The sequence below is a fragment of the Scophthalmus maximus genome, chromosome 7, assembly GCF_022379125.1.
Source record: "Scophthalmus maximus strain ysfricsl-2021 chromosome 7, ASM2237912v1, whole genome shotgun sequence".
Classification (NCBI taxonomy): Eukaryota; Metazoa; Chordata; class Actinopteri; order Pleuronectiformes; family Scophthalmidae; genus Scophthalmus; species Scophthalmus maximus.
The window spans coordinates 7213130-7342838 of record NC_061521.1 but is presented as its reverse complement, the minus strand read 5'-3'; the positions used below and the strand labels follow the sequence as shown (position 1 = coordinate 7342838).

The following is a 129709-nucleotide window of genomic DNA, read 5'->3' as shown; positions in this document are numbered from 1 at the left end:
CGAGGGAGCTATCGCCATGGCCCAGCTCACCTTGTGCATGCTCACTCATGGCAGACACACATTCGCACACGCACGCAGCTATGATCTGAAAATGCACAATAATCAACAGGGATTGGATGTCTCTGGGACCGTGGGAGGAAAAACTGCAGCAGCCTGAGATACCAGACACACGCAGAGAGACTATGCGACAACCTGCGTTTGTAACCATGAAATAAGCATTACAATTTAAATTACAACAACTCATGTGTAAAAAAAAGGACTCCTTCGGCGGTTGTGATGGAGTTTGCAGACGGTGTCAGACGGCATTCGCATGAGACATTTGGCATCCACCACACTCGCAGACAACAACAGACAACAAACGCCGCAACGGTACGGAAGTATCTCAGTGTTTCTGTACCAAATGAGGTGTATTAATAAATGGTGTTTACTTGCACTTTATTGATAGTCTGGGTTGTGACATTCTCTCCCTCTAAAGCCCTAAAGAATACTGAAAGGAAAATAAGTAATGAGCGTTTCTCAGTAGCCAAGAACAAGCTCATGTGCAATGCAAGAGAGGGAGAGGCGGAATGTGTCTCTTAAAAAACTATGTTTCCATATAACTACATAGCAACAAGAGCCACGGCTAAGAGGAGCAACGTTTTGTTGTTTTGACTGGAACCACTCGGCTCTGAGAAGGCGATGAATCATTTCTCACTGTGGCCTATTTGTTTGGGATACTCAAGTCATCATAATTACTTCTGCAATGGCGTGTTGATGTCACATAACAGCATCTTAATTAATGTTACACAAAATAAATTGGGCACAGTTTCTACAGTTGAATGTCTAATACGCTTAATCAAAACCCACTTACCACTCACTCAGTCAATCTAATGAAGAGCAGCAAATATGCGCTTAAAATCACATAAGGCACAAACAGACACCGCGCACGCGACAAATGCCGGCGACTGTCTGACTGTCGAGCAGAATTAACCCTACACATTAGTACAAAACCAAAAAGTTATGGTTTCATCTAAGAGAAATAAAGGCAATAAACACATGAAACAGTTGCTGCTTGTTTTTTTCATTTTATCTTTCCTACTATGGTGCAGTTTATAATTGCAGAAATGTATCTTTTGAAAATCTCCTCAGTGTCAATGTGCAGCGAGCAAAACTCACTGAATAAACGTGCCTATCCTGATTTAAATATCCACCATCTGACAACTGCTGGGATGAGTAAAGTGTAATCAGCTACCCAAGTTTTTTTTTACGTTACTACTCGTTCATCTAAAAGCAACATTGCAGCGGCTGTGGTCATGACAGTCTATATATGTGTAAGGTGCATCTTGTCTCTCAGATACACAATGTTGTATCTGAACATCTCGAATGTTTGACGATGAGCGGACAGGATGACAGTTACCGGCCATGGGGCAGTCACACAGGATGCTCAGCCGATTATATGTATGTCACCTTCGCAGGAGATAAGGAAACACAAACACAAACAACCAGCCACTCGTCAGCAGTCCCGGCGTCACCACCAGTCAACATGTCACGTCATCTTGGCTGTAACCGCTAAACCTATCTATCTCTGGCTGCTGACGGGGGCATGTCGGGGTCGGTGTAGATCGCCTGGATCGGTTACATTCACACTGCAGCTGAGTCTGCGCCAAAGCAGATTCATTCTCTCGCATGGGACACAGGCCAGCCGTGCTCTGATCTGTTTGGAGTCACATTTCCTCAGCTTGCACCTGAAACACTGATTTTCAATACAACAAAAATACCCTCCCGAGCCACTCAACCCACTTTGATTTGCACGCTCGTGGCCGAAATAGGAAGCTCTTGTTTCTGAACCTCAGCTCAGTCAAAAGTTAAGAAATGTATCCGACCAAAATGGGAAGGGAAACTTGAGATAAGTATCAGAACAACACAGATACGGAGACTTTTGTTATTAATATTAATACGTTAAATTGATGCTCAGTCACGCTACAATCGCTCGAAATAGACCGTTGTTGTTGGTCACAAATATTGCTGTCACATACGACAATGTCATCAGTGACATCGAGGACGCACAGAGTGATGGGACAACTCACTGCCAGTCAAACACTGCCAGTCACTTAACCACAGACGAGAGACACATAACCACAGACGCAGAAATATAATGTAGAGCGATAAGTTTGACCTCTCTGCATTATTGTGCTACTGTCTGTCACAAAAGCATAACAATGAAGGGCTGAAACCTTTCTGTGTTTTGTGTGGAGACCGTCAAGTGTCGATGCATGCTGAAGTCAGGTTTACAGCGTTGCAAAATCACGTCCTATAACAATATCAACTGATATGCAAGTGTTTTGTTGTTTGAGGATGCTTATTCAAACTAACAATCATTGTCTAACCAGTACCTAAAACGTCATGAGCCCAATGTTCATACCTGGTCTTGACATCTCAGACCTCATTCGGGAGGTGATCTGGGACGGAAGTTCTTTTGGCTGTGTGAACCCAAATGTGTCCCGTGCCACATTGAAGGACCGCCTGCTCAGCTGACGACCTCGGGCCTCCTACAGTTTGATAATGAACCGGGGAAAAGAGACTATTTGTGGCCATTGCCACAGTATCAACACCGACCACCACGTGTTTCATTTGGTTTTTCAATTAGTAAAAACCCATTTCATTGTAAAGTTACGTGAAGCGCATTATCTCTCCGTCTCGCACCAACGCAATGGACCGATTTATGTTGTCAAAGTGCCTAGAAATAATTTGGTCTTTGTGAACAGAAGTGACGTACGTGCGTATAGAGGAGCAGGGAAGTGAGATCTGCTGGAGACACATTCAGGATGCATTCCAATACCGAGTGTGAGCTGGCAAGCTTGGAGCAGTCTTCTCGTGATCGGATCCCTCAGGACGGATGTTAATACCAGGCATTAACAGGGCCTAACGCAGGTTCTTCCTCTGCTACTGCTTTGGAACGAATGGTAACAGAGAGGGGTCATGTCCAACAACGGATTTGTGGTCTCACCATTGCCTTTGACACTTGAAAGCAAAGGTTCAGCGCAGAAAGCAGATTCAGTGCAGAAAACAGACATTGACATTGTTTGAATTAAGGGATTCTGTTTAAACCATCAAATAAAAGCTAAAATTGAGGAAGCTTTAAGTACATCAATGCAATAAAAATGTTATTTTCTCATTTAGAACACCCCGGTTTTGTGAAATTGACTTTTCAAATCCACATACATGAAGCTGCTTGACAGATGAGCCAGGGACACACACTTACACAATTGTGTCACAATCCAATACTGCAGTCAGTGTCCCGCAGCATGATCGCAAATATGAGACTCTCAGGGGCAAACCCGAGTGTCATCCATAGTTACTAATATTAACCCGAAGTATCACTAGCAGTAGCATGAATGTTATGCATCGTGCGATCAGTGGTTCTGAGGTGACAGGTTATTTGCATTTCAGTGGTTGACCTCATGGGCTTTTCCTTTGCAGAGTTTTCAGGAATGACGCGACGGCCTAAAACAGCTGCACTGTTTCACCATGCCTTCCTTGGATGACACTCCAGGAGGGTTGGAGAAACACCAGGTCATCCTATTTCTTGACACACACACACACACACACACACACACACACACACACACACACACACACACAGAGGTAGTAAGTCGGGGATTTGAACTTGCAAACGCTCCATTCGCTCTATTCTGAGTCCATCTAAGGTCAGCCACGATCACAATGACAAGTCAAGTGACATCTCATGACATTTTTGATTCCCTTTTAAATGAATGTGTGCGAGTGTGTGTGTGTGTGGTGCAGGGGTATTTATGTATGTATGTATGCATGCATGCATACACGCATATGCATGTTTGATTTTCTCTTTCTAGTCATCACCCATTTGATTTTGCGTATGTGATTTATGGCATATTGGAGCAAATGAGGAGCGTATTGAGCAAGAAGTTAGACAGCCAAAAGCTGTGTGTGTGTGTATGTCCTTGGGGTTAAACTTGTTTTCCTAAAAGACCCTGACGAGGGATCGTGTACTATGCCATAGTCGGGCAAAGGAAAACCTCACATTCCTCTTTCAATTAGGTTTGTTTGAATTAAATTGAATAGGCAATGTGAATTAAAGAGAATGTGTACACTATATATACCATATTATCATAGGTCCAAGTTAGAACTTGATCTCATTTTCAACATTTTCCTCTAAAATTTAAACCTACTATGTTATGATCTGTTACTCAATCATTTCATATTATTATGTATGGATTTTAAGTATTTAGATCATTTATTTTTGCAAAACTACACTATATAATACTCTACAGGTAAATGTCTTCACTCGTGTATAAGGTGCATCTTACTAAAGTAAAACTACTAAACTAAACTATACTAGTATCAGCACCAAAATGTACCTCAAATATCCAAAGAAAAGTAACAGTGTACATTAACATATTACAGACCAATAATCATTAACATTGTGATGACCACAACCTCAACACTTTAATGTTTGAGATGTTTAAGGTCCTAATATCAAGCTCTTCATACACTTTTAGGTAGTTTTCGATAGAGGTATGAAATACCATAAAATGGAAATACTCAAGTAGAGTTTTGAGGTACTTTACTGAAGGATAGTGTTTGAACAAATGCACTTTGCTACTTTCCACTGCTAGCTGGCATATATTTTGTTTGTAGATAAATCAAAATTGTATCAGTAAATCCTATAAACACATCCGATTTTGAATAGAGAAATAAATTCAAATGAAATTCAAAGGGGTAAATTTAAACTGTTGGTTGCAATGAAGTCACATCTTTGGCACGATCGATTGTACCACGTCTCACCCTCTTTCAGGAAGATAAAGACACACTGTTACACAGGTCATCCTGGGTCCTGCCAATCTCCGCCGTATCCTATATCCCGCGTCCAACAGCTGATGGCATTTCGAGGAGTACATCTCCAGCAGGAAGCATGGGCAGCGGCAGCTGAGACGTAATCCCCTGAAATCCTCTCCTTGATCCGACAACTCCCCACTGCAACCACCAACAGTACACACATCTATTCAAACTGGCTTGAAGTAGACAGTCATGGTTCATTTCTCTGAACATTTCTTGGACTTTAAGCCTCCACTAATTCATATTTTCGACGACCAAAAACAGCAAATTATAACATGTAATAAAAAAGAGGTTGCTTGCAGTGACAAATTAACAGAAAATCGTGAGCATATCTCTGCAGCTTTGCAACCTCCTTTAGCCGCTTTGAGCCTTTTGTTTCTGTTTCACACTAGTTAATGTATGATTTGGTCTAAGCGCTGTGATGAACTGACTGTGCAACCTGTCCAGCACCAAAGAAATCCACATTTAAGCAGGAAGCAGGAAGTGTGAGGGAAAGGGAACATTTATACTTAGTTTGAGAATCATATGGCCCTTTAAAAACCTTTAAAACATGCTTTGTCTAATTTTCTTGCATTAGTTATACAAAGGTGTAATAATTAGGATGAACTGATATTTAAAAACCGCTACACCCAGAGACGTTTGTTTGAAATGTGCTTACCGCAGAATTATCCAAATGAGATCTTTACTGGCATTTGAGCCAGTATCAGTGACACAATGTGTATAAAAATAGTCCAGTACCGATTATGAAACATGGATGGAAGCAAGGACATAGACTGCACTGTAGAGTCATTGTAATTAACAAGCAAGCTCATCTTTCACTGGATTTCAGTTCATTAGTGTGTGTGTGTGTGTGTGTGTGTGTGTGTGTGTGTGTGTGTATAATGTACGTCTGCATGTACTATAGGTGGGTGGTAGAGTTACAGGGACAAATGTATGGCATTACTGTAATTGACACAGGCTATACACCAATAGATCTCCATTTTGTCTCAATATAGAACTAGTGCGTTGGTGCATGACACATGTTAACCAGTGCGTCTCTAACTTAGGTAGCTTCTTTTGTTTCTAGATACAATACAACAAATGCAAATCTTCACGCTAGGAAAAGGTGGTAGACATATAGCGAGTCAAGACAATGAAAAAGTACGGAAAGTCCCTGACAGAGGGCACGATATATTTGAATAGAACTTTATGTGTGTTTGCATGTCTGAAAAAACAGAAGCACTAGTAGTAAATCCAATTCCAGGTATTTACAAGAGTTACAAGTCAATTCAAATTACATATTATGAAAGCAGTTCAATAGATTGTTACACCGTTACATGCATTGTTGCTGTATTTCTATTGTATATTGTGACTTTTCCAATAGTCAAAATATAGCACAGTAAAGTTGAGGTCGTACTCCTCAGCCCCGCATGACTCGACATTATTTATGTCACATCAACGCCACGGGAGACAGAGAGACACAGTGTCTGTTTATGTGTGTACAATGACAACAGGAAGAGGGGCTGCAGTGGTGCAGAGAGTAAGAGAGCACAAAGAGAGAAACTGTTCATAACGCAGAATAGAATTCTAAAATTTATAATGAAAAGCCATTAAGCAAGGATCATTTTGTCTTCAGTGTGGCAGAATCAGTGTTTGAAACACATCTGATGAAGTTTAGCTTAAGGATCTAAAGTGTGTCCTGGATTTATTCACAACTGTATTTGAGATCTTTTTGCTCCACTTGATTACTTCAGTCACCAGGTGAGACTGTAAATGTGGTCATGGAGACACACGTGAACTCGACGGCTATCTAAATCACAAGCTGTTTTTATCGGTCGTTTACAGCGAAAGGGACAGGAACTAAGAAAAAAAAAGAGTCAACACTCAGCTTTTGGCGACTTGACCATTATCCGTACTTGTGCAATCACAATCAAACTCGATACAATCAGCAGAGAGTACCAATTTAATATGCAGTTCTAATTAGAGCACACAAATACATCCAGTGAGAAACAACAAAACATTGTTTTTCTTATACTCATAAACTCTCTCACAGACACACACGCATATACACGCACGCACGCACGCACGCACGCACGCACGCACGCACGCACGCACGCACGCACGCACGCACACACACACACACACACACACACACACACACACACACACACACACACACACACACACACACACACACACACACACACACACACACACACACGTGGGATACTGTAGGGGTTTAAAGTGGAGGCATAAAAATGTACTGGAGAGAATGAAAAAAATTAAATATTATCTTGAATACACTGAAAGACAGGCACTCACAAATCTGGTGAGAGGTTGGAGTCGCATTTCACGTCGATACAGAGCTTTGGTAAAACTTGTGTCAAGATAGTGTCAGCTCCTATCAATACTATAGGTACCGACTGATACACAAAAGCTTTCCTCGGCAATGTCTCATGTTGCAGAGAACTGAATCCATGCAAATCCTCAGAGATATGTGTCAGATCTGGAATGAAGGGAACAACCTTTTCTGGTTTTGCACCAAAATCCTCAATTTCTGCCATTGTATCTGTGACATTCTGACAAAGAAAAAGAAGAAAAAAAGAACATAAAGTAATCCCATTGCATTTGGTAAATTTGGAACAATTAGTGCATATCTGCATAAAAAAAATCATAAAAAATGACTGTGTGGATGCCCGAGTGTACAGCAATCCGCAATAGCTAGAGCTACCAATCAACATGCCTCTTGACAAATACCAGTGACCGACGTTAACACAAAATTCATGCACGTACTGTACATGCTGAGGTAAATTGTAGGCATGTCCACAAACATCACTTCCACCTAGTGTGAGAAAGTGAGAAAAGAGAGAGAGAGAGAGAGAGAATGTGAAGGGAGGCATACCCATTATCCAGGTCCGCAGGGTCAAGAGGTGAGGTACACACCGCAGGCCACATTCCTGGACCAGCAAATCACCCCGTACCCGCCGTGGTGGGACGCCCCACGTTACCGTAGCAACCCTAAATGTCATGGTACTGCAGGGCGGAGGGAGAACCAGCGTTGTTAGGTCGCAAACCAGCTCAGGTGCTGTACGGTATCCCCCCCCCCCCCCCTCACTCAGGACACATTCACATTCTCAGCCACATGACTTTTTCATGCTGGAACTATTTCTTAGCGAACAACAGCCAGATGCATCAACTGTGACGATGCTGCACCAGGTAAAGGTTGGACGGAAAAGATGTTTGTCTAAACACAAAATAGCTCCAAAATGTTACTCCCCACACTCATCAGAGATAAATGGCCGCCATTGAACTCACTCGTGTTGGCGTATAGAGAGAGGTCGCTTTCAGGTACGGTCATTTTAGAAAAATACGTGGGGCAGCGGAGGCAATGTTGTCATAAGTCAACTCGCACGTCATCTTCTGGAGGTTGGTCTGGTCGCCCCACCCTCCCTCTCTTGATCCTGAGCCATCGAGACATCCATGGGGACAACATGTTTATTTATAGACTGAGACTTGGAGACTGGGAAGCATTCCCCCCGAGGAACACCGTGTCTGTTTGTGCTACGTAACAGGATGCGCATTCAGAAAATTGATATTTTATATCTCTCAGGTGGAAAATTGAATTTTGTTGTTGTTGTTGGTTTTATTTCAATTTTTTATCCTTTTTTTATCATTCATTTAATTTGAATTTTTAAATAGTCTGAGATTATATTTACTTCTACTTCACGTCAATATTCAAGACCTGAACGCTTCCAGCTCATGCCAAATGTAACATGTCTCTGTTTAGGGAACTGAAGTTTGTTTGAACTTCACACTTTCACTCTACACCGGCGACCACCATCCTGACCGAAATACAGATCAAAACAACTCCGTCTGGGGCACATGCGTGGCGAAGGGGTATAGACTCACCACCAAAAAGACCGCAGGTTTGATTCCTATAAGCTGTACCTCTGGCTTTGCCGGGCAATTCCAGCTCAATATAGTTTTTCTATTTTCCTCGTCCGCTATTGGGAACCCAGTAAGAGTTCCTGTCCTGGTCTCTCCACTACTGATTCCCATAATTTGAAAAGTTTATACATTCATGAAAAGCTGCGGTAAATGGACGGATGCATCTTACACAATGTCTCTTGAAATACACTGTACATCATACCTGCGCTCCCTCATTGGTTCTCATGATAACATTCACGATGTGTCTGTTGACATGAGGTCTGTGACAAGTGTTAAAACTCACACAGGAAAGACATGACTTCACAGGGCAGGGGGCGGATATTGAAAACAGTGGGAGAAAACAGCTGACGTCAAGTTTTCCATGATTCCAAAACAAGAACAAATCTCAGAAATGAGAATATGGTAGATTGACACATTAAATGCAACTGTTTTAATCAAATTGAAGGAAAAAAAGATACATTAAATCCATCTACCTACATCCTTCCCCTTTGTATCATTGCCGCCTCTTATACTGATGTTGGCAAACTAATCTACCACATAGTCAAAAAATGTTGTTTCAAGTGAATCCCTGAAAGCCCCTACACTCCACTTAATAATTTTGGAAAGACTGTGATGTTTCCCGAGCCCAACTGCCAACCTCAAGTTAATATATTTATGTAACAAAACAAAAACATACTGTATTCATCTCTCGGGTCGATCACAGAGACGCAGCTGCAAATAGGCCAACAAAACAACTTGACCAAACTGAATGGAAGAAAAGGTGAGAGAGGACAGGGAAGGAGGGGTGGAAGATGAAGAAGTGAAGATGAAGGTAGAAGAGGGGGGGGGGGGGGGGGGGGGCACAGTAAAGAAGGATGGAGTGAAGCCATGAAGCCAAGAGGAGGGGAGGGTGAAGGACCCGAGAGGGGGAAGTGAATCGGTCAGCTTGTTCCCAGAGCAGCTTCCCAGCAAATCACAGCATGACTTCAGACTGCACTTAGGGCTATATCTCTCTCACACACAACACGCACACGCACGCACACGCACGCACGCACGCACGCACGCACGCACGCACGCACGCACGCACGCACGCACGCACGCACGCACGCACGCACGCACGCACGCACGCACGCACGCACGCACGCACACACACACACACACACACACACACACACACACACACACACACACACACACACACACACACACACACACACACACACACACACACACACACGAATGTCATCATTTTTATGGGAATCCATCCAATAGAGTGTCTGTATGTTCTTACGTCTTTTTCCTTTTTCCAATACAAAAGGTTCATATTTTGAGATTTAACAGTGATCAGAGCTTCAAAGCGCCATCTGAGAAAAAAAAAATCTTCATAATTGTCCCCCATTTAACAGTTCAGGGACTAGTTTGTCTATATTCAACATGTTCTGCCATTTTGAAAACCTGCTCAAACAGCTGACACATTACCTTGCAAGTTTGTTTGTTATAATCATAACATTATGTAACACAGTTACACCTGTACATAATACACATGGTTATATATTCCCCAATGGACAACACACTAGTGGACCAGAACTCATCAATGCCATGCAACTTATCTAAAGCTCTAATCGGACATGGTCCAGTGATTCACGTTTCATTGTCTGCTAATGTGGGACAGCAGAGGCCGTTGGCTGGAAATGAGGCAGACACATTAAAACAGCCCAGACCGGATCGCGGCTGGACCAAGACCTAAGTGGGTGAGATGCATTCAGTGGCTCCGGTGGCGAAAGAGAAAGATTAAAAGAGCGACAGCCACAGCTCCGAAGCAACTCCCAAGTGTTTCCAGCTCTGCACAACAGGTGTTGGAATCTGGATTAAGCAAAAACGGTGGTGTAACACGGGAATGACGGGCAGCTTGTCCGTAAGCTATGGTGTCACGTGCCAGGTTTCTTTCCAGGCAGACTGTAAAAATGTCAACAATAAACGGGACAGCCGGGAAACATGTAGCATATATGTAGTGGGGTTCAAGTTGGACAGATACATTACAGAAGTGTTATTATCTCAGTAAGTTAATGTGGGAATTATTTTGGATTAAGGCATTCCGCAACTGTATATGAAACTAGAAATGCAAACAAAATAAAATTTTTGGGAAGGCGTTGGCTCTCACTTTTGTTCGGCTCACTTTGGGGCGGTGGAAAAAGTTGCAAGGTACAGTATAGTAGTGTTTTTTTTGTAGGCTGTAAACAAAAAGCTTGAAGATGTTTAAAACATATCCTAAAGCTGAGGGACCCTACAGAGTCAATACTGCTCTGTGGGTTCATTATAACAAGCAACACCTTTAATGTTGCACATTGTAATTCATCCTTCATTCATATGAAAAACCTTGATAAGCAAAAACTTAAAGATATTTGATACAAAATAATAATATTAATACAATAATATAAAATATATAATATAATACAATACTGTGGACTGTGCATTCAGGAACAATGAAGGCTACAGGTGTAAGGTATTAAACTACCATCAGCCCCCCTGTTTTGACCACGTCTTTAATTATAATGATCAATGTTGATGGCCATCTGAACGACATCATTTGCTACAGGGCATTTCCAACACACACACACACACACACAACACACAACACACACACACACACACACACACACACACACACACACACACAGCCCCAAAACAAACAGAATGTTCATCACAGGCCAGCGTCAGGTTCAGTGATGTGATGTCCTTGTCCCGTAACAAATTGTCCCAGTCTGTGCCTCGGGAGGCCCGACATCGAGGAGCCAGTAAAAGCTGGGCCACAGCATGGTGCGTCGCTCACCTGCACTGCACCAATAAAAGGCTTACAACCTATTACACAACCCGCTGCACTCACTGTAGGTCTTCCTCATCAACTGAGTGGGTATTCTACCAAGAAGCGGTGTGTGCTGAACCTACAGTATGACACAGCGTTCGTTCTGATTCTTATTGTCAAAGCAGTAGCCAGAAGGGAGGTTTTGAAAAGATTCTGGTTTCCACGTGATACTTTAAAACATCGGCAGGCGAATAGTAAAATAGGGCAATAGTCGAGACGTCGTCATGGATACAGTGACTGCTGCACTAATGAAAAGGTAGATGGAAAATTGAGTTTAGGCAAAGGCTGCAGTGAGTTTACAGTGTGCTGTCACTGTCGTGCGGTGTTTGGTTTAAACAGTGCACTTTGGTGGCTGGATTTATAATTAAGTCCACTTTTTTTCAGTTGGTAAATCAAACTGTGTGCGACGTCGCTCTAATATACTCAGTAACACTCATCCTGGTGCTTGTTATTTGCCTTTGTGTAAAGAAAGTCGGGCGATGCCGCCATGTAGACCAAAGTTAGTAACAGTACTACTACTTGTCTTCGCAGTGTCAATCAGTGTATAGTGTCTGCAGCAAACATATACGTCCTCTCGACCTACACACACTCATCCTCTCCTCTTCTCTGTCTCAAAGGGGAAACTTTAAAAAGTTGGCGCAGGGTGGACTTTACCACGAGCGTTACTCGCTCTATGAATATGTGCATTTGGGTTTTGAGTGCAGGAACAGTTGTATAACTGTTGTTATTTGCCTTTCTTGGTTCTCATGAAGCTTTCGCACCACTCTCGGCTGTGGGCTCCCATGTTCCCAGCCTTTACTGCGACTGTAAAGGACAATTTGGTTCATCCATCTCTTCTGATGAATAGCGCTATAAAACTGTTCCACAAAGCCTACGTATCTATACAATCTTCCTGTATCACTGTCGTTGGTGGCAAGTAGTGGATTTAGGTCTGTCTACGCACTTATAGAAAATGTCAATTATCCTAAAAAGTGAATCTCAATGCAAAAAAACTAAATCCCATTAATATAATTCAAGTGGAAAAACAAGAAAATATACAGGCTATAGTTTAGTTGTGTCTACTGAGACTTATCACTGAAAAATGCAGGATACCTAATGATATGAATGACCTACAGAGTGTAAAAGGGGGGAAGCAATTACATAAAATGTACATAGAGCGTCGTTTAGTCAGTATATTAGGTAACCTTAAATCTGTGTGAAATAATTTGCTAAAAATGGTCCCAGAAAATGGCACCAACACCAGGAAGTAGAAGTGGAGTCACAACTCTCAACTCCAACACATGAGATTTTGAAATGAAGCAATGACTATGAATTTAAGGCTCTCGAGCTGGTATATGAGGGGTGATTCCATGAACACTAGATACACGACGAGGAATAGTAGTCATTAGTCAAGAGCTACCACGTTATCAGAGAAAAGGCGTCCCTCTCCGTCTCTTTACTTGATCTCCTGCACTTTGTCTTTTTTTGAACAGATTTAGCACTTTCTTCGTGGTCTCCTGCTGCAGAGAAGCTTTAGTATTGTTACCCAGTTGTAAAAAGCGTTTGCCAAATGAGTAAATGTAAATGTGGTCAATCTATCTTCAAAAATTAATGAAACAAATTAAGACAAACCTGAGTAAAGTCATCATACTTGCAAGACATTTGCAGTAAATGACCAGAGTCTGTGGCCCACAGATCATGAAGTGTTTTTCCATTAAACAACCTTATCACATCCCTTTGGGTATAATTACAACAATGGTTGCATAACCTCGCAGCTCTCAGGGATCCTGAAGTGAACCCTTTTTTGTTTTCGCTGTATTTTGCAAACAGCATGCTCCGATTTCAGCATGTTTTAATGACAAACTTCTAGTCACAATGTGGTATTTTATCTAAACTCGCCTTTCCCAAGTAATATTTTGGTGAAGTACAGTGTGGTTAATAATTTATATTTGAACGTTGTAAGCAGTTTGTGGAACACGGGACACAATATTTCAACAGAAAACCATTTTTTTATTTCAGAAGAACATCAATCAAGAACAAACTGCATCTTTTTATTGTTACATAATGAACAGAATATCGCATCATGTGGGTTGTTTAAGTTGTCTGCTTACCCCCCCCCTTTTTGAGTTTTGTGCTTCCCCCATTTCATGCTTTTTCAGATGTCAGTAATATAGCTTTGTGGGAGTGTTGTTGTGCTAACTGCTGCAGCAATGTCGTGATTTATTGTCTTATTTGTCTCAACAGGCCCAAGAGACCATTTAACTTGTTCCTTGTCTTTTTATAGCAACCAGGCGTTCTCCAAACAGCCCCCCGAGATAAACATGGCAAGAAATTGTTTACATTTCGCAGCATTACACCGACAATCACATCGACAGTGACGTGCTGTGCAGTGAGCACTCTGAACACATCATGTCTTTCAGCACGTGTACTGGTTAGTGATTATTATTATTACTTGACTGTTCAAACCTCAGCAAAACCTACATTTTCACAAAATGTATTGCCAAAATGAAACTTTGATGAAAGGAACCCTCAAACAAAACAAAAAAACATGGTATATATAAAGATATGGACATTGAATCTGTTTATACCATAATAGACGCTGCCACCTGGGAGCTTCCCAGTACAAACTAAACTTAACTGTTGGCAACAAAAGTTAGTGTGGCATTAGATACCATGCTCAGTGCTGGTTGCCGAGTTACAGGCCCCAACATACTCTCCAGAATTTCATCAAATTACTGTCTGAAATGAAACCACTGTCTGTGCTGAAAGAATAAATAAAGTCGAAGTAGTAAACAGGGCTGACATCTCACAAAGTCTCAAAGTCTTCATAATCTCGTGGACTGCTTCTCCGAAAAACACAGATATCTGATAATGACCACTGGTCACGACTGACGTATTATTATGGTTCACTTATGCAACCGTTGAATTCAGGCAGAGTAAATCTCCCCGTTGTTGTAGGAGGAAGCTGTTATTCACACTGTGGTCACTACCTCAGTGATTGTGTTTGCAAGACTTGGCTCAACAGCCAAAATCTGCACTTTCCTAAGCCTCAAGTACCTGACGCTGAGGGGAGTTTACTGTTGCTTGGCAGCGAAGCGAAGCTTGGTCCCCGGCCTGTGACCCTCCGGCTCTGGGTAGACAGTTCTGAAGGTCAAGTTGATGCGCGGGCCTCGGTCATGGTACTCTTTAGCCACTTGATGCTGGTGGAGACAGAAAAACAGATACAGTAAATGTTTTATTGATACAATGTTTTAAAGTTTTTTATGTAGTTAAGGGAGACATATTATCTTTTTTTTTCTGTTTTTCCCTTTCCTCTAGTGTGTTATAGGTACTTCTCGTCAGTCGTCCGGACGATACTTCCCTGACATGCTGCATAAAGCATGTCTTTAGGCGAGTCTGGCACACCCCCCAACAAAGCCAGGTACAGAGAGAGCGCTGAAAGCGGTTGACCACCTTTTCAAGTAATAAACCCAAATTAAAATCATGAACCTGAATATGAGCATTATACGACTCCTTTAATATTCAAATATTGACGTATTTTTCCCCCTTAAATGAGCAATGGCTCAGTGTCTTAATCTGTAACAATTCTGATGTAGCTGCAAGTGCAGGACACAGATGATGCTTTCTATTTTGGGTACTAGATGCTAAAATGAATAGTCAAATATTTGAATAAGCAACTCTCTCAGATCCTCTGATCAGCTCCTCTAGGTCGAATCTAGAGATTGTGCCTTTGTTGTACAGTATCTGCCCCAAAGCTTTGGAACATTTTATCATTCACAATCAAGTGTTCCCCTTCCATAGACATACGTCAGGTTAAACTAAAGACCTCTTGGCTCTTGAGTGTACTTATGTTGTTTTCTTAATCAATTTTAGCCTTTTATTCAATTTAATGAAATGAAATTTTATTCTTGTACAGCGTTTTGGTCACCTCAGGGTGTTTTAAATGTGCTTTACAAATAAACTTATATACTAATATATACACAGTACACACACACACACACACATATATAGAGAGAGAGATTTCTAACACGTATAGATACTTCTATATAATCTTTGTTGTTTTACTAAAAGAGGCATGCAATTTAGTTAAGACAACCAGAAATGTGACATCACCTTAAAAAAAAACTGTATTGTTATGCGTTTACAAAACACAGCTGTATTTATGCTTTGCAGCTGACCTCTCCACTCTATGAAAAGGTCAGTCACAAAAAGGGAGAACATACAACAAACACCATTTTCTTGCCATTTGACATACGGGGTAAAAGTCAAACATGTTCCTTCACCTTCATCTGCAAAGCTCAAAAGGAGGTGGACGGTTTGCTTATCCACAATGGTGTGAAAAGGAAGCGTCCGGAACAGGCAGAAATAACCCTGTGTCCTTTTTCAAACAAATTAAGTACTTTAGCGGGATTGACGGGTTTAGTTAAATATTTATCTCTCACTCCCAAACCTCTCTGCCGAGCCAGAGGATTTTGTTAGGCAGGCTTTGGCTGCAGTGACAGAGTTTGAATAAATGGTGTGTTCTTTTTTTTCTCTGGCAAGATCTTTAAAGGAGAGACGAAACCTTTGTTAAGATACTCAGGGAGGTGGCGCCATAAAACACCTGTAACCTTCTACTTTTTTTCTTAAACCTCTTTCAGTGTCTCCTCCCTCTCTTTATTCCCCCATCCCCTCTTGTTTTCAGTTTCCAACATCTTGTGGAATCCATGTCACATAGAATTGAGGCTTTGTTAAGAGCAAAGGGGTGCCCCGCTGCGTATTAGTAATGTGCTCAGTGAATGTATATGTAACTAAGTTAATATAGGTTTATGTTCATTGATTATGTTACAATTGAAATTGGAGTTCCACAAGGCTCCATTTGTGGTTCACTTTTAATTCATAAATTCGCAACACTGTTCACGCAAAACAGCCCAGAGTGCCTCTTTATCAGGTACACGTGAGGATCCAATTTGGATTAGAAATGCTGTACTTTTACTAAATGTCATAGTTAAAGAAATCAATGATCTGGACTACCGGTGAAGTGTCAGATACCTACTTTACAATATCAGGAGGATAGAATAAAGATATCCTAGATGAAGAAAAAAAGGATATAATACAAGTAAAACAAATCCACCACTTAGCAAGTAATTGGTGATTAGATTATTCCCCAGATTGAAGTCCCTTAAACTGTAATAAAACATCACAATCAATCTGTAACAAAGTAATGATCCTTTACCATCATCCATGGAATGTGTCTACTCAACAGTATTGTCTTTGAACATCATATTACTGTCTATTAATTAATACATGGTTCTGCATGGGCATCCAATGTACTACCTTCACAGATTTTTTTGTGGGACCAATTACTTTATTATTAGAAGTGAAATTTACGGTAAATTGCTAGAACATATCCCTGTAGTCAGCTTTTGGACTTATGTTTCAGAAAAAAATGTTATTAATGTAGAAAGCAATACTGCCACTTTTTCTTCAAGCTGCTTATATAAGACCTGTTTCTATCAGTGCTTATATTCATTAATTTGGCACTGGATATCCATCCATCCATCCATCCATCGTCTACCGCCTCAAAGTCTTCTCTAGTAAGTCTCCCAACATATAACAACATTTTTGCTCACAACTACTTTTATGCAGATTTCTGTAATTAAAAGAAAAAACAGGAAGGTATTTTTTGGTTTAATCATTCACTGGAGCGTATCCTTCATTTTAGCAATAACTATCTCCTAGTGTTGCATAAAACTACAGTTACAGTGCAGTGAAACTGGGTCGACAATAAGACACATGAACCTTTAATTTTTGCTGACATTAAACGGTTATCGCTGAAACACAGCAGTGACTCAGCCAATATCAATGTAGCTGACCAAAGCCTTTAAATTAGTTTCGAAGCATGTGGTGTGAGGAAGGTTTTTCTAAACATAACTCATGAGATGCACAGCTTGGTATGCAATTTTATATGTAAATTTCTTTAGTATAAACAGAAGTCCTATTGAGTCTGTGCAAGTTGTAATGGAAACATAAACCACAATAAACAAGGCATACAGTACAGTATTGCTCAATCTGTTTGTTTGACTCAAAGTGAACTCTGACAAATGCGGTGACCACAGCAACCAAAACATACAAACAAAGATTTGACAAAAAAAAACCTCAAACAAAATATCTTACAGCACTTCTAAAGCAGTCCTTAGTCTGTAAGTTTTCTGTCCCTGTGTCCAGTGTTTTTAATTTTTTTTTATGAATAGCCATTTTGCCTGTGTAGACCATTGCATGTTGATTGGTGGAGCCTACCTGCCAATCGTCCTGTGTGGCTCCCTCCATCAGTAGAAGTGTCCCATGACTCAGGGGAACCCGAATCTGCTCCACATAAGTGTAGTCACCATTCTCCTCCTAACACAAAAAAACAAACACTGTATGAATCATCTAATACCACACAAGACACACCAACACTAGGGCACAATGTAGTGTCACACGACATGATGGTGACGACCCATTCTGTTACCTGCAAACTGTCAATATCATGACTAATGCAGCCTCCCTCCCTCCTGGGAAGTGTATAACTTTAACACATGAAACAACAGACAACTATCAAATATAGGCCTCTTGATTGTGAGAAACATGCTATGACCAAACCAACTCAAGAGAAACAGAAAAAGGTCAAATACAATTTTATTTTTTTAATGGCCACATCAAATACTCTATTAGTGTGTACTTTAATAAACACTGGGAGCTGCATTTAGGGTCAAAACTAAGAAAGGACATAAATAAAAATAAAAAATCAATCAAAAAGCAAAAGGAAGACAAGATGTTCAGTGTTCAGAGACATAATATACTTAATAAGTAATTTAACAACACATTTGTAAAAATGAACAGCGGGGAAAACCAATTTCACCGGTGGAGGCTGCTTGCGAAGATTGAACACTCTGGTGTCCCCCAGACTGAGGGAAGCGATTGTAGGTTTGGCACCCAAGGATGCCTCATCGTCACTGTGCCAGCCAATGCTGTCATGGCCGTCCCGATACATGTTACAAAGCAGGGAGTTGAATCTGCAACTGCTCGCCTGCTCCACCGCCTCACGGAGGGGTAACAGCAATGGGTGCCACTGCATCAAGAAAAGCAAGAGTTCAGTGGAAAAGCTAAAGCGAAAAAAACTAATTCAAGTTAAAAAGGAAAATAGAAAGACAATCTTAAAAAAGATGAGACATAAAAAAGCAAATATGTCGCCTGGTCTGGATTCTCCTTTGACTAATCAATCATGGAAGAAAGTAAACAAAATAAAATTTAAAAGAAGTATAGAAAGCGTAAAACTAAAAATATTTAAATATAAAAAAAGACAGTGAATCACGTGGAGGATGTTGTGCTTTTTTGAGTGTTGTTGTAGTTATGATGAGTTTATCTAACCTGTGTGTTGGCAGCCATGGTGGAGCGAGCGTATGTATAGGCCAGCTCTCCATACCAGCAGGTCAGCCTGGGCTCATCGTATGCCTCACCTGGCCCAAAACATAACACACACACACACAAGTTGACTATGTTTTCTGATTTTTGATCAGAAAATATCTGAGGTGAACCAAACTAATCATGCCTCCATCAACAACTTACAATACTACACCTACAACCAATTGTGAGTATCAAATGTATCATCCCCAACGGTTGTCGAATGCACTGGTAATTTTTTCCTTTTACAGAGAAAAGCTGCAGTGGATAGTTTTCATGAGAGAATAAAAGCACACAGATCCATCTCTAACCTGCGTTGCAGTAGTAACTGGGTAGAGGCAAAAGAGAGTGGATTGAGTCAATTTTCATAGCTACCTCTTTTCTGCTGAATGACAGCAGAAGGTAAGGACAACACCTAAATCGGAATTTCTCTCGGTCTGTCTTCCTCTCCTGGACTTGGTGTTTCTCACTTTCTCTGGGAACAACCAGATCTTTCCAAGAACCAATTATCTGCCATTATTATAATTTGGCCAGCCCTCTGGTAAGAGAACATGGCAAAACCAAAACAAACTGTTCAAGCAGCCATCACTTTTTAAGACAAAAACATGATATCACAGCGATCATAATTTTTAAAACAAGGCAGGCGATTAAAACAGAAAACATCAGAGGAGTAACTTGTGAGATCTTGACATCTGTTTTTTCCACTACTTCCCCTTCAACCCAAATATCACACGGAATTTGTTGACAATTAGAGGATAATAAAACTTGTCTCTGGGGTGAGGATGTTTAGAACTCATCTTGTCTTTAACACGCTGTTCGTGTGCTACGGAGTTATCACAGAATAATACACAACACGGACAAGGGATGGATGAGAGCCAGCTGAGAGAAAGGTTGATGTATCAGTGAGGCCGCAGCTCAAAAGTCTCAGTGCATGTAGTCTGTCTAGGTAAAATAGGTGAGCACCTATTGGCCAATTGTTCTGCAAAAATAAGCATTTGCACAACTTCACCATGTGCATGGAGACGATGCTTGGCACCAAACAATTACCAAAGTGCATTATTTCATACCCCAAGACCCTCAGGGGATATGCAGTAAAGCTAATTGAATGGCTTTTTAATATTTTCATGCAAAAATTCACATTGACAATTTCTGCACCATAAAAATTACTCAAACTTGAGGAAAAGAAAAACACTTGCACTACAATGAAAACCTGGAAGGGAGAAGAAACCCAGCAGAAAACAGCTGCAGTGGGGAAGTCCTTTTCACATGTTTACATTTCACCCCTGCCATTCTGGTTATTCTTAAGCCTTGGGTACGAACCCTGTCTGTAGTTAGTCTTCTGGGACCAGGGAAGCTCTGCTAACAGCTTACTGAACATCCAGTCAGCCTCCTCTGTGGAAAGAAAACCAGGCAGAAGCCGCAGCCTGGACAGATGGAAGATACACGGACACAGGATGAGTACCCATAAAAGTTACATGGACATATACAATGTAATCTCCCTACTTAAGACAAACTTTTATCAGAAAACCTTTCATCTTTCCTTTTTAGGGTATTTTTTATTCTTGTATTGTCCTACAATATCCTTTTTTATCTTTGTATATTTTATCACTGAATTGGTTTTATGAGCCAAACTGTTATTAACTTCTTTCATTTTTTTTTTTTTTTTTTTTTAAATCTGATAATACTGTGACTTTGTCTCCATTGTGAAGCACCCTTGGATTTGGAAAAATTCTCTATAAATAAACATAATTATGAAATAAGTATAGCTTATATATTTAGTGTTTAGTTGGGACAGTCCAAATGGGGGCACCCTGGTGGCCCAAGGGTACATGGCGCCAATCAAAAAAATCAATGGTTCAAGTCTGGACATGGTCCCGTTCCTGTCATCAATACTGTCAACTCTCTAATAAAAGCACAAAATCCCCCCCGAAAAATAAAAAGGATACCTCAAGAAAATGCAACTAAGAAACTAACATTTTATGTCATCTGCCAAATTACCAGTCTATACTGGATTCCAAATCTGGTGTTGGTGTTCCTTTGTGCATACATGTTGAACATGTACTGAGGCTGGTAGTTTTGCAAAAAGGAGTAATAAAGTAGTAGAGGAATACAGAAAGTTAACTATTAGAAGACTAGCAAAAGAACGATGCCCCTTTCCCAAGAAATGAGGATTTTGTCACTTGTTTGAGAGCACTTTGGCAGAGAAGGTGGCATCCACAGATGGAACTGAAATATATTTTTCAGTTCGTTTTTTCCCCGTTATTTCACTTTGTCCCATTGCACTTCTCTCATACATGATAAATCCAGGATCAAAGAGCGTCACAGAATCACACACGTTCCGTTGATCATTATTGACATTAAGATTTCCCCAGATCGATACATGTATTCTAGTCTAGTTTTTAAAAAAAATCTTTTAAAATGCCTAAAAGTTATCTGAATTTCTGGTCGTTGTGCACAGTAAGAGACCTATATGCAGTATTGTTTGTGGAATTACTGCCATCTAGTGGATTTAAAACTATAACAGATTAGTCAGCTAGAAATGCACTTGTTTCATACTTTCTCAAAAATGGTTATTTCTCCTCTTTTGTCAATTCTTCTCACTGGGAGAGATTCCCTCTACTGTACTCACCTGGACACTCCTGACGGTCCATGGCTGATCTCATAATCACCTGCCTGTCTGTACAGAGGACATTGATTTGTTAGGCGCCCTTGCACAGATACACCCAAGTGACAGGCCAATATCAGACCATTAACAACATAAATTAACTTGAAAACTACGTTACATCAAACAAAACCCAAGTCATGTCTATCCCGCAAAGACAGAAATTTGCAACTTACTCTATCACCTTCTCTGGTGGAACATCTCTAATTGGCTGCAGTGAAGAAAAGGAAGGGGGGAATAAGGGATGAGCACTGCATTTTGAGTTCATGTTTGTGAAATAGCATTTCCCCCAAATTCAGTGATAACTTTTTTTTTGTTTTGGCCTGTCAACGATTTACCTTAGTGGGCTGATGAAACTCAAATGTCTCAGATGTGTTCTGTGGCCCAAATCCCCAAGAGCTGGGGGCCGGGTTGGCATTTTGAGGTTGATGTTGATGTTGATGGTTGTTTGAAACAGTCCCTGTGGCGAATAGAATTAATAAGAAGCTGCTTGTCCATATCAGACAAATGAATGGACTTTTTAATTAATGGGAAATTTTAAGTATGTATTTTAGCTAGACACTAACAAAATGTTTTGGCAGAGTCAGGGCTGTGAATACTGTAAGCAAACGTGTAGTCATTATTAAATAATGATCAATTTTAATGAGTAGTCACATGCTACCATTTGCTGACCCTTGAATTACCTGCTGGTCTTGTGTGTTTTGGGAGTTGTTTGGCCCAGGAGCCCTGGACTCTGGCACGCTGACGCTTGTCCGACATCACATCACATCTGCTGGGTGAGAGGCACAAAGCAGCGTTTCATCAACGTGCAAACAAAATCTGCGAGCGCCAACAGATAAACAGACATCTGCTCACCTGTGCTGGGTTTCCCCTCAGAAAACCCGGAAACACGCAAACATTTACAAAAGCAAGGTTTTCCAGAGGGAATGTGGGAATGTCTGTCTGTTTTTCCGCCACAGCAGGTGAGGATTAACCACAGATTTTAATCTGCCCTCTATTTTTTTACTCTTGGTTGTTGTTCTGAAGGACAAAATCATGGCATGTGTGGAAGCAACACATACAGTACCTGTCTTCCCTTCCCGGGGCCATCAGTAAAATCAGAAGTGTCAATGACTGTAGTTCTGAGGAGATTAACATCCCAAACTCGTAGAATCCCACAAATGATTGTCCCTTCTCTTGCTCGGTTTGTTTCTAAATGCGTCAGTCTGTGTGTCTGCTAAGACCAAGAGCCAGACCGATACATTGGTTGACTGATAATAATCGTCCGATGTGAGCCTTTTAACAGACATGTCGGCATTAGCGCTTTCGTTAACGGATATGAAATCTTTTATTGTGCGGATTGAATAACATTTTACGTAAAATAAATTCAAGCTCTATATATTTGGTCGTATTTGGGTTTTCTTTTCTATTTATAGTTATTTACGATAACGTTTATGGTTGAAATTAGATATTTATTATATTAGACGACAACATCTAAGGAGTCACTGACGGATTCTTTAAAAAAAAAAAGGCCAATGTATCGGCATCGGAAATCTTCTACTCCCTAATATCGATATCGGATATGGCAATATTCCATATCGGTCGGGCTCTACTGCACTAAGAGCCTTTGGTATATCCTGGTGTATTCTTTAGTGTGCGCCATGCCTTTAGTATCTTTACTGAAGTCCTCTGTGATGTGTTGAGGCTTTGTGGTATCCGGCACTGTACAGTTATAATATTCTCATTTGTGCTGAGGTGTAGTTTGTCTGCTCTTTTCTTGTTTGTTTCCTCGTAATTCCTGGTGAATTCTGACTGAAGAGACCTCGGTTGGGACGCCACCTCGTCCCTGTGCTCCTGTAGCTCGGCTGCTGGACCTGCTCAAAGCTACTTTAACAAACACGTTGTAAACGTCGGTATCATACAACAAATACGCGGTTGATTAATGTTGAGACAAGTCTTTGGATCACTTACCTAGTTGGCTGCTAAAACACAACAACACAGCCCTCAGAAGAGACAACTCCACGACGGCAGCTGCGTGACCGCCATGACAGGTGTCTCACCAAAACAAATCCTACCCGGAACTAGAGATCTGACACAGACGTTCCGAACAAATCATTTGTCCGAATCTCCACTTCCCGTGGAGCAATTGACAAAATACATTCAGACATTTGTCCGAATCTCCACTTCCCGTGGAGCAATTGACAAAACACATTCAGACATTTAACATTTATGATTCAAGTTCAACTCTGAGATACGTGAGTATTTTCATTTTGAGATGCTTTTCTGTTTTACAGCACTACCTTTTCACGGTGAAATATCGGGCAGGATATTTTGAGAGCTGTAGCCTATAGTTACTGGTGAATTTACAATATAAGATTCAAAAACATATGTTTTAAAAATATAAGGTTACAAAATGTAATGGATGAAACCATCATATATTGTGTAGTTAGAGCATACAGGTTCAATTAGCTGCTTAAATCCCCCTTGAATTTGAATTTCCCCTAAGGGGATCAATAAAGGAACATTCTTTCCCATCTTATCTTATCTCAAATGCTACTTTCATGTTAATGCATCTATAAAGCCAATCCAGTAATGCTTTATATAGAGTATACAACAACAGTTACCTGATTTACAGAGGCCATTGTGCATAGTGAGTACTTTGAATTTTAATAACAATAATAATAGTTTAACTGATCGTTTAACTATTATTATTGACAGTAACTTATTTATATCGTATCGTATACTTTTAATTAAGGTTTAAATGCTGGACTAACAAAGTAAAACTACTTTTACCAAAGTAAAGTATACGATTATTTCTTCCTTTACTGTTTAGAAAAAAATACAACCTCCCACCCATGGGACACATGGGCTGTGGTAGCTCTACTTTAAGCGTTTCTTTTGGTCAGTTCCAAACTGAATCTTCACAAAACAAATTATAAATTATTTGAAAGCACCAAGTCTCCTGATTCTATCTGTGCAAAGTGTTTTAACACGCCCATCACTGTACCGGCTGTTGCCAAAAAATTGGTTCTCACTCATATGGTTTTACCGTTTTTTCCAATGCAAGATCGGTACTACAGTGGGTCACATTGTTTTTACACAAAACCCTGAATAACATTTTTTTTAAATAGGTATGACAAAATTTTTTTAACTTTGGTTTAGTATCCGGCATTCTGACTTTTTGGGCAGTAAAAACTAAAGAGTTGCCCTTCAAGTGAGACCAGAGTCTAATTTGCGGCGTGAAGAAGAGCAACTTTATTTCTAACATTATTTTCAGGCTTGTGCATGAAGGTCTCCAAGGCTGTAATTTCATCCAGCTATCTGTTGAAAAGATATGCAAGACAACACTTTGCTATATGCTAGAACTTTTATTAACAAACAGTAGAAAAGACAAGTTACCATCAGCACAGTAAATTAAACTAAATTTCACATGTAGAAATCCAGGTTTGATATTTCCAAGCATATTAAGGCAGGTTTTTTTTTTTTTAAGGGAAATTATTCACAAGGCAGTTTAGTTGAAGCAAAGGTTAAATCACGTCATATGGGATATTCAGTTGTGCACCAACTGTAAAGAGTTGGTTTTTACAGCAAAAGTGTAAACCAGTCTGTACGTAAATATGAAACCACAGCTATTAATGTAAAAACCTCAAAATGCTTAGGTTTTATCTTTAGAGGTCTTTGCTACACTAAGGAATGATATTCTCTATCCATATGAAATCCTTTCAAAACACACTGAGCTAAAAAAAGGGGGGGGGCATTTTACATTTGATTAAACAAGCCACAAAATTGAGCAACTGCATAGTTTACATAAAAAAGCACCAGTTGAATTGCATCATTTTACAGTACATCTTAACTTCTCAAAGCCTGCTCAGCGAATCTGTCCCTTTCCTCCATTAATGTCAGTAGAAATGCACTGTAGAAGTGAAAACTATGAAAAACTTTGGTTCAGAACAAGTGATCCATTAGTGCAAAAAGAACCCATCACAAAACTAAATTTGGAATATACTGTAAACACGCAATATCATAGAAGAAAGAGACAGTGGTTGATGATTACAGCTCATTGATGCAAGTTAATTGGCGTGACAGAAAGCAGATATTGCCATCTTTAAATGGCTCAGTGATTTGTAAACTGGACTAGGCTGAAAGCTAGTCTTGAAAAGGACTGAGTTTGGCTCGTGTGTTCATACAAATATAAAATAAATAATTGTACAAATATATATATAAAAAAAGGATGCCCACCACCATTTCCACTGCTTACAACAGCAGGGTTAACACGTCACTCTTTTTTGGTTGTATAAATTCCACCATCAGTGTCACTGACAAAAAAATATGAATGTCCTTTTCCAAGAGCAGCATTTCATTATCATTTCAGCTCCTGTAAACTTTGGCCATTTCTTTCCAGAAACAAATCACATCAGGGCAGATTGCCGGTTTTTTTTTAACACAAAAGTCCTACATACGTTCTAATGTGCATATTTAATAAAGGCACAAAAGGTGAAATCTCAGGTAACCCCTGGAGGATCAATCACACAGATACACTACACACTACACCAATCTCTATTCCCTGGACACTGCGGATCGGAACCGTTTTCTGCTGTCTGCAGAATCGTCAGCCAATTTCTAATCAGTCTTGAAACCTCCTCCGTTCTTCTGCTCTCGCAGCTTCCTCCTTTGCAGGTATCCGGTACGCTGCAAACGGTTCATTCTGGCTCCAAAGAAGATGACGAGGCTGATCGGCACCAGCTTGGTGGTCAACCAACCCTGCAAGGACACAAACAAAACAAAAGGTGCATGGGTTTTTAAATCTTTTTTTAATTACTTACACAAAACTGCTCAAATGAATTTGTCTTAAAAGTAAAAAAAAAAAAAAATCAATACATCTTGAAAAAGTAGAATTTATGTCAATTATTTTGTAGCGCCTACAAAACGAATACATAATGCATTTATTGCTCCTAACTTTGATAACAAAAACTGCTGTGTCAGAAAAATAACAAAAACTAACAGCAACATTTATGTTGACTTGATTCATTTCCAGATAGATTCAGTATTTTGAGAATCCCACTCCTCACCATGACAGCGTGGGGGAAGTAGCCGTTGGTCTGGCTCTGCAGACCGACAGTGGTGAGCTCAGCTGCTACGTAGCGCTCTGGGGTGGGCTTGTCAAGGGTGGGCTTCCTGATACGAGTCATCTTCGTGGCCACAAAGAAGGGCAGCACACTCTATGTGAAACAAAGTATTAAAAACATGCAATGAGCTTCAACAACAATCACAGAAATCACTTCTTCTTCCTCAGGGAAGGTGTAAAATGTCTTGTGTTGTCCACTGGCACTGCACTATGTACTTTTTTAACATGCACAAAATCTTTGCCGTAAACTACTCGGGTGACTGGGGTCATCAGGTGAAAATGCACTCAGGGTTTGCTGAGGTGAAACTGTTGTACACAATACAACCACAAGGTGGCACATGAGTGCATTCTACAGAGGGCGCTAAAAACAGAACAAACAAGCCTTATGTGGAAAAGCATCTTTTTTTTAAAAATGCCTCTGCTGAAAAAAGGGGCTAAAAATGGCATATGAGACGCATCATTCATGAATATGAATTTATTCCATTGCTCCTCAGGCAGAACTGGCTGAGTAGAATTTGATAGCATCAAAGGGAAAGATTCCATATCATTTATCATATATGTCTAAAGATTTAATGAGTCGTAAACAACGCAACGTTCAACAGTGAGGATGATCCTCAGTGTCCTCATTGCTCAGATCATATCCTCGGGAAAGTTTTGTATTCAAGCCTCTCAATGTACATTGTAGGAGAAGCACACACACACACACACACACACACACACACACACACACACACACACACACACACACACACACACACACACACACACACACACACACACACACACACACACACACACACACACACACACACACACACACACACACACACACACACACACACACACACACACACACACACACACACACACCTGAATGATGACACCCTGACGCCTGTACTCCTCTTGAAGGCCACGAGAGAAGAAATCCATAAAGGCCTGTACACACAGAGAAGGGTAAAAGTGTCAAATTCAGCATGTCAGTCCAGAAAATGCTGGTCTGTTATTACCAGCTTTCAATAAATGTAGCATTGCCATGAGGAAACAGGTAGCTGCTAACAAATATAGTTAAACGATAAAAAAAAATAAAAAAAATGTCTGGTTTTCACAGACATTTTCTTGCTTATTTTCAAGCCGACAAGTCGTGTGCTTGAGATGTTGCACGTACCTTTGTGGCAGAGTAGACTGTGAGGAGAGGGACAGGGTACATGCCACTGGCAGAGGAGATGTTGAGGATAACACCTTTGGACCTGAGGAAATCACAGCAATGTAGATTTAAGACAAGAACTTAGTTTTAAAGCCTGTAATGCAAAGACAACATACAGGGCTGTGGCAGTCGCCGTACAGAGTTTCCACAGTGAATTTATACAATTCCAGGACTAAAGATGTTCATGATGTGGAATTAGTCCAAATTATTATCATCATTGCAGAGGCTTCATTGAACTAAGAAAACCTGCTCAAGTCATCAGTTTCAATGCTGCTGCCATAACACAAATCTGTATCACAGGGCTTTTGTCAAGATGTGAGGCACTGATCCCAGAACAGTGCAACAATATCTTTTGTGATTAGTTTTTTGTTTTTAGAAATACTTTTTTGTTCTTCACATCCCAAAACGTTCACATATTCCCAATGCCTGTGGGTGCTATACCCGTTCAGCCCACCGACAAATACACACAAAAATCATCACGCATGCACACACACACAAAGAGTGTGGTAGTGGCCGTGTGCGTTGCCATGGCAGCCTGTTGCTGCAGTGATGTAGTGGAGCGACGCTTCAGCCTCACACGGCACCAAATGTGCCTGCGCTGCTATTGGCCGGCGGGAGTCACATGGGAACAGAGCAGCCAATCGGGTGGGAAGAGCACTTTGTGTGAATTGAAAGCTCGTCAGCATTGCGAACAAAGGAGGAGAGGGAAAGAGAGATGCAGTGATGGAGAGGGCTTGGGGAGATTTGCTTGCACCCCTTCTCGATAAAAGAGACGTCTTTATACAAGAATAGTCTCCCAAATAGTTTTGTTTTTTTTAAACTAAAAAAAAACCAAACGGTTTTCTGTTAATTTAGAGATTGCTCCTCCAGCTCTGTGCCACATCCCCTCATTTAAACAACACTGATATTTGACTGCAGTCATGTCGCAAAACATGGAAGCCCATCATTTCACTCACCTCTCAGCCATTCTGGGCAGCACCAGACGGGTCATCTAAAAACACAACAACAACAACACAAGCTCAGTTAATGTGAACCATCTCACAAGCAAAGGGACAAGGAAAGAAGGGAAAGGGTTCCATAAAAATTAAATAGAAGAAAAGACTAAAAGTAGGAGGGAGAGAGAGAGAGAGAGAGACAGGCAGAGACCAACAGAGAGAGAGTTGCGTGGGTGGCGAGCACAGACAGCGTTGGTGTAGACCACCGTTGCTTTGGGAACAACTGAGACACTGCAGGTACCATGGCAGAAAGAGCAGAAGTGTAGGAAACGAACAAAACGGGGTAAAAAAGTGAGGAGAGACACGGGCACAGATCATCTTTAAACACGGATATCTGGAACATTATCTCCCAAGAAAGGGAAAAGTGTGCAGAGTCATCGAGATGGAGCGAAACTCACCTGGCACACCGAGGTCATGTTGACGTTGATCAGATTTGTGATGAACTAAAACAAAGGAAGCATCGGTCAGCTGAACGTTCATGTATGAGATCATACATTTATATTGTATAGAACAGCCCCATCACGCAAGACATTAAAAAAAGGCAGCAGACATAGGGCAAAAATACATGTAATAAAAGGTAGAGCACTATGGAGCATGAGACAAAGAAAAGCTTTTTTTAAAAAACAAAAGACAACCAATTTACATTTTTCAGTCCCACTCTTTCAAATAATAGACAACTTGCAGGAAAGGGAAACTTCCAACTGCAAGTAGAGATGAAATGAGGATGAGTAAAAACTCACGTTGTCCAGATCGGGAATGTGGAGGAAGTACTCAGGGTAGGGGTAAGACACACCAACATTGTTGACTGTTGAAGACAAAGGGAAAAGGAGAGTAATTATTCTACTGTTTTCATACATAAACCGGTGCTGGAGAACTCAAACCAGCTTCGAGTTTTTACCACAAGATGGCAGCCAAAGCAAAAGATACAGACAGGCATTTACACCACACCAGACACAGCCACACCTTACAACCAGTAAGAGCACAACTGTTATCATAAGAAAGGACAAAGAGTTCCTTCAACTAAAAAGTACAGAGTGATCTCTAGTCTTCACGTCAAAACCACACATGCACTGCTGATATCCTAATGCAATTTTAATAAGTTATCTTGTCAACTTGTCCAACAGCAGTGGAGTGACAAAAGAGTTTAAAAATACTTTACTCCAATAAGTGTTGGAAAAGAGGTCATGACTCGCTCTCAACTCGTGACTCTGTCACGCTGCCGGAATATACACAATAAGTGGATGTGAAATATTCAACGTTTGTCTCGTCCTGTCGCTCTGCTCTCGGGGACAGGGCTCGATCGTTTATGTCTCTGCGGCAATACAACCGTTTACTAACCTGAAGACGATGACAAAGACACAATCCATTTAAAACATGGGCCGAGGACGGATGTTAACACTGTCCCTGCATCAGAAGTCGGAGGGAAAGAAACAAACAAAAAAAACCCCAAAAAAATCTCTTACCAAGAACACCAATCTCTAGACCAGCCAGCCCCGCCTCGATCTTGGTGTAGATGTCCGTCTTACCGAAGTCAACCGCAATGGTCCTGGTCTCGACGTTAAACTGCTCCTCTGTTCAAGAAGAAACAAAGTGTCCATCAAGTTTACAGTCATATTGGTGCGTGACATCGGCCGAAAAGTGCTTTCAACTGAGGGAAAGAAAGTAACGTGTCAGAGTTGGCACGAGAAGATCACAAATCATGTACGCTCAAGATCATCGTGCCACAACAACACACACACACACACTCCTGCCATGCATTCAGTGTTTTCACGAGTCGACCAGCACATTGTGCAAAAGCTATTTGCGTGGTCCAACGACAGAGTAATCCCCCCTTTTCAGAACCCTGAATCCATTCGAATGAAAGGAGCATGGAACCAGTCACTGTCGGGCTCGAACTGAAGAGGGCACTGCACACCAACAAACCGGCCGAGCAATCTTCTCCCCCTCCCTCACTCACTCCAACCCCTCGTCATGTTTGAGGACCTGCTGCAATTAGAATTTATTGTCCAAAGACTTGTTTAGCTGATTGGTGGCAGAGGGAGTAATAAGAGGAAATCTGCTGGGATGTGCCTCGGCAAAGTCAGTAGTGCGTCCGTCCGTGTGTGTTGAGGCAACATAAAGGAGAAAAGGGGGGGGGGGGGGGGGGGGGGGGGAGTGACCTAAAATGGATCAGTAAACATAAAAATCAGGGGGTTATGCCTCAATAAAATCTATATGCAGTTCAACTACTTGGTGTGATTCGAATGAGATGTTTGCGTAAGAGAGAGGAGAAACATGCATAAAAGAAATTATAGGTGTGGCAGGGTGGGTTGCGACGTTACATGCCAAGGAGGACGGCTTTGTCAGACTAATCGCGAGGGAGGAGTGCCAGAGTTTTGGCACGCTGCAACCCGCTCGTGACTACCCATCAGCCCCCTCTCTGGACTTGAAGCACGACAGGGGAGATTGCGCAGTGGGAGACATCAGAGACAGATGGAACGAGAGCGAGGGGGGGGGGGGGGGGGGGGGGGGGGGGGGGCACTCACCATTCATTCTCCATTAAAGTCTGGAGACTGGCCAGCAAGGAAGAAGAAAAGAAAACAAAGTTTTTCCCTTTCGTACAGATGCTAAATTTTCTATGTGTTGCTTCGTCAGAAGCAACACGTGTGTGCACGTGACGAAAAAAAAAGCCTGATCCGTTTCTAGCAAATATATCAGTTTCCTTAATCAGGTCAGATAATGAATCCGTCCTCCCTAATACTATCAGTGAGGAAGTGAAACACGGCCTGCTCTGCTTGCTGCCTCCAGTTTATCATCACCAAAACAGAATATGAGGGCAGCTGGATGCAAGAGAGTATGAAAAAAGGGATTTGGAGGATACAAAAAAAAAAAAAAAAAAAAAGATTGTGTTTTTGAAAAGGGAGGTTAGTAGATCCACACCTCTGTCACAACACTTTGTACAGAGTTAAATATCTGTAATAGACGCATGCCGACATATGTTTAGGCTCTTAAGCATCTTCTGCTTCTCTACTACTTCTAACTGTGTGTTGAGGACATGCCCCGTTATCAAGGCCACGGAAACCCTGTAGCCGATTGGGTGGGAGGTAGCACGTCACCGCCTGCCCATAACCACATCCTCATCAGTCCAGTCACTGTGCTCTCAACCCAAACGCACGCAGACACACACACACACACACACACACACTCAAATACACACTTACCTAGTGACTTGGCCACGAAATCCAGCTTGTCCTGGGAGCGACTGATCAGCATCAGGGCAAATCCGCGACGAGCCAGCTAGGAGGGAAGACACGGTCAGTAACAGGTTAAAAATCTAAATCAAATAGGCAGGGAAAATAGCCAACTTTTCTGTCAAGAGCACTAACTCCCTAAAGTGTAGGAGTTCAAAGTTTGCATGCTTCAACTCCGGATCATTGGCAACGTATATCATCCAAAATGTACCCAGGGGACTTTGAGAGACCGCCTACTTGCATCTGCGGGTGTAAACACACGTCTTGTGCTCACTGGCAGGAGAGAGACTTCTGACCGACTGGTAATTCTGACTTTCCCACACTGTGGGCCAAACACGTGGCAGGGTAGCCCCTATTCAACGTGCGCTTGTTACCTCAGTGTGTATGTGTTTGTGCATACGTGTGTGTGAGGACTCTCTTCCAAGTTAATAGGCCTGTAAGAGCTCTCCCCTACTGTAGCGCGCGTGCGTGTGTGTGTGTGTGTGTGTGCATGAGTCACAGCTTTCCCGTGAAAGAAATGAAATGAAATAAATAAGGGTCCATGAGCCTCACCTCCTCCGCATAGGATTTCCCGATTCCATCCGTGGCTCCCGTCACAACTGGAGAGACAGAAAGTAATAAAAAAAAAATTCAGTATAGGTCTGAAGCAGAGCAGGGGTCAAGTCAACTTCTGTTGACCTAATGAGGGAGAAGGTGGTTTTTGTTTTGTTTTTTTAAAGTCTTTAAAGGCTCAAAATGCTTCACATTACTTTGAAACCATGGTTCCACTTTGAATATTTATTCGAGGTTTACTTTACTCTAGTAAACCTGCGAATCCTGCTCTACCGACTCACGACTCTCGAAGGATGCTATATATGTGCAAGGGTTTCATCACACTTAAAGCGCACGCAGAAAAAAAAAAAATCTCTGCTGCTGACTCAAAAAATACATAAATCTCAACCTCTTTGTTCAGAGGCTTATGACACACCTTCAGCCTTCTAGTTTGACCACTTTCAGTTGTCGTCATAATGTCTCAGGGCCCCAATATAGAGCTAAGCGCGCAGGTGATTATAGACACACCCAGCAATACTATTCTCCTGCTCTCTGGGAAAGCCTCTTCAAGCTCCACGACTCGGTTTCATCAGTCAAATAGCATTACTTTGGCATGAGATGACTACACACGCGTGTCCCTTCTCAAAAGGCACATGCAAGCGTTCGCAGTTCCATTTTGGAGCAGGGATGCATATAATACAAGCAAAGACGGTGGCGATAGAAGTCAAATCACAAAAGCTGAGCTACAAAGACAACAGAGGGAACCGAGATCATTCAGCGGTGGAGATGAAGATGATATAGATTAAGGCACAATGAAAACAGAAGACAGTATAGGATTCACAAAGACTTCAACAGCCACTGACACCTCACTGGGAGCAGCTCAGAATAGGGTTTCCTGCACATTAATGCAGCGTTGAATCACTGGCAAATCTTACAGGCAATGGTCAAATCAAGTGTTTCCGTATTTAGGACACGCGGTGGAGGAGAGGCGATGGTGGCGGAACCAGAGAGGATCACAGCAATGTGGTATAAGCAGAGGAAATGATTTATTGAAGCGCAACAAAAGATGGGAAAAGAGGCCGAAGCATACAAAAAAACAGAGAGGAGCTGATGTTCTTGTGTTCAGAGTTCTCCTCACCTTGTCAAGCAAAGCAGGGCTATTTTTAAAAACCTTCACTGCCCATCAACCCCTGCCCCTGCTTGACTGACGGAGGGGGGGCTGGGGGATGAAGGAGGACGGACAGAGAAAGAAGAACAAGGGAGGTAGAAAAACAGACACAAGACAGTCAAAAAAAATAAAGGTGGTGCCAGTGGTGAGGGGAGATTGGGGGTACACACGAATGTAGACGCACACACATAGTTGTGCTTCATGAATATATTATTTGCAGGGCTTGATGAAAGATTAATAGACGTAGAGGACATTCTCTGACAAAGAGCTGGAGAGCAGGGAGAGGGATGAGACGAGAGCGGGGATGCAGAGAGGAGGGAGCGATGACGAACATGGAGCAGGAGAAGGGAGGAGGGTGAAGTGGGGTAGGGAGGGATCCTGGGGGTGGCTAAAAATAGAACTGGAGCAAAGACAGAACGAACGAGTAAAGGAGAAACAGACAGAATAGAGATGGCAGTGGAGGAGCGGGGGGTGAGTGCGCGAGTGAGTTTGTGAGGAGAAGAGGAGTGAGTAGCACAAAGTCAAAAGTGAAAAAGAGAGCAGAATCCCTAGTTATTTTTAAACCTCCCCCCGTGTTAAGAATGAAACGCTCCGTGGCAGAAAAGCCTCAATGGGTGCGGGCTGTACCAAATCAGGCTCTTGTTGCCGATGCAGGTGGGGGCAGACCGAGGCACGGGCATGCTGCGTTCACTGCAAAGCAAAATGGCTGGGGAGGAAGACGGCAACCGCTTCGACGTAAAATCAGCTTTTTTTGTGAAGGCTCATCTATAATACACGTGCCAAAATAACAATAAAGCTGGCCACATGTTTTGCAGAAACTGTAAAAAAACAAAAACTAAAAAAAAAGTGTTTGAGTTTATCTGATGAGCGATGAAGGAGTAATATGGTGACGAGGAGCGTGAAACTGTTAAGATCATGAAACATCAAAATGACCGGATTACAGTGGTTGCTAGGTGCTAAGAGCAAGCATCCTTCTCTGAGTCATGTTTGGCAAGTGATGAAAATTCCTCTCGTATAGGTCTGAACATCAGTTCACTGGAAACATTCCCGTGCGTTACGATAACAAATACTCCCCAAAGAAAAAGGCAGCAGGAATGCATGCCGTTGGCCTGCATGACTGACATGTTCGGAGAACTGCACCTGCGTGAAAGAATGTGCCATGTGCCAATATGCACTTATACAGTGGCGCTGAACTTTAAACCGAGAGACGGAGGGACGCAAGAATGCGCTTTGAACGCACGAACGGCAGCACCTTTTGAATTTGGAACGCGACGGCAGAGGCACTTGACTGTGTGCTCGGGATGCATGCCGCGCATTGTCAGAGTACAGGACACCTCGTATCTTCGCATCAATCAAAGGCCTGCTGCATTTCATGTGGAAAACCTCCACTCTGCAGGTTTCGAACAAACGGAGATGCTTCCAATCACAATATCCAGTATTGGCTGTAAGGACATAGTCTTTAAATGTACTTCATTGCAAAACTCCATTAAAGAGCATTATTCTTATTCTGACAGACAGTCTAATATATATATATATATATATATATAGATTACATATATATAACACATAAGAAAGGGTACAAGTATCTGCCCATTTTCAACCTTGTTAAGGTCAAATGATTAAGTGCGTGTTTACTCTGATAGAAGCAAGAACTTAACCAACCAACCTGAACTAATTTACTCAACCAAATTACAACCAAACTGTGGGATGGAATTAAGATAAGAGCGCAAAACTCTGATGGAAGGGGAAAAGAATGCAAAACTGTGTGGAGAGGCAAAACTGTGTGGAGCTGCAATACGTAAAGTGAAATTGTGTTGGGTGCAGAAGATCTGTGTGAAAGAATAAAGAAATAGACACAGACATTTCCTTATTGCTTTTCAGTTGCCAAAATCCATTGTTAGTGCCACACGGGAACTTCTCAGCCCCTGCGGGGGGGGGGGGGGGGGGGGGGGTAACCTACACTTCACTGCAGACTGCAAATATGACAGAGGTTACAAGTCAGCTCTTCAACTCACAAGCAGAACACTGTGTCCAAAAATTCAATTGTTCAGTCGAACACGAACACACACACACACACACACACACACACACACACACACACACACACACACACACACACACACACACACACACACACACACACACACACACACACACACACACACACACACACACACACACACACACACACACACACACACACACACACACACACACACACACACACACAGAATTAATTCCATTCATGTGAGCAACACGTTACATATGACACAAACACAGATGTAACAAAAAGGGCCTACGCAAGCGAGCATGTGAATAACAGTAGCGCCACTGACGCTCGGAGAAGACGCAGGTGCACACTGACAACAAAAGGGTGAATATGTGTTGGTGGGGCCCCCACGTATGAGGGTGTGCAAAAAAAAAAAAATATGGAGATTTGGGAGAGGCCAGTGAAAGACTGCATGAATCCATGAATGTGTGTGCTGACGGAGGGGATGTGTGCTCCACTGCCTCTCATTCATTTCCAGCGCAACACAGTTCTGAAGCCAGCCCCCCCCCACACCCTGCATCCATCCATCCATCCATCCCCTCTGCCTCCGAGAAAAAGTGGTCCACCATGCTGCCTCCAAAGCGCCCTGACGGGGGCGCGTTTGCACCGCAGCTCGGCTCTGCTTGGTGCTGCACATCACGACCAGAGGTATTGACATCCCCCAGCCTTTTCTGTCCCCCCCCCTCCCCCTCAGCAGTGGAGCAGCCCCTGCCGCTGCCTGCTCACTATTCCGAGGGTCTAAAAAAAGCAGCAGGAGGAGTAAAAATAGCAGCGCGCCAGCTCTGCCTCGTCTGGGAGCTGCCTGCCTGCCGCAGCACCTGAATACCAACAAGATCCCCCACCACCATCACATCACCACGACGACGACCGGGCTGCTGCATCCTCAGCCCTCCACCTAAACCCCCACCTGATGCCAGCATTGAGCACCACAAATTAGGAAAGGCCAATATATATATATATATATATATATATATATATATATATATATATATATATATATATATATATATAAAGACAAATTAAAAATTCTAATGAATATGGAGATTCAGATTTCTATTATTGCACTGGTTATTATTTCTCATTATAAAGAGGTGTGCAGATCAGTTGTGTTTAGGGTTTGTGGAATCTAGCATGATCTTCAGTTACACACAGGGGAGGAGGTTTTTCTTTTTTTTGGAAGATTCAGCTTCCTAATCAAAAGAAAGAGACAGCGAGACACGACAAAAAATGAGCACAAAAACTCGCCCCCTCTGCCCTCCCCACCAAATCCCCAATTAAGATTCTCAGTGAGGAGAGACTGCGGTCCTTGTATGCCCCGCTCTCTTTACATTCTGTTATGTAATCTGTCGCACCGAAAACTCGCCTATCAACGAGCAGCCCCTCCTACCTCAGAGAGGGGGGGTGCAGCAGAACACACACACACACACACACACACACACACACACACACACACACACACACACACACACACACACACACACACACACACACACACACACACACACACACACACACACACACACACACACACACACACACACACACACACACACACACACACACACACACACACACACACACACACACACACACACACACACACACACACACACACACCTTTAAATAGCAGGGGAGGAAAAGTCACATGGGTAATATAAAAGTCGACAAAAATAAAGCTTGATCGGGCTGGGGGGAGGAGGGAGAAATGAGGAGATAAAGAGAGAGCGTGTACTTCAGAGCAGCTCAAGATAGCACCAGCATCTATATTTGGGTACAGAGCAAAAAATAGTCCTGCACCCGCCCCCCCCCCGTCTCCCTGCCTCCCCCAGTCACATGTCTCGTTTTAAAAATCGATAGTTTCCTTCTCCACAACTGCTTGGACTGAGACAAGGTGATTCTTGGGCAGGAACCGAACTTCACCATTTGCCCGGTTGCCATTGAGAACAGACTGTACCTTGTGGAGGTTTCCAGCTCAAGGCCTGCAGCAGGTGATTTCACATCATTCGTCCCGACCGTCAGTCCTCGCTGGCTGAAGGGTGTTTTTATCCGATGAAATCACCTGCTGCAGGCTTTGGCTGCAGGCATGAAAACCTGCATGGTGCATGACAGAAAATTCCTGTTGTGTCCGTTGCATCCCTGCGTTTTGTGGCATAACTTAACACTGGTGGATCCTCAGTTATTTTTTTAAAGCATCATTAAATTCTGGTGTCTTCCTCCTCAGTTGGATGTCACTCAAAACATGTCTCCTCGACAAATACAGTGTACCCGTGATTGTTATGCTGCCGATTCCGTCTCTGAACAGACATTTCATCCATCAATCACATCAAAATCTCTAAGGCAGGCCAGCATTAAAAACTGACATCTACCCATTTCCCCCTACAATCATAACTCTTTTTTTTTTTAACAGAGGTGACGATAACTGACTGAACTCAGAACATGACTTCATAGGTTCTCCTGCTTCAAACACTGACTGACCACCAACACCTCAAAGTATATTGCAACAGAGTCTCACAAGAACAAACCACCTTTCTGTCATGTTGGACTGAAACCGACATAATGCCATGCCACTTTACAAAAGGCAATAAACCAACGCCTTATGTGCTGGTGGTCTTGCATTATGTGCCCAACGTTTCAAATCATGATTTACTATACGACCTCAAATGAGACGGTTGGTTTGGACACTCAGGTAGTACACTACACTTATTGGCAGATAAATCATTGATGAAAATAATTTAAGTTAAATTTATTATTATTATTATGATTAGTTGCAGCCACAGACCATTTACCTAATCAATTGCTTGAAAAAAAATGTTTTTAAATATAATTGCACTAAAGGCACTAGATACAGAAGTAATGTTCAAAACTGTTCATGTACATATCTCTTTGTGAAAAAAAAAGTTAGTAAAAATAATGTTAATCTTTGGTGTTTTTTGGTGGATAACAAAATCACAAATATTATCAGCACTGGTCGTGGATGGTAAGCATTTAATTTCTTAGAAAATATGAACCGAAGAGGTGGAGGGATTCAGCCGTGAGACAATAAGAGATGGCGTGAGGAGAAGGTAGATGAATGTGAGAAAAACATAACGACACACTGACAAAACTGAGAACTGTAACCACAAAGAGTGCATGATACTGTATGGAGAAACAAACATGCACACAACGGGCTGGATTGAGAGAGGTTGGGGAGGGCTTTAAATGAGGAAGATGCAGAGAGAGTATTTTTCTTCTTTTTTTTTTACCCAGCATCCCTGGTTCTGGCACGTGTCACAGAGTGTGTTCATCACATGAACAGCAGTGTGTCTCACACACACACACACACACACACACACACACACACACACACACACACACACACACACACACACACACACACACACACACACACACACACACACACACACACACACACACACACACACACACACACACACACACACACACACACACACACACACACACACACACACACACACCTCAGACACCTCAGACACCTCAGACACCTCAGACACCTCAGACTGCACTAGGGGGAAGCACATTCGCAAGGATGAACAAGTGGAGACCCTGCCTCAGTAGAAGCACAAACACACACGGATACATTTCATTCACACACGTGCATTTTCCGTACTGTGAATGAAGCCTAATGCCTATTCATTAAAAAAAACAAACACTGAAAATGACTCAACACTGCTGTGTAACCCCCAAGTCGGGTTGACAAACTTGCAGGCCAACAAAGTGGTTATTCCTGGAGAAAAAATAAAACTCGACAAAATTCTTGCGTTAGTGCTGATCCAAGTCTTTGTCACTCTGGGGCTGTGCTGATGAATGGCTGCATCCTTCTTATATAACAAGGCCAAATCCTCAATAAACTCTTATGTCAAAGGGAGGGAGTTTTGTTTTGGTTTTTTTTTTGGGGGGGGGGGCACTTCTAAGGCACATGTCACATCACTATTCGCCCACCCTCGCAATAAGCTCCCTTTGGTCTAATTTACTTCCCTATAATAGAGTTTTACTCATGCACACTCTTACATAATGTGGGATGCTGGGGGCTAAGAGTGGTGGAGGGAGCGGAGCAGAGAAGTCTGAGCACCACTACACATTAGAGTGAGAAGCCGCTCCACTGGGAGTAAAAGAATAAGAATTGAACTCTTCGTACCATGAAATACTAGGAAGGGCCTTTAAACTTGTTAATTCAATTAATTTTTGGGGGGGGGGGGGGCTTCTGATGCCTCCATTGGTCTTTTTCTATATCTGCAAAGCATTAAAGTCGAAAGGGACTACCATTCCTTTACTCCAGAACAACTGAGCAGCAGACAGTGGATTGGGCTGGCAGGTGTGTGTGTGTGTGTGTGTGTGTGTGTGTGTGTGTGTGTGTGTGTGTGTGTGTGTGTGTGTGTGTGTGTGTGTGTGTGTGTGTGTGTGTGTGTGTGTGTGTGTGTGTGTGTGTGTGTGTGTGTGGTGCTGGAGTACAGGCTGGGGGAAGCCGCCCTTGACTTGGGTTGCAGTGCTTGTGTTCCGCCACTGGGTGTCCCATCCACTAAGGGGAGGACAAGCCATAGGGAGAGAAACTCCAGGGAAATTCCCTGCTCTGCTCTACATGCAACGGGCTGCAGAGATTTAGCCCGGCACATGTTTACATATGTCCAGTGACAACCATGAAAACGTCCCCTTAAACAAACCCCCCCCCCCCCCAACAACTAACGTCAAATACAGGATACCTTGACTTAACAAAAAGGACTTCTTTTCTGATCGAGTTACTGGGCAAACAGGGCCCAAACCACCTGCACAGTCTCCCAAACCTGCCTGACCAGGACATACCAACCGTCTCCCAAGAGTCTCCGGAAAGTTTCTAGAAAGCCAGTCAGTCCAAGACTTTTGTTTACTGCGGTTGTTTGACGAGCCCATCTCCTCTTATGTAACTAAAGGGCTAAATCCAAATGGGTTTGCCATTGAATCAGCCCAAGTAAAATAATAACTAAAACCATACATATTAAACAAAACTTACAAGTTTCACACACAAAGATTCAAATGTTTTCCTTCACAGACACACCATATTACCGAATATTTGCGGCAAGGGTAAATACAGGATGATTGTGCCAAAAACTCTGACCTGAGATAATACAAAACTGTCCATCCCCAGAGAGGAAGAATGGATTCAGGGTCGATTCGGAAGGGGGTGGAAACTGGAAAATCCTACGAACTGCTTCTGTAGAAAAGCTGCACTACGACAACAACACAGCTCGACAGGAATTCACGTAACACTTTTGTTCATTGTGTACTGGAATAGACAACAATACAAAGTCTGTTACAATGGTCGGAATTGTTGAAACAGGTGCCGCTGTCCTTTAGTGAAAGGTGGAGACAGGGAGTAGCACCACTTGACGCATGTGTGTGTGCGTAACAGAAATCTCACCTAACCCGGCCAGACCTGCACATCTGGTACAACCAGCCGAGGAGAACACTGTATCCCCAGTACACTATAGTCCACATCTTACCCCCCCCCCCCCAAAACCACCACCCCCACCACATTCTGCCAGGGTTACAGACTGCTGGGATTTGACATGTGCATCGGGGACTCGTCAGACTGGACAGGCCGCAGGAACTAGTTTCAGGGAGAGGCGCGCGAGAGCTCGCTGCTTGCGAAACCGTATAGGTGACAAAGAAAATGTGAACATTGTGGAATAGAGTTGGGCAACAGTTTCCACACGACCCTTTGATGGAGTTCCAAGTGAATCCGTTCCAAAAAATGTTTCTCGAAGAGCTGCTGCTGTCAGAGCACTTGACACGGACAGAACTGCTTCAAAAACTGGCTGCGGGGGTCAAAGAATTATTTTGGGGACTAGGAGGGAAGAAAGGAAAATGTATTTTGAGCTATAGCTGATATACGGGGGTGTGGGGGAGAGGGGGAGAGGGGGAGTGTGTGTGTGTGTGTGTGTGTGTGGGGGGGGGTCACAATTTCTTTAGACCAATGGATGACGAAGCGAGGAAGAAGTGCATGACTCATCGATGTGCACCGGTATTCCTCCGCATATTCCAGCAGAATCACACACACACACACACACACATTAGTCATTCCTCGAGGCGCACTACCTTTGCGCCATTCGTTTCATTTCAGGGCATCAATGTAACGCTCCCTTCTTTATAAAAACCAAACAACGATTTGGAGGTTTGGAAGTGCGCTACAATGCAGAGGTAAACACGTTGGTTTGTTTTATGGTTTTCATTTTTTTTTTTTTAAAAGACAATAACAAGGACTCAAATCGCCCGGATCGCCTGGTCATGGGGTGTTGGGGGGGGGGGCGAGAAAAGAAAGGGGGGCAAAATTGCGCAGCAAGAGGCTCCAGACGCAGAGGTCTTCTTCAAATAGGAGACTGGAGAAGTGGGTCAAGCCGTGGCAGGGCGATTCCTGTGAGACCGTAGTCGCTACAAAACCCCAAAATTACGCACAGGTTTCGCTCACATTTAGCCAGTCCGTTGAGGAGGAAAGTACATTGTACCGTCAAACCCCACGAGTGCAATTCTAATCTCGTCTGACAAAACATGTGGGGCAAACGGACCGGACAGGGCTGGTGTGAACGAGGAGGAAAACCGAGGAGCTCAGCCGCGTGACGGAAACAGCGCCTGCGTTTTATACCAATACACAGGTCATGCAAAGATCACCAATCAACACGAGTGTCCAAATGTTTGGTGTGGGGACTACCACCAGCGTGGCACACATTTTTGGACGGGTCAAACGCTGTGGCAATAAAGAAACAAAAACCGATCTGGATGTAGGTCACGTCTTAATTGAGCACACGGGTTCGTCCCACATCATGCGCACGGGGCCAACGTGGCTCAGCGGAGCGGCCGGCTCGAGAGCTCACCGGCATGAGGCGGCTCTCTGAAAAGTGCGCATAGCCTGCGCAATTTGGCTCCTGGATCGCCAATGTGGAGCGAACACCCACCCCCGCCCCCCCCTCCTCCTCCTCCTCTGTGGATGAAAACGCTGATTGGAGATCCCTGGCAGCAGACGGTGCTGTGTTTGACGCCAAGGGGGGAGAAGGGGGGAAAAAAATCCCCCACAACAACCAATTGATGCTAATAAAGGAGCATTATCTTGTCAAACAGCCGCTCACCTGCGCCTGTTACACAACACCAAAAACCTCCTCTGGAATCAACCCCCCCCCCCCCCCCCCCCCCCCCCAAAAAAAAAATCCGCACATAGAACGCAGCCCCTGCCTTGTGCCAAAGTGAAGTTTGGGCTCCATAACCTAATTTTGGCGTCCACCTGCCTTTCCTACTTCTTGATCTGCCCCCCCCTTTCGTGACCGTATGGGTGGCGTGAAGAAAAAAACCCCGATGTGGACTCAACTCACCTGCCCATTTGCCCAGCTTCGGAGAGAGCAGCTGCCCGTTTCCCAGGACCCAGATCCTGAAGCCCGAGAGCAGCCTGTAGAGCATCCACAGCGCCAGGGAGGCCACGGTGAACGCGCCGACCCAGAAGAGAGGCGCCTCGGCCCTGCGGAGCATCTCTTCGGCGTTCATCCACTTCATGGCAGCGGCTCTCGGTGGCTCGGCGCGTGTTGGTGTGTGTGTGTGTGTGACTGTGTGCGAGGACCTCGATTTTTAGGCAATGTGCTCTAATTTCCCAGCCACAACGTGAGAGAGAGTCCCTTTGTAAGGAGGTTGTAGCATCACACACACTCCCCCAGCACTTGTCTAGCCTAATTTAAAGTGCACCGCCCACCTCCTGCCCGGCGCCGCCCCCCTCCGCTCCCCACTGGCTGCCGCTCGGCCCGTCCACCCCGCCGGTTGGCGCGCTCGCGCGTCGATCAAACCCGGAGCTTCCCCCACTCACCCGAGTTTCTGTATGAAGGGAGACCGGGAGGAGGGACGATTGGGCAAACAGCGCGGCAGCTCCCATTCGGAGTGTGCCATTGGCTCTCGCCGGAACAGGTTTGTCAGTTTCAGTCAAGGATTATGAAACCCCTCCGAACCCACGCTTTCGGGGGAAAAAAAACTGCCCATACCACTTTATGAATGAAAGAATGCGCTCATTGGTGGGAGGCGCTCGCGTCCTCCCGCCCTTTCGCGAGCGTTCGGAGAGAGTTCACTGGCTGTGAACGGATGCCAGTCTCGTGAGGTCAGCCTACTCCCACCTAGGAATGAGTCACTCGTCCATTTCAGGTATTCTTGTCTGCATCATACTGCTGAGAACCCCTCGGATGTGCGGCGAAGGCGTCTTGGCGCATTGATCCACGCGCGTTGCGCCAGAAAACCCTCTTTTTACACTCGCCTCTGCCGCAACGCGCCAGTGCACCCCCCCGAAGGAAAAAAAACTACAACCCCCAACCTGACTTTCGTGCCCCCCCCCCCCCCCGGAATCTCGCGAGATTTCCCAACGTTGTAACCCGGTTCCCCCTCTCCAAAACACCAGGAGTAGATGTGATGTGTGTGTGTAACATAAACTCTGAGACAGGCATGTAGATTTCCATCGCTTTATTTCGCTTTAAAAAAAATAAAAAATTCCATACAAATTAACAAATCAGTCGTGTTTACAGACGCTGGACGTGTCAGCACAAACCCACTGTCACGGTTTTTCTCCTCAGCAGAGCGTTCTGCTCTCTGTTCCCCACTCCGAGCCAGAAAGGCAATGCGCAACACACACACACACACACCCTGTGCCGCCATGCTCCCCCTCTCTCACACACACACACACACACACAAACTAAACATGAAATTCGGACAGGCCGAGCTCGTGTGGCACCAGGCAGAGCCTTTCGTGTACTCGGCGGAGGGTAAAGAGTACGAAACTGTGTCCACGTGCCGACGGTCTTGGCGCCGCCGCGCGCATTCTCCGACACAAGTGGAGAGACCGCGAGGCAGGAGGCAGCGAGTTGTGCAACACGGTTTCACGGGATGACATTGAATGGATCACACTGACCAGGTGTCCTTCAGTCGTGGTCAAATATATTTACGAAATCATCTTTCGCAAAATACATGTTTCACAAACGTCAAGTTCTTTTCTTTTCTTTTTTTAACGAGCACAATTGTCAAAATGAAAATTTTGGATTCTGGAATATTTGCACGCATGCAATAATTTACGTTCATCTCCAAGTTAATAAACATTTATCAACGTTTTTTTTTACACACAACTATTTGCCGCCTATTTTGACAGAAAACAGCAAATACACAGCATTTACAGTTTAGTGTAACAGAGCCAGCAACACATGTCAAAGTGTGTATGAAGTGATGTCATTAAAGATAGTGCAACTGCACACACACAAACACACACACACACACACACACACAGCTTTCGGACGTATGGCGAGTCCACCTTCACGTCGTGTCCATCGCAGCTCAGCAGCTGAAAAAAATGAAGAAAATGTAGATTTTAGTCATGCACGTGAAAAAAGCTCTACATGTGTCCGTGAAACCTGCGGGAGTTTAAACACGCAGATACAGTGCACAAACGCACCGGTTTGCCGGTTACTTTGTATCATCTTACTACTTTAATACAAAATGTACCCAAAGTTGTGCATATTTCAGTCCGTCTGGTTTTACCAGTTTTTGCCACAGAATTCCACGAAAGACTTCTTCTTCTGCTGTTGCCTGATTTCAGGTTTTTGTTTTTGTGTGTGTAGGAAGTGTATATTCAGCCCTCCCAGTATCTATAGCCTATGGGAACACACCACCTCCCCTAAATCCTACAGCAGAAAGCTTATCTCACATTTGAGTTTCTGCACCCTACTTTCAACACAAACACACACACTCACACACTAACACACACACACACACACACACACACACACACCCTCTCTCTCTCTCTTTCACCTTCTCAGAATCAACCCCAGCCCCATTTCCCTTTTTTCACACACCCGAATCCGACCATCTGCTTTGACAATGCAAATTGACAGATCTGTTGTTCCTCCCATTATGGCATCTTCTTTGTCCATACATTCACCTTCATGAGTTAAATTTTTATCTTTTTAAAAAAATCTTTCATTAATAAAAACCAGGAGTGTAACGTTTCCTCTATGCTAATAACATAAGCTTCCAAAATAAGACACACATACCCCCACTGCACTGCCGTTACAGATTTCAGCCACGTTGTTTTTAGAAACTACCCTAATATAGAAGTTGGTTTTATTAGAACATTTTTGCATTACACACACAGACTTTTGGAGCGAAAGTCACTGACACGTGTCTCCTTTTTTGTAATTTTTCTGCCATTTTGTGTGTCGCTGTCCACCTCTGTGGTGCTGAAACGTGTACTTCAGCATCGAGGAAGTGGACAGCGACACACAGACACTGAAACCCCCCTTAACAAACAGAGCAGCACAACTGTAAATGATCCACTTCAATGTCCACCCCACAGTGTTTCTGCTTTGTCCTATAGCTGACAATGTTAACCAGTGGAGGCCTGACACAACATACATCAAGCACTTCTCCATCGATGCATCCCAGCAACTTCAACGCAGAAAAAACACACAGCCTGATTCCCATTTCACACATCCAGAAGTTTGCCGTGACGTGACAGTCTCATGATGTCCGGCAGAGAAAACGGAGGAAATCTGCTCAAACTGATTTACAGTAAAGTAAAGTCACACCTAAACTTCCTGACTGTATTGTACAAAATGACAGCTCCTGGCCAGTGGATCACATGAAATGCATTACAGGTATCTGACAACCACCTCCCAATAATATCACAGCAGGCTTTTACAATTATTGTTTGTTTTTTGTTTGATATTTGCATCTTCACGCGCAAACACACAGACACACACACACACACACACGCACGCACACACTCGCGCACACTATCAAAACGAGTCCTATTTTTATTCTTAGCAAAAAGACCCAGCAGTCAATTGATAGTAAATAATCACCGGCCTAAGTAGTTTTTGACATCTACAATTGGAAATAAATATAATGTGTTAAACTCACAGGTAACTTCAATACAATACAAAACAATACAACGGGCAGCAGAGCGATGACCCACGTCAATTTACAGGAATTTAAAGATTTTAGTCTTTTGTAGAGCTTCTGCCTTGATGGATATATTTTCACATCAGCTGTACATCTCCTATTAAATGATAATATTTTTTCTCATCACAGATATCTCTGCGTAAAACTTGTGCTCAATTGAGGTTCCACATGGTATGCAGCATAAGTTAACAGAGGTTTGTTTTTGTATGACACATAACATGAAACATGTAATATAGTCACCTGCATGTGTGTGTGTTTACAGCTGAGTAAACAGTTTACTGCCTTACATGGTGGCTTCTGTCCAATCATCCTGCTCATCGGATTTTCCTGTGAGGAAACAAATAAAGATATCAATTTAAAACCCACCTTTCAGTTAACGCACAAAGTGAAAGAAACACACACACCTCGCCTCAACTGCCAGCACATACCGTGACACATATGCACGCACGCACATACACACACACACGCACACACACACACACACACACAGCTGCAAGACTAAAATTAAACTAAAGAACTCTTCCACATTTAACATTTCTATGTGTCTATATGCACGGATCAAAGCCTCACCATCACCGTCCTAAAATTAAAGGGATCCAAGATAACATACGTTTAAATATCTTCCTCTCTCTCTCTCTCACACACACACGCACTGATAACACTGTTGTCCAAAAAACAGGAAGCGTAGAGACACATCGATGTAAATGTACACCCACTCAAACAGTCTCACACACACACACACAGACACACACACACACACACACACAGACAGACAGACACACACACACACACACACACACACACACAGACACACACACACACACACACACACACACAGCACCAACTGTAACACTAGTACTTTTCCTCCAGCGTTTCTTTCGTATAAACAACTCGAATTATAGTCAAAACAAACATAAAAAGTGTCTCTGGACATATCAACAGTAAATTCATTAAAAAATCTTCTCAAATGAAATCTGTTAAACATCTGCTTTTAGCCACTGGAAATTTATCTTAGTGTGAGATTACTCAACATGGAATGTAAAATGTTTCAATCATAAATTAGATTTTAGATATCAAATAATCCAAGAACATGTCAGATTGTGTGTGTCAGAATTAATACCTCATGTTATAACATGAAGCCAATAGTAATGGTTTGCACATTTTAAAACATAGATCAGGATCCATTATCTGAAATATAAGGTATTAAAATCTGAGTGTCTTAACGTAAAATCTGCTCGAAATGATTTACAGTAAAGTAAAGTCACACCTAAACTTCCTGACTGTATTGGACAAAATGACAGCTCCTGGCCAGTGGATCACATGAAATGCATTACAGGTATCTGACAACCACCTCCCAATAATATCACAGCAGGCTTTTACAATTATTGTTTGATATTTGCATCTTCTTTTGTAGGTACCTATGCGCGGGCATGCACGCATGCACATGCACACACACACACACACACACACACACACACACACACATTTGTAAATAAATATAATAAGTGTCAAACTCACAGGTAACCTCAAAATACAACGGGCAGCAGAGCAATGACCCACATCAATTTACAGGTATTTAAAGATGTTAAAGATTTTAGTCTTTTGTAGAGCTTCTGCCTTGATGGATATATTTTCACATCAGCTGTACATCTCCTATTAAATGATAATATTTTTTCTTATCACAAATATCTCTGCGTACAATTTGTGCTCAACTGACGTTCCACATGGTATAGAGCATAAGTTAACAGAGGTTTGTTTTTGTATGACACATAACATGAAACATGTAATATAGTCACCTGCATGTGTGTGTTTCATCCAGCTGAGTAAACAGTTTACTGCCTTACATGGTGGCGTCTGTCCAATCATCCTGCTCCTCGGATTTTCCTGTGAAGAAACAAATAAAGATATTAATAAAAAAGATATAAACCTTTAAAACCCACCTTTCAGTTAACGCACAGAGTGAAAGAAACACGCACGCACACACACGCACACACACACACACACACACACACACACACACACACAGCAGCAGCAGCAAAACTCAAATTAAACTAAAGAACTCTTCCACATTTAACATTTCTACGTGTCTATATGCACGGATCAAAGCCTCACCATCACCGTCCAAAAATTAAAGGGATCCAAGATAACATACGTTTTTATATCTTCCTCTCGCTCTCTCTCTCACACACACGCACTGATAACACTCTTGTCCAAAAAACGGGAAGCGTAGAGACAGACAGATGTACATGTACACCCACTCAAACAGTCTCACACACACAGACACACACACACACACACACACACACACAGCACCAACTGTAACACTAGTACTTTTCCTCCAGCGTTTCTTTCGTATAAACAACTCGAATTATAGTCAAAACAAACATAAAAAGTGTCTCTTGACATATCAACAGTAACTTCATTAAAAAATCTTCTCAAATGAAATCTGTTACATATCTGTTTTTAGCCACTGGAAATTTATCTCAGTGTGAGATTAATCAACATGTAATGTAAAATGTTTCAATCATAAATTAGATTTTAGATATCAAATAAGCCAAGAACATGTCAGATTGTGTGTCTGTCAGAATTAATACCTCATGTTATAACATGAAGCCAATAGTAATGGTTTGCACATTTTAAAACATAGATCAGGATCCATTATCTGAAATATAAGGTATTAAAATCTGAGTGTCTTAACGTAAAATCTGCTCGAAATGATTTACAGTAAAGTAAAGTCACACCTAAACTTCCTGACTGTATTGGACAAAATGACAGCTCCTGGCCAGTGGATCACATGAAATGCATTACAGGTATCTGACAACCACCTCCCAATAATATCACAGCAGGCTTTTACAATTATTGTTTGATATTTGCATCTTCTTTTGTAGGTACCTATGCGCGGGCATGCACGCATGCACATGCACACACACACACACACACACACACACACACACACACATTTGTAAATAAATATAATAAGTGTCAAACTCACAGGTAACCTCAAAATACAACGGGCAGCAGAGCAATGACCCACATCAATTTACAGGTATTTAAAGATGTTAAAGATTTTAGTCTTTTGTAGAGCTTCTGCCTTGATGGATATATTTTCACATCAGCTGTACATCTCCTATTAAATGATAATATTTTTTCTTATCACAAATATCTCTGCGTACAATTTGTGCTCAACTGACGTTCCACATGGTATAGAGCATAAGTTAACAGAGGTTTGTTTTTGTATGACACATAACATGAAACATGTAATATAGTCACCTGCATGTGTGTGTTTCATCCAGCTGAGTAAACAGTTTACTGCCTTACATGGTGGCGTCTGTCCAATCATCCTGCTCCTCGGATTTTCCTGTGAAGAAACAAATAAAGATATTAATAAAAAAGATATAAACCTTTAAAACCCACCTTTCAGTTAACGCACAGAGTGAAAGAAACACGCACGCACACACACGCACACACACACACACACACACACACACACACACACACAGCAGCAGCAGCAAAACTCAAATTAAACTAAAGAACTCTTCCACATTTAACATTTCTACGTGTCTATATGCACGGATCAAAGCCTCACCATCACCGTCCAAAAATTAAAGGGATCCAAGATAACATACGTTTTTATATCTTCCTCTCGCTCTCTCTCTCACACACACGCACTGATAACACTCTTGTCCAAAAAACGGGAAGCGTAGAGACAGACAGATGTACATGTACACCCACTCAAACAGTCTCACACACACAGACACACACACACACACACACACACACACAGCACCAACTGTAACACTAGTACTTTTCCTCCAGCGTTTCTTTCGTATAAACAACTCGAATTATAGTCAAAACAAACATAAAAAGTGTCTCTTGACATATCAACAGTAACTTCATTAAAAAATCTTCTCAAATGAAATCTGTTACATATCTGTTTTTAGCCACTGGAAATTTATCTCAGTGTGAGATTAATCAACATGTAATGTAAAATGTTTCAATCATAAATTAGATTTTAGATATCAAATAAGCCAAGAACATGTCAGATTGTGTGTCTGTCAGAATTAATACCTCATGTTATAACATGAAGCCAATAGTAATAGTTTGCACATTTTAAAACATAGCTCAGGATCCATTATATGAAATATAAGGTATTAAAATCTGAGTGTCTTAACGTAAGTCTTGAGATTCAATTGTATGTTAAAACACTTGTCTCACTTCTCTCTTTTTTAAAAACCTTTCATTAATAAAAACCAGGACTGTAACGTTTCCTCTATGCTAATAACATAAGCTTACAAAATAATACACACATACCCCCACTGCACTGCCGTTACAGATTTCAGCCACGTTGTTTTTAGAAACTACCCTAATATAGAAGTTGGTTTTATTAGAACATTTTGCATTACACACACAGACTTTTGGAGCGAAAGTCACTGACACGTGTTTTTTCTTGTTCATGTAATTTTTCTGCCATTTTGTGTGTCGCTGTCCACCTCCGTGGTGCTGAAACGTGTACTTCAGCATCGAGGAAGTGGACAGCGACACAGGGACACTGAAACCCCCCTTAACAAACAGAGCAGCACAACTGTAAATGATCCACTTCCGCCCTGCACAGCGGTTTCCCACATCTGCATGGGCGTCAGACACACATCTGACAGATGTCCTGCCCGCATGACTGCCCACCCCACAGTGTTTCTGCTTTGTCCTATAGCTGACAATGTTAACCAGTGGAGGTCTGACACAACATACATCAAGCACTTCTCCATCGATGCATCCCAGCAACTTCAACGCAGAAAAAACACACAGCCTGATTCCCATTTCACACATCCAGAAGTTTGCCGTGACGTGACAGTCGCATGATGTCCGGCAGAGAAAACGGAGAAAATCTGCTCGAACTGATTTACAGTAAAGTAAAGTCACACCTAAACTTCCTGACTGTATTGTACAAAATGACAGCTCCTGGCCAGTGGATCACATGAAATGCATTACAGGTATCTGACAACCACCTCCCAATAATATCACAGCAGGCTTTTACAATTATTGTTTGATATTTGCATCTTCTTTTGTAGGTACCTATGCGCGGGCACGCACGCATGCACATGCACACACACACACACACACACACACACACACACACACACACACACACACACATTTGGAAATAAATATAATAAGTGTCAAACTCACAGGTAACCTCAAAATACAACGGGCAGCAGAGCAATGACCCACATCAATTTACAGGTATTTAAAGATATTAAAGATTTTAGTCTTTTGTAGAGCTTCTGCCTTGATGGATATATTTTCACATCAGCTGTACATCTCCTATTAAATGATAATATTTTTTCTTATCACAAATATCTCTGCGTACAATTTGTGCTCAACCAACGTTCCACATGGTATAGAGCATAAGTTAACAGAGGTTTGTTTTTGTATGACACATAACATGAAACATGTAATATAGTCACCTGCATGTGTGTGTTTCATCCAGCTGAGTAAACAGTTTACTGCCTTACAATTTGGCGTCTGTCCAATCATCCTGCTCGTCGGATTTTCCTGTGAGGAAACAAATAAAGATATTAATAAAAAAGATGTAAACCTTTAAAACCTTTCAGTTAAGGCACAGAGTGAAAGAAACACGCACGAACACGCACACACACACACACACACACACACACACACACACACACACACACACAGCAGCAGCAGCAAAACTCAAATTAAACTAAAGAACTACATTTAACATTTCTACGTGTCTATATGCACGGATCAAAGCCTCACCATCACCGTCCAAAAATTAAAGGGATCCAAGATAACATACGTTTTTATATCTTCCTCTCTCTCTCTCTCTCACACACACGCACTGATAACACTGTTGTCCAAAAAACGGGAAGCGTAGGGACAGACAGATGTACATGTACACCCACTCAAACAGTCTCACACACAAAGACACACAAAAAAAGCCTCTCTGGACATATCAACAGTAAATTCATTAAAAAATCTTCACAAATTAAATCCCTTTAACATCTGAAATGTACTGGAAATTTATCTCAGTGTGAGTTTAATCAACATGGAATGTAAAATGTTTCAATCATAAATTAGATTTAGATATCAAATAAGCCAAGAACATGTCAGATTGTGTTTGTGTCAGAATTAATACCTCATGTTATAACATGAAGCCAATAGTAATAGTAAAACATAGATCAGGATCCATTTTATGACATATAAGGTATTAAAATAGGAGTGTCTTTACGTATTTCTTGAGATTCAATTGTATGTTAGAACAGTTGTCTCACTTACATCCATTTAGCATGATAAAATCAAACGTGCGCACACACACACACACACACACACACACACACACACACACACACACACACACACACACACACAGACGCTTGGCAGATGTGGTTGTATTGGCATGTGTCAGTGTGTTTGTTTCAGACATTTTCCTCTATGTTTACATTTAATTTTGTTCGACTTTATATGACATTAACCAAATGCAACCCATAGAGGTTATATGTATGTATGTGTGTGTGTGTGTGTGTGTGTGTGTGTGTGTGTGTCTACGTTTACGTGTAGGTTTTAAAATGTAGCAATATGTTACAGACCCTGAATAAATTACAACACATACCTGCACACTGGGATTCATTTTTGTGTGTATGCTAAAAAACATACTGTCTCTCTCTCTCTCTCTCTCTCTCTCTCTCTCTCACTCTCTCACTCTCACACACACACACACACACACACATTTTTTTGATAAATAAGTTGGTCAATTATATATTGAAACCACTGGAAAAAAAAAATGTCTTGAGACGTTTAAAACAGCTTGAACTAGTTTTTAACCACTTGAGAAATTATGGTTTTACATTTGTGTTCAGTACGGTAAAGGAAAAGTATACTTGCATACTATACTATTTAACATTCTACATGGAATCTGAAGTTTCATCTAGCTCATGTATGGCAGCCTTGAAATGTGTCATCTGCCCTCACTGTAGGGAATTTCAGAAATGACGCACCTACAGTATACCTGCCGAGGTTGACACACAAACAAGTGAGCAAACTTTGGTGTCTAACACATTGATAAACACACACACACACACACACACACAGGAGCAAGACTCCAATTAAACTAAGGAACTCTTCCACATTTAACATTTCTACGTGTCTAAATGCACGGATCAAAGCCTCACCAATAACGTCCAAAAATTAAAATAGGGATCCAAGATAACATACGTTTAAATGTCTTCCTCTCTCTCTCTCATTCTCTCACACACACACACACACACACACACACACACACACACACACACACACACACACACACACACAACAACAACAACAACTGATCCGGATTTAAAAGTCGTCAATTGGCAAAATCAAGCTCATCTAATTCAATGAAATCTTTGCTTTAAATCAAAGTTTTTGATTCAACCAACATTTTGGGGGTTTGCGGGCTCAATTAATATTCTATTTTCAGGAAATAATCCTATTCAAAGGTACCAGTTTATTAGGACAACTCAGTAGAACCAATGGAGTCTGTGACAACTGCAATAAATCCTCTTTCATGAAGGCAATAATGTTCAATTTTTGTTGAAACAGTTTCAGAGGAGTTGATCATGATCATTTTGTAGTGTAGTTTGTGCGGTTGTAGAATTGTATTGCATTATGCTGACAGGTGTTTCTTTGAATTTTGTCCACACTGTTTGCTGCATGGATGGCAGGCTAAATAATGCAAACACCTCCCTGCAAAATGCAATACAGCTCAAAAGAATAAAAGACTTCGGCACCTCTTTCAACCCTTTCAACAGATACTGGACATTATGACATTCATAAAAGGAGGATTAATCGCAGGACAGTTGCTTTAACTGGGGGTACTGGCAACCAGAGTCTAACCAATTGGTAGCCTGAATGCTCGAATGCTAACACTGGTCCGGGCTGTCAGAAACCCTGATCAGATAAACTCTTATCGTTGACATTTGTAACATTTCAGGATCAATAATTAATACTCTTGGGTACGGATTCAGCCAGCTCTTGTCTATAATGAAGACTACTTTTCCCACCAAGTTAAAGCTTTGGAAAAGGGTCCTTAATGGGGTTTTCTTTTATGTCCAAAAATGTGTCATAAAATTCTCATATTCTGTTGCGTTGTACCTGGTACAAGTACGGGCACTGTACAAGTACAGGTGTGTTTTTAGGCTCAACCGGAGCAAAACGTTTCGGCTCCTCCGTCCTCTCTCTCCTCACCTAATTTCATTGCACATTTAAAGTCAAGCTTTACTCTTGTTATTACCCATAGAAGCCTCTACCAATTACATACAGTAAGGTTTTAATTGAAGAGTTTACTCTCAATATTCACACTTAAACAAACAACCAATTTACCTTGCGAGACTCTTGCCGGATCTTAGTGCAGTTTCTATCTTTTCCCCTTTGCAGTCATCTCTTCGGCCCTATGAATAGAAAGAAGAAAAAAAAAAGGATTAAAAAGATTTAGGAAAAACACACACTATTTTGAAATGCATTTTCAATATTGGACAAATGCATGAAACAAATAACCCAGGATGTCAGTGAAAAACATAGAGAATTATAGTTTTTTTTCTTCGATTGCTAACATGCATTGGTCCAAACTGAAGTCACAGTGTCAGTGAAACAGAGTCGATCAGTCGGCCAAAGTGTAACTCATTTTCCATTGCGTTCACAAAAAATGCGTCCAATGACCACATTCTCCGAAACCCAAGGACTCTTTCCTCCTTCATGCTGCACCAACTATGAACCAGAAAATCTTAGCAGAATATTTCTAATAAAATGAAATAATGATCATTCCAAACATAGCCGATTGCAGTTTCAGCTGGGAGCCTACCAATGTGGGGTTTTTTTGGGTCTGTTAACCGAAGAGAGAACAGGGGTCGGCTTCGGAAGGAGGATTCTGTTTGGAAACATGGATCGCAGTTGGAAGAGAAGAGAGAGAGGGTGGAGAGGAAGACCGAGAGCGGCGACGACGATGAGAACTTGTGGCCAAATGCAAATGCAATGCCGTACATCATCTCAGGGCTCTTTCCTCGTGAGGTTGAGACCTTACGACCAGAAGCCCAACAATTCCCACAATGAGTGTCCGAGGAGAGAAAAAAACAGGTTATCGTCTCCAACAGAACCGGACTCAGTTGTGATCTGCCTCAACGTGGAGGAGAGAGGGACAACTAGAACCCTCACAGCACTGTACAGTCTGAGTGATAGCACCATACATGTTGTTTCTTTTGTAATCATTGTCAGAATTTTGGGATCTTTCTTTTGTTCCAACCTTTTACTTTGCACAAGTAAATGACTATATGCAAAGATATAGACAAAATAAAGGGTATTACTGTAAAGCAATTCTTGATTCATTCTTCTTACATATACTCCAGTACAGTCACTAAAGTAAAATGTGTTTTTTTTTAAAAATTCTATAATACTGATTTATGTGAAAAACAATTAAAACGTCAAAGATAAAGTTCATCATTTATCTGATGCTCCCTGTCGTTAGTGGGGTTTTTCTAAGGCAGAGTGTTGTGACTGACAGTGTTTGCTTTCGGACTAAGAGTTGATGCCAATGTTCTGATGGAGCAAGCTGATTTTGAGACGTGTAAGTGTTGTGGTGTTTTGTGTGAGTTTTGGAGGTGAGACGAATTGTTTGGCCAAAATGCATGTTGGGAAGCAAACTGTAAGAGTGGCTTCAGTGTGGACAATGCTGGTTAGCAATCGGAAAAAAAAAACTGGAAGAGATGGAAAAGGTGAGTTATGTTTTATTTTTTATTTTTTACCTGAAGCAACATATGCATAGACTCGGGACTGTAATCAACAGACAGACAGTCGGTGTGAGTGCATGTAACTCCCGGGCTACAGGGCCTATTATTCTTCTATTGTCTACTGTGTATACATGCTCCTGGTGAGTAAAGTCTGATTCTGGTATTTACATTAACATTACCTTTTATCTTATCATAAAAACTCTCATCTCATTTGTCTCATATCAATCCAATATTTTTTCTCTTTAATATGAACCATGAATTTCGGTCAGAGATTTATCCATATGAAAATAAGGTGTGCGTGTGTGTGTGTGTGTGTGTGTTTGCCTGCGTGCATCTGACTTATACATAAAAAAAGCAAGTTAAAGCAGAATGATCTTTAACTTCTGCTGTTCATCGTTAATCCTGCACATATTTGGACAGTAAAAGGTAAAGCCTCACTGCTCTGTCATGTTACTAAAGAAGCATGAAAGTGATAATACACATGAACATAAAATTCCAACTTTCAATTTTTTGACACAATGTGAATAAAATGGCAGACAATCTGCTTTTTTCAGTGAATTTGCACTGAACTTAATCCCGGTGAAGACAAATTTTGCGTCCTGTGAGTCAGTTTTAAATTCAGCAGTCACATGAAAACTCCAACCGTTGTGATTTGTCTTGTGTTAGCCCCAGTTGTTGGTTTTACAAAGGCCTCTTTGGACTGAGAAACCTTCTGTGACATTTTTGCTTATGAAACTGTTTCGGAACAGCTTGCATAACCCCCCCCCCCCCCCCCCCCCCCCCCCCCCCCCCCCCCCCCAAAAAAAAAAAATTGCACTGTTGTTGGGTTAAAAACAACTCTGTATTTCTTTTTTCCTGGAAAGAATACGTCCTGCAGTTACCAGAAGTCCCTCTGACAGCTGCTCTTACCCCAACATATCCGAACACTATTCATACGTTTCCTCTTTTACCTCTTCACTCCGACTCAAACCTGCTGTTTTCTGCATTTGCTCCAAAGTGAAACCGAAGGACAAAGTGAGGAAAAGAAAAAGAGGAGCAAATCAACATTTGTGGGTCCGACAATCTCAGCTTAAGTCTTGGTACACACACACAAACACACCTTATCTTCAAAATGCTTGTGTGTTTGAATTTAGTTTTGTAACATCTTTTTTGTCTTTCTGCAAATTTACATCAACTACATGAAACAAAAGTGTATATTTCCTAAAATGGAGGAAACAATTTAGATGCATGTACAATCACCTTAACCCACTGTCTATATAAAAGTGCTCTGTTCGTAGAGTTGTGTAACTGCACTTGTGAGACGTCATTGTTCTTTAATAGAATAGTACATTATCTAAACATGATCTAAAACTTACTGATATTTGTATTTTCAATTTTCAACTGAAACTGGATTTGGAATAGCTTTGAAATGTATCATTATTTCTATAGAATCCTTTCGAGCTTTCTCCTTTTTCTTTAAAACTGAATAAAAGTTAAATCCATTTGATGATTTGCCAACTCCATGATTATTGGCATGATATCAAAATTATACAAAAACATGTAATTTCAAAATTTTAATATTAATGACAGAAAAATGTGAATTAAAGCAGTAAAAATAATATGCAAACCCTCTTTTGTAGGTCTCCTAATAAGTTCCAAAACACAATTCACATTTTAACCCCCAGTATTAGGGAACAAATGATACATTTGTGTCAATGATTTTATGAAGTTGATGTTAAATTTGACATTGAGGTCAAGACAGAGAAAAACAAATCATTCTCAAATTCTAAATATTCAAAATGAAGGAGTTAATAGAATTAATCTGTTGAAGAGGACAGAAGTGTCCAAATGTTCTTTGACATTAAGGCATTTAAAATTTCTCCTTTTCTTTTTTAAAGATGATGAGAGAGAAGTTGAAATCATGAACTCCAGAGAGAGGTGGAAGCTATAGAGAAAAACACTTCCTGTCAGACTTTTTGCATCAGTTTTATTTTTTTCTGATCTGGAGATTTTCAGTGTTGAAATCTGAACAAAATCAGCAGCAGTGTTTAGTTTGACATTTAAAAAGCAGAACTGCCTCAATGTAAAGCATGAATACATGTTAACTAAAAATGTTCACATGTCGACATTTTTAGACCAAAAATTGAACACCTGAATGAAATATTGTTTTATTTTCTTTCTGTATGCTTTGATTTGCCTAAACATCTATTCTGCTGCTTTGTGTCATTTTTCCTCTACACATCTCACATGTGTCTTTGCGTGATATATATTCATCTATTCTGTGTGAATGAACGGGCATATAAAACACATCAAATCTGGTCATACGGCTTAATCTAGTAGTCAAGTCGCCCTCCTGATTCTTGAAAACCTTCAGTGTCACTGATCATTCTGGCCAAAAATGAAGCACTAAATTCTCAAAACAAACAAATGAAGTCTGCTTCAAGCTGCAAAGTTTGACACCCATTCTGCAGACATGGTATCATTCATAGGGCAAAGGGCAAAATTTATTTTCTTTTTAGTTTTATTTTGCCTGTATACAAACTGCTGAAATGTGTGATGAAACAGTTTTTTTTTATGTGATAACTCCCAAAACACATATTTTCATGATAAGAGGTAGTTTGGTGTCTGTTAATTGTAAGACCCAATTGAGATATAATAATTTTATAACATTATTTGCTTTAATAAGCTTAATGTTTACATATGATATCTGACATCATTAACAGCTGACTATGAGGATTTAACCTTTTCATATGCGGTGCACATGAACACCTGAAATCACAGAAGGGAGCTGAAAGGTTTCAGCCTCCTGAAAAGAAGTGGCACAGTGATTTGTTTTACTTGTTTTAAACTGCTAAGCTCTTTAAAAGTTAAATATATATATATTTTTTATTGTAACTGTATGAAAACTCTGATGTGTTATTTCTATGACTCTGTCCCTTCATACAGAAATGTTATGATTACATCATCTAGAATTAAAATCTCAATCAGAAACCTGTACCTCTCAAATCGTCTGACAATTAGAGGGGTTAATGGAATTTGCAATGTGGCAGCAACTGAGATTTTTGCATTTGAAGATTAACGATTTTTTTTAAAAATTTATACAAAGGCCCAATGTGTTGCTCCCTTACATTGAATACTTAATACAATAATTATATATCTTTCACTTGCTGCATCTAAAATTTATTTAGACAAAGATAAAGATAAATTGTATGCACAGTTTGTGTGTGTGCGTGTGTGTGTGTGTGACAGATTTTAAAGAGAGACCAAGAAAGAAGCAAAAGTGTGAGAATGAGTCATTGTCAGCATGAGTGCGTCAGCATACGAGTGAGCCTTTACCTGTGAAATTGTGTATTCCTAACACATGTGTGTGTGTGTGTGTGTGTGTGTGTGTGTGTGTGTGTGTGTGTGTGTGTGTGTGTGTGTGTGTGTGTGTGTGTGTGTGTGTGTGTGTGTGTGTGTGTGAATTAAATGGACTGTATGCTGTGATGCTTCATTCAGCTACGTCTATGGCACCATAGAAGTAGCCTTTACAGCACTTATGACATGTCGTCATGGACTGGTGTGTGTGTGTGTGTGTGTGTGTGTGTCTATTTATGAGGTGCGGGCTTCTTACGTCAGGAGCCACATTACCCCTTACCAGACCGCCACCTCCCTCCTTCCTGCTTTCCTGAATCATTTTCCACCTCCACCCATGGGACACGCCAGCTGTTTTCTTTTGACTCATACACCAGAAAAGTGCACAAGTGTGTGTTTGCATGTGTGCGTTGGTCGGGGGGGGGGGGGGGGGGTTAAATGGCAGGTACATGGGTCAGATTCAAAGTCATACTGTACATGGCTGGAGTAAAGGTACATAGAGATGCTGCCATAAACAGGAGGAAGAACAGGAACCTCCAAACACACACACACACACACACACACACACACACACGACAGGTAATTCAAAATAGTTCATACAACTGCGGAATGGGATGAATAAAGATAAATGATAAATGTAAAACACTGAGATGTGTAAATATGTTCAATATGTTTGAGGTTTCCTGTAGTAGTCACAAGATATCACACAAATCCTTTGTCTCAGTAGATAATGAAAGAATGATCTGATTGGAAACAAGGAAGTGTTTGCTTTGCTCGCTGAATGTTACAGCCAGTGCGTATCAATTATTAACGCAAAGGTTTGAGCCTCACATTGTGCGTCAAACAGTGAAAGGGCGAGAGGAGACACCGCAAACGGGCAACTCCTCAAACTGTCCCCAAGTCAAGAAGACGGCATTTATACAAGTACATACCTGATTATCCACAGAGCTGAGAAGATATCTGAGAAACAACTCCCACAATATCATGAAATTGTGCAAAAAAAACAACAACAAAAAAACCAGAGCAATCCTGGAAAATATGAATCTGCACTGTTTCTTGTTGGATCAACAGTCTGGCCGCATGACAGTATCTGTTGACTTCATTGATGCTTTTTTAAACTCATACACCGAACTGGAAAATAAAAAAGAAATGCAACTTTTACAGACTAAATACATAATCTGTATCTAAGAATGCAAAGAGGGAGAGTCTCAGTAGAAAATGTAGTGGTTTGTGAAATATCAGGAAATAGTGAAGAGGCTGTTATAATTTCTTATAGTGCAATGTAACAGCTTAAAAAAACTTTGTTTTGTCTGATTTCCAGTCCAAATCCTAAATAAAATTAAATTTACTTTCATATGTCACGGGTGTGGGGAACATCCGGCAAGACAATTTGATCAGGGCCATTCATAAATGCCAAAAGAGATACAAAATACAAAAAATCTCATGATAGCAAATCAAAGAATGTACTAGTAGAAATGTTTGAAGATCACAATTTCAAGAAATATAGAATAGGAAACCGCAGACCTGAAGCATACTGTACTAGCTAGAAAAGGTGATGTGTCTGGTGTAGAAGTAGGAAACCACTTACTCAAACAACAACGCTCACATTCAAGGGATCATTTGACAAGGGCTATTCATGGCTGCACCCTAAACCTGCTCACCTCGAACAAGGAGCAGAACACATTCCCTATGTTGAAGAAGTATTTGATTTATCTCCCTAGTATCTGAGTAAGTAAAACCGGGTTAGTATACTCACCGTTAAAAACCACAACACCACCTCTCTGTGATTTCAGATACCAAAACTATTATTAAAAATATCACACATTTAAAGAAATTTCAAGAAAACCTAAAAATCAGTGGCGGTGAAAGCAATGACGCTGTAACAGGTGGGACTGACTTTCCCCCCAAAAAAGGAAACCGCAGTGACATTATTAAGTTGAACGCATGTACTTAGAATATTAAGACCTTTCTTGCTATATTTTTTTTTTTGCCTAAAACTACTCCACTCACCACAACAGTACAACTGCTCACAGTCGTAATATTTCTATGGCCTTTTTCACTTTCAAGATTTGAAAATCTTGAAAAAGATGTAAATATCTGAAAGATTCCCCTTTTTGCCTGAGCACATATGTAAGGTAAATGGAAAGGAAACAACCACATACGATATAACAACCAGTCAAACAACTTAATCCAGTAGAACCGTTCTGCTGGGAAGTTCTCTCTTACAGTCAAAGACGTTCACCAAATGATGCTTTTGAGTCATATAGTTAGACTGTTTTATATCAAGAGAGGCTTCTACTCAATATGATGTAGTCTAGTGCAACACCACCTTTGACAATAACCTCAATATTACACGTGAACTCATTAAATTTACACATTTGATTGGAACACACTAAACCTTGTAAAGACATACAGTATGTTATAGTCGGGCTGTTTAATTGGACTGCAATACACTGTACAGGCACCATCAGTTCAATTTATCGTGTGCGTGTGTGTGTGTGTGTGTGTGTGTGTGTTACATTCAGTCACCCATGTCTATGCATAGGAACGAGTTTCTGTGGGGGAAGTGTGGATGTACCTTAATCCTGTGGCGCAAGAGTCGGGGCGACTGAGGAGGAGAAACTGAAGAGGAAGGCTTCAAGAGAAGGGGGGAGGGAGAGGAGACATCGTCATTCGGGTTTCAGTCAGTCAGGATTTCCCCTCCATCAATCCTCGCCTCGGGGCCCCTGAGAGAGATGGAGTGAGTGAGAGAGGACGATAGAGACAGAGAGAGAGAGAGAGAGAGAGGGGAAGATGGAAATGCACAAAAATGAGAAAGAAAAGCAAAAGGAACACAGATGAGAGTTGCAGTTAGTATTAGTGCATGTCACATGATTTTGGCACAATTCTATCTCACTGACAATGGTCTCCACTGTTCCCCCACTTTGCACCACACGCCTTTTACTTTATTTCTTATTTTCATTTCTCTTATTCATTCATTTTTTTTTATTTTTCACTTACTACACTACTGCTAATCCAAACAACAACATTTCCCTTCTGCTGCTGTTTCCCATTGAACTGACAAAACGCAGCCACAGGAAAAAGCACGAGTTTCCCCGCAGGAGTATTTGTCACTGCGGTTGGCGTCAAAACTGTTCGTCAAAAAATGTGTTGAAAGAACAAGACAATGGTCTTTTTATTTATTTATTTTTTGTCATAAAACATGAAAAGTTTTTTTCTGTACTTTCAAAAGATGCACCAGTTTCTCATATATCTGAAAAAGTAGCTTCTTGAAAAGTGTTTTCTGGTAATAGAGCGACATAATGCAACTGTCTTAGCATAAAGCAACATTCAAAATCACTGTTTCTTTGCGCTGTGTAACTGGATTTGAACGAGTACAATCTCCTGCGTGAAGTGCATAATGCGTTGACAGCACTGCGTCACACGTCTATTGGTGGTGAAAGGATGTTTCTTACATATACCTTTATTTCCCCTAGCTTTCAAGATGTCAGCGTCTACCTGCGCCCCGACAAAACGGAGGAGCCATGAATTTAGTCTGTCGCGCGGCGGCGAAAACTCAACAAAGTAAGATAAACTAAAAGGAGAGCAAGAGCGCAGGCCTGCAACGAGGCTGAGCAACCTGCCACTGTTTTAACCATCGGAAGGAAAGTCCCGCCAAAATTGGAAAGAAGTGATCCCGCTAACAGACAAACAGAAAAAAAACCAAACCAGTCCCATAATCTCCTTGGGGGAGATCATAAAATGTTGTTGTCCAGTGAAAAAAAGTCATCGCAATAGTGACACTGATTCAGTGAGGTGCTTTGGTGAGGATTCGCCCCCGTTAGGGACTTTGGAGTGACCTGAACTTTTTTTTTTAACTTTTAGTTTTGTTTGGATTCGGGGAGTCCGACTTGTTATTTCCTTTAGTGTGGACTTTCTTCTGTTGTTTCCTCTGTACTTTGTGTGTCTGTTATTTGCTCTGGGCTGCTCCCTGATTTTGTCTGGTTTTTCCCGCCTTTCCTGATCGTCTGTCCCTCCCTCAAGAGTTTCACCTGTGTCCAACTACGCCTACATGCCTCCATCTGGTCTCTGTGCTCCCGAGTCCTAGTTGTCAGTTCGTCTCTTTGTTCCTCTTCATGTTCCCTGCTTTTACCTCGTATGTCTCGATTTGGTCAGAGTTTTTTTTTAGTGGCAACCCACTGCCGGCCCAACGTCCACCACCCCTGCAACCGTGCACCCATTGGATGGCACCAGCTGTCAATCACGGCGTATCCATGCGCCAATGTGTACCGCGCTTTATCGTCTATTTGATTCTAAATGGGAGCCACGATTTACAAAATGAACGGCATGCTGTATTGAAGACTTTGAAAGTAGAGATTGAACCATAAACGCCTCAGGAAAAGGTTTACCGATGTTATGAATCAAGTGAGAATCAGGGTCATTTTTCTCGGACTTCTACAGCGATGGACTCTGCTGGTCCTTTGAGAGGACACAGCATTGGCTTCACTTTCCGCACGGGTGACTACGTCCATTTAAAAAAAACAGTCTATAGTTTTGCGCTATTTTTGCTGCCTGAGTTTGAGGTTAGAGTTTATTCACTTTCTTCTTGCCTACTAACCTGCCAGCATATGAGCCGGCTCTACCATTAGATATTGTTTTCTTCACTAGGATCATTGGGCCCTGCGACCTATTTTTCAATTTTACAATCACAAGACCATTCACTCCATGTCATCTAAAGAGAAAATGAGGAGACAAAGGAGGATTGAGGAGATGGAGGTGATAAACTGATCAGACCCAGAATTCTTTGCTCAAAAAACTAAAATAAAACATAATTCTCTCTAATCCAACCTAAACTGAAACCCGGTATCAAACGCTGATTTACAAAGTCGAAATGTAATAGTGATATAGTGACACTTTTTGCTAAAGACCACTGACAAATATTTCAAACAGTTGAAGAGTTACTTGTTCGATTGAGAGTGATCTGATGAAAGAGTAAGCTGTGTAAGGAATGTCCACTGTTTCCATTTTGACATCGAAAAGCTCAGTTATCTGCAGACAATGCAAAGGCCGAGTAGGGACAGGTAGCACACGCACGCAGACACACATGCACACGCTGTGACATCTTGGCAATATTTGGTAAATTACCAAAAAAAAGTCCTTGACCTTTCTGACTGACAGACAGTATCAGAGCCATAGGAATGTGAACAGATGTTTGTTCTGTATCATGTGTATGTGTGTGTGTGTGTGTGTGTGTGTGTGTGTGTGTGTGTGTGTCATCTTGTGCGCAGACCTATAGCTCGGGCGTATAAAACGTTGCTCAGCTAAAAATAAATAAAATGCTCCAGAGAGGAGCGAAAAGCATTGTGCGCTCTGAGTCACGACCAGGAGTGGTGGTGACGATGCACTCCCCCCACCACACACACACACACACACACACACACACACACACACACACACACACACACACACACACACACACACACACCTTTTCTCCCCCATTCAAATGCAGAGAAGGATGTACAATCCTGTTCTCAAAACAGAGAGAACAAGACCTCCAAAGCCCCTCCTCAAAACACTAACACACACACACACACACACACACACACACGCGCGCGCACACAAACATGCGCACACAAACACACACACCCAACCAAGTGATGAAATGAAGCCAAGAACGAGGCAGACCATAATATCCAGTCAATGATCATCACATTGCAAACAGTTGACCGAAATATACAAAAAAAGTCTTGACATTTTCAAAAGCTGCATTGACAGAAAGCCATCAAGAGAATTTAAAAACTGTCTTCGACAGAGATAAGTGTGAATCTTGGTGGGTTTACTCCCGACAACATTGTTGGGTAAGTCCTGTTTGTGGACCAAATGCTTGCCCCAAATCCAGATTCACTGTGTTGTCAAATGAATGTATAGCACACCACATTTCTAATTGCTATGCTTTTAATTCAACTTTTACGAATAAATATATCACAGTGCTCATCACTGACATTCAGTTCATTCATGATTTTGCATTCACAGACAAGTATTTCTTGCCTGGGATTAGGAAATGAAATGGGGCAAACTTCTTGTCTCATCCACAGATTATGTGGATGACACCAAATATGAAGATGAATGCAGAAGGTAATAGTGACAATCATATTTTTACAGTTTAGGGCTGGACAGATAAAAAAGCATAAACGTTTTGTTGAGGATACAATAAAGATTTACTCACAGCAGCATGTTTTTTTTTATGTAATATTTAGAGCTATACTGTCCACCACATTGAGAAGGAGACTTGAACAGTATATGATTTTAAGGTATAGGTCGGTTGTGCGAATTTTTTTCGCATCAGATTTGCAAAACCGTTTCTCCTTTTCCTCCAATATGTGTTTTTCTTTCTTTCTCCAAAGTAAAAGTCCAGCTACCAACTTAAGAAAGATGCCTCCACCTGCTACAGTCTGACAAATGAAATGGAGATGAACGCTTCACTTCAAACAATCACAATCAATCAAATTTCAATCAAACACTGAACAAAACTTGAATCTATTATAAACATTCATTGAAATAAGTATTGACTTTATAGCAAGGAAAAGTGATTTGATGTCAAAATGGGGAAAAAAAGTATCTTCTTAAAGGGCCCATTCCATTCAGCTACACACGACACATCTCTGACACTGTGTCAATAAAGGAAGTTCTAAGTTTAACGAAGTGTTGTTCTGTTGCAGTGGTGTTGTGTCGGAGTTCACAGCACAGCTGTTGATTTCATCGTGTCCAAACCCCGGGACACTATCATCAGATCATTCAAATGGACAGTAATACTAAATAAATAACAAAGAATGGGGTGTGAGTGTAAAATAATTTCAACACGGTCTCTTAGAAATTGTGCTTATATCACAACTGTGATTGTGGAATTGTGGATTTTGTTCTCGGGCAAAAAATTTTGGTTTTGTTTAAATGTTAATAAACACATCCTGCCTTGCAGCTGAAGTCACTGTGTACTTTCTTTCATGTATTAAACCAGACCATAATATATCCTTAATACCAAGTGTTGTGATAGCCTAAACTCAACCATGGAAAAGTTTAATAATGTAAACTGTAATTTGTACAAGCGGATGTTGTAAATTTTTGCAGGCCTTGCAAGCCATGGCTGAGCAACCCCACTCACAATAGTGAAGTGTCCTTCAAAAAAAAAATTATTGAGTCCCAATTCCCAAAATGTAATCACCTGTTACCATGGCTGAGACCTAGAACTTTTTCAGGCAAATCTGTCCATAACTTTTTCAGTTACACACAGACAAACCGAACCAATCACACGACATCCTTGGCGGCGGTAACAACTCACTGGGGACAACAGGCAGAAGACGGGCCACCGTAGGCTAACCTCCGTTAATGGTACACAAGGTTAATACTGTACCTACAGTGCATTTTCATTTCGCTCATTGTGGACATCTCATTGTGGACAGATGCCATTTCAGCTGGGTTAAACAGTTTGAGCACATGGGCAGATGGTGGGGAAAGCTCTCACTGCAACAGCAGCATCAGTTCCAGTTGTTTCAGTAAGTGCCCAAAAAACCCCACATGTGTTTAAGGATAATTGACAGAGCCCTCAGCTGGTTGTAGCAGTTCTAACAGGAGCAAAGAAGGAAGTCAGGTGACCTTGCTCAAAAGATAAAGGGAGGTTGATTCGGGATAGGTCATCAAAACCTCAGACATTAACACAAGGGGCTCTCAGCTAGTTGCTGGTTGTCGGTCAGTATTCCTGACTGTCGAGGGCAGGAGCACAATCGTTCCTTAACCTTGGTTGTTAGTGGTCCAGCCAACAAGGGCCTCGGATCAGAAAACGGTTCCGTGAGTCATTGCAGAGGACATGGACTAATGACGTTTTTTTACTTTTTTTATTTGGTGGATTTAACATTTGCAATGTTCAGAGGTGGGAAGCCAGGATGCCTGCCGATTGGTTTTCGCGACCGTTGGGGTCTGATTTATCAACATGATCCCCAGCGCAAGGGACTGAGGGTGGAACCTCCACATTTCAGGAACGCTGCGGTTACAGCTCGCTCAGGCCAACCGTGGCCGTGGGAAGGGAACTGGCTATTAGAGTTGGCTAAAAAGTGGGAACGTTGGGTCTCATTAAAATCCTGAGCTCTCACAGGGTAAAAGCATCACTTGCTTGGTTGTCTGTCTTTTTTTAGATAATTTGCTCTTTGCTCAAAATATCCACCAACATCTTCATAAATATTAGGTGATAATGTTGAGAAAACATGCTGTGAAGATGGTTGCTTTGCAATCCAATCACAATTTGAAGTAGACCTAAGTTTGGGATCACCAGCTTTGAGAGGCACATGAATTGCATCATAATCTAATCCCTTCCTATATGGCGTCACAAGGCTCTATGGTAAATAGAAAAACAAGATATATCAAGATGTGTATGCTAACTATAAGAAAAATCAACGTTTTTCCTTTAAAATCACATCTTAAAGCACCTGGAAAAAACTATTTTTGTAATATTTGTTGTGTCTAGTGTGGTAGCTCACCAGTATCTTAAACACTAAACACCAAATGGAAGGTGGATTGTATAATGTTATGGTCCACCCATACACACACCAACAATGCCTGTCTCCCTCTATGGCAAAAAAAGAAAAGAAAATCTAAATGCAACAAATAACCTTGCCCCACAAACAATTAATGCTCAAAGGTGAGATTAACAGACCTTTAGTTCAACACGGAGGCTTGAGGTGGACTGAGCAAGTGTCCCGTCGTTTATGGCGCTTGTGAATCAAACACATTGGTTGAACATTAAGTCGACGCATGACTTTTTCCACTTGGGTGAAGAGAATGACGAACATTAATTCCTTCCCCAAAAAAATGATCACAGGAGAAAAGTGTGCTGTGATTATAATTTGTTTGTATATTTCAAATTGTCTATTGATGACATTGGTCATGCTAAATGAAGAAAAAAAAAATCCCCTAAAGTCCCTGAAGGATACATTTAAGGAATAAGTCAACCACGTGAAATTTGAAGGCATAAATAAGTGGCTTTCAAAGATACTGCAGATGTAAACACCTCTGTAAAGCCACACAGATGATAAGTCTCCACGGGATATTCCTTCAAGATAAATGCATTAAAAAGTACTAAATATTAATGCATGAATAAATATGAACAATTTGGGATAATATGTTGTAATGCAGCGTATACTGTGGCCCTAACTCCTGACTTTTAGTTTCCTGCGTCTTCGAAAGCCCGTCGGTCTCAGTTTTAACCGTGATGTCATCTCATTATAAATAGCCTTTGACTGGAAGCTTGTATAGAACAAGAAGAAAAAAGATTGATACTCAGTCAAATGCTGTGATTTATCATACACAGGTGGGGCAAAGTCAGGGCAGAAACGCTCTCCTCGCGCTTTGTTTTAGGTAAAATACACTGCGTGGTACTGAATATTGTATGGAGGTAAAAAAAAAAAAAAAAAAAATCTAAACTGTGATTCACTGTAATTATTTATGTAGTAAATTCAGATATGTTGAGCAGGTAAATAATCAAACGTTATGAGACGTCATAATTGACACTTAATGATAAGATTGTGGGTATCTCCTTTAACCTCAGTGTTACTGAGCTTTGACCTGAAGTCAGTCTACAAGCAGTGTTTAGATGTACGAGTGTTTCACATGAGATGCAGGAGTGCTGCCGTAGCGTCAGTTGCTTGAACACATGCCAAAAAATTGCCTCAATTTGACGGTGATTCGTGGTGATTTGGTGTTAGATATGTCACCATTCTGAGCTGTGTGACAGTACGAAGCAAACCAGAATAATAGCAAATAATTTCAATAAAGAACCAAATAGCCCATGGACAGTCTAGCTTTGTGCTGTGACTTCATAAAAACACAGGGAAGTCACACTTCCCCCAAAACAAGTATTCCTTTTTTGTACAAACGATGAAAAAAGGGGAAAATGTGAGGACCTTACCTGGCAGTTAAAGGGTTAGTTCACCCAATTTCAATTTTAACATATTTTCTTTGTGGTATCTTACGATGTAGATACATTTGTAAACATTTGTAATACAATGGGCACCTGAATGCACCATCAGACGCTTTTGGAACAGGCATGCAAACTGGCTGACAGGTGTCCAAACGCATCAAAGGGGAGGTCAGGTCGAGCCTATTGACCCCTTCAATCAACACAACCTATATACAACGACATGTGTCATATATGTTTTTTAATATCTATATTTGATTTCATCTATGGAGGTTTTACAGGATACCTGTAATAATATGAATATCTCCAACAACAAATGTGACAAAACTGGGAGGGACTTTCAGTTTAATTCGAACAGCTACAGAGATGTTTGGCCTGAGTGCTTCATTGTTAGAAAACATAATAAGAAATATGTATCTGATGCATGGTAACGTCATGCCCAAGGTCCAGAACAACAGCTTAAAGCATGATTCAAAACTTCCGGAGGACATGACACATGCAGAATGTCGCCTGGGTCATTTTAAAGGCTATAGCACAAGGACAGCAACAGCAAAAACGTTCATACTCTATATAGGAATATTATTTTTGACATGACAGGACTCCCAACTCACCAATACACACCACAAGCCCCTCTTATAGAGATATATATGACACCGCTTCCAGCCTGCTACTTGTGGATGTGTCTGCATGACAAGAACATAAATCCACTGCGTTCAAGAGCGTGATTAAACATATGGGAGACAAATAGCAAATGTTGGCGTTTGCGGGCAATTTAAAGACCTGCAAATAAATTGACAGAAGAACAAGAAGAAGAAGAAGAAGAAGAAGAAGAAGGAGGAGCCCTTGCGCAGACACAACCTCCGCTCACATGCACCGAACTGTCATCACCAGCCTCATGCGCAAAATGCAATTTAAGGGGTGATTTGGAGTTTGACGTCATCCTCTTACACATCTCAGGCCGTGCAGTTACCTTTCTCTGGGATGAAGAAGAAGATGAGGACATGGAGGAGGAGGAGGGCGGTCAGGTCGACGTCCCATATGTTTCTGTCTGCGCTCCTCATCGGTGGAGACATCCCCCTCCCCCCCCCCCCCCCCACTCTGGAACACGGAGGCTCCAACAGCATCATCATCATCATGAGCAGCAGCAGCAGCAGCATCAGCACCGGGGTCGATCCGGGTACACAAGTCCCGGCGTTTCCATCCAATTGTCCTTTTTTTTAATGGTTGTTGTTGTTGTGATTGTTCCCTCCTGCAAGACAGAGAGGCGAGACACACGCGTGCATGGTGAAATTCAGCCGTCTGCACAGGTACACGTCTGCGGTCGTGCGGGCAGGCCTACGCGGACCGGAGAGAGATGTGATGGGGGGTTGGTAGGAGAGGCAACTTTACGACCTGCAGGTGGTTCCCAGGCGGCGCCACGCAGACTCGAAAACATAAACTATTTCAGGAAAGACGCACGGTGGTGATGCAAATCCGTACAGTAAAATGCCCAAACAGCCTAATTACGTCAACCCCTTCAGGGATGTAGATGGCTAAAAGGTGACGTCAGGTCACATCCACGTCCGCTAAACAAACAGAGAGCCATACCCCGCACGCAACTGCGGCTCCAGTCGTTCGAGCCAATAACGGCGCAGAGAGCTCCGCGGCAGCCCCGAGGGGTCAGGGGTCATGCTGCTTCCTCTGAAAGAAACCGACGCTCTCTGTGTCTCTGCTGTGGGTCGTGCGTTCTCCTCTAAAGTCAATTAATGGCACGAGTGCCCCTGCTCTAAAACACGCCTCGGATTTTGGAGTGCAATTGAGGGGGGGGGGTTCAAGGTGACCACGGTGGAACAGACTGGTTTCACGCAAACCGCATGGGTCTGAGTGCGGCGTTTTGCTGCGTGCCTGCACAAGCCTCGCCATGGTCAGTGCTTTGCTCGTGGGCTGGGCAGACACGCCTGCTAGAGTTTATTTTTGCATTTGTGTGTGTTCGTTTTACTCGCTGCATGTCGTGAACATGTATTTTTTTGTTTTTGAACTTCCCACTTTTCTTTCCTTGTAACACCACGACGTCGATGGGCCCCCAGCCGTCCAAATGCTTTAATCGTGATTTCATTTGCGTCTCGTTCCGCTCTCTGACGCACTTTTTCCATCGATGCGTTCTCGCCAAGTTAGAGGCCGGTGCCTTGCAGGGCTTCATTATTCACTCTAGCTATATTCTGACATGAATTGTGGTTATTTGCGTGGCCTACTGTGACTAGGACATGGTGAGGATAAAGTTGCACTTGCTCCTTCTTCTCGTGGCTAAATTGAATTGCACCCTCTTCTGCTCTTTTTACTCTGTCTTTTATGGAAGGCAATGTGCCTCTCTGGCTTTTGTTTTCATGGGTGTGATCATTTTGCTTTCACTCAACACACGCACACACAGAGTTTTGCTGTGCTATATAAGGATATATATATATATATATATATGTGTGTGTGTGTGTGTGTGAGTGTGTATATATATATATATATATATATGTATATATATATGGGTGTATATATATCATATTTTTTGTATGTGTCTGGTGGGTTAGGCTGAATGGACTTATCAGGTTGTCTGTGGGCTCTTTGTGGGGAACGTGGACAGGGATGCTTGAGGTGGATTAAACTCTATTCACAAAACTGGGAGGGAGACGCTTCTTGACGCGTTTGCAGTGTGTGGGGAGTGGACGCATGGGGGGCACGGGCATGGGCATGGGCACGGGCACGCGCACACACACACACACACACACACACACGTAGTCACTACTCGGTCAGTGTATGAGGCAGCGATTGCAGCTGTTCCTCATCCCTCTCCTTCTGCCAAAATGGGCTTCTCCCTATGTTAGGTTAGCCTGGCTGGGGAATCCCTTGCATTTTGTGCTAACAGGTGTGTGTGTGTGTGTGTGTGTGTGTGTGTGTGTGTGTTTCCCACATTTTTTGGACGGGGTTGGGGTTCCGTGACGTTCAAGTGGCACCCACCCTCCAACACACACGCACGCACAGGCACGCACACACACACACACGCACACACACACACACACACACACACACACACACACACCTCCAGTGTTTTGCCCACGTGCACCGTGTTCATTGCAAAGGGTCTCCCCGTGTTTACACTCTGGTCTCCTCGGTGTGGGACGGGGTCTGGGGGGGGGGGGGGGGGGGGGGGGGGGGGGGGGGGGGGGGGGGGGGGGTGTTTTGGCCAATACCATGGCTCAAAGTTTTGGGTCCGACAACATGCTTGTTGACGGAAATAACAAAATGATTTTTTGTTCTCCCCAGGACACTGTGGCAAACAAGAGTTTAAGCAAAACTTGGGTGCGAGGTGGCTGCAGAGCTCCGCCACAATTTCTAACAAAGACGCAAACTGTTGAAGGGGACACACACACACACACACACACACACACACACACACACACACACACACACACACACGTATATTGGGCTGAAAAAACAACCATGACAAAAACGCCCCTGCAATGGCAATGACAAAAATAACAAGGGCAAATAATGGCAAAAATAGTGCAAAAAGAAAATTCAAGCAGGAAAAAGGAACCAAGCCATTAAAAATGATAAACTAAGGGGTTGTAAAATTCCAAAGAGTGGTGCCGTCAGCCGATGTCGATGTCTCCGCGCGGCGATTGCGCCCTCCGCAAATGCTTTTTGGGGTAAGGGCTTCCCAGATTAATAGTTATGAACAGCAAGCCCAGACCGCAAAAAGATTCGTGAAGGACATTATCTGCTGCTGCTGCTGCTGCTGCTGCTGGCGTCCGACGGAGACTCCGTGACACCCGGGGAGTCTGCTCTCTTTTCGCTTCCGTGAATGTATCTCCCATCCCGGCAACCAGAGGCGAATGTGTCCCTCCAACACACACACACACACACACACACACACACTAGGAGGAGGAGAGGATGGATGGAGGATGGAGAGAAAAAGAGAAAGAGATTGAAGGGGGGTCTCCGGATGCCAAGGCTGCTGCCGCTGCCACCGAGAACTGGCCAAGGTCCTTTCCGCTTTGATTCCCCACTCCTTCTCCAGTTTGAATTCTCCTCTATCTCCCTTCTCGTCTCTCCTCCCTCATCCATCCCCTACCCCGTCCTCCCTCTCTCTCTCTCTCTCTCTCTCTCTATCTCTCTCACATTTTCTTCTCCTCGCCTTTTCTTGCTTTCTTTTTTCTCTCCCCATCCAATCGCTCGGATGTGCAAAGCCCATGTGATCACTGGGAGCTGTGCATCGATGCGTTTTGTTGTCAGTGTGCTCTCTTTCTTTCTGTGTTATATCCCCTGGTCCGCGGTGTCTCCCTACAGTGGAGCGCAGCCTCCTCTGCAGCCGCTCCAGAGCTCTGTGTGAGGAGGGAGGAAGGCTGTGAACTGCTGGCAATAAATAGAGAGCAGGGAGGGCTCTCATTGGAGCTAACCAAACCTCGTCACCGACCAATCGGTGTCTCGCTCACATAGGGACCCCCCTTTTTGAAAAAAAATAAATAAAATAAAATAAATAAAGATACAAAAATAAAGAAATAAATAGACAGCGCTAACCAAATTGTGATCTATGCCAGAGAGGGTGAATGCATTGATAGAGGGACATGAGCATTTGATGTGACTATTGGTTCATTATGCATTTGCGTTTTCTCTCTTTCAACCCTCCCTCGTTTTGTATGCGTTTGCTGCTTGCGGGGCGTCTGTCGCGAGGCCGCGGGACGGACCGTCGCTCAAAGCGGGTCGTAGCGCGCAGGATGCAACGCAACATCCCTCACCTACAGTGTGACAACAATAACAAAGAAGACGCGTGACCTCGAGGATGAGCCGTGTTCACCTCATCACAAATAACGAGCCCTTGACTCCCCCCCCCCCCCCCCATATACGAGCCAGCTGCAGCGGCCCCACACGAATTGGTGTCAGATGCGAACAAGAAAACACAAACGAGTGACGATGATCACAATTGCATGTCGACAAAGTGTGGGAAGCGTATGGCACGGCCCTCCGCGTCGCGTCACAACATAGCAAGAAGCTATCGAGGCGACTCGTGGTCACCTATAGAGTTCACCGGAGGGTACCACTGCAAAAAATCACGCGGGGGTTCTGCGAGCTGCGGTTCATCACTGGCTGGAGCCACGATGCTTCGGTCCCCTTTTTCTCTTCTTTCTGAAAGGTTGACGCCGCACAGAGCACCAGTTGAGCCACCGTTACGACACACTGCAGCGGCTCGTGGCTGCATACGGCACCGCCGTGCGACCCAACAAGATGACAACACATCGCCGAGCAACACGTCGACAGTTCATCACGACCGTGGACCACCCACTCTCACACACTCGGAGCTCGAACAGTCTTTAATATGTTTCCTCTTTTTTTGGGGGGGGGGGGGCTAATTTTGAAACGGATTGATCGAATAGAATAACTTACCTGTTTCTTCCCCCCATGCAACAGTTCCATTAGTTTTTCAGAAGCCATTGCAACATCTTAACCCTACATAAGCAACCCCTCAACTTCCCCTCTGGACCTGCAAGTTATTGTGTACCGAGGTGGAGGCCGGGTCACGATCTGGATCCCCCCCACCCCACCCCACCCCCACTTGCTTGTACCAGGTTTGATGTAAAACCACCATACACCGATCCTTCCCTCCCTCCCTCCGCCTCTTCCACTCTCTCCCCGCCCCACTATCACTGATAAAACTCGTCAGCATTCGAGTTGGCTGCCAGCAAGCAGCGGGGCTCACACTAAAAACAAGCTTTGGGGAGAAAGAAGATATTTGGGATTGAAGGGGGGGGGGGGCAGACCCAAGAGCCCACCCCAGAGCCCACCACTATTTACCCCCCCCCCCCCCCCCCCCGCCCTCCCATCGTGGATATATGTACATATATATATTTTATTTTTATTTCATTTTAATATTGGGTGGTCTTTTCATCTGCAACCCAGTCAGTCACGATTCTCCCCCACCGCCTGCACTGCACAGTGACTGCCTCTCCTGACGCAGCCGACGCGCACATTACTCACTTTAGCAGTCACGACTCAGGAATCCGTGTTGTCTCCGCCGAAATTACACGATCGGCGTTGAATTATTGAGCAAGATCTTTTTTTCACCCTCGATTCGATATTTGCGCGTTTTGACCGACGAGGAATTAGAGAGTTGTTATTTGCGCGCGCGCGCGGGTTTGCACGTGCGTGCGTGCGTTTGGAGAGGTGGAGGAATGCATCACAGGTGAAGTGCAAGCGGGATTTCGCATGACAAAGAGAGCCGGTCGATGTGTTGGGGCTTTTCACTGGGGGGAATTGACCGGAGTCGTGCGCAGGCTGGGATCGGGGGGGATTGGGGGGTGATCGCGCGGGTACTGTGTCCCAGTCGGGCTGCAGAACCTCGCAGACGCCTTTGGCAAATTCATCATCTTGCCGGTCCGCGTCGCTAATTCAACGCTGATGCCTCATCCAACGGGTGATTCCTTCAAAGTCCATTTGGCACCTGCACAACACTTTGTGATATTTTAACACGAAAAGAAATTTGATGGACTTCGGAAAAGGCTGAAATAGTGAAGAAATCAGACTGGTTCTTTTATGGGTTGGTCAGACACGGGGGGAAATGACTGGACTGACGTGAGCAGAAGAAGAGTTGATCCAAGTAGATCCGGCTGCTGCCTCTCTCTCTCTCTCTCTCTCTCTCTCTCTCTCTCTGCCTGTGGAATCCGAGGCCGTTCAAACTGTACAGGCGGGAAGAGCTCTGTTATAGCATCTCTACGTGCCCAAAGTCTCCCCTCAGTAAGCGCGCACAGTTTAAAGGGGGTCGCTCAGCGTCGCTCCAGGAAAGTGGAGTCGCTCAGAATAAATGCTGTTGGTTTCCAAACAGGAGTAAATAAAGCTTTTGGCTGCCAGTAACAACACCACCCACCCCCCGCGCGCGTACCCGCACACGCACGCACTTGCCGGCCCTCACACACACGCGCATATGAACGCACAGCAGGCAAACACCACCAGCAACAGCCCACTACCGCCACTTGGTGTGGTTTCAGCACCATTGCTGCTGGACAGCTCCCGGGTTTCCCCATGCGGTGCGCCTGGTCTCTGCTGCAGCAACAGCTCCTTCACTTCAGTCCCTCCTCTCCTCCTCCTCTCCTCCTCCTCTCCTCCTCCTCCTCCTCTTCCTCCTCCACCGCCGCTCCTCAGTCAGTACGACTCCTCTTTAAAAAAAATAATAACATAAAACAAGAAAAACGGAGGGAAAGACGTCCCTGAGCCCTCATCAGAGAAGGGTTCCCCTCGCTTTCGCGGTTAAGCAGGGAGATTGGGGGGGGGGGGGGGGGGGGGGATTTGATGGAGACTCAACAGCGCCAACAGACAAAGGGAGTTTTTGCATTTGCTTGTTTACCAAAAAGGGGGTGATTCCGTACTCTGCAGGAAAGGGCTGCTCTACGCTTCGGTCACAGTCAAACATGCCAGGAAAAAATCCATGTGACGTGGAGGCTGCTGTTGCTGCGTGCGTGAGACAGAGGAGGAGGCAGAATTATAGGGAGAGTAAGAAGCGGGGCACGGGCGCCCGTGAGCATGCACTGCCAAACGCACAAAAGTACACGGAATTAAACATCGCATGTGCAGGCGCGTGTCACTCACCATGGCGCGGGCACGTCCCCAGCTGTCCTAAACTGGACAAGAGAAAAGAGAGAGAGAAACACAGAGAAAGGTTGAGATTTCAAGTGGCAAGTCGGTGACACGAGTCTGGAAGAAATGCAACAGATGAAGTCGTCCATTTGTCATAGGCTTACAGTGGCGCGTCCAAGTTTGCTCACAGGATCGCCTCCCTTTTTTTTATACAAGTGATACCCCTGTCTGTCTATTTCTGGCGCGCGATCAAAACTACGTTGCTATTTTTAGGTCACAATACGAGGAAGGGGAAAAAAAACCCCACTCAGGCATAAAAACAGGCATCGCCTAGGAACGTTACGTGAAGTGCATGATAATGTAAATTAATTTTGCCTCTCCAACTCTGCACAAGAGCCCCGATCCCCCTCCGTTGCATCATTGCAGTGATTTTTTTTTTTCCAGCCCAATGTGCCTTCACACAGCACCACCACCACCACCTCCTCCTTCTCGCCCCGTAATCCTACTTTTGCCCCCTGGACAACTAAAATGTGGAGCTCGCCGTCGCTGCCAAATACCATCGCCAATATCTGATGTTGTTGTCGCCCTCTTCAGAAGCTCCTCGCCCCGCTGTCACTTCAGCGGCTCAAAACTCATGAACGCAAAACACAGCTCCAAATACAGTCGAACGACCCTCCCTGCGGAATTTTATTTGTTCTTTCGGTCGACGGAGCACTGGAGAAAAAAAAAATTTGCAATCAAGCTTTGCTGACGAGAAGAAGATTGAAGAAGAAGAAAAAAAAATAAAAAGGACATTTTTTTTTTTTTGTTGTTGAAGGGCTGCGTCAGTTACTAGGCATTGACGTCACGTTTAGATTCTCTCACTTTACAGCCCGTAGAGTCTGATTAAAAAAGACACCGGCGCTCTGTGGTCAGCTCGCCGCAAACACGCCATGGGATTTAAAAAGAAAACGAGTGACAAGATGGTCAAATATTGCAGGTGGAGAGTTTGGTGTGGAAACTGTGGATGTGTAGCGGGTTATCGCTTGGTAAAACCCCTCCTCTATTGCTCTAGCATCTGGGTTTCCGCACCCCTCCCTCTCCTCCTCCTCATCGTCTCTCCCTTCCCTTTTCTCTATATATCCCCCCACCAAGCGTTGGTGCTGTTGTGGTCTTGGATATGTTGTTTTTTGTTGTTTTGTTTTTTAAATTGTATCCCAGCATCCACTGCATTTGGCAAACAATACGCTGCATCGTGAAGGCGAGGGAGAGGAAAAAACACAGCGAACCGAGCCGCTATCCCTCCCCCGTCCATATATTCACTGGCCGTTTACCCACGCACCGGACCCCGCTCGGCCAGGGGAATATGACCACGGGGAGCGCACACTTGTCATTGGCAAAGGCGCTAAAAAAAATCCCTCAACAGTATGTTCCGTCTCTCGCCCCACCTATCCGTGGCGTCTTTATTGTAAGACCCACCCCGCACAACCCACGCCGTCCATCTGTACTCATGCCGCGTGGAGATTCACGAGACCTTTTCGGGATGGGATGGGGGGGGGGGGGGGGGGGGGGGGCGTGCGCTGAGGTCGATGGAGTTGCCTTTTTCTTTTTCTTTTTTTTTAGAAATGGAGTTGGTTGGACTGCATTGAGTGGCAGTCTCGAAAAACCGGCTCACAGAAGGGAAAAGGGCTGTGCCCGACGCATCGGGTTGTGCTATTTTTATCCCTGCCTGTAGGCCAACTGTATGTCCGTGACTGCTGGCGAGTGCATGTATGGACACACACACACACACGCGCGCACACGCGCGCACACACGCCGGTCTTTCTCTACGGATCACCAGCATTAAAGGAAGGAATCAAAAATATTCACCAGAAAAAGAGGTTCGTTTTAATGCCCGGGATATTTTTGGCACCTGCTATTGGTCGGGTTCTTCTTTTTTCTTTTCTCCAAGCCGTCAAGTCAACCAAACCAGAGGTACACATGTACACACGCACTATTCCCTGTAGAGCCCACAATCATTCAATCAGAGAGGGAGCAGCATTAATGGGAGCTGCGACCGAGGTTGCCCAGAGCAGTGCGCCAAGATCACCGCGTGGTGTCGACAAACTCAGCCAGAGATCCCCCCCCCCCCTTTACTCTCCACCCACACCCCTCCTCCCCCACTCCATAAAAAAAAGTATGCACTCCCGACTCCAGCAAGTTGCGAGCCGCAGCACACTTTTTTTTTTTTTCATTTCAGACGCTTTTGTCCGACTTCATCTCAGAACGAGAAAGGGTGCAACATTCTGTGGCTCTCATTGTCACACCGACTGACAGGAGGGAAAGAACCACGCCGACGTTTGCGAACCAAATCGCTTTGCTGCAAGGGGTTCGAGTCAGAGATTGGACACCGACCCACGCGTAAACTATGCACTTCCAAATCATCCTCGCGTCCGGCGACATTCGTGTTCAGGATAGATGCTGGTGTCTAACTAACTCCGCAGGATGAAACACTCGTTTAGCCACTTTCAAATAAACAAAGTACACTTACTGTTGGGCACAGGGTTCTTATCGTTTTTTCTCCCTCTCGCTGAAAATTCGGCTGAACTCGAGTGCGCCAGAGGTGCTGTCCGTGGTGCTGAACAGCTCGGCCGGGGACAGCGCTCCGCGGACAGTTGGTCGGGATGTTGCCGAGTTGGAGATCGTTGCCGGAATGATTGCGAGCGCCGTTGCATTGCTCCCGTGTAAAAGAGCGAGACGTCGTGTAGCCCCGGTGTGCTGGCAACACGTGTGGACTGACGTAAGTCCGCTGCGGAAAGTTGTTTACAAGTGGAGAACTACAGGCGCCCGAGCTCTGCTCGTGACAAATACAGATGAGTGATTCCCCGCCATGCGCCCTCTCTTAATGTCGACACTCTTATTGGCGCGACGGGGTGAGGGGCCGATGTTGCCAAAACAGTCCAATATAACATAATATATATATATATATATATATATAACCATGTTACAGATATTAGAAAGAGAAGAAGCGAGGGAAAATTATATTTCCCAAAACTTTCCCCCTCCTCTCTCTGCCCCTCTCACAGTTGTTACTAGGCATCGCAGCAGAGCAGGCAGCCGAAAGCGAAGGATCCCCAGCACGTGAACACTCCCACGCATTACCGCAGCCCGCTCTCTTGGGGTGTCTGCAAAATCCCTCCTATGCCAATACGCATACACACAAAAGCCCCAAAAGAAAAACAAACCTGAATACGGTTCCACTGCTGTGTTTATAACCTAGTCTGGTCGTTCCCGGAGATAGAAGACTAACGCTTGCGAACACGGGCACTAAATAAAGTCCCGGGTGCTTAATGTGCAAGCTTCGGATACATATCTCTGCAGGGCAAACATCCGCGATTTGACGCACAGTGTTTGAACCAAAAGCTGACCGACGAACTCAGATAAATTGGATCATTGTGTCAAAAAGGTTAACCGGACTTTGGATGGCGTTCCTCGCCACTATGCATCCCTGCTTCTGAGAGAGGGAGAGATCCAACGGGCATCCCCGAGCCCCAGCACATCGAGGCATGGTCTGACTGCAAACTTCCCTGACTGGTACATCACATTCTGGGTCAAAAGAACAACAACAACAACAACAACACTTACCTTTCAAAAGCGTTCTCTCTTTTTAAACTTTTTTACAGAATGGCTTTGTGTCGGCACGAGTCAGACGCAGGAGACGGGGGGAGAGTGAGAGCGGGGCGGCCTACAGTCTCTCCTCCTGCGTCAGGAAGGAGAATGCGGGTCAGTCCGACGTGCGTCGTCTCCCAGTTCTGTCAGTCGGAGACTAAAATATTTGGCGTTGCCATTTAGGATACAGGGAGCAAATGGAAGCAGGGCTGGCGCGGGGTTTTATGGAGTGGATATGTGGCGATGGTGGGTAGGAGAGGATGGGGGGGGGGGTTACAAAGAGTTACAAATGCGAGACAGCTGATAGAAAGTGCCCGCCAAATCAGGGGGACTTTACGCATTTGGGGAGGCGCGCCACACGATTCACCTCACTGCATCGACTCTCTCTTTCTGTTCCCCTCTCACTGCTTGTGCGTGCGTGTGTGTCTCTGTGTGCGCGCGCGCGCTTAAATGTGTGTGAATGAGTCCCAGACAGAGACGGAAAGCATGAATGGGGCAGAAGAAGCGCGACTCAAAGTCTGCGCTATATTATCGACGGCAAACCTGCCGGGAAACGAATAAATGAGCGTAATTGAAAGGGAACGGGGGCCGAGGTAAAACAAAAGCAGCGCGGAGCATGACGGGAGGATGGGAATTCAGGACAGAAATGAAAAGAGATGTCTTTCTCTCTCTCTGTATGTTGGTCTCTCTATTTGTCTCTCCCTGGTCCTCTTCTCTTGCAGTGTGCTATTGACCTGCATTGACGTCATTGCGTCATTAGGTATCCCTTAGAAACACTGACTTTCAAAAATAGTAACAAATTAATTCAGCTGGCAAGGAGAGAGGGGTGGGGCTTGTGAGTGTCTGGGGTCGGGGCGTTTGGGGTAAAGGGGTGTATGTGTGAGTGTGTGTGTGTGTGTGTGTGGGGGGGGGGTGATAGCAGATTTTTACCCACCAACAACCTCCTCGGATCTCATCCGCCACCATTTCCAAAACCGACTGGGGTCGAGAGCCAGACCAGACGAATCGATATGTGAAGCCTGAAGACTGTGCTCAATGTGGAGTCCTACTGGAACAATTCAACAATAGCTCAAATTGAATTTTTACATATGCATATTAGTCATTGCTGCCAAAGCCTGTCTATGGTAGAAACACACAAACAATGAAAAACGAGAACATGAATTAACCGAATCGATGAAGGTAATAATAAAACATAATTACTAATATCTTTAGTAATCAGGTCAAACAGGTCAGATAAACTCATTCGGTTTCTGTCTCCCCGTCTCTCTGTGGAGTCTAAAAATATCCAGCTGACTATATTGAAAACCTTTTCCCCATTTAAGTCACAGCTCTTAAAGCTGAGCAACCAGATGGACGGGCAGGCAGTCAGACAGACAGAGAGACAGACAGACAAAAAGACAGACAGACAGACAGACAGACAGGCAGGCAGACAGACAAGCAGACAGGCAGAGAGACAGGCAGACAGACAGACAGACAGGCAGGCAGACAGACAAGCAGACAGGCAGAGAGACAGGCAGACAGACGGACAGGCAGGCAGTCAGACAGACAGAGAGACAGACAGACAGACAGACATACAGACAGGCAGGCAGGCAGTCAGACAGACAAGCAGACAGGCAGAGAGACAGGCAGACAAATGGACAGATGGATGGATGAACAGATAGGTAGTTGACGGACAGACAGGCAGACGGACAGGCAGACAGGCAGGCAGACAGACAGATAGGCAGATAGACAGGCAGACAGACAGACAGATGGATGGATGAACAGACAGGTAGATGATGGACAGACAGGTAGACAGACAGACAGGTAGATGGACAGACAGGTAAACGGACAGACAGACAGACAGGTAGACGGACAGACGGACAGGCAGGCAGTCAGACAGACAGAGAGTCAGACAAAAAGACAGACAGACAGACAAACAGACAGACAGACAGGCAGGCAGGCAGGCAGACAGACAAGCCGACAGGCAGAGAGACAGGCAGACAGACGGACAGATGGATGGATGAACAGTCAGGTAGTTGACGGACAGACAGGCAGACGGACAGACAGGTAGACGGACAGATGGACAGACAGGTAGACGGACAGACAGAAAGACAGACATGCAGGCAGACAGACAAACAGACAAACAGACAGACAGTCAGATAGACAGGCAGACAGACGGACAGATGGATGGATGAACAGATAGATGGATGGATGAACAGACAGGTAGATGACGGACAGACAGACAGACGGACAGATAGGTAGATGGACAGACAGGTAGACGGACAAACGGACAGACGGACAGACGGACAGACAGGTAGGCAGACAGGCAGGCAGACAGACAGACAGACAGACAGACAGACAGACAGGCAGACAGACAGGTAGACAGGCAGACAGGCAGACGGACAGACGGACAGACAGAAAGGCAGTCAGGCAAATCCTTAAACATTACATTCACACTGCAAAAGGCAATATTAACCTTTCAATGTTCAAGAATCAAATCCAGGAATCAGTTCTACACTACATGATCTTTGAGGTGACAAGCTAAGCAATATATAAAAGTAATGGATTGAAGAAAGACGATAAAATCACATTTAGATGTATGTGAACATATCTCCAGTCAGTTTGTCTTACCTGTAGTTATTCCCTGTGATATGTACTCACCAAGTTTACTAAACTTTGGACGGCGGTCGAGAAAACTAATGTTTTAGTGCGGTCTGTTGACAGGGACACTGCCAAATGTTTCAGTATCCATCACAGATCATGAAGGCATGAGCATTATTTATATACATGTAATGTATTGACCTCACTATGTAAAGTGCCTTGAGACAATGTATTTTGTGATATGGCGCTATACAAATAAAATTGAATTGAATTGAATTGAATTGAATTAAAGGAAAGTGCAGATTAATGTTTGCCAGATTCTTGTGTGGCTATGTGTATGTGGTGGACCCCATGGAAGGCTAGCTTTAGCCAATGGGTATCCAAATAAAGATAAAGATAGGTCATAGTTTAATCATACACAAGGCTGCATGACAATGACAGTCCTTCCGTCAATGGACATAAGTTTGATACCAAGTGTCATCGATACTCACTTGCCCTGCCAACCGACCCTCAAAAGCAGTCGGAGCTCGAAGCACTGTCCTTTGGTGATCCTCACCTTTGGCCTGTGTATAAAGCAAAAGTATAATTTCCAAGTAAGCATCAGCAGTAAGTACAGTGAACATTTAATACTTGGTGAAATGAAATAACAACTTTTTCAGGACAGTAGGCTGTTATCTCTCTATAGATCCACAGTGTAGAAGCAACATCAGTCATTTCCATTTTCAACTCAACACAGCTATGACATGTGTTGTTTTGGAAAGTATAGCCTCCTGCTACTTCCTCCAAGAAATATTGACTCACTCACACACACACACACACACACACACACACACACACACACACACACACACACACACACACACACACACACACACACACACACACACACACACACACACACACACACACACACAAACACACACACACACACACACACACACAGGGTACTGATTTGGAACATGTCCACCTTTTTACGTTAATCCCTAGTCTGCCATTTTAGTTTTTTTGTTTTTTCTGGGCCCACAAAAAAAAAAGTTAGTCCATGTCTCGATGTGTGAAATATCAGGAGAAGAAGAAGAAAACAGTAAAGATTGGAGGAGGAAGAAGGGGATACAGAACAGAGAGGGGGGGGGAGGCAAGCAGAGAGACTGTGGCAAAAATACTTCACCATCAAGACTGAATTAGGCCTAGTGGTTATGATTCATCCATCTTGAATTTAAAAAAAAAACCCTGAAATGTCGTAGGACGCTCCATCTCACGTCTGGTAGCCAGCACTACACCTTTCAGGTTGTTGCTGTGAGACTGGTGTGTCAAACACACTAAAAAAAGGGTGTGAGTGCTGTTTGGGTAGAGGAAGTGGCGACTTACCACCGAGAGGGAAGATGCTCGGTCTACTAGCAAATGCAGGACTGCGTGCTTAGCTCACTGTGAATGTAAATGTGGTCAAACTGGTTTGTCTTTCCTCATGCGCCCTTGAGGAAGCCCTGCTCGGAAGGGCCATGCATCTGCAGCTGACCTCTGACCTCTCTGTGGGTGGAGGTGGGGAAACAATTGTCAAATCAATGAGAAAATCAAATCAATGAGAAAATCATAACGAGTGAAATAAACATAAGAAAGATACAAAAAAACAACCAATGACAAGCGTACAAGTGTTGTTGCAGGTGCGGGCTGTGTGCGATCGCAGGCCAAGGCGGAGGGACGCACGCGGGGAGAAATGTATCATAGAAGACGTCATCGGCACCAGTGAAAGTCACGCAGCATTCAGGGGTCAGTGCCAAAGCTGACGCCAGGAGAGACAGGGAGAGATCCTGGGTGTGACTAAGACACTCCGACCATGGAAAAACAGTGTGCTGTCCTCCTTTCCTCCTCCATAATAACATAAACACATGAGTCAGTCAGCCTGTTTGAGCGGAAATGTTAGTCTTGATAACAAAATGAAAATAACACTGCCTCCGTACCGCCTATTGAGCTTCGATTCTCCGCCCTGTCCTTCTTTTTTTGTTTTTCACCATGTCAATATGATGATAATACCTTCCAAAACATTTTCCTTGAGTGTATTAGTGTCTTTTCCAATTGGATCTCTCTGAGTGTGTGTGTGTGTGTGTGTGTGTGTTGTATACACACAGGTCCTTTTAATTTGTTTGAAGTCCCCTCCCATCTGCCTTGTGGCTTTCCATTCCAACTCGTAGGCTGCATCTTTCTAGGAAACAGTGGGTGTTTTGGTCTGATGTTTACTATGGGGCCCCAGCATATACACACTGAAAGGAGGGAGAGCGGGTGGATCCTTTGGCAGGATATCACTTCATGTAATGAACCATTATGACTAAAGACCAATCAACAGAGGTGGGGTTAACATCAATATGTATATATAAATATTGTTTTTGGGCGTTTATCTGGTTTAATCACATTTTTTTATGGCCTATTGTTTTGACACTTATGGGTTTAATAAACTGGTAACCCCACTGCTCCACTGTTAGGTTTAAATGTGGATTTTTTTTCAAGAAATTAAGACCTTATCCTAAACCTTATCCCTTGCTAAGAACAATCAAAATCAAGAAAAGCTGGAAAAGACATGTTTGAATAGGTTCGTAAAACCATTTGTTTTTTGAGTGTGTACAGAGGGAAGGCTGGCCAGGTTTTGTTTGAATTTCTAGCTGAGATTAAGGAACCCTGCGCCCTCTCCTCTCTCCACTCCCCCTATTTATTTTTCCATCTCTCCTGCCTAAATGATGTCAATGGAAGCAGAGAAATAGTGCTATTTATAGAACGTCCCCCCTACACCGCGCGCACACGCGCCCGCGCACACAAACACACACACGCGCGCGCGCGCGCGCACACACACACACACACACACACACACACACACAGGCTACCAGACATCCTCAGCATCATATGCTCGGTTGGGAGCCCTGCTGCACACAATAAACCACCTCAAGAGAAGAATCCGCGTGAATAGAGCCACTGAATATTTATGAACCGCTTTGTCACGTGTGTGTTTGTGCGCGTGCGCGCTCTCCGTGCTTGGTTATTGCCCGTTCTCTCTGCAAAGAAGGCAAACTGCAAACTGGAATTGAAAGCCCATTGAGAGGTACAGGAGCGAAGTGCGCCCCCTGCGTTCCTCTTCTTCTACTTCTGCTCCTCATTCACTCATTTCGTGCAGCCATTCATTCATTCATTCATCGCTTCCCCAACTCACTCATTCGCACCGTTCCTCCGACTAAGTCTGTGAATGGACGGATAGACGGGATGAACGTGGGGAGGCGACCAGTCCTGCTGGTGCACCACATCTGCGGCTGTTTTATTCGATTGTGCGTGCGTGCGTGCGTGCTTTCACGCGCGTTATCGTGCATTTGGGGGGGGGGGGTTGCCAAGTCTCAGGGGAGTCTCACCAAAGTACACAGTGTTCCCTGGGTATGAGTTTAAGGAGCTCTATGCATAAACCAAATAAACCCCCCCATCCGCCCCCTCCTCCCATCGTTCGCCCTCTCTCCCCCTCCCTCTCTCTCTCGCCACGACTCTTTCTGTCTCTTGACATTCACATGCTAGATTACGTAACATAGTTGTGTGTGTGTGTGTGTGTGTGTGTGTGTGTTTGGGGGGGGGGGGTTAAAGCCTCCCTCCATCACAAATAAATGCACGGTTTGCTGCACAAGCGTCTTCGATTGAGAAGAACCCATGAGGTCTGTTTTTTTTAGACTCCCTTCTATTTCTGAAAGGCGGCCGTGATAAAAATAAACTAACCCCCCCCCCCCCCCCCCACACACACACACACACACACTCCCTCCCTCCTCATCAACATCATCATCATCATCATCATCCACCCCCCAACCACTCTTAGATTCATAAAACGCTGAATTTCAAACCCGTCCTTAATCAACGGAGTCGTGCATATAGCCTATAAGGAGTGGGGGAGAATCCCGTTGATTCACCGGTTTGATTTCTAGAAAATGAAAAGCTCATATGAATAAAAGCAAAAGAATGTCCGTCTTGTGAGTGACAGAGACGACGTAGATAGCCGCTTCTCTTCAAACATCTCCATGTGTTCCCGATTGGCGTGCTCAGGGTTGTGTCTCTATTGGCTGTCGAGGACGCAATCAGAGAGCATCACTGCCTCGCACGCTGGACCGCTTGTGTTGTTTTTTTGTTTTTTTTTTGGCGTGCAACTGAAGGATCTTAATTATAAGGTTTTTAATAGACCACATAGTAGCTATGCGGCGGCAGAGAGACGCGACAGGGATGCTTCGCGCATCCGATCCACAGCGGTCACACGTGCGCCAGCCGCTTGCCTGCGCTCCCGCTGAAGTTGACATGTTAACACTCACTGGCTGCTATATTTAGCCCAGCCTCACAGTGCTGTTACTATTCCCAGCATTGCACATGAGGGGGCGGACTTTGCTCTTTCTTTTTTTTCTTTTTTTTTCCTTTTCCCCTTTTTTTTTTTTTCTTTTTTTTTTTTTTAATGAAAGAGAGGGAAACGTTCCCTTTTCACAATAGATTCATTTTTTCCACGTATGCATTACCCCCGGCCTGTGATGCCTCGCCGTTTCAGCGACGCTGCACTAAAAAAAAAAAAAAGGCGGTCACGACACCGGGCACGTGGCACAATGACAGGAGTTTCGATCGGCGATAAATTTATGCCTGAACAGAAATAGCCAATAGTGCTCGTATGGATGAATGTAGAATGTAGACTGAAGTGTCCTCGAGCAAAACGCAGATTTTTTGCGGAGCTCACTTGGACCTTTGACCTTCACGTGGAGCAATAGGTAAGAAAGAAGAAAAACAGAATTGCCTCTCCTCACATATGGAATCTTATTAGGTTCTTCATGATTATTTTTAGATGATTTAAGTCTGGCCATGGCGGTTAAAAAACATACGAAAATCACACCATATATAACTGAGTCTGGTAAATGACAAAACACAGTCCTTAAGCGTTTTTTTTCCAAAGGCAGGTGGTTTCTCTATGCTTTCCTTAAAAATGCTGGTGTCGCTACTGTGAAATAAATGAACAGCTTCTGGTCTTGTGTTCTCAGAACCGTGGACGGTTCCCATTCGACCTGATCCCCAATACCATAGAGGTTCAGAACCATGGACAGTTCTTATTAGACCTACATATACCTGTACATACAGGTTCAGAACCATGGACAGCTCTTATTAGACCTACATATACCTGTACATACAGGTTCAGAACCATGGACAGCTCTTATTAGACCTACATATACCTGTAAATACAGGTTCAGAACCATGGACAGCTCTTATTAGACCTACATATACCTGTACATACAGGTTCAGAACCATGGACAGCTCTTATTAGACCTACATATACCTGTACATACAGGTTCAGAACCATGGACAGCTCTTATTAGACCTACATATACCTGTACATACAGGTTCAGAACCATGGACAGCTCTTATTAGACCTACATATACCTGTAAATACAGGTTCAGAACCATGGACAGCTCTTATTAGACCTACATATACCTGTACATACAAGTTCAGAACCATGGACAGCTCTTATTAGACCCACATAGACCTAAACAAAGAGGGTCAAGACCATGGACAGTTCCCATTAGACCTGATCTCCTATCACATAGGGGTTGTCTCTGGCGATTCTCATTCATCCAGGTCATAGTTTTCCGACTTGTAACGTGTGACGCTTAACATCTTCAAGAAACTACAACCAAGTCCAGTTGCTCCGGATTCCCCCACCCTTGTGGAACACGTAGAGCATCACAACCCTGGATAGTTCCCATGTAGGCTGTATATGGACCAAAACACAGAGGTTCAGAACATGGACAGTTCAAATGATATAGTGCGGACTTTGCCAAAATTAAAAAAAATGACAACTTTTGTCATTTTTACCTCTCCTAACAACATTTCCTGGACCACAACGAAAAACACAGAGCAGTCGAGGAAGGATGTAAAATAGCATTCCCATTTGTGACTGATGAGATTATGAAATTATGCATCCTCATCTCTAAAGCACTTTCATTTCCGCTGTTTTTATCATGGAAACCACATGCATGCCTATAGTACACCATGAGTATATGGGGCAGGCCTATATGAATCATTGCTGACATGTTCGTTTCTCCACATTGTCTCCCTGACAAGGACTCAGAATGCATTCAGGCACTATCTGGTGTATCAGAAAAGGGAATCTCCTTGTGAATTCCTGTGAACTGTCTGGCTACAAGTTTTGTTGTAAAATCAAGAGGGCCTGTTGTATGGGTAGAATAGAAAGGCGTGGTTAAATTAGTATCTACCTAATTTCTTAAAGTGTCTATTGCAGGTGACGGTTCAAAAGCTGATCATATGGAAACAGGCAGAGAGGAGTTTGCCCATAAAACTACTATACATATTTTCTTAAAAGTCACATCATCCATCACCAAGCTTGGGACTACCACCAAGTGCCTCAGGCCTGTTCATTTACCTTCCCTTCTACTCTCACGTGTTCTCGTACAGTCGCTCCTTCCTTCCCTCACTCCAGGGGTCGTCTTCGCTTCCTCTGCCGCCCACTCCTCCTCCACTTGATTATTTTCAGCTCTGCAGTGTGTGTGTGTGTGTGTCTGAATGACTGGCTGGCTGGCTGGCTGGCTGGTTTGGGAAATACCTGGTCACGATCAATGAGAAGGGAGTATATCTCGGCTGCACATTGCCCCCTACTGTCGCAAAACAAGCATTGACGCTTCAGACCTGAAACGCACCATGTTGTTTGTGCCAAAAGATGTACACTATCACCTACAAAAAAAAAAGAAGAAGAAAAACACCATTAGCCTGCACATGTGGATGGAAGGGGGGAAGAAATACATTTTAAACAGGAAAGGAAATACGAGCATTACAAGTCACTTCAACACACAAAAGACTTTGTGTACAAAATGTTGCATCGAAAATGTCGAGCTGAAGGATAATGTGTATTGCCTTATATGCTGCAGCATTAGTTAATTCCAGCACTGATCCAACACAGGAGCCCACTTGAGCAAATCATTAACAAATACAACAGGACATGTAATCACCAAATAATTTCTGTCTTTGTCTTGAGAAGTAGGGGATGTTATTTAGAGTCTCTCTCTCTCCCCCTCCTCTGCATTGCTCGCCTGGATGTCAGTGTTCCTCCGTGCGCCTTAAACCCGAGCAAGAATACAAAAAGAGACAAAAAAGACATCATGAAAGCTTTAAGTGACTCTGTGGAGATAAAAATAGACCCGGTTCCATTGCAAGGGGGGGGGGGAACCTGGTCTGGGTCGCCCTCCAGAGGGGAGACTCTGCCAAGACAGGAGACAATTGTCCAAAGCCCCTCAATAATGTGCTCAGAAATCTAAGTAGGAGCAACATTTGTCAGAAATAACAATCAGGCTTCATTTTGCAAATACATGGAAGTTCCACAATAAGTTTATGTCGATTATTTACCCACTACAGCCCAATTCCTCAATTAATAAGGATGATGTATATGTATGAAGGGTAAGTGCGTGAATATTGTGGTGATGGTGATTTTGGAAGTCCCAGGGTGGGGATGGGCTCCGGTTCAAACCCTTAAGTCGTCTCTGTTTGTAAGACAGTGTCGCAGTCGATTCAGAAATTTGAAAGTTTATGCACCCCCCCCCCCCCCCCCCCCCCCCCCCCCCCTCATCCTCCCTCCCTTCTAGGTATGCACCCACACACACCAGCACACACGTGTCTTTGCATGCAGACCTGTAGCTCCCACTGAAGAGATCACTGCCTCTTCTTTCTGCCTCTATTAGAAACAGTTCTGAACCTCGAACAAGGCCTGTTTAACACTCATGTTACTTTAGGATTATACCACCAAAATATGGACAAGGGTTTGGGTGCAATTCAGTTTGGTTCAAACTTGGATTCTGGGGTAAGAGTCAAGATATGATGGGTTTGGTAAGGAACAACAGCTACGCCTTTGACAAATGTCACATCCAATAACTGTGGGCTGTGTGCTTATTTAGACCTAAAATAAAGACCTTTTAAACCTGAAAGGAGACAGGCAACAGGGCACATTTGTGAAAGTGTTTTCTAAATGCAGTCACAAGATCGTTGGCTAAAGTCAGCCTCTCGTCACTCTGCTTTGGTACAGATGTGGATGAGTACAGATGAAAACTGGAGGGAAAAGTTAAAAAGTACAGGAGGGAGACAGGATGAATGAGTGGAAGAGCGATCAAATGGATGAGGGGAAAGCGTGTAGGCAGGATGGATAGGTAAGCTTGGAAAGGGATTTAAACAATAGTAGAGGAGTAGGGGAGTTGTGTCTTTGGCTTGATCCTTGACAGAGTAACTCCGGAAGAAATTCTACATAAAACAAGGACAACGGTCTTAGTTCCATACAAGTTTATGATAAAAATCCAATGAACAACATCATTGATTCATACAAAGTAACATAAGCCAATTCAACTTAAGCTAGAATAAAAAAAAGATTAAATAAAAAGGTAGAAAGAAATGCATTCATCAACATTTCGCAAAACAAAAGGATCTTTATCTTTACCAATAACAATCTGACAAAAATATTAATCAGTTACGACTTGGCAGTCTTTTTCCACAAAAATACACAGAATATCATCTTTTTTTATGAAGGAAAAACACAATCTAGTTTTACTTGAACTAAAGTCTGGGTCAAGAGGAATACAGTTATGAGTTAATGTTGAAACGGCAGGTACAAAAGTCTGAGCCTGTTGTCTAATATTCTAAAAACAGGAACATAGAACTGCCTGAAAAAATTCAATAAAGTTCATGTGACTTCTTGTGAAAGAGACATGGAGATCAGTTAAAAGAACAGACGAGTGGGAGACACAGTCCATCTTGGTGCGGAAAAGATCCTGATGTGATGCAGTTCAATGAGCAATATGTATTTTGTGAGCGTGCGTCTCAGTAGATTCGGCCTCGGCTCCTGTTGCCTCTGGCTCCGAAGCCTCGTCCTCGTCCGCCCCTGAAGCCTCCGCGTTCTACAGTCGACAACAACGACAAATTAGCTTCAAAGTGTTAAATGCCCACCGTGCAAAACGTGGAAGTTGATACAGTGGGAAAAGAATAAACCATTTCTCCTGGACAAGACAAAGTTTGATGCTTTGCCACTAGAATCTGGCTAACTGCTGTGAATCGGAGCCGATTGCAGCTAATAAACCACGGCTGCACCTTTACACCTGCAGAGGGTGAGTGCTTGAAACGCAAAAGAGACATTTTCAGGAAAGTAGATGCATGGCAAATTTCATAGCCAATGGGGGTTTACTGAGAATTAAAGATGAACATGCTGCACAACAGCGTTTACAGTAAGTGCCACCGTGTGCCTCTCACCATAGTTAAAATTGCCAATGGAGGCGCTGAACTTGCCGCTGGGAGGATTGTAGATTTGTCGTGCATCCCTCCGGGGCAGGGGAGAGATCTGTTTTTTTGTGCTGCCGCCAGACCCCATCTCTTCAGCTGAAGGACGCTTCGGTCTAAAAAAAATTAAAATACAACAGAAAGGCGAGTGAAGATCTGTTGGGGCAACATGGACAGTAAGTATGTTCCCCTTATGACGAGAGGCGAAGAGTAGTGGGAGCAGACTTACGCTGCTGCTGCTGCTGCTGCTGCCGCCTCTGTCCTCTGGACTGGTTTCCAGGATAGAGTGACGGTGCTCTTGTATGATGGAGGGTTGTGGAAGAGATCCTGCAAAGACAATCAAGTTCAAAGACAAAATTAAAGCACACCATTGTATAAAACTGTCTACACCGAACGATGTTAAAAAAATAGGAGCTATTTGTGTTGTGTGTAATGTATTATAATATTACAGTCCTTACAAAAAATACTTCTTCAAATACAATCGTTGGTTTAACTCCATACACGTTAATGATATCATGATATTAGTAACACAATCCCAATCTTCTATACCTTCAATATCATACTGTTTTGCACATGATTACACAAATTACAGCTTGAAAACCTTGGTCAACTCACAAAAAAGAAGCAGCGTGAACACAAACAACATTTCGAGTGTGTCCGTATTTAATGTATGGCTTGTGTTATGTTGCATTACAAAATGCAGGCATCTGTATCACTTGGTGTATATTGCCACCAACTCACCTTGATAAGGACGTTGATGTTGTTTGTGATTTTTAGGGCCACCACTTTGATCTTGTTCTGATTACACAAAAAAGATAAGTCTGACTTTCAGATACTTTACAGCAGGACTGTCAGCACAAGACATTTATCTGCACAGTTTCCATTGTTGTTGACTGTATGCAATGAGTTATTGGGTTCCTACTTGGGCTGACCTATCAAATATAAGCAGAAAGTTTACCTCATCTGTTTTTAGAGCGTCCCCCGTCTTGCCCTGCAGTGCGACTCGCAGCTGTCTGATGTAAACCTGCAGGCCCCTGGCAAAGTACTGTAACCTGTTGAAATGCAAAGGACAATCAAAGTTAAGCCATTGACTTTAGACCAAGTGAAATGTCAATCATGGTGTGCCAAGCAATTGAACATCTCATTTTTGAACGGACGTAATTTGCGCGTCGCTTTTTCACCTGATCTTAAAGTCTTTGAGGCGCTCATTGTCAACTTTGTCGAGGAGGAAGTCTGGCAGTTTCCGGCCCAGCTGGTGGAAGCCGAAGAGGAGGCACTCAACATAGCTGAACTGCAGTTTGGGCTCCTCGCTCGTCGAGTTCTCTCCATTCTCCACCTCCTCTGGCGGCAGAGGCATAAACTCCTGCACAAACAGAAAACGTGATAAATTAACACAGGAAGAGTGTGTTTTCTTCGATGACAAACGGCTCAGAACATTGGGGTTTAACAGGACAGAGATTTTTTTATTAAATTCTACTGATATTTATTTAAACTATTTAAACTACTACTAATCTATTGTGGAGGCTGCACTGGCACAACCTCTGCCAGGTACATTTGTAAATTATCGACCCAAAAAATAAGGCATTCATAGATAGGATTTCTGTGGTTCAGAAAAATTCAGCATGCAGGCCATCATAACTGAATTTATAAAGCAAAAAGGGAAACTTTAAACCTGCTCGTTGTTATTTTTATGAATAATTACAGTAAAGGACAACTGGTTCCTCTTGTTGATTTCTTAAAATTGCTACAACTGTTGTGCTTTTTAAAGATATGACAACACATTTTGATTTCCTCTTTTGATTTTAAGTCTAACTGTAGTAGTTGTTAAACAGTATGAATGTCAATAATGCATGGCGAAACTGCAAATATGCATTTTGTTTTTCAAGTGAGTTCCCACTATAACAGGACAGGCTGTTCTCACCAGCAGCTTGGTAAACAGCATGTTGAGGTTGGCCTCCAGCTTTTCCATGTCTCCACAGTACGGACTCATCTCAGCCAGCAGCTTCAGTACCTACACACACACACACACACACACACACACACACACACACACACACACACACACACACACACACACACACACACACACACACACACACACACACACACACACACACACACACACACACACACACACACACACACACACACACACACACACTGTGTAAAGTGCATTGATAATGAAAAAAAGGGTTGTGTGGTGCAGACTAATGACCCATTAACAACATGCAGTTGGCTGACACCTCTGACAGGTGGCTGCCATGCTGACTTTGTTTACTACGACTACATCCACTCAAATGTCAGACATTAGGAGTATCGACCTCACACCGGAGGCCATATTTGTCAGCCCACTCGGAAATAGTTGTGCTGTTCCAGGCTAAACAAATCCAGTTTGGGTTAATAGTATTTTTGTCTAACAGCCACACTGGCTTGTAAAGTGCAACTCTGATTACGCTTATCACTATTAGTTATTTTTCTGGGCCACTGCACAGAAACTACATTTGATTTGTTGTAATTCATAAACAAAATAAACTGAAATATAAAACAAACTTTTTTTATGAGCAGCATATAGACACTGAATGAAAGGTTTATTACAAACTACGCATAGCTGATTAAAAAGCATATGTTAGTGTTTGTTAAATGTATTTATCAACAACTACATCTCATTTATGCAATTATGTCATGGGTGGTTAGGCCTGGGCCATATATTGAGTTTTAAAAATATATCGATAAATTTTCAAACACGACATAGGATAAGACAATATCGTGTATTTCGAGTTTTAGATCAGATTCAGATGTGTAGAGCATGCTGCAAACAGGTTACAACTAAAAGTTTGAGCACGACGAATCGCTACCACTATTTACAACAGCGGCGTAAAGTGCAGTACGAGGAGTGTGTAAATCGTTGGACTGCAACCCAGAACTTGAAGTCTTAGTTTATTTTTTTGTCAATTTCATGTCAATGTTGATATTGTGCAGCTGGTTAATATGTGGCACATGTTGATTTGACTTGGAACTGACTTTGTTTTTTTTATATCTTTACCGGAAAAAATATCAAGATATATATCGATTAGGCCATTCAGCTAAAATATATCGAGATATGATTTTGGTCCATATCGCCCAACCCTATGGGTGGTGTATTAACATAAAATTAATACCGTTATATACTGTTATACACGTCTCCACAGGAAAATTTGTACTTACTAACAAATACTGTATAATCAATAAACATTTACAGACAAAATTTTACATTATAGCGTGTAATGAACCGTGTATTAATTGTTTGTATGATGATTATAAATGCTAAACTGTGGGACCTAAAGCAGTGTTACCAATAAATCTTTCTGCTGCTGAATCCAACATAAGATTTCTTTTTAAATAAAAAAGATAATTCTGCGTCAAACTCACTTTTATTATGTTTACAATCGATCATTTTAGCAAACCGATTGTCCACTCTGTAATTTTCTACCATGTTGGTCTACTCTTTGCACATTTATTCCATGTCTGTCCGTCCTGGAAAACAATCCCTTCTCTGTTGCTCTTCATAAGGTTTCTTCTATTTTTCACTGTTAAAGGGAGCGTTCCTAATTCAAATTCAGGGTCTACGTACGGAGGGTGTCAAATGCTGTTGAGATTGTCAAACCCCTTAATGCAAACTTGTGATTAGAATACTGGGCTATATAAATACCATTTACTTGGCTATTCCACAACAACACGTGTCCCAATGATAGTACAAGGAAAAGCTCACCTCCAACTGAATGTCCAAGTCAGCCACAGGCGTTGTCAGGGTGCTGAGGTTGGGCAGCACATGTTCACAGAAGTAGGTTACAAAACGTGTGGAATGGACGTTTTTCTACGAGACAGGAGAAAACTACAATGAATTCATACTTTGATGACTAATTGTAATACATGGTTATATGTATTACAATTGTGTGTATGTGTGTTTATTCAAGGAGGTATTTGCTGATATACAAGTACAAAAGAAATACAAGAAAAGAAAACTTGGAATTCTATCAGATTGAAAAGTTTTCAATGTCTCCAACGATTATTTCTGTACGCATTCAGCAGTGGTTTGAACTGCTGTTGAATTACTAATGAAAGTAAATTTTTCATTATCAAGGAGAAGAAAAAAAAAGGGATACAAACTACAATAAAATTGTCCCAGCACAACGTCATCTAATACAAGTTTATCCATTGTTTGCAACACAAACTCTTTGAAGTGCATTGGTTCTACTCACAGAGAACAGGGGTAGGGCCTGGCGTGTACACTGCAGTAGGCGGTCAACGGTGTCTGGGTCGGCTGGGTTTAGAGCCTGCTCAAGGAAAGCCTGCTCTACCACCATCTCCACCAGCTGCTGCCGGCCGTGCACAGTCTGCAGCACCCGCAGGCCGGACACCAGTCGCATCAACAGCACAAACTCCTCCCCCGTCACATCTTCCAGCACCTGAGCAGTAGGTGAAGAAGAAGCAAGAAGTTTCCACAGGGGAAGCAATAAGTCAGCTGAGTCTCCGCCAAATTAGCCAGTAAGGCACTTTTAAAAACAATAACCAAACCTATGGCCTATAATAGATATAAATTAATTTTACTAATGGAGAGTGCCAATGTACCCACAAATCAATGTCACACATTTAAAAAGCAAATGTGAGTTTTAAAAACAGAAACATTTCAGACTAAACCTACATGGGGATGTAGTTTATATTTAAATTAAAGGGACAGAAAAAGATCTCTCGTCAATGATCAATGATCAGTTCTAGACTATATGCAAACCTTCTTTGTTTCTGCAAAGACATAGTCCTCCACCTCCTTTGTCATGACATCCTCTGGCAGGGTCTTCAGCTTGGTTGACAGAAACTTGATCGCCCTCTCACGAACGATATCCTCTCCCTGCAGGATCTGAGAGAAGAGCCCCCCCAGGGTACCTGGACAACGGCAGACCGGAGAAGACTGGATTGAGCAAATGATTGTAATCCCAACCCAAATTGGAACTATGGATATAATGATCATGAAACACAGCAAGTGGACCGACCAGTATCTGCATGAAGGGACGTCCTGTGGGCAGTTACTTAAAACTAAACAAGAAGGGTCTTACTACGTTGTTTGACAAATGACAGTACTTAAAGAGATAGTAGAGTGATTTTAACTATGCATAAGTAACTCAAAGAAACCCACTTCAAAATCACTGAGCTATCCCTTTAAGAAAAAAAAGGTTATGCCTCCCATACACTAGACGACTTTGAGAAGACACTGAAAAGACCTTTAAAAGACATAAGTCTAACACCCTCTCACATCTTAAGACAATTTGTCATCAGTCACAGAGTTTTTAGTCGAAGTCTAGTCACCAGCAGCTGTTAGCCACTAGGTTTCCTAGTGTGTATGTGCAATGGTCTGTACAGAAAATATAAGCCAACAAGAAAAAGAGATGACGCCCCAGAATGTGGAGACGACGGGAATACATGCTGCAACATCGCATGGAGACTCTGGTGAAGCCTGGAAAGCCGCGGTTTCGAAACTACCTGGTTGCGTGAATGGGGACAGAGCAACCAGGTATTTCCGAAACTGCGGCATTCCAGGCTTCACCAGAGTCTCCATGCGATGTTGCAGCATGTATTCCCCGACCCCTACACGCTTTTCTGCTTCCTGTTTGATTCTGGAAAGAGCTCACCTATGGTTGTAGACAATGTTCATGTCACCATCTGCATGAGCGAAGACTAAAATCTTACGATTTCAAACACGGGTGATTTATTGGAATGTCAAGAACAAGGCTTCAAGAGTGGAATTAGTACCCCAGGAAGGACAGGAGTGACCTGTTTCAGTGTCCTCTTCTACCACAGCTCTGAACTGGGCTGAATAACTTACAAGCACACAAGAGCATAATTTAGCTCAACAAAGGGGGAAGCAGCACTTACCCTTAGCATCCATCTTGAATATGGAAACGAGGGCTGTATTCACTTGGTTGAATTCTGCAGTGTCATCTGAAATCACAAATATAGGGTTAGCAGGCAATATAAGAACTAGATTACTTGGATCGGTCCAATATTGATTCTTAAAATCATAAAACCGAGCTTTGCATTTGCAACTTGTCTTAGTGAATACCTACATCCCTGCTACATGTTGTGTAGAGGCAGGGGTACCTTGTTATAAGTGGTTCAGTTTTGGCTGTACGATCTGTTAAATATATATGACGCAGCGCAAATCGCCTGAGTGGTGCATGGATAGCACTTTACACATTTCTGTATTTAAGGAAACAGTGTTTTTCACTTATTAAATGTAAAAGAAATGCAAGTTCCCTGGTCTAATTCTGAGAAGCAATTCATGCAACATTGATGCAATTATGCATTTTAAAAATCTTCATTAAATATTAGCAACGAATCACATCCAATCAAGGGACCAGGGTACTGTTCAGACTGACTGAAATTTGATTTCCGGGGTGTCCAGGAAATTATACAGACCGATAAACTGATTATTAATCAATAACATTATCATCAGATAAATCAATAATGAATTTAATAATTTGTTGTAGTCCCATCAATACCTGTCTGAAGGAGCTGGGTGAGAATATCTGCAACTCTGAGGATGTTCTCGCCAGTTGCAAACCGTGGCAGCTCCTTGATTGCCTGCCGTCGAATCTGGACAAAGACACACCAACAGGTTTGTTATAATAGAATAAAAATGATGATTGCAAATCCATTCAGCCAAGAGAGTGAACCCACGTGAACTTAGGAGCACATAGAACATGCAGTTCCACCTCAAGAGAATGTCACCCACCAAGTCTATTAGATTCCCCTTCACACCCGAGTCCCTCGATACTCACCGAAACATCTTCATCCTCACAAAGATCAAGCTGAGCATTTATGGCTGCATCGGCGAGTTCCGGAAAGCTGCTGAAGAACTTGGGAATAAACTGTGCTGCCAGGCGCTTCTCCTTGGGGCCACCTTTAACACCATCCAGGATTACTTGGTAAGCATCTTTGTGCTGCACAGTAAAAGAGTACACATAAACAAATATGCAAGTTAAATAACAGTGGCAAGAACCTCACATTATAATATGGTACGCGTTCTAGACTGAAAGTGACTCTGGTCTGAAGTTCACTGTCCTGTAGCACTCCATGGAATAGTAGTGCATACAGTTGATCAACAGTGGGTGTCGGCTAAGGACTTTGAAAGGACCTGGGTGTTACCAGATCACCTGGCTATGTACGGTCATTACAGTGAGGTGGGAAACGATCTGAAACTAGCCTGATTGACGGACCAATGGTCACACGCATAACAAAGATTTTACAGACAGAGTTCATTTTAGAAATCATTCCCAACCAGTGAAAACAGGTTGGACATATGATGTCCTATGTGGTTCTGGAGGTAATAGCCGCAGGCGATGCCATCACTTAGACTGTAGACTGAATGATAGAAAACCTCGGCCATGTGACAAATACAAATCACCAAACTACATCCTCCACACTGATCATAAAGTTGAATCTCTGAAGCAAGGAAAAAAAAACACTTAAAGCCACGAGTAGCCCGCACAATCAACCGCTGTTTCATTGCGTGATGATAATGATGGAAAGTGAAAGTTTAATCCACTAATCCGTATCGTTAGCTACGTGCTGTGCGAGATTTTACGATTTAACACTGACTACGGTGTTGAAGCATCACCGTAGTCAAAGAATGAGTATCGAGGGTCAAGTCAGACCAGCCTGAATTAAGGGGGTCGCCACGGTGAAGCCCTTCATATTAGCTCGGTCGGCGCGCTAGCTACAATTAGCCTAGCTCGCACACAACAATGTTATGTAAGTCGACAGCGTTCTCAGCTGTGGGAGTGAAACAACGTCCCGCGCGCTGAGCAACGGCTCCCTCGCACCGATTGTGTTCTCAAATTGACGTTTAGGCGTCTCTTTACCTGACTGAGGTTGTCCTTAGCGTCGGCAAGGATCCCGTAGTTACGGTAGAGGTCCTCAATAGTGACCGCCATCAGCGTGCGTCCGGGTGCCTGCCGCTCACAGAGAAGAACCGCCGATAAAACCGCCGAAGAAAACCCCTCCCGGTCACTGGATCTCCACGTTCACGCGACTGTAGCACAGCCAACGACGTATGAGCGAGGAACGTGTTCTGCGGAGAGGCGACGGGGAGATGCAATTTTCGAGAAGACGGTGAATGAACACCCCCTAACGTCGGTGCTCCACAAATGCTCTCCCGGGCTACAATGCTACGGAACAATGAGTACTGTGCATGCGCGCGTTAAGCGAACCGCGTGCAGTGACGCAACACACGTGACACTGGTCTGCGCTGTAGAGGTGCGCAGTGAAAACTAACCATCCGCAAGCCTTCCGCTTCTTCTTCTTTTATTGTTTTATGGCAGTTGGCAAACAACGAAATGGTGCATTGGCGCCACCAACTGGTAAGGAATGTGGATCAGAATCCCTAAAACAAATCTAAACAAAATAAAAGAAAAACGTACAATATTATTAGATTATCCCGAATACCTTTTTTCTCTGAGGTACTGTATTGAATGACTACAACATTTGTTCTGCAAATCTTGCTGTATAATGTCTGAGGTTCTGTCTGAGTCGTGTTCACTTAAATCCCATATTTTTGACAGTGTACTATGATGTGTTCTATTGTTTCTTCTTGTCCGCAATTGTGACATTTTCTTGAGTTATGTCTTCCTATTTTGAATAGTGTACTATTAAGTCCGATATGCCCAAATCTGAGTCTTGTAATGACTGTCTCCTCTTTTCTTATTCTTCTTGTACTTCTCATTTCTCTCACTTTCTTTTGCATTCCGTTATACCATCTCCATTTCCTTTCCTTCTCCCACTGTTTTTGCCAAAGGCTTCTTAATTTCTGTTTTATCAATCCCCTGATTTCTGTTGTGCTTATATTCACTGTGTCAAATTGTCTTTTCCTGGTCGCCTGCTTTTCAATTTTGTCTGCAATTTAATTTCCTATTGCACCAAAATGTGCTGGAATCCAAAGAAAATCCCATCATATTGATTTTGTACAGTGTTTGTTGTATTTCTATTAAAATGTCTTTCCTACTGTCTGTGTGGCTGCTACTCATACGGAGTAATGAAGAGCTTGAGTCAAAACAAATTATTGATTTAATGGTCTTATTTCCTCCACCCATTGTACTGCTAAAAGAATTGCCAAAATCTCCCCGGTGTATATTGATTACCCATCATTGATTATTTTCCCGCTTGTGACATTACACTCTGGAACTGTTACTGCTGTTGCTATTTTGTCATCAGAGCTTTTTGATGTGTATACCTGTAAATAATCATAATAATTATCGATTTTTTTCTGTACACTGATCCAGTTAATCTCGTGTCTGTTCCTTTCTAAAAGTTCTAAATCCGGTATATCTGAGAGTATCCAAGGTGGAATTACCAACAACGGTACTGTTGGACTGACATTCAAATTATTTACTTGTAGTTTCTCACATTTCCTTTGAACTTCCCATCCAAAACTTCTCATTCTCCTCTTTTCCTTCTCCCAACAGGGTTTTAGAATGTCCTGTGCCAGATGGTCGTGCCTCTGCCCTTGTAACTGTGCCTAACCTTTGTAAAGTTGTTTTTGCTGCTGACCCATATACTATACACCCATAATCTAGAACTGACTTGATCATTCCCGTGTAGATGGCCTTCATCGCTGCTCTGTCAGCACCAAACACCTCATTACATTCAGTACCTTTTTGCATTTATCTATTACTTTTTGAATATGCACCTTCCATGTTATTTTCTCATCATACCATATTCCCAAAAACCTAAACTGTTCCACTCTCTCTATTTCCTGGTTGTATAACTTTAATATAATTTCATTATTAATTATTTTATTTGTAAAACACATCACTCTAGTCTTCTGAACAGCAATTTTAAAACCCCATTTCTGTGACCATTCTTCCACTTTCTTGTGTAATTTCTTCCCCCATCTCCAAATTGCTCCATCGTCTGCAAATAATGATACCCCCATTCCATTTTCTACCCTCATAAAAATATAATTTATCATTATGGAAAATATTAGTGGGCTCACTATGCTCCCTTGCGGAGTTTCATTTTATATTTCAAATATTTCAGATTCTCTCTTTCCTACTCTTACTTGAATTATTCTTCTGTTTAAAAAGTCTGTTTAAATATTTGTCCTTTGATTCCTAATTGCTTAGGTTTTATTAGCAATCCTTCTCTCCACATCATAGCATATGCTTTTTCTATATCAAAGAAGACCGCAACTACACTCTTGTCTGTTAACCCAAGCTTTCCTGATTTCATTCTCCAAGCATATTGCTGGGTCCAGATTATTTCTCCCTCTCCTGAACCCATTCTGATACCTAGACAAATATCATTCCTTTTCAATGTGATATATTAACCTTTCATTTATAATTTGTTCCATTATTTTACAAATGTTAGACGTTAATGAGATTGGTCTGTAATTTTGGGATCTGAGCAATTTTTTTCCATTTTTGGTATTGGTATTATAATTGCTTCTTTCCAGCTTTGTGGTAACTTACCTAATTCCCACACATTGTTGTAAAACTCAAGAATTTTTACTTTTGCTGATTCACCAAGATGGTTTATCATTATATAATTAATTTGATCCCTTCCTGTCGCTGACATCTTTTTTTGCTCAGAGATTGATTCAGTTCTGTAAAAGTAAAAGGTTCATTAATTAAGTTGTGTCTTTTACCTCCCCTAATATTCCTTCATTTCCTGCTAATGTGTCTTCCCTTCCTCTTTTCCCTTCCTCACCGATGTTGTCTTCACTTTGAATTTTGACAAAAGTTTTAGCTAGCATCTCTGCCTTTTCTTCATCCTTCACTGCTATTATTCCCCCTTCACTCAAAACTTGATAACCACACCCTTGTTTACCCCCCTTCACTCTTTTAATCATTCTCCACACTTTCCCAATATCTGTCTCCCTAGTATTCCTTCTTTGCATCTTTAATTATTTTCCATACACTTGCCTGGGCTCTTTTATATTCCATAAAATTTTGAAAACCGCTATTCCTTTTTAAAAATGTAAATGCTTTATTTCAAGCTTTTATTGCTTTGCTACATTATTTTGTCCACCAAGGAACAATGTTTATCTTATGACTACTTCTCTTCTTCTTTAAAGATTTCTCTGCTGCCTCTAAGATGGCTTTACAAACATACTCATTTACTTCATTCATCATTTTCATTAACCAGAATTTTTCAATTTCTTGCTCAGTTATCATTTTGAAATTATCCCAATCTGCACAATTGAATGCCCATGTTTCCAATCTTGTTGCCTCACCCTCATAATCCCAATATCTACAATTATTGGGTAATGATCACTGCCAATCGTGGTATTTCTAATAACCTCCCATGTACAAGTACTTGCCAGCATATCAGATACCAGTGTCAGATCAATGGAGGACTCTACTCCTGTTCTCGCATCTATTCTTGTTCCTCTTACATCATTCAAGCATACAAAATTTTTTATTTCCATAAATTCCTCCACAACTATACCATTGTTGTCATTACTTTTGTCCCATAACATACTATGTGCATTAAAATCACCACAGCATATTACATTTCCTTAAAACTCTTTTGCTATTTCTTCCATTATTTCACTTGTTATTTTTTTACAGGGATTGTAAAAATTCATTATTTTTATATTCTCTTTTTTTGTCCAAACTTCAATCAATAAATACTCTACTTCATCCCCTCTTTTAAAAAATCTGAACTGCAGTCCCTGCTTTATAAATATAACACATCCTCCTCCATTACCCTCCATTCGATCCCTGCGGAAACCTATGTAACCATTTATAAGGAACTCCAATGAAGGTTTTAGCCATGTTTCCTGAATACATATAATATCTAGCTTTCCTGAGAGATTTTGAATGATTCCTTTAAACTTCTGTCCATTTGCTAAAATTCTACGTGCGTTCCAATTTAGGATTGTTAAAATGTCCCATCAGCTTGTCTGCCTGGTTTCCCTTAAGCTTCAAGTCTCTCTTGTTGATGTGTGCCCATGACAAATTTTTGATCCCCAAAAATCTTTCTGCTCCTTTTGTTATAATTTTTATTTCTTCTGTTTTGTGTTTGACCTGATATGTGCAATTGATAACGTAAGTGATGAACGGAATAATATTATCTGCAGATATTAGTGTTTCTTTGTCCTTCGCTTGTTCGACCACTACTGTTGGACTCTCTGGGTTTTCGTCCTTGTACTTTCTTTATTGCTACAGCATAACTGATGTCATTCGTGCTTTTAATTTTTTTATTTTCCACAGCCTTTTTCCTGACTTCACATCATTCATATTTGACTCTATGCTGTCCCCCACAATTACTACATTTTTCATGCATTCCCTCCCTCCCTCTTGCACACTGCTGCTATCTGTCCATATTCAATAAATTTATAAATGACTGAGCTATTGAAAATGCAAACCTTGAAATATGCATATTAAAGCAAAATGCTCACTGATGTAGATGCTGTGAAATTTGCTCAGGTTTTTTGTCACAAACTAACAGCTGTGAAAGATGTGAGAGGATATTACAGACATATAAAAGGTGGTTTGATGTCAATAAACCAAGGCCAAATCTGAAACGGTATGGAATGAACTGAAAGGATTTTTCTGTGTACCCTAAGGGGAAAAAATAGGTTCCAATATAAAGACAGAAGAGAGCACGAGATACAGGCTATACAATCCAAAAGAAAATAGTGAGGTAGACCCCTGTTATTCCAACTCTTTTCATTCCATCACGATAGGCAGCAGCACCATCTGCTGGTTAAAGATGGGGATAAAATGCTTACAGCACCTGGTATTCCCAGGCGGTCTCCCATCCAAGTACTAATCAGGCCCGACCCTGCTTAGCTTCCGAGATCAGAAGAGATCGGGCATATTTTCTTTTTGTCTTTTATTATGAAAAATACATATTTTATACACAGGGAAAACAAACATTCAACATACTGTAAATACAAATACATTGACCACTCGATGTTACAAAATCAGTAACAGACAGTACAAGTAATCTCTATCAATCGACCTACAACAAAAAAAGCATACCTATCCTGTGTCATCAAAAATTTGTCCAACTAAATTATATGTACAGAATTTCTTCATAGGATTTTCATAAATAATAGTCCTATACAAGTCACTGTCCACATATTCAATGACATTTTACAATTCTTAAGGGTAGTAAAACAATACACCTACAACCAGTCTAACACCCAGTCAGCTGGAGAAATAATAGGATATTGGCTCTTATCCAAACCCAAAGGTATGCCCCATAGTTAGAAAACAAACAGAAAAAAAACTCTTTCAGTCATGCACTTTTAAACAGCCATATTGCACTCACATTCCAAAAAAGAGTGAACAACAACAAAAAATAAGCTCCTTAATGTAGGGCCCAAAATATAAAGTCCGGGGGCCTAATCAAAGTCCAGGGTCATTTTACCCTCCCCATCTATTTTAACTAAGCTGCTTCCTTTTACAAAATTGCAATGAAACAGTTCCTCATCCATACAGCAATACATTGCCTCCACATCCCTCTTCACCATTCCTTTAAACATGCACCAGACATCCTCTCTCTTTTTTTCATATTGGGCCATGTTTCGTCTAAGCTTGACAGCAAACCTGGCGTGACTTATAACAAAATTTAACAAACACATATTGCAGCCTTTCACTCTCCCAGTCACTCCAAGCAGCCACAGCTCCTTCCATTCAATCCTATCCATGCACCATTCTTCCCATCGTTTTTTATTAACACACTCAATCCACCACACTCAAAAAACTCATGCATACACGTCTCCGTCTCCACCCCATACACTTCACACTCTTTCCTTCTACTCGCATCAAACCTACTAATTACATAATTATTGAACACCCTGTTGTGACGCAAAAGAAAATCCAAATTCTCACACTCAACTGAATTCCACTTCACTCTTAAGTTCCTCCAAATCTTTTTCACATACATTCCACCCATCACTTTCTCCCACACAGTCTCAGCGGCCGGTCTCCTCACCTGGCTACCTTTTAGCCTCTTAAAAATTAATATTATTATTTCCTAGTAGTGTTTTCCTAGTAGTGTTTTTCACTACTTGTCTTCTGGTGAATTCACTCCCCTCAGGATTTCTCTCCCTCCACACATCAATCAAGTTTTTATTTTCCATTAATTTCCGCAGCACGCCCCTCGAGGCGTCGCTCCTGAAGACACCGGCCGCCGAGACATCCAGTTTCCCACACCACACATTGAAATCTCCCACCACCACACATCCGTCATCCCAAACACTTCCCATTCTCTCACACTTCTCATTAAATGTTGATTTTTTTTTAATTTTACGCATTTTGTGGAAGTCACTTAATGTGTACTTGGGAGAGCCAGCTATCCCAAACACAACCAGCGGTAGCAACGGGGAAGGAAAAAGTAAGTTAAAACTTTTGAAATAAATCTGTTGTTGTGTCCCGAAATGTAGTTTAAAGGTTTGTGAGGTGAGAATATAGTTGATTAAACTTCATATCTGGGATCGCTTTATCAAGTTAGAGTCCATTTAAACTTTGCTCCAATGTTTTCCGAGTTGTTAAGCGGACTCGACGACCATCCAGATGGCCGGGCGGTCAGAGCTCATACTGCCCGCCGAGGGAAGCTTCATCTCGGGAAATTAGCAATTTTTCCTTCTTGGGTAAATCTAAAGATCAATCGCTGGTCTCAGAGCTTAAATGTATTATTTGTTCTAATAACTTTGGCCGAGGGCAAAGTTAACATTCTTAGTTTTAGATGTTTATTTAATTATAGAAGCTGTGGAGAGGAGGAGAGAGCATAACTGGGCCTGTCTCTGTCTGACACACTTGTAAATAAATACTGTTCATGTTCTTATGTAACTAAGTGATTCATTCTTTAAAGCAGCAATGTATTGTTTATAATTCCAACTAAATTAAACAAATACCAAAGTTCTATATTTTACAGTGAAATACATTTTATTTACAACAACACAGTTACATTTAAATTAGTCAGATCAAGAAAAAGTACATGACAAGAAATGAACATATACAACATATTTACACTCATTTTATAAGTAATAATATATTTATCTGTCTACATAGCTACAACTGGTTGAACATAGAAACATGACAAAGGGTCATACAGCATCAGATATTATAAAAGTTTACTTTATTGTCTCGCATGTTGATCCAAAATCTTTTTCATTTGTGTTCACCTGGTCTATTTATGCGTCTATGTATCTCTGTCATCTCTGTAAACTATGTTGTAAACTTGTAGAGATCATGACGACATCCGGAGAGTGTAGCTGTCTATATATCGACATGTTCACCCAGACATGCAGACAGTCCATCTGGGCAGCAAATCTTCCCCGGACACCATTCTGGACCAGGTCCCTCTTATTAGCCTCTGCGTTCTGGGCCAGAGCTGCCCTCCTCCTCCTTCAGGATATCACATGCTGCCACAGAAGTGTTGTGGAGGATGCAACAGGGACCCGTCACCTTAGGAGTGAACAGAGGTCGGATCTCCAGGGCCCACAAGAAGATGTTGCACCACTAGGTTTTCATGAGACCAAAGGTGAGCTCAACGATGCTTCTGATTTTTGAATGGTGCCTGTTGTACCGGGCTTCAACTTGTTTTATTAATTAAAATGAATGTATGAAATGTTTACTGTATTTCAAGATCATAGCAATAGTCTGCTTTGTCTCGTGTCTGTGTTTATTGAGACAGAGAGAGTTCTGACTTGCTACAGGCCGGAGGTTTGGTGTCATGATGACAACCTGAAGCTGGCGACACAGACATCCTCCATTTCCCAACAGCTAGTACCAGCTGGTGGATGCAGCACCTGTTGGTACATGGCTGAGCTGCAGAGGACCAGTGCATTATGTACAGATCCTGGATTGCCAATGTAAACATCTAAAAAAGTGCCCATGACATCACAGACACAGTATTAGGAGTAAGAATCCTGATGTGGCCCCATCGACGTCACTAGCAACACGGCAGAACGCCTCATGACCAGCAAGACGAGCATCCTCCACCTCCTCCATCTCCTCTGGTCTGTGGAAATGAGTCGCTCTGTGCAGGATGGTCGTCATTTTGTCCACAACAGCACGTTGATGCTGCTCCTGGACAGGCTAAAGGCTGGTTTCACATCAGCTCCAGAAAACAACATGGCGGAGAAAAATGATTATTCAGCTGTGCAAACCTTCACACGTGAATTGTTGTTTTGTGTTTTTTACACTATGTTGTTATTATATTTATTGCTTAGTTGTGGTCCTTAATATTTAATACATATTCAACCGTATTTATTCAACTATTTAATATTTATTAAACTATATGAATTGTCTGATATTAATTGTTGATATCTACCAGAATTAAATTTCCGTCTAACATCTGACCTGTGTGGTAAGGTGTTTGCTTCGGATATTTTTGTCTTTCATTGCTTGATAAGCAGCGTAAAAGCTCAGGTTCTGATTCTAAAAGTATAATTATAGTATGTTATAAATGATGTATATGACACAGATGAGGTGCAGTTACTTACATTAATATATATGTATTAATGTTTGTGCACCTAATTGCGCCTGTTTGAGTTGCAAGAAGACAGTCGAGTATGTATGTGGAATGTAGGCTGATCTATTTCAATTTTATGTAGAGCTGCAAACGTTAATCGATTAACAAAATTCTCTGATTTGAGCTTCTTAAATGTCAATATTGTCTTCTTCTTTTGCTCCTATAACAGTAAACTGAATATCTTTGGTGTGTGGACAAAACAAAACATCTTGAGGTTCATGAAACACGATGGACATTTTTTTTACCATTTTATGGACCAAACAACTAATCGATTAATCAAGAAAATAATCAAAAGATTAATCCATGAAGAAAGTAATAGCTTGTTACAGCCCTAATATTGTTAAATTATTAAAATACCAAACTTCTACCTGTCAGTTCATCAGGTTTTTAATATTTGTGCTTTTTATATAACCTACTTTTGTGTGTTGGCTGTCCATCCCAAATGAAAGAGTATAGACTGAAAATTAGAAACACCTGTCAGTAACACTCGGTACAGTTCAATGGCAGTGATTTTGATGGGGATTGTATACAGTGTATATATATATCATGTTCACTACTCAACTGTTTTATCACAATTTTATTATGTCAGCATTTCAGCTGCATATATGAATACATGTCACAGCTTATTAGTAGTTAATGTAAAATATTTCACTTTTATGAGCATTTCAGTTGTGTGTGTAAGAGGTAATTTCAGTTGTGTGTGAGAGGTAATTTCAGTTGTGTGTGAGAGGTAATTTCAGTTGTGTGTGAGAGGATTTCAGTTGTGTGTGTGAGAGGATTTCAGTTGTGTGTGTGTGAGGTAATTTCAGTTGGGTGTCTGAGAGGTAATATCAGTTGTGTGTGTGTGAGAGGATTTCAGTTGTGTGTGTGAGAGTGTTTCAGTTGTGTGTGTGAGAGGTAATTTTAGTTGTTTGTGTGACAGGATTTCAGTTGTGTGTGTGAGAGTGTTTCAGTTGTGTGTGTGAGAGGTAATTTCAGTTGCGTCTGTGAGAGGATTTCAGTTGTGTGTGTGAGAGTGTTTCAGTTGTGTGTGTGAGAGGTAATTTCAGTTGTGTGTGTGAGAGGTCATTTCAATTGTGTGTGTAAGAGCCTTTCAGTTCTGTGTGTGAGAGTGTTTCAGTTGAACAGGAAGGCGTTTCAGTTGTGTGTGTGAGAGTGTTTCAGTTGTGTGTGTGAGAGGATTTAAGTTGTGTGTGTGAGAGTGTTTCAGTTGTGTGTGTGAGAGGTAATTCTGAATAATGTCCCTAACGGCCCCTCATATATTCAGGCTGGTATGGCCGTAAGCAATTTTTCCTTGCCAACTCCTTACAGCACCTGGTATTCCCAGGCGGTCTCCCATCCAAGTACTAACCAGGCCCGACCCTGCTTAGCTTTTCAGATCAGACAAGATCGTGCATATTTTTTTTGTTTTTCTTTTAATTATCAAAAAGATCTCAAAATTCAAACATACTTTCTTATTTACATACTATTTACATATTTTTAGACAAAACCCTGGGTTATCAATACCCCACCCCTCCCTACAAAAAGGAAAATGCTTACGTAACAGAAAATTTACATAAATAAGTGAATGGATAAAACAAAAAAAACTTAACAATAAATAAAATTAAATAAATGTACAAACGTAAAGAAAACATAAATAAGAAATATATAAAAGAAAAAAGAAAAACAAAACAAATGAACACTCACTTTGAATTAATATTGTTCGACATATGCCTCCCTAGAAATTAGTTTCATTTATCTGATGTCTGGATAATGTTTGTGTTGTTTCTGAATATCTGAAATCTATTGTGTAAATGTTTTTATGTTTTTTTTTTTAATGTTTGTGTCGTTTTTGAACATTTTTTCAAACTGGCCTTAATCTACTGTGTAGATGGTCTTTTTGTGTTGTTTTAATGTTTGCGTGAAGAACTTCCATCTGTCCATGTCCTGGTTATCATACAGTTTGTAGTTCCTGGCGGTGAAGATGGTGTGTCTGGTGAGTGAGAGTAATGTGTTGATGAGTGGATCGTTGACACCTGTTGTCTTGCTGATTAGTCCAAAAAGGAGAGTCCAGTGCCATTCGGTTGTGCTGCCGATCCTGAGGCTGTAACAGTCCTGGAGGAGTCCATTTACATGGTCTGTGAAGCTGGTGCAAACGGGACAGTGGAGGAAGAGGTGTTCAAAGTCCTCCTCTTTTTCCCCACACACGGTGCAGTCTTATCTATATTTATTTTTGTCAATCTGGTGCAGAATGACGTTCGTGAAGAACTTCCTGTGTCTTATTTTGAAATCGGTGTTTGCACATCGATGGTTAATGAGTGCTGAAAACAGGTTGTACCAGATTGTGGGTATGTTTTTGGTTGCGAATTTTATTTGCCAGGTTAATTCTGAAGTATGTCTTTTTGTTACCTGGGGAGCATGCCTATGTTCCCACAGCCCTATGTTCCCACATTTCTAAGAATTTTTTTTCACTGAAAATTAGGCCCTATGTTCCCACAGCTCAATTTTTCCCACATTTCTAAGATTATTTTTTTTCAAAATGAGCCCCTATGTTCCCACAGCCCTATGTTCCCACATTTCTAAGATTTTTATTCCAAAATTAGGCTCTATGTTCCCACATTTCCTTTTTCATGAATTTGTATAGATTTTATCCCCCTTTCTCCCAATTTGGTAGCCAATTACACCCAACCTATTATCCAGTAGCCCTAACCCTAACCCTTTCATTTTATTTCTTAAGAAAACGATTTTTTCATAGAACACAATTTTATTTTATTTCAAACATACTTACCTTACCCACTGACATGGGACATTTTGATGACGGCTGGACTCTGGTCCGACGTGGCGGACGCTGCCGTCGGGACCGCCAGCCGTTCCAGGAACCGGGATGATGGGGATGGGTGGGCGGCAAGTGCATTTCCTGTTTCCTTCGGGAGACAGGTTCAGTTCCCTTTACCTAACCGGCCAGGGCCTCCACCCAAGACCCCCGTCATTTCGGTCCCCAATCCAGATCCTTTGCGGAAGTGGTGCGCCAACACTTCCGAAGACCCACCCGTTCGGTCGTTCCTCCGCGGGTTGGAGAGTCTGAACAGATCAAAAGACAGTCAGCAGATCCACAGTTTGGGCAACTGACTCGGAAGATACATGCACTGATTAAAATGGTGCATCACCTGCAAAATGTGGCTCCTAAAGCAGGGAGACAGCCACCCAAGATGATCTTGAAAATGACAAGGATCCTGTCTACCATGATAAGGCCTGCATCTCCAACGGAAAAACACATTAGACATGGTGAAAGGAAATGCAGAAAATTGGGCCTACAATACCAAACTTATCCTGCAGGAACACTATGAAGCAGGTTTGGAGACGTTTTTTTGGGGAACTCTCGGGACACCTTACTGGAGATTGGAGGGAACCCTTTCAGGTGGCCGTTAGGTTGGCCAGGCGCAATCTACCCCATGTGACTCAGGAGGTCATTGATAATGCGGAGGCGCTTATTACAGCCAGGAGTAATGGCAGAAAACACAGACCACATTCAGGGACTGTGTGAGACCATAGTGACGGTGGCCACAATGACTGAGGAGACCAGCCAGAGGGTGAATTAGGTCTCACAGTCTTCACAACACTCCCAAGACCAAGACTGGCAGCCTGTACAGTCTGAGCCCCTAGAGCAGAGACAGGACAGGGGCAATAGACGTAGGGGAACAGTTACAGTACATTCAGTTCTTCCAGAGAATTTCTCTTTGGAACTGAGTGAGGAGGAGGAAAGCCCTTTAAACCCAAATAGTTTTGAACCTCCTACTGAAAGATCCGCTTTGCAGGACTTCGAGGATTTGCTTTGCTTCCCACCCGTAGGACACAGGGAAGAGGCAGTCAACACACCTCAGAGAGGCCAGATGTCTCCTGAGAAGGAAAGACCTAGATTTGGACAGCAGAGGGGCAAAGCCGACCCTCACCTTCAGACAATTATTGGATATGAAGTAAAACTGCCACGTTACCGCCTTTGCAAGTACAAATCAAGAATCCCAAACCCCTTCCTAACCTAAACCTAACCCTTACCCTCATCTCAGGCCCTAACTCACCTATTCGTCAACAGTTTTTCTTTTAATACAGGAGTCCTGAGTTTAACTGCATTTTTGGTACTCTCAGCTCCCTGGTCTGACTGGGAAGGCAATACTACGGTGATGCCATTACCGGACTTCCAGGGAATGACTCCTGACGGCTGTCAAATATCAAAACCCAAGATGGCTGACCAACCCGGATCCTAACTGATTATCTCCAGTGCCTGGGCCTAGAAGACTCAGAGTCTTGTACAGTTTAAAACTTATCTCAATGTTTTCATATTACAAGCTATCCCAGTCATCGGATCCTAACCGTAACCAATTTTGGCCCATGTGCCTGACCCTAATCTAAGAGTTCTGAATACATAAGATTCAATTGTTTTTTGATATTACATGCTATCCTAGGCATTGGATCCTAACCTTAACCAATTTTGGCTCATATGCTTAACCCTAATCTAACAGTTTTGAATAAATAAGTTGTACAATACAAACAGAATGTGGAGCTTTCTGTGTTGGTCAAATAGCTACAGAGCACGCCGGTGGATTTGATCAATCCACGCAGACCACCCAAATCACCTTCCTCCTGTCCTACAAGGATGTGAAAATCAAGAAACCAAGAACATGGACCAGCAAGAATCACTATCCTCCTGTCCTGCAAGGATGTGAAAATCAAGAAACCAAAATCAAGAAACCAAAAACATGGACCAGCAAGAATCACCATCCTCCTGTCCTGCATCTTCAGACTGAACCAACCAGCACAACTGAAAACCAATCTCAATTTGTTGAAATACAATCTTACTTAAAAACTCTGAATCAAGCGCAACTTAAAACCCAGTGCCTAAAAAACATTAAAAAAAACCCTTATGGAAATCCAGAAAAACAGCAAATTAATAATAAAAGGACAGCAAAATGGCAGTAGTACACCAGGTAAAGTTGCATGGCCAAAAACCCAAAGGTTGGCAGTTTGATTCCAGCTTCGGACAGTGTAAGCATAGTTTATTTTTCTCCTTCTTCTTCTAGGCACAAATACTATTGAAAATAGGAGGACACATGGTACTGCATGCAAGTAATATGACGAAGTAGAGAGTTGCAGTCGACGGGCGTCTGCCAGTGCACTGCCTTTGATTCCTCGCCTACACCAGAATCCGAACCGATTCACCACTCTGTCAGAACTGATGGATGTGGGGTGGAAGCAAACCAGAACATCTCAGATGAACTGGGAGGTCTCATCGAGATAATTTTCCATACCTAACCTTAATCCCTGCCCTAACCATAATCTCTACCCTCATCCTAGTCCTAATCCTAAACCTGGTCTCATACCCTAACCCTAACCCACCATCATATGTACTAAATTTAACCTTATCCTAAGCCCTAAATATCTTATCACACTCCAAATATAAATTAATTTAAAATAAGTTCATGGGGCTTCATAATTAATCTAAAAGTATAAGAGCAATCTCTATGAACAATAAATTTATCACTAATCAACATTCATTTCAGTTCATTCATGTGGACATTTTAGGGTTAAAACAATTTTAATAGTTCATAATATGCATCAAATTCATTTTATTTCATAGTGTCTGGGGATTAAGGGGTTAAAATGGTAAGAAAAATAAGATTCAAACTCAAACTTGTAAAAAACCGAATAGACAAACTAAACAGAGAACAAAGGAGGAGGAGCTCAACTGAGGAGATAAAAGGAGGAGCCTCAGTGGGAGCTCACTTCTCATACGAACCGCAACAGACAATATCTCTCCAGCCAGACTGAACTTACAGTTATTTGTGTGTCATATAGGCCTGAAGAACACCCAGACAGGGTCGAAACGTTGCCTTGACACACCTTCCTAAGTTGTTTATTTAAAAAACTTTTTTTTTTTTTTTTTTAAGAAAACGATTTTTTTTCGTAAAACACAATTTCGTTTTATTTCCAAAATACTTACCTTACCCACTGACATGGACATTTTGATGAGCCTTGACTCACCTTCCTAGGTTGTTTATTTAAAAACTTTTAATTTTATTTCGTAAAAACATGATTTTTTCGTAGAACACAATTTTATTTTATATCAAACATACTTACCTTACCCACTGACATGGGACATTTTGATGATGGCTGGACTCTGGTCCGACGTGGCAGACGCCGCCAGCTGTTTCGGGACCGGGATGATGGGGATGGGTGGACGGCGAGTGCATTTCCTGTTTCTTTCGGGAGACAGGTTCAGTTCCCTTTACCTACCCTAACCTTAATTTTGAAAATGTCCTAGAACTGTGGGAACATACGGCCTAATTTTCAGTGAAATTTTTTTTTTTAGAAATTTGTGAACATAGGGGTGTGGGACCATTTGACTGTGGGAACATAGGGCTGACCCAGTTACCTGCCTCAGGAGGGTGGTGTACCAGAATTTGTTTTTTATTTCTTGGAAGCTTTTGGGTTCTGGTCCGGTTTTCAGGAGGACACAGTGTGTTTTGAAGAAAGCCTGCCTCCAATCAAGAGGCAGGGTTTCTGCTATTTTATTACAAAGGGTTTCACATTCTTTTTTCGATTTCTTAATTGCCTTTGATTTTATTGTCTTTGATATTTGCTCCTTATTTTCCCTTCACTGAGCATGTAATTTAAGGTGTTGATACCTGCTGCCGATAGGGGGCTGCAGGAGAAGGAGCGGCCCAGGTTTGCGAGCTCTGGGTTGTGGAAGATGGGGAGCTGTAGGAGCTGTGCTCTGTTTTCACATCTGCCTTGAGGAGTGGTCGCACGAATCCCCGGGCCTCAAACATTTATTTTTGGAATGGATGGAGGTGAGCATATTGTGGATGTGTCTGACATAAATTGAATTATTTGCAGTGATCTACAGATGACAGGGTTTCTTGAAACAAATTTTTCCACATAATTTTGATTTCTGTAGATATTTTTGGATGATTTTGCATGTTTTTTTGTTATGTCTATTAGATTAAATCCTCCATTTTTGTAGTTGTTGATTATTGTTCTGTGAGCAATTAATTGTTCTTACTGCTCCAGAGAAACAATGTGATGCTATTATTCATACTGGTTAGGATCTGGCTGGGGATGTCATGAACTGCAAGGATGTGATTCAGATTCATTGAGAGCATGAGGGAGTTGGCAACGACCGCCTCGCCTCTCAGCGTGAGCCCCCTCATCTTCCACAGACCCAGTGTGCTGTTGATCTTACTGATCAGCTCTTTCCATGTTTTGTCTCTTGCAGCCCCCTGGAAATGTCCCAGGTCCACTCCCAAGACCTTGACACTCTCCTGCCACCTGCCCGGCGACCGCACCACCCCGCCACAGTACATGATTCTGATTTGTTAGTGTTGTTTTTTGCTCCTGATGCTTTACTGTAAATTGTAATGTATTAATATCCTATCTATACCGTCTTCATCCTGTACTCTGATGTTGGTGCAGTCTGCGTATTGTAGGACTTTGTTTTGTGATCCTGTGGGAGATGTTATGCCCTTGATTTCTTTGTCCTGGTTAATTAAGCAGGTGAGGTGGTTCGGCCGCCAGCTGCCTGTTTTCAGCAAACAATAAAACAGACTTCAAAATAAGACACAGGAGGATCTTCACTAGCGTTATTCTGCATCAGATTGACAAAAATGAATATGGGAGAGACTGCTGTCATGATCTTGTGTTCTCATTTCCTGTTTTATTTTGAATTAGTTCATTGTGTTTCACTTCCTGTCCTGTGTCTTGTTTCTGGTGTCTTGTTTTTTTGCCTGTGTCTCCTGCCCCTGTGATTGTCTGCACCTGTTCCTAATGTGTCTCACCTGTGTTCTAATTGCCCTGCCCTCCTTGTGTGTATTTAGTCTCTGTGCTTCCCTTTGTCTGTTGTTGGATCGTCTGTTTTTTCTTATTGTCTGGCCCGGTCTGTTCCTGCATTTTTCCCCCGGTCTGTTTCTGTATTTTTTCCCCTGGCTCCAGTATTTGGATTACCTGTTTTGCTACATCTCGTGGACACCTTTAGTTGTAGGTTGGTTTTCTTTTATTATTAAATATCTTTTTTCATCACCTTTGCATTTGGGTCCTGCTTGCTGTTCAGCCGTGACAACTGCACCGTATGTGGGGAAAAGGAGGAGGAATTGGAACACCTCTTCTTCTGCTTTGTCTTCACAAACCGAGTAAAAGGACTCCTCCAGCCTCAGGATCGACCGCACAACTGACTGGCACCGGACTCTCCTTTTTGTATTAACAATCAAGACAACAGGTGTCAACAATCCACTCATCAACACATTACTCTCACTCACCAGACACACCATCTTCACCGACAGGAACTACAAACTGTACGAAAACAAGGACATGGACAGATGGAAATTCTTAACACAAACATTAAAACACGCTCTTTGACATTTCCAGCTTGGGTGTAAGAGGCTTAGAGTTAGGCTCTCAAATGAGTAAAAACTATGTTTAAGTCGGGGGTTGAGCAATAAAGCCCCTTTCACAATGGCCAAAAACCCAGTTTGAACCCGCTAACACCCGGCGTTTTCTGCATTGTGAAAACGTTTAATCAGCATTCAGCCCAGGGTCAAAGGACTCTGCAATAGACCCGGGTAATAATCGGCTTCACCTCCGATCGGCACTGATGTGAACGTCACACCCGGGTTAACACGCTAATTTGCGCGATGACGGAGGCAATGAAGGCTCGACTCCTCTGTCGGTAACTGCTGTTACCTCACCAGCTGTAGTAAAGAGACCTCTTGCATGTAGCTAGCTGGCTTTGGCTCGTTGGTGGTAACAACTAACACAATCCAGATCATGGATGAGGTTCAGAACGGGGCACTTTATTTCAACCCTTCGGCGGACATACACGGCCTCATCAGGCCGTCTCTCATTACACAGTGGCCATAAACTGTCGCTCACATAGATGATGTGCAGAGCCCATTCTCCATGTGGCTGCAGCTACGTACACAAACACAGCGTGCAGTGCCAACCTTCTTCTCTCATACACACACAAACTTCAAAACCCATATGGCCACCTGCTTAAAGGGCCATGCTCGGCTCGTAACACTGCGCTGAGTTTGTAAACTTTGAAAGAGTGACAAGTACAAGGTAGCGTTGACCACCGGCTCACTGGCTACCATGCTTTCTGTTGTTTACTACACTGTTCTTCTTCTTTGTTTTATGGCGCGCACCACTCTCTACCGCCAACTGTCACTACGCAATCATCAGACCCTGGTCTGCTCGCAGGAAGGTGGTCTTTAAACGACGTGAAAAAGGTATAAGTCTGATTGGAAAATTGCTGCTACCCCTCCTCCTCGGCCTGTGGTCCAAGGAATGTTAGTATTAGTATAAGAGGGAGGTGTTGATTCATTTAAACTAACATTCTTTTTCATATAATTTTACCATATCTACGTTTATCCTTAGCCAGCTGTTTTAGATAGGATTCAACGTCGCCTGCTCTGGCCCAAGGGATACAGACTGTGGTCGCTGGTTTCGCTAACTTCACGTTCCTCAAAATAGAGTCGCCAATGATCAGAGTTGTTTCCTCAGCAGGTGTGTTGAGACGGGAGAATTTATTAGAAACGTGAAGTGGTTGGTGGTGAACCGTGGGCTTCAGTTTAGGACTTTGCTTCTTATTGTGAACAGTACTGACATGTACTTGTCAGTTTTCTATGTGTTGTTATTATCCATGCATTGTCTGGTTATGTTTTAAGAGATATTTTTACTAGACAGGAATGTTTTTGTACTTAAACGTCCATTCTGGGTTATTCTCTCTCCCAGCAAAGGCTCATTGGACTTTATCAGGGGAATGTTGAAGAATGAGTGGGTCTCGGCTCACCCCTCTTCTAATGTTCTGAATATCTCTTTTTAAGAGAAACTCTGAAGAAAAGGGAAGTGTGTGCTCACTTTTCTCCTTCTACAATTGAGTATATACTGTGTCACATGTACTGGTCAGTTGTGTAATTGTAATGAACAATAATGCAGTTCATATCATACTTTGCAAAGTTCACCACAGCGTCAAAGGTTTCGACACAATTGTGCATATATATATACAGTATATGAGACATATATATTATTATTGCCCCCTAGAGATTGTAATTTTCAGAGATTCAAAGTACAACCTGGATATACCCAGCTTAGTTTCGTTGGCACCACCTTTGCCTGTACAAACCTGCTCTTCTCGAGAGCTTCCCTTTAACACAATTTGGCGACTCCAAGTCACACTCCCTTGGGCTAGGGTACTGCAGTATTTCAAAATAACAGCGCTAACACAACTTGAAACCACCTTGTCTCTATATTTCAAATGGCTTGGATGCTGTATTGCCAACCAAAACACCAGTTTCAGCCTGGGTCTGTTGCAATCCCTCAGCCACTGAAACTCCAGCTGGCAATCTTTCAACGGCTGCGTATTTAAATCCCAATTGACCTGTTATAATAATGTCATATCTTTACATAATAGCAACATTAATATCCTTAAGTGAGCTTTTTTCCCCCATCTTTAACCAGCAGATGTTGCTGCTGCCTATCATGATGGGAAGAAAGGACTTGGAATAACAGGGGACTACCTCACTACTATGATTTGGATTCCTCCTGTTAAGTTGGCCATATTTTTGTCAGTGATGGGCTTAAATCCAAAAAGTGGACTTGTGGAATATATAAAGAGCCTGAGTTGGCATTGAAAAATTGCTTACGGCCATACCAGCCTGAATACGCCCGATCAAGGTGCAGGTGTGTGAAGCAGAGAAGGAAAAGTTTGGAGGAGCAGGAGGAAAAGCCTGGGTGCTACAAAGTTTTTCTTTTTTTTTTTTTTTTTTTGGAGAATTTAGTGCAGGCTGAGACCTGGTTTAATTTTTTGTGTTAGAGGCATTTTTTTCTTACCCACCGGACATCAGTTGGTGTTAGGGGAGGAGTGTTTTTGTTTTGTTTGTTTGGACGGAAAATGGCAAAGGCCAAGGAGTGGGGATAGAGAGGTTCAGGAGGAACTTGACGGTGATGGTGGAGATGCAGGGTGAAGAAAAGCTGACAACAATGGAAGTACTGAGTGCTGTAAAAAAAAAAAGTGGAACATTGGTCCGCTGCCGTGCGCGTGATGCAGGCAGACTGGAGATTACGATGGAGACGCGCTTCATGAAAGTTAAATTTACAGATGAAGTGCGATCCCTACCATACTCCACGAGATTCAACACTAGAGGGGGTCGAACACCTTTGGGTACTCCACGACTGGCAGGAGACACTTTAAACGCAACTTTATTCATGGCACTTTTTTTTTTAATTAAATAAAACAACTTCAAAATAAATTAATGAAACCAAACCAATAACCTGGTTCATCCACACTGGTTCAATCCACTATATTTATGCCAACACTAATAAAAGTCCAGCACGAGAGAGCCGTCCTCCCCCAGTGAGCACAGGATCTGCCTTGACACCCCACACAACCCTGAAACCCTCCATGTTGTTGGTGGTTCGTAGAAGGAGTGTTCAATTCTCAGACAGGTTGCGACCAAATCCCTCAGACAGAGTCTGCATCGGGCCAACCTGCTCCCAACATCTGGTTCTTCCTGCTCTTCCATATCGCTAGCTTGGCATTAGCAAAAATGAACCTCTCCTAGACCCTCCACAACTCCTTCACAAGCCCAAACAGAGCATCTAACTGAGGACAAGACACCACCAGATGTTCTATGGTTTCAGACACTTGAACTGAAAGGACATCCCTCTCCAGCGCTCACGTCTAGGCGAGCTCGGTATCTGTTTGTAGTTAATGCTCCATGTATAATCCTCCACTTGATGTCAGCCATCCTTTTCTCAACAGGAAGCTTATACAGGACCCGCCAGCTACCTTTTGGGGAAACGTCTGAGCCAAAAACCTCAGTCCACTTCAACTCTCTGACTCCTGCAAGCGACCGATGGTTCAGGACCTTTACGCAGCTGGAGTAGAGCTGCTTCCCTCCATAGGAGCCGAATGTTCCAAGTGCTGGCGTCTTCATGGAAAACAGCAGGCTACTCCGCTCGCTCCACCCCTCCACAGCCAGACTCGCACTCAGGAAGGGGAAGCTACACTCTGGTCGGCCATACCTCCATTCTGAGCAGAGAGGGACTGCAGCACCTCCTCGACCAGGTTCCGCAACACTCTGGTTGACCTGCAGAAAAGAGTTCAGTTGCTGCCTTTTTGAGGGTAGTAGGTCATTTTGTGGCCCAGACACACTCTCCAGCTCCTTGATCTCGGCCTCTAACTTCTCCAACGATCTCCTGACATTTGCAATGGAGAAAGAGGTGTACTGCTGGCAGAACACCCTGATCTGACCTTTTCCTACCTCCAACCACTGAGTGAGTGAGGGTAAATCCTCTTGGCTGGATCTCCAGTTAGCCCAAAATAATTTTAAATTCTCAGAAATTAAAATAATGTAAAAGCTTAACGTTAAAGTGCCAAAAAGATCTCGATCTTTGAGTAGACGATACAACTATATCTGTTAAAAGTAAATGCTGTTCTGTAAAACCAACAAGGAGGATTTTACATTTTGCAACATGTGTGTTAAAAGAAGCAGAAATGTAAGATGCACTAACTCCGCCATCTAATATTTATATCCATGTGTATTGTCTAACTAAAAGATTCTTCAACCTTCACACACCCACCAAGTCAGCTTCGTTTACCAGATCAAACAAAAATGATGACTGAGGATGGGGCTCCTGTCCTGTCCTGTATAAAGTGGAAGTGTAACAGTTCCAATCCCCCCCAAGTACAACACACTCCCCCTGATCAATACTATTAAAAACATGCTTTAAAGATTTAAAAAAAGGGCCAAATGCTCAGGATCATTGTTTTGAGCATAAATATTAATAAAATTGAAAATAAAATCCTGTATCTTTGCCTTCACTAGGAGACCTCTGCCTGCCATGATCTCTGTGCTGGATATTATTTTTGCATTTATTTTTTTGGAAAATAAGATGGCGACTCCAGCACTAAGGCTAGAGCCATGGCTGAACACGTTGCCCCTCCCACCATAGACCCCAATCTGTCTCATTCAGGCTGTCACTGTGTGTTTCCTGCAAAAAAATAACGTGATCTTTTCTGTGTACAGATCTCTGACACCAAAGCCCTTTTCTGAGCACTTTTACCCCCTGTTTATATTTAAAGAAACCACTAGTAAGTCCTGCATAAGAATAGAAGAGGGAGAGATCAGGAAAAAGATGGATAGAGAAAAACATAGATGAAAAACCCAGTGTTGTGTTTTTAGGTGAACATTATTTAAAGGCCTCTCCGGGAACCATCACCTTACCCTGGTGGAGGGGTTTGTGTGTCCCTATGAACCTGAGGGCTGTGTTGTCTGGAGCCTAGTGCTCCTGGTAGGGTTTCCCATGGCCGAGTGGTCTCAGGCGAGGGACCAGACTAAGTATGGTTGAACAAAGATGCCATGGAAAATAGAGGAAGAGGAAAAGGGACCCAGCCCGGAGGAAGCCCGGGGCCCCCGTCTGGAGCTAGGCCCAGGCGGCGGGCTCGTCGGCGAGTGCCTAGTGGCCGGGCGGGTGTGGGCATACTCATAAACCGCCGGCTGAGCGCCGCTGTGTTGGAGTTTACCCCGGTGGACAAAAGGGTCGCCTCCCTACGCCTTCGGGTGGTGGGGGGGGAAACTCTGACTGTTGTTTGTGCAAACAGCAGTTCAGAGTATTTGGCCTTCTTGGAGACCCTGAATGGAGTCCTGCATAGGGGACTCCGTTGTTCTGCTGGGAGACTTCAACGCCCACATGGGCAATGATAGAGACACCTGAAGAGGCGTGATTAGGAAGAACGGCCTCCCTGATCGTAACCCAAGTGGTTGTGCGACTTCTGTGCTAGCCATGGTATGTCTATAATGAACACCATATTCGAACATAAGGATGCTCATAAGTGTACATGGTACCAGAGCACCCTAGGCCAAAGGTCGATTTTGTGATTGTTTCATCTGATCTGAGGCTGCATGTTTTGGACACTCGGGTGAAGAGAGGGGCGGAGCTGTCAACTGATCACCATCTGGTGGTGGGGGAAGACTCTGGATAGACCTGGTAAGCCCAAACGTGTAGTGCGGGTGAACTGGGAACGTCTGGAGGAGGCCCCCATCCAGGAGATTCTCAACTCACAACTCCGGCAGAGCTTTTCTGGCATTCCTGTGGAGGTTGGGGGCATTGAACCTGAGTGGGAAATGTTCAAAGCTTCCATTGCTGAAGCTGCAGCAGTGAGCTGTGGTCTCAGGGTCTTAGGTGCCTCAAGGGGCGGTAACCCTCGAACTCCGTGGTGGAACCAGGTGGTCAGGGAAGCTGTCCAACTGAAGAAGGAGTCCTTTAGGGATATGTTATCCCAGAGGACTCCGGAAGCGGTTGCAAGGCACCGAAGGGCTGCAGCCTCTGCCGTGTCAGAGGCAAAACAGCGGATGTGGGAGAAGTTCGGAGAAGTCATGGAGAAGGACTTTAGGTTGGCACCAAGATGCTTCTGGAAAACCATGCGACATCTCAGGAGGGGGAAACGGGGAACCATCCACGCTGTGTACAGTAAGGATGGGACACTGTTGACCTCAACTGAGGGAGGTAATCGGGCGGTGGTAGGAGCATTTTGAGGAACTCCTGAATCCGACTTACACACCCTCTATGGTAGAGGCAGAGCTGGAGGCTGATGGAGGATCATCGTCAATTTCCCTGGCGGAGGTCACTGGTAGTCAAACAAAGCCCCGGGGGTTGATGAGATCTGCCCAGAAATGTTGAAAGCTTTGGGTGTGGAGGGACTGTCTTGGTTGACACGTCTCTGCAACATTGCGTGGAGGTCGGGTACAGTGCCAAACGAGTGGCAGACCGGTGTGGTCTCTGGATCAGTTCGCAGCCGAGTGTGGAGCGGTTGGGATGAGAATCAGCACCTTAAAATCTGAGGCCATGGGACTCAGCAGGAAACCGGTGGATTGTCTACTCCAGGTAGGGAATGAGCCCTTACCTCAAGTGAAGGAGTTTAAGTAACTCTGGGTCATGTTTGCGAGTGAGGGGACAATGGAGCGTGAGATTGGCCGGAGAATTGGAGCAGCGGGGGCGGTATTGCACTCGCTTTGCCGCACCGTTGTGACAAAAAGGGAGCTGAGCCGGAAGGCAAAGCTCTCGATCTACCGGTCAATCTTTGTTCCTACCCTCACCTATGGTCATGAAGGATGGGTCGTGACCGAAAAAACAAGATCACGAGTACAATCGGCCGAAATGGGTTTCCTTAGAAAGGTGGCTGGTGCCTCCCTTTGAGATAGGGTGAGAAGCTCAGTCGTCCGTGAGGAACTCGGAGTAGAGCCGCTGCTCCTTTGCGTAGAAAGGAGCCAGTTGAGGTGGTTCGGGCATCTGGTAAGGATGCCCCCTGGGCACCTCCCCTGGGAGGTGTTCCAGGCACGTCCAGCTGGGAAGAGACCTCGGGCTAGACCCAGGACTAGGTGGAGAGATTATATGTCCACACTGGCCTGGGAACGCCTCGGGATCCCCCAGTCAGAGCTGGTTAATGTGGCCCGGGAAAGGGAAGTTTACGGCCCCCTACTGAAGCTGCTGCCCCCGCGACCCGACCCCGGATAAGCGGTTGAAGATGAGATGAGATTATTTAAAGGTTTTCCTTCTCTTTATTGCTTTAGCACCTTTAAGTCCTCTTCTCAGAGCAGTGACATGTTTTCTCACACAGTAACGCTTCTTTTCCATCCAGAAGGTCGAACCCTACGACCTTCTGTGGAGTGCTCACCATCTGAATAAACTTTTTTATTTCTGGGAAATAGTCTTTTATATCTACTGCTCCGCCGAAAGCATCATCCAGTAAGCGGTTCACCTCTTCCAGGGAATACAAGTCATTATTTTGGGAGATACTGTCTGCTAAAGACACATTGTCAGACTCCGAATCTGCCTCCATCTCAGTCACCTGACTACTGCTAAGCTCTGCCTGTTGCCCAACACCACACTGTGGCCCCCGCAGTTCCATCTCAGCTGCCTTCCCCTGCACTGACCCCTCCACCTCACCAGTCTGTCCCTTCATAGCTCTGCCTGAATCACCCTTGTCATTCTCTGCAGTCACAGTTTCAGCCTCCGCTTGTAAAGTTTCGCCTCTCTCTCTCCCGGACCCCTCAGCATCGGACACACCGACCACGCTTGCCGACACACCAGCAGCGGGGCCCCCGGTCGTGACACACCGGCAGCAGGGCCCCCCGTAGCCGGCAGCGGGGCCACTTGGTCTTGGTAGGTTGATCCGGGTGCTCCTGATGGAACCCTCTGTTATATATTCCGTTCCTGTCCCCCCTCCTTTCTGGGTAAAAACAAAACACATTGTGGCACCCAATGAAATTTATCTCGTAAGAAGTCGACCATCTTTGCCTGGATGTTGGCCAACGTACCCAATGGTGGGTCCAAACAGGCAAGTCGGTGCCACAGCAAAGACGCAACAAGATTGTTTGTAATGAGCATTCTCCCTCTGTACGACTGGGCATGAAGCCATTTCCATTTTGCTAATTTCCCTTCAACTTTTTCAATGATGTTTTCCCAGTTCTTTTTCATTATAATCTCGTCTCCCAGGTAAATGCCGAGATATTTTATACCATCTCTTTTCCACGTGAGTCTCTGTGGGAGAGTGGGAAGACCCCCACACCACCCACGCACGGCAAAAGCTTCGCTCTTTTCCCAGTTTACCTTTGCAGAGGAGATTAGAGCAAAACATTTAGTTATCTTATCCACCATATCTACATCGTGCTGAATTTTATAAAAACAACAACATCATCAGCGTAGGCAGATAAAACGGTTTTATTATTAAAACCAGGTAAAATCAGACCATGAATGCTCGATCATATTTTGTGGAGGAGGGGTTCCAGGGAGAGTGCATAGAGCATCCCAGACAAGGCACAGCCCTGCCTGACACCTCTCTGCACCCTAAAAGGTGCACACAAACTGCCATTAAACTTCAGCACACTCTCAATGTTACCGTACAACACCTTGATCTTAGCAATGAGACCAGCGCTGAACCCAAACCTCCATAGCTTTTCTCAGCCGATTGGCCAAGGATTTTGAAAGGATTTTATAGTCTGTGCATAGGAGAGACACAGGACGCCAGTTTTCAATCTCTTACAGGTTTCCCTTCTTGGGCAACAGGGCGATCACAGCCCTGTGGCAGGTTAAAGGCATTGACCCAGTGGCCAAGCTTTCATTAAAAACTTCTAAAACATCGTTCTTTAAAATGCCCCAGAAAGCTTCATAAAATTCGACCGATAGGCCATCAATGCCTGGTGCCTTCCCGCCCTGCATGCTCTTCAGAGCACCCTGCAGCTCCTCCATCTTCAGGGGACACTCCAGCTCAGAGTTGGTCTCCCTGGAGCCCTGAGGCAGTCCACCACAGAACCCCTCAAACAACTCTGCATTTTCTTGATGTTGGCTCTTATACAGAGAGGCAACTTTGGTCTACAGTTAAAATTGAATTTAAATGCCAGTAAGCGCTCTTAGGTAAAATATTTTTGATATTAACTTGACTAAAGCATGGTCAGTAAAACCAACTGGCAAAATCCTACATGATTTAAAAACACTAAAATGATGCTTAAACCAATAAATCGGTCGAGCCGAGCCAAAGATACTCTGTTATCTTTTATGTGGGACCATATGAACTGTCTGGAGCTTGTGTGCATCCTTCTCCAAACATCCACCAGGCCATGGGAATAGACCAGCTGCTTCAAGACTGGATGAGGCTCTGCATGGTTACGATCTAAAAGCTTGTTTTCCGTGCAATTAAAATCCCCACCTAAGAATAAATAACTTGACAGCCCACAATCATCGAGTTTACTGCAAACTCTTTCTAAAAACATCTTTTCTCTCTGCACCGCTGGTTGGAGCATAGATATTCATAAAGACAATGTTAAAAAGACCAAAAACGGCTTTTACTAAAAGACACCGCCCCTGGACGACGTGCTGCACCTCCAGAGAAGTCGGAGTGAAGCTTTTTGAGAATAAGAAGCCCACTCCAGCACTGAATGTCGTGTTGTGGCTCAATAGAACTTCTCCCTCCCACTCTTGACGCCAGCTGACTTCGTTCCCCAGGTCACTGTGTGTTTCTTGTAGAAACATGACGTCTAGTTTCTTCATCTTAAATGTTTCAAAAACAAAAGCCCTTTTTTTAATTTCCCTGGCACCCTTTAGGTTTAAACTCCCAAACTTAAAACTGTTCATGAGAGATAAAAACCACAGATAACAACAAACCAGAATACAGTGCCAATCAGTGCGTTCGTCGTCATTTTAACAGATTTGTTTTCTTACTTTTAACATCATTTTCTTCAATCTAACCACTTCCTGATCTGTAAGATCAGATTGTGTTTTACTTCTAATGTGTCTTTAAGCAGAAGTGTAAAACACTCCTTTGTCAGGAAAGTATTTCTCAATGTTTAACCCCTTCATGCCCTTCGTCTGGTCGAGAAACGCTTTAAAATCTTTTGCTGGATAAAAAGTCTCCTGCGAGCAGAGGCGAGGCAAGGCAGGCAACTGCTTGGGGCCCCCAGGTCTGAAGGGCGCGGCGGAGTCGGACCGGCCCGTCTGGGACATGTAGCCAAAACATGTCCCTCCCCCCCACATCCGAAACATTTCATAAACGAGGAAGTTGCAACAATCAAATATTCAAAGTTGTCAATCTTCACATGAAAGTGACAGTTGAACTCCTCGTGGCGGTTGTTGAGAATCATGTACTGTCTCCTGTGGGACACCACGTGTTTCAACAGCGGTGATTTACACCCAGAGGAGATCTTCTTAACACCCGACACCACTTTTCCATGTCTGGACAGTTCTCTCACTAAGAACTAGTCACTGATGAACGGAGGAATATTAGAGATCTTGATCTTCGTCAGCGGCATCACCGGCTTGAACACTTCGTTGACGGTGATTCCGACCTCCACCATGCGGTTTACCTGCTCCACTGTCTCTAAAAACAAGACGACTGCTCGGTTCATCCGAGCAGCAGACTTGACAGAACCATGTCCGATCACCTCTCCCACTGCCAGAGCGACCTCCTCCAAGCTATACGGAGACCCGGCCCCGACCTTCATCCCGTGCTTTCTAGTGAGACTGGTGAAGTCTCCACCACCACCCACCATGGCGTCAGACGCCGCCTTGCCGGAAATAAGCACCAACAAACACCCACATGGACTAAACTAAACCCGTCTAAACACCACTAAACCACTAATTATTATTACATTAACAAAAATAAAGAAAAATAGATAGAATAAGGTCAGGAAAGACTCAATCACACGTGCTCCTCCACCCTCACCCTCCTTCCACAAAGAAGAAGAAGAAGCAGAGGTGCAGCCAAAGGAGGGAGAGGCGGAGGAGCGCCAGCAAAGGGGATCCGAGAGGAGATGACGGAGGCAGCAGAGGAGTTGAAAAGAAAGGAGGAGATGGAATTTAGAGGTGGCCAGGTGTTGGGAGCATGGAAGTTGGCAAGGGGAGGAAGAGAGAGATGTGGAGCAACGGAGGGACAATGACATGGATGTGGAGGAGATGGAGGAGGGGAAACCGACGGGAGAGAAGAGGAAAACTGGGACATTATAGAACGGGGGTTCCAGTGAGGGGATGAGGAAGAAGCTATAAAGCAGGTAAAGCTACTTTCCTGTCTGTTTTTTGGGGTTTTGTTTTTGTCTAATGGTCACCGTTTTGTCATTGAATGTAAACGGGTTAAGGGATATGGGGAAATTAGACAAACTATTAAAATTATATGATTTTGGTATTTTGTGTGTTCAGGGATAGTAGAAAAGGTGAGGGAGGAGGGGATTTATTACAGTAATGGGGCAGTGATGCAAGAGGGGTGGTCATATTGTTGAAAATGATGGGCTTGATAATATAGAGCAGGTATATAAGGATGGTAGGGGGAGGGTTTTAAGCATAGAATTTGATTATATGAATACAAGGTTTAGGTTAATAAATGTGTTCATGCCGGTGGTGGAGGGGGAGAAAAGACTGGTCATTGTGGAACTACAGCTGCTGTGTACACCACACTGCATAGTGACGGGGGATTTCAACACAAAGTTGAGTAGGCTTGGGGAAGGATGGAGTGTTTAGGAAGGTAAAATCTGGGAAAATGTTAGTAGAGATGATGGTGGAAGGAAGGTAAG

At 42.9% G+C, this 129709-nt stretch overlaps 3 protein-coding genes and 3 long non-coding RNA genes across 17 annotated transcripts; 1 reads left to right on the top strand and 5 right to left on the bottom strand.

Annotated features, from left to right (window-relative positions):
• Window positions 1-13591: 13591 nt before the first annotated feature.
• Window positions 13592-23746, bottom strand: alkbh3 (alkB homolog 3, alpha-ketoglutarate dependent dioxygenase). Of its 6 annotated transcripts, none has more exons than XM_035643166.2 (11): window positions 23637-23740; window positions 23331-23549; window positions 22370-22455; window positions 22025-22146; window positions 21863-21897; window positions 21654-21701; window positions 20345-20448; window positions 18992-19080; window positions 18483-18692; window positions 17882-17980; window positions 13592-14802 (listed from the first exon to the last, which is right to left on the bottom strand). In XM_035643166.2, exons 3-11 carry the CDS (start codon window positions 22443-22445, stop codon window positions 14677-14679), a joined length of 909 nt encoding a protein of 302 aa, XP_035499059.1. In that variant the 5' UTR covers window positions 22446-22455; window positions 23331-23549; window positions 23637-23740; the 3' UTR covers window positions 13592-14676. The 6 variants fall into 6 exon arrangements, with proteins under 6 accessions (XP_035499059.1, XP_035499061.1, XP_035499062.1 ...); XM_035643168.2 differs by having other exon boundaries at window positions 22370-22458; window positions 23488-23549; window positions 23637-23736; XM_035643169.2 differs by having other exon boundaries at window positions 23488-23549; window positions 23637-23736.
• A 1313-nt stretch (window positions 23747-25059) lies between these two features.
• Window positions 25060-43664, bottom strand: hsd17b12a (hydroxysteroid (17-beta) dehydrogenase 12a). Its single transcript, XM_035643353.2, has 11 exons — window positions 43324-43664; window positions 32772-32818; window positions 32190-32265; window positions 30453-30560; window positions 29730-29794; window positions 29388-29432; window positions 28951-28985; window positions 27956-28037; window positions 27661-27726; window positions 26735-26884; window positions 25060-26426 (listed from the first exon to the last, which is right to left on the bottom strand). The coding sequence occupies exons 1-11, from the start codon at window positions 43499-43501 to the stop codon at window positions 26286-26288; spliced, it is 993 nt and encodes a 330-aa protein (XP_035499246.1). The 5' UTR covers window positions 43502-43664; the 3' UTR covers window positions 25060-26285.
• A 767-nt stretch (window positions 43665-44431) lies between these two features.
• Window positions 44432-81563, bottom strand: LOC118315890. Of its 7 annotated transcripts, XR_007031030.1 has the most exons (11): window positions 80088-80441; window positions 77591-77622; window positions 70956-71234; window positions 62621-62768; window positions 60975-61173; window positions 55310-55377; window positions 52396-52483; window positions 50204-50291; window positions 48730-48817; window positions 47174-47260; window positions 44432-45314 (listed from the first exon to the last, which is right to left on the bottom strand). It is a non-coding gene; the product is annotated as an uncharacterized LOC118315890 (long non-coding RNA). The 7 variants fall into 7 exon arrangements; XR_007031028.1 differs by lacking the exons at window positions 60975-61173; window positions 80088-80441 and adding an exon at window positions 81182-81563; XR_007031027.1 differs by lacking the exon at window positions 60975-61173.
• Window positions 81564-92099: 10536 nt separating this feature from the next.
• On the bottom strand, window positions 92100-101326 carry api5 (apoptosis inhibitor 5). Its single transcript, XM_035643119.1, has 14 exons — window positions 100997-101326; window positions 99914-100075; window positions 99635-99728; window positions 99009-99074; window positions 97870-98021; window positions 97340-97546; window positions 96850-96954; window positions 95023-95112; window positions 94283-94464; window positions 94060-94153; window positions 93843-93899; window positions 93331-93428; window positions 93075-93217; window positions 92100-92725 (listed from the first exon to the last, which is right to left on the bottom strand). Exons 1-14 carry the CDS (start codon window positions 101066-101068, stop codon window positions 92649-92651), a joined length of 1599 nt encoding a protein of 532 aa, XP_035499012.1. The 5' UTR covers window positions 101069-101326; the 3' UTR covers window positions 92100-92648.
• Window positions 101327-112327: 11001 nt separating this feature from the next.
• LOC124850119 lies at window positions 112328-115851 on the bottom strand. Its single transcript, XR_007030983.1, has 3 exons — window positions 115734-115851; window positions 112769-112853; window positions 112328-112682 (listed from the first exon to the last, which is right to left on the bottom strand). It is a non-coding gene; the product is annotated as an uncharacterized LOC124850119 (long non-coding RNA).
• LOC118315946 lies at window positions 115758-117211 on the top strand. Its single transcript, XR_004794983.2, has 2 exons — window positions 115758-116446; window positions 116872-117211. It is a non-coding gene; the product is annotated as an uncharacterized LOC118315946 (long non-coding RNA).
• Window positions 117212-129709: the final 12498 nt, after the last annotated feature.

What these genes read in the sequence shown, in the direction of transcription:
- hsd17b12a (XM_035643353.2), bottom strand. Translation starts at nt 43,501, where the DNA reads ATGAAGTGGATGAACGCCGAAGAGATGCTCCGCAGGGCCGAGGCGCCT. An exon ending in GGAAATCCTATGCGGAGGAG is followed by an intron (nt 32,266 to 32,771) that starts GTGAGGCTCATG and finishes CTTCCCTCCTAG; the next exon opens with CTGGCTCGTCGCGGATTTGC. An exon ending in ACATGACCTCGGTGTGCCAG is followed by an intron (nt 28,986 to 29,387) that starts GTGAGTTTCGCT and finishes TTGTGTTTTTAG; the next exon opens with ATGACCCGTCTGGTGCTGCC.
- api5 (XM_035643119.1), bottom strand. Translation starts at nt 101,068, where the DNA reads ATGGCGGTCACTATTGAGGACCTCTACCGTAACTACGGGATCCTTGCC. An exon ending in TGCTGTTTACCAAGCTGCTG is followed by an intron (nt 94,465 to 95,022) that starts GTGAGAACAGCC and finishes CTGTTTGTGCAG; the next exon opens with GAGTTTATGCCTCTGCCGCC. An exon ending in ACATCAACGTCCTTATCAAG is followed by an intron (nt 93,429 to 93,842) that starts GTGAGTTGGTGG and finishes TTGTCTTTGCAG; the next exon opens with GATCTCTTCCACAACCCTCC.
- alkbh3 (XM_035643164.2), bottom strand. Translation starts at nt 22,445, where the DNA reads ATGTCGGACAAGCGTCAGCGTGCCAGAGTCCAGGGCTCCTGGGCCAAA. An exon ending in GGACCGTCAGGAGTGTCCAG is followed by an intron (nt 20,449 to 21,653) that starts GTGAGTACAGTA and finishes CCATCTGTCCAG; the next exon opens with GCTGCGGCTTCTGCCTGGTT. An exon ending in TTCGCAAGCAGCCTCCACCG is followed by an intron (nt 17,981 to 18,482) that starts GTGAAATTGGTT and finishes TTTTTGTGTTAG; the next exon opens with GAGGAGAATGGTGACTACAC.